The following is a 122,606-nucleotide window of genomic DNA, read 5'->3' on the forward strand; positions in this document are numbered from 1 at the left end:
AAGGGCAGAGCGAAACAACCGGGAAGTATGGGAGAAAGCTCATAGGTGCCGAGTTGTTCATCCTCTAAGAGGCGGGGGGACCATTGTAGTGGGAAATAAGCCTCATTCAAACACTCACCGCTATAAGGGACACATCTATGCAATAGGTAATAGCCCCCATTATGCTTTACCGAGAGATCGTTGTGCTAAACACCACGTGTATTTTAGAGTTGATATACTGTAAATATGAAATGAGGGCAATTTGACATTTACGCGATTAACAAGGCTAAAATAAAGTATCGGAAAGAATCACGTTTGTACTCGGAATATAAACAGCTTTTTTTATCAAGTAACATAGACAGCGAGACCATTTTTAATAACTTTTCTTGTGTATATAAGAAAGAGAGTCGTTAGTGGAAAATATTTCATTTAATAACTTTGTTCTTAGACCATAGGAATGTAAAAAGTCTTTTTTTTTTTGACATTTATTGCTTTTTTAAAAACAGTCTTGTGATTAAGTTCGCAGAGCCAGTGCTGAAAAGCGTTGTATATTTTCTTAATTGTTTTGATTTGGGGTGAGAATAAGTATTTTACGTTAAAACTTTATAATATAAAAAAATAGAACACGTTTAAATTAGATTAAGACTTTTCTTAATTGTTTAGGTTGATAACATGAAAACAGAAAGGCGCCGACTCCCTGTGGGGATATAATTGTTGCAACGTCTGTGAGTCTTATTGATGAGGCATAAAACAACAGGTAAGCATTTTAGATTATTATCATAAAATCAGAAAGGCGCTGAATTCTAGGCGCCGCCTTGTTACGGCATGTTAATTAAATTAAAGTGTAACGAGACAGGTTATGACTGATCATATTGTTAAAGCAGATTTGGCGTCTTCCTATGGGGAGGTATTTGAAGCCACGTCTTTTAGCTTAATTTTTTTAAAAAGAGGCACGCAGGCATGAGAAGTGAATATTTTAGACCACTTTTAGAAAGTTGAACATAGACGTGGCTATGTATTACCGGTAAGATAATTGTATATTTATTTTCTTACTATTAGTTTTGAATCTAGTGTTTATAAAATGAGTTTATAACTTAGAGCGGGGGAGTGAATATCTTATATCGTTTAAGTTAGTTATGGCTATACAGGAAAGATAAGTGTTTATAAAATAAGGCTACGTGTCGTGAGCTTATAACTTAGAGCGGGGGAGTGAATATCGTTTTTAGAAAGGGACGGCTATCCAGCAAGATAATTGTATATTTATTTTCTTACTATTAGTTTTGAATCTAGTGTTTATAAAATGAAACCACGTGTTGTGAGCTTATAGCTTGTAAATCATATTAACGTAAACTATATTTTTCATATTTTTATAGTTTCATATTTACATATTTTCATATTTACATATTTTCATAAACTATATTTTCATATTTTCATATTTTTATATTTGGGGGTGGGGCTCAAAGTCATCCATTGTGTTTTGGGGGCGGGGCTTAAGGTCATCAATCATATTTGGGTGTGGGGCTGAAGGTCATCAATCATCCGTTTGACAGTTTCTGTCTTATGTTACTACTACTAACAGCTTCTAAAATGGCCTGTGGAGAGACACCAAAGGGAATGCTCAAAGCAAAACTTTTTCGTATTTTCACTGAAACGGACTCTGATTTGTCGGACTCCGATTTTGATGCAAGTGATCTGGAGATGGAGATCGAAAACGAAAGTGAGGTACCAGCATCAGCTGATCGGGCCCCAGCTGATCGTGGTGCTGAACACGTTCGTGTAGCTGATGCACCGATGGTAACGTTCATCTGGGAGGACAGACACTTACGATGACAGGAGGTACAAACCATATTGTGTCTCACAAAGACAGCCAGGCAGCCAGCACACTGCGCATTCCTGCAGGCCATCGAGCTGCTGCTGCTGCAAACAGGCGCCAACAGCGGGCACAACAGGCAGCAACAGACGTTTTATGTTGATTTATGTGTGAAACCATCGCTTTGTGCGCTTTTCACAAAACGGAGTTGCTACTGAACATACGACTGTTTATGCTGCTCTCTGATAAAAGAAAATGTGTCTGCTGGTATCTGTGTGTTCAGATTAAAAAGAAAACCGATTTAGAAATGTGAACTTGCTGTTGCTCAGAAGGTGCCTGTTAGAATGTTGTGATGGTGGCTCTGAACTCGGAGGGTAACAAACGTTAATGCCCTGCCAGTGGCTAATAGCTTTGGTTTTATATTTGATTTGATTACATGAGTGTTTAAGTTGAGATTTACAAGAAATATTTTAACTGCTGCCATGTAAAGTGAATAAACACTGCTGTTAAAAAGCACCTCACTTGTTTAAAGTGTCTGCAAACCAAATACACGCAGTACATGACTTTGGAGATCATTGATGAACTTTGTGCATAACAATGTGATTGTTGTGATTGTCTGCGATTAATCTTAATTAAAGATTTTAATCATTACCTAGCACTAAATTTAACAAAATGTTGTTAAATTATTTTAGGAATAGTTAAGGAAGACATACACCTGAACATCGATGTATTTACATTAGTAATGTCAAATGTACAAGAGCTCACCTGCGTCACCTTTATGAACAATAAATTCTTCCTTCCTTTCTCGTGTGTCATTTTCAATTTCTACTTTTTCTACACATAACTTTAAAATAAAAGTCAAAGTAAAACCAGAAGCTACTTTTAAATACATCTCTATGCATGATAGTCAAATACACACTGAACTTAGTAAACTGAGAATGAAAGTAAAATCTTACAAACATAAAATTGGTTCAGGAATTCTGCTAGAGATATCTACTAGTCAGGAGTTTATTTATGAACAGATTCATATTTGAATAGTTTGGTTTGATCTAAATCTTGTTCACTTCAAGTAGACCAGGGCAGTTGTAGGTTAACGTCAGAGAATGTTTGTTTGTATTGAAAATGCGGTGTCTACAGTACACTAAATTATCACAGATGAGGCCTGTGTCACAAATAAAACGCATCATTTCAGATAAATACTGACATTATTCTGGACAAAGTGCTGAATCTGAAGAGAGACAGCTTAGCATGCAGCAAACCAAACTCATCTGTGTCAAATGGGCACCCAAAACTGTAGTCTGGCTTTAATGCCAACCATATGATATCAGCAATGGTGACTGAAGGAATAAGCCATTAGAATCAGTGACAAAGAGCACAATTTGAGCAACAAAGTCACTTCTGCTAGTGTGCACAGAGACCTACTGGTGTCTGCCCAGTAAGCCCACAGCATCCTCAGGTGAATGAAGAACACAAATAGCACAGCAGCCAAATACACAAACTGACTTTCATCAGTGTTTAACTATTCTGGTGTTCTTTACTGTAAACTTGTATATGAATCCTGTGAAAGCCACTTGTTGAAGGGCATCAGTGTTTGACTGTCGAGTCTGTCCTGTTACATTAATGACCTCACTGTATTAGACAGCAAGGCCTGCTTTGAGAAAGAGCTCTCCTTGTTGGCATTAGGGACCGGTCAAGATAGATAGATAGATAGATAGATAGATAGATAGATAGATAGATAGATAGATAGATAGATAGATAGATAGATAGATAGATAGATAGATAGATAGATAGATAGATAGATAGATAGATAGATAGATACTTTATTAATCCCAATGGGAAATTCACATTCTCCAGCAGCAGCATGCTGATACAATAAATAATATTAAATTAAAGAATGATAATAATGCAGGTGAAACACAGACAATAATTTGTATAATGTTAAATGTTAACGTTTACCCCCCCCGGGTGGAATTGAAGAGTCGCATAGTTTGGGGGAGGAACGATCTCCTCAATCTGTCAGTGGAGCAGGATGGTGACAGCAGTCTGTCGCTGAAGCTGCTCTTCTGTCTGGAGATGATCCTGTTCAGTGGATGCAGTGGATTCTTGATAATCGATAGGAGCCTGCTGAGCGCCCTTCGCTCTGCCACAGATGTTAAACTGTCCCGCTCCATGCCAACAATAGAGCCTGCCTTCCTCACCAGTTTGTCCAGGAGGAGGTGAAGAAGGAGGAAGAATTGTTGGTTATCGATCATTTCTTGTGTAATTGTGGCTTGTTATTCAGAGAGGACTGTGGAAAGTGCCTGGGAGAAGAATAACAATCCTTTATTGTGTCCTATTAACATGTGGTGTATTGCTGGGTCTGTGGTTTGGGGCTCTCTGATGCCCTCTTGTGGTCACAATATGTACATACAAAGACAGAGAGAGCGTGAGAGAGGAAGAAGATGGTCATCATTACCAGTTGGCGCAGAGTTTCTAGAGCCAAGAGAATTTTGCTGATATTGGCCAGTTTCAAAATGCCTTCTGGGAGATGATAATACGGCCTGTGCACTCTAATGTCACAAGGAAATCACTCGCTGATCCAGCTCTGTATCATTCAAATTAAGAACTTTTGACAGAGTTGCCACATATTTTTCAGTGTTTGGTTGATGAAAGTGTTTCAGGATTTTTTTCTCCACATTCTTTGGCAAAAAGCCGAATACACGAAAATGAGGCAGAGCTGAAGATCTTACAAACATATTCACATTGTCACATGGCACACCACACACTTCTCGTTGTTTCTGCAAGCAAACTTCATTGCTCTGAGCATAGCTGGGGACAGCAGTGTAGGAACCTTCCTTCCATACTTGCCTTTAATTTCAGTTCTTATGAAGTGATGCCAAAGCTTTTGCTGTAGTTCTGAAGGAGCAAGAGCAACATCTCCTCAAAGGCCTGAGACATCTCTTGACAAAAAGGCATTTAGAAGCATTTTAGAAACTTCTCCCTCTCTACTGCGATTGAACAAAATCATTTGGTAGATTTGGACTTTTCACGGTCTGCCCAGTTCCCTGTAGAGGCCTCAGCTGGAAGGTTTTTGTCATTTTCTTTTTGTTTGCCATCAAGATCCAAATGTAATTTGTTCACATCTTCAGTAAAACCCAAAAGCTGAGGTGCATTCCACTTTGACTCTTTTCAACATCTTAGGGCTAAAGATGAAATCAGCTCATTCCACTGGGTTTCATAAATTGTTTTTACCATCATTTCATTTACTTCTACCTGTAATTGCTCCATCCTGGGTGTGACGTTAATCTCCATCCATCCCTGCATGAAGGCCCTCCAACCTACAGGGAAAAACTTGGGGGTTGGTGGCAGAATTGGCACTCCAGCCACCATAAAAACCTCACACTGTTCAACTCCATCTGAACTAGTGTGGTGCTGAGGTGTCACCCGTTGCATGGCTGCACTCCTCGGGTCCTAATCTGGGATCCTGAGTTGGTTTGTCGTGTGGTGGGTGCGGTAATGCGCTGTATCAGTGCCCACTCCTAACCTCTCTGTCTCTCTCTACCACTGCCTGGGCTCCCACCATATTTGCAGTTTCTTGAAGGCTGTGGCCAAGCGTCAGTGCTAATGAAGGGGTTTTCATTGTGCCACTCTCCTGGTCGTACCCAGCAACACGTCTCACTGCTGTCATTACATGTGGAAAGCTAGATGGAATTATGAAATCTCTCATGTTCTTTAATGGTGTGATTTGTCTTTCATGTAACGGCACACGACCAAGCTCTCTAATCTCCTGACGCATGTATTCATGTTTAGAAAGGTCTGAACCGAGCCAGTTAAAGAGATCATAATGCAGGCATCCTTCATGACTATAAGTGACATGTCGTCTTGTATCATTTCACTCATTTCACCAGGAGGCACAGGATCAGCAAATGCACGCCATGACTGGACTCTGTGGCTTCCAGATTTTGGTTGGTCACATTGGTTTTCTAAGCTTGCAATGTTTCATGTGTCACTAAAGATGTTAAAAGATCTTAAAAAAGAACAAAACAGACCATTTAAACAATGCATAAAATCTTAAAGAAGACAATTTCTTGTTTGTCTTTGAGAAATAAGCATTCCTCTCTCCATTTTCAAAACTTCTACATTGTGAGTAAAATTGATCTCTTTGGAGTCTTCTTACTTTTGATTTTCTTGGAAAGTGGAGAGCTATAGTAACTTCACTCTCGTTGTGATGAATTTGTTCAATATGTCTGGTAATTTTAACATCAGATTTACCCCAGAATGTTTGTGTCATATACTCTTCCTCCTCCTGTTTTTACAGAAACTGTCCTTATAGATACTCGATCAAATTCTTTACTTTCATAATCTGAAACATTGGACTCAGGTACAAGTCCGCCATACAGAGAACTTGACATAGAGGATTCCTCAACTGTGTCTATTTGTCACTCGTGTGTGCTGATAAACTGTCACTGCTGCAGTCTGGACTACTATTTCATTTTTTAGTGAAAATATTGAATGATAAAGTTTCTACCATGGAGGTATAACTCACAATAACACTCTCAGAGCTGTTAAGTTTTAGCACAGTCGAATCGAGCTCAGTCTTTGTGAAGACACTGTGTCAGTGTCAGATCTGCTGTTGTCTTCAGTCTAGAAAAATGTAATCGGTGGACACACCTTATGATGTGTTAGTATTATTACTATTATTATTATTATTATTATTAACAGTAGCAATATTCCTACTATTGTTATCATTTTTGTTTTTTACATTTTGTAAAGACAAGTTACAATCAAGTACTCAAGTAAGAGTTAAGTGTCATTATAGACAATTACAGGGATAACAGAATGGCAGATTGTAGAGTATGCTGAACATAATGTACATTAAATGAGATTAGGCTTAATACATTTTCAGGCCAAATCTTGAACTTTGAAAAAGAAGATAAGACCACATGTCGTTAGGATTTAAGAATAAGCACAAAACATATAGGAGAGTCGACTCTTCTTCACTAACTATCACTATCAGGACTAGCATTTAGAGCAGTTCATTTTTATTATGGAGACCTAAATGAATTAGAGGGCGGTAGAAGTACTGAAGCCCACCGACGTTCCTAGTGTGGACTTACATGATGTAGTGTGTAGAAGAAGAATGTTCTCCTCAGCACCTCGTACCCTATGTGTTTGGTACCTAAGTTTCATAACAATACTTGTTACTCTGCCAGTAAAAGAAAGCTTGATTTATGAACTAACAAAAATATATTACCACATGATGATGTCCTAAGCTGTTTTTCTGTTAAGTTCCTCAAAGTGAATGACTCAGGGTGAAAGGGTCACAAGACTGCAGGGTGCAAGTGCAAGGTGTCTGTCCCGTGGTCAGTCTTGGGAACATAGATAATGCTTAGCTCAGATATATTGCTTAACTTTAAAATTGTGATGATAAGGATGTTTTTCTGTCTCACTAATCATGAGATAAAGGGGTATATAAACTCCCCCCAGCTGTCGATCAGGGTTCAGATGAGCCCTGCGGCGATAGACTGTGCTCTCTGAATCTCTACTTCCTGTGACTCCAAGTGTAAAATAAAGAGAACTAAGAAAATATCACCCGCCTGTTGTCAGTCTGCACTCTTTTCGTCCACAAGTGACAGACGGCACTGATGTCCCAGGAGGCTCTGCGGCACTGCTGCTAAAATTAAACAGTTAATGATGATTGAATTCATGTTGGATTTTAAAACAGTTCTTGTGTTTAATGTTGAGTTATAGCTTTTGGTAACAGGAGTGTTTTATTAAAGTTTAAAGGGGGTGTTGGAGTTTGCCCACCACCACTAACTGATGCTGCCTGGTGTGTGAGTCCGGGTATCAGGACTAAAGGAGCGAGCTGAAGTTGAGTATTGACGTTTGTAGCGATCACGTTACTTGAATGTACAACTCCACCAATATTAAAAGAAAAAATGTTTTTATACATTGAGTGTGTCTGAGTGTCACAATATTAAACAACAAACATGTCGTTCAAATGTAAATTACTGTGCCATTATACACAAATAAACCTCTAAAGGAGTAACTTCTGTCTGCTAATACGTATAAAAGGAAAGGTAACTTTAAAGTAAAGTAATACATGTGGACGATGATATCACAAATATGAAGATGAGGGCAGATGACAGAGGACTGTGACTGATGAGCTTCCATGCACAGGACAACAGCCTTCATGAATCGAAACTAACTTCCTGATTACGTCACATGACAGGAAGCAAGGGGAAGGTAGGGAAAATACCAGATATGCACACTAGATGGAGCTAAACTGCAACTCTTAATAAAATGAACAGCTTTAACAAGTTGTAACAGAACACATGGCCATGGCCACCGAGACCTCGCCTCATCTTATTAGAGAACTCCTGAAAGATGGCGTCTCAGTCTGAGGATCACAGTCCTGCATGATGAACTCCCCGACCCAGAGAGAGAGCAGATAAATTATAGAAGACACAGAGGATGCAAATGTATTTGGGATATCATGGAGACATTAGAGTACAGCCATGGAGAGAGAACCTCAAAGCTGAGATCTGGACCTGGAACGCCATTTGCACTGTCAGGTCAGTGAAGGAGGACATTTGAGAGACCAGGAGAGCTCCACACAGCGATGGTCACCTGCCCACATATAATGAAGTGCAGCATTAAACACTTCTGCTGTGCCAGATGACAATGAAGAACTCAAGACCCCCGCTGGATGTCACCTTTCAACAACAACAACAACATTTATTTCTAGAACACATTTTCATACTAATGATGGAGCTCAAAGTGCTTTACAACATGAATAAAGAAAAAATAAAAATATAAAAATAAGATTAAGCAATGCTAAGTAACAAAGAATAAAGTGAGGTCTGATGGCCAAGAGAACAGAAAAAACAAAAAAAACCTCCAGAGGGCTGGAGAATAAAAAACAATAAAATCTTCAGGGGCCACAAGACCACCCAGCCCCCCTAACATAAATGATCTCAATCAGTCCTCGAGGTTTTCAGGCTTCACATGGAAGAGTAAGATGATGATGATGGTCATGTGGAGCTCTGGCCTTCAGTTCATCAATGTAAGGACTGCATGGTGCCCTGATCAGGTGGTGGTGGTGCAGATCAGCACCACAGAAAACTGGAAAAAGAACAGCAGAGAAAGTAGAGGTTAGTAAGGCTTGAGAATCCATGACAAAAAAGAGAATTAAATGTAAATACAGAATATCAGAGCTACACTAAAATGAAACTCTGAGAAAGCCATGTTAAAGTAATGAGTTTTTAGCAATGTTTTAAAGTGCTCCACTGTATTAGCCTGTGAATTTCTATCGGTCAGCTGTTCCAGATTTGAGGTGACTAACAGCAGAAGGCCGCCTCACCACTTCTTTTAAGTTTAGCTCTTTGAATTCTAAGCAGACCCTTATTTAAAGATCTAAGGTTACGATTTGGAGTGTAAGTTGAGAGGCCTTCCAAAATATAGGATGAAGCAGATTATTGAAGGCTTTGTAAACCATCAGCAGTATTTTAAATTCAAATCTAAATGTCACAGGTAACCAGTGTAGTGACGTCAGAACTGGGGTGATGTGCTCGGATTTTCTTTTCCTAGTTAAGATTCTAGCAGCTCTAGATTCTGGAGCGGTGACTGTGCACAATGGCTGACGTCTACAATACAACTGTGTGCCTTCCTCTTATGTCCTGAACAACAGGCAGCTGTGGTCGTCAATATTTTGTACCCACTTCACCATCCTCTGTAGTGCCCACTGGCTCTGGGCTGAACAGGTGCTGTACCAGGAAGATAAGCAGCCACTGAGGATGGACTCCACTGGGCACCTGTACAAGTTGTTGGTCATAATAATAATAATTCATTACATTTATATAGCGGTTTTCTCAGTACTCAAAGCACTATCCACACAGGGAGGAACCGAACACACAATCTTCCACAGTCTCCTTACTGCAAAGCAGCAGCACTACCACTGTGCCACCTGTGTCATAAATGGAGATATCGGCATTTCCAGAGAAATCTGTGGAACTGAAAGAATTAATGAGCCATCTTGATTATGGTCAGGATGTGCAGAGCCCACTTCAGGTCAGCAGTGATTGACATTCCAAGAAATTTCAATCTGCCAGCTCTCTTTGCGGCGTCCCTTTCAACATACTGTTGTCAATAATCTGAATTTTGTGTTTGAAAGTCATTCCTTCTTGTTTTAGCACCTGCTGCATGTGCTCTTCTTATGATGAATGGGTGCACTGGCACTTTGGCCAGGATCTGAGGCACTGTAACCTGAGTGCCAGTGCTGCTATTAATTAAATCCCCTGCTAGTCTCTCTTTCTGAGGGTTAGTTTAGAAGTGCCCTGCTACGACTCCTCATCCTTGTCTACCACCTCAGCCTTGGCCTTCATGCCCATGGATGGTGTGCAGTTTTTACATTGGGCTAACATGTGACCATTGCCCATTGTGGCTACCAGAGGGTGCTCCCGCGGCCTAAACCCGACACAGACAGACGCAGGAGACAAAGTACAACACACATGCTTTTTATTTTTTCCTTTTTTCTTGTGGGAAATGCTTTCTCCCATTTCCCACCTGTACAGCACAGTTCAAAGGACTACAGAAAAGCACAATTCTCTTCTTTCTTTATCCCTCTCTCTCTCTGTCTCTCTCCCCTCCTCCTGTTCCACCCGACTCTGGCTCCCTGAATGGAGTGAGGCGGCCCCTTTTATATTGCACACAGAAGTGCTCCAGGTGCTCTACGACCTTCGACCAAAGGCTTAGCAATCATCCAGGCACCCCCTGGTGGTGACCACAGTCCCCAGCAGGCTTCATTTTCAATGCTCCAAACCCATGAGCCCACTGTGAGTCAGAGGGGCTGCCTTCTAGCATTCTGGGAGAGGTAATGCCCTGAATATGCTCTCTCCACCTAAATCTACCTCTGCTGGTGTTTATGATCTCTGTGATGGACACCTGGGTGAGCTCCTCCAGTTTGCTATTATAACACATATTCGCCATTCTCTCCACAGTTACATGTTGCACAGTCAGGTCCGCTCATCCTCACTGATCTGCTTCTGTTTACCTCCTCCAAACGTCTGAGTGATTAATGGCTGACAGAGTTACCTAATTACCACATTTGTGACATCTTTACAATTAATAAGTGACATTCTGTTACACTGCACACAATCCCCATGATTTGCTGTTTGTTTTGTGACCATTTTGTATCCTGCTGACTGATTTTTATCCTTCACTGTGCCATCCTTGTTTATCTCCCACTGACTTTAAATGATTTGCTCATCTTTACTGACATCTCAGTTGTCTGCTCAGTTGTTGCTGTTCTCACAGAACTCAATTTGCTTGTTGCTAGTGATTTGCACTGAATGAGGTCCACTTGTACGCCACATCAACAGCATTTGAATCTTGCCGACTACGCCAATCCCTTTTTGTGGCTGGTAGTAGAATTGAAGTAATTTTTGTGAGCAGCCTGTGATATTTGATAGTCTCACAAACACATGCGTGACAAGACAAGACTTTTAATTAAAATGATGTTATTGTGCCTCCTGGATTGGGCTTTTTATTTTTAATAGTGACCTGGCTGGACTTTAGTGAGTCAAGACCCCTGTTAGAACTTTCTCCTTCTGACTGTATGCTTTGTTAACACGCCATAGTAGTGGGGGACGGGATGTCCATTGTGTTTAAAAATGTTCATAAATATTACACACTTCCCACTGAAACATAATTAACTTTTGAGAGACAATTGTTAAAAGCTGAATTAAGAGGTGCAGTGCTTGTCGCTCTTGTATATGGACCTCCTACATGATATAAAGATTTTATTAGGAGATTTTCTGTTTTCTTTGTCACTGGTCAAGTTTATATCTGATAAAATACTAATCGTAGGTGATTTGAACATTCATGTTTCTTGTACTTTAAAACTCTTCATTACCAGGTTTATTCAATTGCTCGATTCTCTTAATCTTGTTCAGTCTGTTAATGGTCCTATGCCCACTATGAAGCCCACATCCTCCCCTCCTGATATCATTCCAGCTCGTTTCTTCAGAGAGACTTTTGATGTTATTGTTGACCTGCCATTGCTACTGTCCCTCCATCCTATAAACATGCAATGGTCAGCCTGGGCTTAAAAACATGGACTTGACCCGAGTTTCTTTTTGTCTTATCTCTAAATTGTGATTCCTCTCTAAATTCTTAAAGTTTGTTTTTTCACAGCTGCTGTGTTTCCTTGGTAATGATAATCTAATGGAGTCCCTCCAGTCAGGTTCAGAGCTTTTCACTGCACCAAGTCTGCTCTTTAGAAGGTCACCAAAGACAACAGAATTCAAGTAGACAATCAAAGATGGACAATCAGACAAGTGGACAATGAGCCAGCTAGTTTGCTGCAATGTGTTTGGTTTTATTTTAAACTAATACACATTCTTTGACTTCTTCTTTCTTGGCACTGATTGGTCAGGTTTGGTCCTTTTGGCCTAAAAGAGAAGGAGACATCTGGTCAAATGAGTACAAAGAAATCAAAGACCTTGAACTTTCATAGATGACTTTTTTGATGTTCTGTGACCTCATGAATTAATAGAAAGTGAGGAGAGTGAAGGCCTTGAGCAGCGTCTGACCAAACAGCTGGTGGAGGTGTCAAATACAGGTGGGGGGGTAACATTACAATCCTAAACAAGGACTCACCTTATGTCAGACTAAATTTAAACAGGACTTGTATTGATATTACAATGAAAGTACAGGCAGGTTTTCAATAATGAAACTCCATCTCCACGTCACCTCACGTCACACCTGTGGGATTCTCAAATATTCTCAACACCAGTTACTGTCACCATGAACCCTGTTATTGACAGCAGCAGCTCTCTGTTATATTATCCAGAGGTTTTTATATGTCTTTTAATATATATGTGTTCTATAAATGTATTATATGTCGTATTATATACACACAATCACCGGACACTTTATTAGGTACACCTTACTAGTACCGGGTTCACTCCTTTTTGCCATCAGAGCTGCTGTAATTCTTCATAGCTTAGCTTCAACAAGGTGCTGGAAACATTTCTCAGGGAATTATGCTCCATATTGACATGATAGCATCACACAGTTGCTGTGAATTTGTTGGCTGCACATCAAAGATGCAAATCTCCCTTTCTAATATCTCCCAAAGGCATTCTACTGGATTGAGTTCTGGGGACTATGGAGGCCATTTGAGTCCAGTGAACTCCTTGTCATGTTCAATAAACCAGTTTGAGATGATCTGAGCTTTGTGACATGTCACATTATCCTGCTGGAAGGAGCCATCAGAAGATGGGGACACTGTGGTAATAAAAGGATGGACATGGTCAGCAACAATACTCAGGTAGGCTGTGGCATTTAAGTGATGCTCATTTGGTACTAAGGGGCCAAAAGTGTGCCAAGAAAATATCCCTCACACCATCACACCACTAGCAGCAGCCTGAATGGTTGATACAAGGCAGGATGGATCCCTACTTTCATGTTGTTGACGCCAAATTCTGATCCTACCACCCAAATGTCATGGCAGAAATCGAGAATCATCAGACCTTTTTCATGGTCTTCTATTATCCAATTTTGGTGAGACCGTGCAAATTGTGACATCAGTTGCCTGTTCTTAGCTGACAGGAATGGCACTCAGTGTGGTCCTACCTCACTTTTAACAAGTGCTTATTTGAGTTACTGTTACCTTTCTATCAGCTCAAATTAGCCTGGCCATTCTCCTCTGACCACTGGATATTTTCCCCCTTTTGGACCATTCTATGTACCTCTTAGAGATGGCTGTGTGTGACAATCCCAGTAGATCAGCAGTTTCTGAAATACACAGAGCAGCTGGTGTGACATCAACAACCAGGCCACGTTCAAAGTCACTTCAGTCAACTTTCTTTATCATTCTGATGATCAGTTTGTGCTTCAGCAGGTCATCTTGACAATGTCTACAGGCCGAAATGCTTTGAGATGCTGCCATGTGATTGGCTGATTAGATATTTGTGTTAACAAACAGTGAACAGTTGTACCTAACAAAGTGGCTGGTGAGTGTGTGTGTGTGTTATATATATATATATATATATATATATATATATATATATATATATATATATATATGGTTGAAATAGTTTACTGTCAAATAAATGCAAAGAGTACACGATACGTGTTTCGCCCTCATTCTGGGCTCATCAGGTGTACACACTCCACTGCACTCCCTCTCGGGAATCGAACCTCGGACGTCAGCGTCAAAGGCGATGCCCCTAACGTTGCGCCACGGCGTGTGGTTCGTTTATTTGACAGCATGTAGATCGGGGTAAATACATCACGGCATTCGTAGTCTGTGTCACAATCTGATTGTATGGGTGGTTACCTACCAGGTAACGCTTGTTGTTGGCCAGCAATCTGCTAACAAGCGTTACCTGGTAGGTAACCACCCATACAATCAGATTGTGACACAGACTACGAATGCCGTGAATATATATATTTATATATAGTTGGGGTTGTATAAAAAGTTTAATTTCCCCTTAGAGCAAATAAAATAATCTTATCTAATCATCCATCCATTAACACAAATATTTTACAGTTTACCAAGTCATGAAAGATCATCCTCTGTATGCTAATCCTGTTCCTCCTCCTGCTCTTCCAAATCCTCTTGCTACTCTCGTGTATCCCCTGTAAAGATTCAACACAGATGACAAATTAGCAGTGCATTTCCATCCCTGTGTGTCTCCTCTGTCCCTTGAGAAGATGATTTCTAGTTGTGTGATCGCTGGCACAGTAAATAATCACATTTTTATTCTCTCCACATAATTCACCACATTTCACAGCCTGCTCCTTATCTAAACAAAATGAAAATTGTCCATCACAGAGTTCTGCCACCTCGTGCTAAAGGCTCCTCAGGGTGTCAACACCATTTAGAGGGCAGGCTGCCATTAAAGCCTCCTTCCATCAGACCCCACTTACCGTCTTGCTGTGCCCATCACAGTATGGAGGCTCAGGCTGTCTATTTCAGTGCCCTCAACACCACGGCTGTCCACACACACACACTTTATGGACTTCAGCTATTCAGCGGTCCTCTAATTCCCAATAAGTATGTTAAAGGTTTGGCAATGGCACTGAACTTTCAAATGGAAAAATTAGAATTTTTTTTTCATAATTAGCTTTTTATTATTTTAAAGTTAAAGACAACAACATGAGAAATTCACATATAACAAAACACCAACCTTATAACAGTGGATTGAACACCAAAACAGCCATTAAATCCAAACTTAAAAACCTCTTCAAAGCTCAAGACCTGCTCTGAGACCCCCTCTGCTCCGGACCACTGTACTGTATACTGTATATACACGTATTTAACAAAAGGAAAAAGTCAAAGAGACACACAAAAGGGCTGAGACAGAAACAGTTTATATTAACACAAACACGGACACCGAGGATGTGAAGAAAGACGACTGGAGACAAGAATCGTTACTTGTAAGAGACCACCAGGGCTCATGATAAAGAAAACAAAGGGGAAGGCATTTTAAAGGTTCAAGTAGCTCCTGAAATGTTCACAGTTAGAAGACACTAAAACACCTTGGAGACCCCGAGGAGGGCCTGATCAAGGGGGTCCTCACATCAGAACAAATCAGGACATCGAGCGCACATCACTTATCAAATGCTGACAATCGTTTGTGTCGTCTCGGTGTGAACACAAGTCTCCTCTAAACTTATTGTTTGGCTCACTCCTTTATCAAAGGTGACTTTCAACATTTAAGATCCCATTTGTTTCATTTCTTTTGTATTTCCACGTGGAGCACCGGTAGGTGAAGTGGCACAACATGTCAGTATTGGGATTAAAGTCCAAAGCCCTGCTGTTCTGTCAGAGTCGTGTTTACTGACCACAGCTCAGCATTTAATTCTGCTGGACGGGCAGACCTGATGACCAAACTCCTCAATTTAGGACTCAGTGCCACTGCAGTTGGGTTTTGGACTTCCTAACCAACAGACCTCAGCATGTGTGAATGTCAGCGTCACATCCTCCAAGCTGACCCCCAGTACTGGCACTCCACAGGCTAGTGTGCTGAGCCCCCTCTTATGACTGTGTGGGCACACAAGGCTCACTTCATCATTAAATCTCATTGTTACTTGGACACGTCAAGCCTCATTTTTATCAATAATGAAACGACTTATAGAGAAGAGAAGAGGTCTACCTGCTGACTCAGTTGGGCCTGGACAACAATCATCACGATGTAAGACCCCTGCTATGTGTCAGCAGTAAAGTGATCTCATGTTCAGGCCAGATGGTGGTGAGAGCTGGCAGTGGACGAGTGAAGCGTCTGAAGTTCACGGCTGGATGTCTGCTCTCCAAATGCTCCTCAATGTTTAGACAGAATTCCGTCACGTTCAGGACGTTTGCTCTTATTCATGGCAGGGTGGGCTAAATGTGACTATTGTGGAGGATTTGGGGTATCAAGTGAAGAATCTGTTAGCTTTGTGATTTGAAGTAGATCAAGATTAGATAAAAAAGAATTCATGTCTTTTGGAGATAAAGAACATTTGGATGCAAATAATAGAAGCATTATTCTAAAGTGATTTCTGTAATTTAAGTAATTATAATCATGGCTGTAAATACAGTCACAATCTAAAAAATAAAGAAATAAACAGAAAAAGAACACTAAAGAGTCGGGCTTGGGTCATAAACTGGTAATAAAAATCTAAACACTCAAATTTGAGAAAACAGAGCAGAAAAGTCCTAACACCACTTTGTTCAATGAAGTGCCTTTTAGTTTCCTCTACTGCTAAGCAAAAATGAAAGATTTAAATAAATGTGATTAAAAACTCAGACTGTAAATCAAGTGCACTTCAGTGTTTTATACACACAGAACAATGACAAAGAAAATGTTGTGCAATGTGCGTTACACGATTGGCAGTATTGCTGTACCTGACATGGCGATGTTTACTCACAACACAATACTAAATTGAAAATAAAGAAATAAATGAACAACTACGTGATATCAAACGTGAGACAATCTGCTAGGTGTGAGTGACACAGAGGACAGGCAGGCATCCTGCTGGACAACGACATGACTTCAGGATAAAGTGGAAGGTGCCAGGGGTTCATGGGAAGTGGATTCTGGAAGTGCATCCCTCTCGGGTTCCCCGGGTGTCGTAAGGCCGCACTGTCAGTGGAGGACCACCCAGGATCCTAAACAACTCTGAAGAGCTCCACACAAGTCATGCTGGGTAATGAGAAGCTGTGCTGGGTCCAGTATAAAAGGAGCCCACCGCCTCCCGACTCTGACCCTGACAAGGCTGCACTTCCCATGAAACCCTGTGGACAACACTCAGCTGGAGGAGGAAGGAGAGGAGAAGGTTTACTGTTTGTTTGGTGTTGGCTGAGTTTCATTGTGTTTAGTGCTTATTGGATTAAAAATATCCATTATTTAAAGCTGTGACTGGGTCAGAAGTTACTGGGTCTGGGGTTTAGGGATTGGTGGCGCCCCCCACTGGTTAAATAGGAATTGATGACAATTTCATTATACTGTAATTATGTTTAATAAAGAAGACTGTGACGTACAATTCCAACTCTAATAAACTGAGCACAAGGTAACGTCCAGGACTTGCAGCTCTAAACTCTTTGTGTGATTTACATGCGACTGAAACTAAACGAGTTTCTTCAGCAAAGAACTAAATTCAACTTTAACTGTCGAGATTTAGAACTCCTGTGTTTTGTCAGGCATTTGATGGCACACTTGTTCTAAAGCTAGTACCTTAGCTTCGTGTGAGAAAATATATTTTAGTTAATTAAATATATTTAATTTACAGTAGAGATTTAAGAGATGAAATTGTTTGTGATGAATCCCCTGATTGTCTCTCACATGACAGAAGGACCAGTGACAGAATTAACAGAAATCCTCCAGCAGCACATCCTCTGATTCTACTCACCTGTTGGCAGCTCTTCCAGCTTTTAGGGTTGAAGGCGATTCCTCTAACGGGTCAGCTGGAAAGTCAGAAATCTGAAAAATAAGAATCAGAGTCTGAAGAGGCTTTAAGAATTAGAAAATAGAATTCAGATGACCTGCTGTTTAAAAGTACGAGGAAGAAAACTATCAACAGGGAACCTACAAAAAAAGGTTTTGTAGACATATTTGTGTATAAATGTCATAAGTCAGAACTCACAGAAGCCATCGCCATCGAGCACAGGCACAGCAGAACCAGCAGGGCGGTGAATCTCATCATGGCGGTGGTGCTGACGCTCAGACGTCTGTTCAGATCAGCAGCAGCACCTCCTTATATTGCAGATCAGGTGAGCACGGCCCAGTTTTACACGGTGGTCATGATGTCTAATGGGATGGAAAGACAATTCAAATCAGATCTCGTTTGTAATGGAAGAAGATGAAGTACGGAAAATGTTAACCAAATCACAAGCCGTGAAGTTCACGTGTTCATCTTTCTTAAAACTGTGCATTCAGAAGAAAATGTCAAATTCTGACATCAGACGAGTGTGTAATTATTATGAGTAAGAAACATTCTGTTGAAGAGTCACAGAGTTAAACCTAAAAGTCATCTTTCATGTCAGAGGTTATTTCATCTTGTATGCTTTGTATATTTTCTGTTTTTCATCCAATAGCTGCTCCTGATGGCCAAACAGATCCCCAGTACAAGTTAATGAAATGAGTGGAGCAGTAAAACAAAAATTCTTAGCCAAAGTCAAATTTCATAAAATGTAAGGCTGAACACCAAATGACAAATCTCTTTTTAATTATTATTTACAGATTTCTTATTAAGTCATTGAATAAAGCCTAAATAAAATGAATTTTACTTTTGATTTATTATATTTTTATTAAATTGTAATCCTTTAATTATTTATTAAATAACAATTTTTTTTTAAACTGCAAATAAAGAAATAAAACAGTAACAAATCGTGATTGGAGTGAGCTGGTCATGGTGTCTATTCCTTGCTTATTAAGTTCAACATCATCAATGTTGCTACTTGCTCTCCCAGTCAATTCCTTTTTCTCCCACTATGATCCCCTCTCTTTCTCTTTCATTTCTCTTCCTCCTTTTCCCTTCATTTTGTCCATTTGCTTTTTCTTTTGTAGCTCTTTGTAGATTCTCACCATACATCACGATGACTTAAACAGACCACCACAGTCCTCAACAGTGTGACGTGTCTGTCACTCCCTATAGATCAGGAGGTGCTGTTTGTGATTGTGGATCTCAGACGGGTGTGTAATTATTATGAGTAAGAAACATTCTGTTGAAGAGTCACAGAGTTAAACCTACAAGTCGTCTTTCATGTCAGAGGTTATTTCATCTTCTATGGTTTGTATATTTTCTGTTGTTCATCCAATAGCTGCTGCTGGTGAGCAAACAGATCCCCAGTAAAAGTTAATGAAACAAGTGGAGCACCAAAATGAAAATTCTTAGCCAAAGTCAAATTAAATAAAAAAAGAAGGCTGAACACCAAACTGCAAATATCTTTTTTTAAATATTATTTACAGATTTGTTTTTGAGTCATTGCATAAAGCCTAAACTGAATTAACTTCACCTTTAATTGTTCCTGTATATGGTGATGATGGTGCGCTGCTGACCTCGGCTCGGGACATTGTGGGTCGGTGGGGGGAGTACTTCGAAGACCTCCTCAAACCCACTAACATGCCTTCCAATGAGGAAGCAGAGCCTGGGGACTCGGAGGTGGGCTCCCCCATCTCTGGGACTGAGGTCACTGAGGTGGTCAAAAAACTCCTTGGTGGCAGGGCCCCGGGGGTGGATGAGATACGCCCGGAGTTCCTCAAGGCTCTGAATGTTGTAGGACTGTCTTGGCTGACACGCCTCTGCTACATCGCATGTACATCAGGGACAGTGCCTCTGGATTGGCAGACTGGGGTGGTGGTCCCCCTCTTTAAGAAAGGGGACCGGAGGGTGTGTTCCAGCTACAGAGGGATCACACTCCTCAGCCTCCCTGGAAAAGTCTATTCGGGGGTCCTGGAGAGGAGGGTCATTCGGGCTGGTCGAGCCTCGGATTCAGGAGGAACAGTATGGTTTTCGTCCTGGTCGCGGAACAGTGGACCAGCTCTACACCCTTAGCAGGGTCCTGGAGGGTGCATGGGAGTTTCCCAACCAGTCTACATGTGTTTTGTGGACTTGGAAAAGGCATTCAACTGTGTCCCTCGGGGAATCCTGTGGGGGGTACTCCGAGAGTATGGGGTACCGGACCCCCTGATAAGGGCTGTTCGGTCCCTGTACGATCGGTGCCAGAGCTTGGTCCGCATTGCCGGCAGTAAGTCGAACCCGTTTCCAGTGAGAGTTGGACTCCGCCAGGGCTGCCCTTTGTCATCAATTCTGTTCATAACTTTTATGGACAGAATTTCTAGGCACAGCCAGGGTGTTGAGGGGGTCCGGTTTGGTGGACTCAGGATTGGGTCACTGCTTTTTGCAGATGATGTTGTTCTGTTTGCTTCATCAGGCCGTGATCTTCAGCTCTCTCTGGATCGGTTCGCAGCCGAGTGTGAAGCGGCTGGGATGGGAATCAGCACCTCCAAATCCGAGACCATGGTCCTCAGCCGGAAAAGGGTGGAGTGCCCTCTCAGGGTTGGTAGCGAGATCCTGCCTCAAGTGGAGGAGTTCAAGTATCTCGGGGTCTTGTTCACGAGTGAGGGAAGAATGGAGTGTGAGATCGACAGGCGGATCGGTGCGGCATCCGCAGTGATGCGGGCTCTGCATCGGTCTGTCGTGGTGAAAAAGGAGCTGAGCCATAAGGCAAAGCTCTCAATTTACCAGTCGATCTATGTTCCTACCCTCACCTATGGTCATGAGCTATGGGTAGTGACCGATAGAACGAGATCGCGAATACAAGCAGCTGAAATGAGTTTCCTCCGCAGGGTGTCTGGGCTCTCCCTTAAAGATAGGGTGAGAAGCTCAGTCATCCGGGAGGGGCTCAGAGTAGAGCCGCTGCTCCTCTGCATCGAGAGGAGTCAGATGAGGTGGCTTGGGCATCTGATCAGGATGCCTCCTGGACGCCTCCCTGGTGAGGTGTTCCGGGCACGTCTAGCTGGGAGGAGACCCCGGGGAAGACCCAGGACACGCTGGAGGGACTATGTCTCTCAACTGGCCTGGGAACGCCTTGGGATTCTCCCGGAAGAGCTAGAAGAAGTGGCCGGGGAGAGGGGAGTCTGGGCATATCTGCTCAAGCTGCTGCCCCCGCGACCCGACCTCAGATAAGCCGAAGAGGATGGATGGATGGATGGATGGATTCTTCCTGTTTTTCCATTTGCTTTTTCTTTTGTAGCTCTTTGTAGATTCTCACCATACATCACGATGACTTAAACAGACCACCACAATCCTTGGCAGTATGACGTGTCAGTCACTCCCTGTAGAACAGGAGGTGCTGTTTATGACTGTGGATCTCAAATGTTTTCATACCGCGTCACACATTCAGCCACATATCTGCCTTTGTTACTCTTTTGACCAAAAATGTGCCTTTTCTGTTAGTTTTGGCCAATTTTTGTGCCTAAAAATTGTGCACCCCCTTTATTGAAATCCCAACAGTGAATAGCCCCTTTAACTGTCGTGCAACAATGAATTAATGGACTGATAGTGATGGAACTTGTGTGATAGAAATTTAACATGTTATTAAAGAAAGAAACATCCTCTAACAGGACAATTCAGTAATCAGGCAGGAGAAAAGCTGTTCATTGTATGTTTTAATTACTCCTCAGCAAAATACCTTAGAGGGAGCGTTCATCAAAATCAGTCCATTACAGCCTGGTCAGAGAAAACAAAGAATGGAGGTTCATGTTCTAAACTACTAAATTTACATACAGTGTCAATCAATGTATACATTTACTCTGGTTGGTTCATTGGTTTACACCCAAATGATTTATATAAAATAAAAGTCAGTTATATTATATTCTGGTTCATCTGATACCTTTGAGTTGCGCCACCACCCTTGTAATGTCTGTTGTGGTGGATTGCCGGCTTCTTATTCCGGCCCTCACCTCCAGGCTGCCAGGAGGAGCTCTCCGGACAGCAGGGCCTCATGGCCTTCTCATAATTTCACTGTAATTTAATCCTGATACTCTGTATATCCAATTCATTATAATAACTATGCATTCAAAAACTGTACTAACCCCTACTCTCTGTTCTGTTTCCTTTTCCGGTGTCCTGTTGGTGGTGGCGTGCGCCACCACCATCTACCCAAAGCACCATGATGTTCCAACAATGATGGATGGATTAAAAGCCAGAAGTCTGTACGACCATCAGCATCAAGTGACTCCGTGAAAAACCCGAACTACAAAGAGGACTTTTTCATTTATGTTAGGTAGAATGCCCAAAGGAGTTTTTTTTTGTTTTTTCTGTCCACCCTGGCCATCGGACCTTACTCCTTTCTATGTTAATTAATGTTGTCTTATTTTAATCTCTTATTTGTCTTTTATTCTTCTTTTCTTCATTATGTAAAGCACTTTGAGCTACTTTTTGTATGAAAATGTGCTATATAAATAAATGTTGTTGTTGTTGTTTCTACACACAGCCCTGCTGGATACCTTGGGGGCCACCGGGAGTCGCTGTAGGGGGGCTCGTGGGCTCTTATGTGCCCTATAACCCGGGAGTACGTCATGGTCACATGACAGGAAGAAACGACGTGCTCCCGGGTTGAAGAAAAGGACTGTTTACCCTGACCTGGAAGGAATAAGGAACTGTGGACTGTTGGGCAGGAACACCTCCGGGTCAGGGTGTATAAAAGGACTGTGGGAAAGCCCAGACATGGAGCTGAGCTGGGAGGTAGGGTGGCAAAGTGTCTGGGCGAGGAGGAGAGAGAATTGTATTTGTGATTAATTTATATGAGTAGTGTGGAGTGGAGGGTGCTTTGTGCACGTGAGTACAAAATAAATAGTTGTTGTACTATTACCTGGTGTTTGGAGTGGTACCTGAGGGTTCAACAGGTGGACAAAAGCCTTATCTGCTACACTGTACATATAACGACTGTCCATTCTCGTTTATAGGACATCTGCTGATCTCTTAGTCTTCTCTTAGTCCTCCTTCAGTACATTTTGTATGTTACATCCACCTTTCTTCTGGTACATTATTGATTTACTTGACCATCTCAGTATTTTCCTAAACCCATTCTTATATTTCAGTGTACATTTTGTGGTTCACTTGACCTTCATCTGGTTTCCTGGTGTGCCTGAACAGGTTTCTGACGTTTATTAAGTCTTTATGCTATTTGTTTAAGATGAATGTGATGTTACCCTAAAATTATTCTCCCACAATCTGAGACATTAAAATAAAACAAAACACAACCACTATGAACTGATGCCTCCTGCCTGTAGAGCAATAAAATACAAAGAAGGGAAATGTGGCAAGCAGGTGTGACCAGGGAATCATGGGACTGAGAAAAATAAATGGGATGCAGCAAATAAATGGTAGGAAATGAAAGAATACGATAAAAGAAATGTGTTAAACATAATCTTCATGGCCACGATCCTCATGAGATCTCCATGAGTTCAAGATCTCTAACCAATCTCTCGCTCTCATTCCTCCTAGGGCACGAAGTGGAAGAGGAAGCAGAAGCAGACATTGGCTAACAGTGAGATGAATTGCGTTGCCATCGTCATAGAAGAACTCCAGGCACTCAACGAACAGATTCAGAAACTCCTGTCCAGACGAAGATACCTTAGGGATCAGAAGGCTCGGCTACTGGATAAAACATCCTCGCCATCTGTAAACGGAGTAACATCAACTCCACGCTGTGCCGCTCAAGTAAACTTCACCCCCGCACCTCGTAGAAGCAACGACAACTCCGACGAAGACCTCGGCGGATTTCAGCTATGCAGGCAAGGGTTCAAGGCCAGAACACCTCCATCGGCACAGGCAAGCATCTTAACTCGGAACTGGTTCGACCCTCTCCACGTCCCCAGTTTGCTTTCAGCCCCTGGTGATGTAATAGTGGTAGGTGATTCTATAGTTAGAAACCTCAGTATTGCATGCCCTAATCGAAAATCGTTTGTTTCTTGTTTTCCCGGTGCTCGTGTCCGAGATTTGATGAGACGTGCACCGGCAATCTACGAGAAGCACAAGGAGAGGGCATTTGGAGCGATTGTTTTGCATGTCGGCATGAACAACATAAGGCATCGACAGTCGGAAATCCTCAAGGCTGACTTCGCAGCTCTAATTAAAGACACGAAGGAGAGGACCCCATCGGCAAAGATCTTCATTTTGGCTCCACTACCTCTCGTCAGACGATTAAACGAGTACTACAGTCATCTGCTAGGATTAAACAACTGGCTGCAGGGCTTCTGCAAGAATCAAGACATCGGATTCATTAACAACTGGGAAAGACCGCGTTTCTTCAAGCGAGATGGCCTGCATTCGAACAGTTTCGGCACCCAGGTCCTCTCCAAAAACATATCGAAGGTAATTCATTTATCTTGACTTTCTATCTCTGCTCTTAACCCCTTCCGAAATGCTATTGCTGTGCTAGGACATGATAATTGTTTAATAAAATCTTCCGTAAAAGTGCACAATATTAATACTCTAATAACCAATCTCAATGCACATAGAAAATCTAGGCAATACGGCATAAACACCAATAATTTAATTAAAATTACTACTTTAAATGAACAATGTATTAAAGCTATTAAAAACAGACTATAGATTAAACAAAAAATACACACAGAGCTGCGCTAATAAAAATAACTTAGTTCCTGTACCAAATATCAATAACGCACATTGTATTCATCTCTGCCCCTCCGAAACATTAACTATGGCACTATTATATGTTAGAGCTTTAACTAACAAGACGTTTTTTATCAACGATCTTATTAGTGATAGAAAAATTGATTTTATTGCACTAAGTGAAACGTGGCTTAGCTCAGATGGCGCAGCTGTTTTAATTGAATCTGCGCCTCCGGATTACAATTTTACTCACGTGGATCGCCAAGGAAAAAGAGGCGGCGGACTAGCAAACATTTACTCAAGCCGGTTAAAGTGTAAAGATGTCAGTTTTGGTCAATTCAAGTGTTTTGAGTATCTCCGTGTTGTTATTCATGGAGATTCTCACGTTCTAGTATTATCCGTGTATAGACCTCCTAAATTCAATGCATCTTTCTTTGAGGAATTCTCTAACTTAATGTCAATTTTAATTACAAACTATGACACACTCTTAATAGTCGGCGACTTTAACTTTCATATAGATAATCAATGTGACCAAAAAGTAAAAGAATTTATGAACCTCCTGAACTCTTTTGATTTGAGACAGCTCGTTAATCAGCCTACACATGAAGCAGGTCATACGTTAGACTTAGTGATTACTAAAGGACTAAAAGCTAGTAATCCCAGAGTCTTATTGTTGATGATTGATCGTCTGTTAAACCCAGGTAACTCAAAGGAATGCCTCCTATGTACTTCCAGTAAAACCTGTGAGGCTATCGCTGTATTTTTCAATCAAAATATTAATGATATTAGAAATAACATAGTATATCTCCCCATCACTAAGGATCCTCCTAAACCCCAGTATTCCATTATAAACAAATTAAACTCTTTCACTAGGATAGATTTACCTGATTTACATAAAATAATTTCTCAACTGAGACCCTCCACCTGTGCCCTTGACCCAGTACCAACATGTTTTTTCAAAGAATTATCGGACGTGCTAATTGATAATATTCTTGACATAGTAAATTCGTCATTAGATACGGGGGTCTTCCCAGACTGTCTTAAGACTGCTGTAGTTAAACCCCTACTTAAGAAAAATAATCTCGACCCCTCTGCTCTTGAAAATGTTAGACCCATCTCTAACCTGCCTTTCTTAAGTAAAATTCTAGAGAAGGCAGTCATTATACAGTTAAATGAGCACCTCAATAAACCTGCTATTCTTGATAAATTTCAGTCAGGTTTTAGAACAAATCACAGCGCAGAAACTGCACTCGTTAAAGTAGTAAATGACTTGCGGGTAAATGCAGACAGAGGCCATTTATCTGTTCTCATCCTCTTAGATCTGAGTGCCGCATTTGACACCATTGATCATAATATTCTTAGAAATCGCCTTAGTCAGTGAGTGGGCCTCTCTGGCAGGGTCTTAAATTGGTTTGAATTCTACCTGGCAGGGAGAAAATTCTTTGTTAGTTGTGGTAATTACAACTCAAAGACCCCTGATATCCTATATGGTGGTCCACAAGGCTCTATCCTGGGCCCGCTGCTCTTCTCAATCTACATGCTTCTGTTAGGTCAGATTATCTCAGGGCACAACGTGAGCTATCACAGCTATGCTGATGACACACAGCTGTATTTATCAATAGCACCTGATGACCCCGACTCTCTTGATTCACTAACACAATGTCTTACTTGTATTTCTGAATGGATGAATAGTAACTTTCTTAAGCTAAATAAAGAGAAACTGAAATCTTAGTGATTGGCAATAATGGATACAATGAGGCTATTAGAAATAAACTGGATACATTAGGATTAAAAGTCAAATCGGAGGTAAAAAGCTTAGTGGTAACTGTTGACTGTAATCTGAATTTTAAATTGCATATTAATCAGATCACTAGGACAGCATTTTTTCACTTAAGAAACATAGCAAAAGTTAGACCTCTTATATCACTGAAAGATGCTGAGAAATTAGTTCACGCGTTTGTTTTCAGTCAACTAGATTACTGTAACGCACTCCTCTCAGGACTACCCAAAAAAGACATCAATCGTTTGCAACTAGTGCAGAATGCAGCTGCTAGAATCCTAACCAGGAAAAGAAAATCCAAGCACATCTCTCCAGTTTTGATGTCACTACACTGGTTACCTGTGTCATTCAGGATTGACTTTAAAATTCTACTTATGGTTTATAAAGCCTTAAATAATCTTGCTCCATCTTATATATCGGAATGTCTGATATCTTATATTCCAAATCGTAACCTCAGATCCTCAAATGAGTGTCTGCTTAGAATTCCAAGAGCAAAACTTAAAGAAGTGGTGAGGCGGCCTTCTGCTGTTATGCACCTAAAATCTGGAATAGCCTGTCAATAGGAATTCACCAGGCTGATACAGTGGAGCACTTTAAAAAACTACTGAAAATACATTATTTTAACATGGCCTTCTCATAACTTCACTTTAGTTTAATCCTGATACTCTGTATATCCAATTCATTATAATAACTATTCATGGTGGCTCTAAAATCTGAACTAACCCCTACTCTCTCTTCTGTTTCCTTTTCTGGTGTCCTTTTGGTGGTGGCGCATCTACTCAAAGCACTGTGATGTTCCTACATTGATGGATTAAAAGCCAGAAGTCTGCATAACCATCATCATCAAGTCCTTCCATGAGAACCCTAAATACATTGAGGACTATTTCATTTATGTTAGGTATAATGCTCAGAGGGGCCTGGGTGGTCTCGTGGCCTGGAACCCCTGCAGATTTTACTTTTTTCTCCAGCCGTCTGGAGTTTTTTTTTGTTTTTTCTGTCCCCCCTGGCCATCGGACCTTACTCTTTTTCTATGTTAACTAATGTTGTCTTCTTGGTGATTCTTTTCTAATATAAATACTCACATATTTTGCATAATTAGTAAAACATCTTGTCAGGTTTGGGTAACTGCCACCTGAACTGTGACCTTCTCAGACCAGCATAGCACGTTGTCAGCATGTTGTTTCATCAGGTCGGAGGTGTTATGCAAATTCTCAGGTGCCTTGGTGATGCGGTGAAACTGGACGAACAGGTTCGGCTCGCATGGCTTTCCACATTCTCTCTGTTGTTTGTTATCTTAGGTGTGTCATTAACAGTTGTGTGTATATCAGTTATGTAACATATAATTGGTGAGTCGTCAAAACAGGATTAAAATTACTTTTATGTGTGCATACTTGGCCAGTAAATGTGATTCTGATTCTGATGTTTGTGTTCTCAAGATTTCATTGAATTCTTTCTGTTTTAATGCCTTAGATTTCTGCTTTGACACAACACTGAGGACTTTCAGTCAACAAATTAATCAGTAGAAGTGTGAATTTCTGTAAAAAGCCCGGGGACAAATAAAGTTCTATCTATCTATCTATCTATCTATCTATCTATCTATCTATCTATCTATCTATCTATCTATCTATCTATCTATCTATCTATCTATCTATCTATCTATCTATCTATCTATCTATCTATCTATCTTGACCAGTCCCTAATGCCAACAAGGAGAGCTCTTTATCAAAGCAGGCCTTGCTGTCTAATACACTGAGGTCATTAATGTAACAGGACAGACTCGACAGTCAAGCACTGATGCCCTTCAACAAGTGGATTTCACAGGATTCATAAACGAGTTTACAGTAAAGAACACCAGAATAGTTAAACACTGATGAAAGTCAGCTTGTGTGTTTGGCTGCTGTGCTATTTGTGTTCTTCATTCACCTGAGGATGCTGTGGGCTTACTGGGCAGACACCAGTAGGTCTCTGTGCACACTAGCAGAAGTGACTTTGTTGCTCACATTGTGCTCTTTGTCACTGATTCTAATGGCTTATTCCTTCAGTCACCATTGCTGATATCATATGGTTGGCATTAAAGACAGGCTAGAGTTTTGGGTGCCCATTTCTATTTGTGTAGTAATAAGTTTGAAGTGGTGTCACTGTAGTCTGTGAAGTTTTATTCCAAACACATTATGTTATTAGGTCATATAGCTGAAATCACACAAATCAGCTGACAGGGTGACACTAACAGGGTGACAGACAGAAACACGCGAAGGACACGCAGGCAGGCTGATGTGCCCTGATCAATATGTATGGCCAGGGCCACAGTCTACAGAAGCCATGAATGAGAAGAGCAGGTGTAAAAAGTGCTATGCTGGTCTGAGAAGAGCACAGTTCAGGTGGCAGTTACCCAAATCTGACAAGATGTTCTACTAATTATGCAAAATATGTGAGTATTTATATTAGAAAAGAATCACCAAGAAGCCTGAAGCCTTCCACGTGCCCTGCCACTCTGCTGGATTGAAGATGTTCATTTGTCAGGACTCCCCACTGAAGAACCGGATGATGATTGTACTGTTCCTAAGGCTTCTCTTCGGCCTGGATATGTTTGTATAAATGATTATACGTTGTATTTTGGCAGTAGAAGCTATATTTTAAAGCACATAAATACATCTATCTCTTTTTGTCCCATAGTCCTCTAGTCTGATTATTTCCGCCATGGTGACTACAGAGATGTGTGTGGCTCGAGTCTGCTCTCATTCAAAAGAACACAATGCAGGGAGAGTGCACCCCCTGCTGGATACAATGTGTATGTTAAATGAAATGTTGTGTGCTCCAAGTGTCACGCAGTGAAATGCATCTCATGCTTGCTAGGGGTCACTACCTGAAGGTAAGGTGCAGACAGGTGATGGGGTGCAGAGAGGTCATGGGGGGCCTGAGGCTGACGTCAGTAGCCAGTTGAATGGTGTCTTCACTTCAAATCTGATTCATTGTACAACTAATACCCATCATTATCACAGTGCCACCTATTGACAGCTCCAGGTATCAACATGTACAGCACACTAAGATCTTTAACACTTCCACACACACGACATTAGGATTTCATTAGAGCTACCAAAAATAGTCAGCTTGAGCAAATGTGAACAGCCATTAAAGAAACAGCAAGTGTGAGAATGAACCAGTAAACCTGGAAGAGAAAGGAACATCTTAAAAACTGTGACAGCAAACACGGCTGCCATGTCCTCATCTGCAGACTGCAGAGAAAAACGAAGTCTTTGTTCACTTTGTAACCATTGATGGAAAAGAAGGAAAACACGACACCTCACAAATGTGTCATGTGAACTGCCAGTGTGTGGCACTGAAGCACTGCAGGTCACCAATGTCAGTCTGTCTGTCTGTCCAGTGGGTACACGTGTCCTTCTGATTGGTGACATTATCGGTATATTCAGTGACACTTCACACACATCTAACATGAGCCCCTCTGGGCCACAGTCTGAGCCACAATGAAGTGTCAAAAACCTGCAGTTCTTACTGTCCTGTTCATCTGGTGTGACATGACAAGTGACTGTCACTAGCCGTGTAACTGTGTGGTCTGTTCAAGTGACCCCTGACATATAGCCAGCGCCTCTCTGTAAATACGAAGAAGCAGAAAGTGCAGCAACGCATCCCTGAGGGTGAGAGGCACACAAGCTGAGGGCGAGTCTTTGATCTGATTGTGGTGACCTCGTGCTGGCCCAGAGCTCTAACATGGCTTCTTCTTTGTCTTTTGCTCCTGTGTGTTTTCATTATCAGCTCACTAACCTCAGTCCAGTTCAGCCAGTGCAGCCAGAGTAAAGAAGCTAATATTGGAGAAACAGAATCAGACTTTCTTGCCCCAACCAGAAAGCAAGCAGCAGCATTCTGGACCAACTGTAACCTGCGTATCAGAGATTTGCTAATCCCAGAATACAGCGAGTTGCAGTAATCAAGGCGAGAAAAGATAAAAGCATGAGTAGCTTTATCAAGATCCCTAGAAGATAAAAAAAGGCTTGATCTTACCTAAAAGACGAAGTTGGAAAAAGCAACTCTTGACTACAGAATTAATCTGCTTCTCAAAAGAGAGGTTACTGTCAAAGAAAACACCAAGATTGCGGACTTGGCAGAGAAAGAGCCAAGAAATCCAAGACCAATTTGGGCTTTAGCTGATGGACCCACTATAAGCACCTCCGTTTTATTTTGGTTCAGAATACAATACAATACAATACAATACAATACAATACAATACAATACAATACAATTTATTTTTGTGTAGCCCAAAATCACACAAGAAGTGCCGCAATGGGCTTTAACAGGCCCTGCCTCTTGACAGCCCCCCAGCCTTGAGTCACTAAGAAGACAAAGAAAAACTCCCAAAAACACCATTGCAGGGAAAAATGGAAGAAACCTCAGGAAAGGCAGTTCAAAGTGAGACCCCTTTCAAGGTAGGTTGGGCGTGCAGTGGGTGTCAAAAAGAAAGGGGTCAATACAACACAATACACAGAACAAAACACAAGTAATCCTCAATAAAATACAATAGTAAAATGAAAAAATATTACAAGTACAGTGGAACCTCGGTTCACGACCATAATTTGTTCCAAAACTCTGGTCGTATACCGATTTGGTCGTGAACCGAAGCAATTTCCCCCATAGGATTGTATGTAAATACAATTAATCCGTTCCAGACCATACGAACTGTATGTAAACATATTTTTTTTAAGTTTTTAAGCAATAAATATAGTTAATTAAACCATTGAATGCACAGTGTAATAGTAAACTAAATGTAAAAACATTGAATAACACTGAGAAAACCTTGAACAACAGAGAAAACTAACACTACAATTGTTCACACTATAGCGCTACCAACTGCTGGCTAAAAACACTTTTTTTAATGAGTTTTAAGCACAGGGAAAAAAATGAACATTTGAAAAAATCCGTAATTTAATAAACCACCAAGAAAAGTAACATTGCAACAATGCACTTTACGAACCGATCGCTGTAAACAGAAGTGAAAACAAAATCAAGCCCGGTGCATTCTTTAACTGCCTTCCTACCTTATGAGTCCAGCCCTCTCTCTCACACTTCCTGTGTGTCTGCATTTCTCTCTCTCTCTCGCACTGCCTCTGTGTGTGCGTGTGTGTTGCACGCTCTCTCGCTCTCTCTCTCTTGCTTGCTGCACAGGAAATGCACAGGGAGAGACTGAACATGTACAAACCAAAAGGGAAACTGGCTTGTTCGTATACCGAGTGTGTAGTCATGAACCAAGGCAAAAGTTTGGCGAACTTTTTTGGTCGTAAACTGATTTGTACGTGTACCGAGACGTTTGTGAACCGAGGTTCCACTGTACAGAGCAGAATTTAACAGTAGATGATATCACATAATATGATTTGGATTTGTTCAGAGTCCTGGAGACCTCAGCCATCAAGCTGCCTCCCCTATTTGGCCATTCCACAGCTGAGACAGCACTGGGCCAGCCAATCAGATGAAAGGACCCTTCTACCCCACAATTCTTGTGATCCTCCATCAGAGATGACTTTACCTTAGGCATCAAGAACAACTTGGCAAGTGGGCTGTGACACCAAGTGTCACATTTTAGTACCAAGAAGAAAAACAGAATAGGTGAGGGTTAGCAACAAATTCTAACTATCATGTGACTTATGTTTTAGTGCTAATGACTAACAACAGAGATGCAGTCTGTACAGTTAATCAGCAGCTCTAGTCAGGGTGTGCTAAACTGAAGTAGTGAGTCTTCAGCCGGGATTTAAAAGCTGAGACCGAAGGGGCATCTCTTATAGTAGCAGGCAGACCATTCCACAGTTTAGGGGCCCTGTAACTAAAAGCTCGACCCCCCACTGTTATTTTATTAATCCTGGGAAACATAAACAGACCGGCATCTTGAGATCTTAATGTGCGCTCTGGTTTGTAAGTCATGAAAAGTTCAGACAAGTACGCTGGACATTTGAAATCTGCCCTAAACTTAACCGGGAGCCAGTGTAAGGATTTACGAACTGGAGTTATGTGGTCATATTTTCTTGTTCTTGTAATAATTCTTGCAGAAGAGTTAATTGATGACAAAATATTGTTGTGATCAGTGTCATTCCCTCCAATAATTAACATCTCTTTTTTATTGGTGTTTAAAGATAGGTAGTTCTCATCCATCCACTCCTTTAATTCACTAACACAACAAATTAAAGACAACATCGGAGAAACTTCATTTGGTATAAAAGAAAGATAAGTTTAAGTCTAACAACATAATTACAGTGGAGTTTCCTTCATCAGAGGATATCAGAATGTCGTTTACAACCCGCGTTAGTGCCGTTTCTGTACTGTGACTAATGCGGAAACCAGACTGGAATTTCTCAAATAAATTGTAATGCGTAAGGTGTGACTGAAGCTGATTAGCGACTACTTTTTCTAGTATTTTAGAGAGAAAGGGTAAATTTGAAATGGGTCTATAATTATTTAGTATGTGTGGGTCTAGGTCTGAGTTTTTAAGAAATGGTTTAATGACTGACACTTTTAGTGCACTGGGTACTGTGCCATGCAATAATGAATTATTGATAATGTTTAGAATAGGCGCTGCAAGAACATCCATTGCACTTTTTACTAGTTTTGTTGGCACTGGATCTAGGGAACAAGTAGTGGGTTTCATTTTAGAAATTAAACTTAAGACTTCCTGCTCAGTTGCAGGATTAAAATTTATAAAGTGTTGAATGCACTCCTGTCAATCTCATAGATGGGAGTTCCAGACAAGGAGGACCGTTGATAACCTATTTGTGTTCAGGGCCCATTGCACCAGCGTAAGGTCTAACAATGGCTGTGAGGATTTCACCCTGGAACCTAACAGCAGTCAGTGTACCGTTCCCTAGCACTTGGGGGTCTGTGCAACCCTCCAAAGATATGCCTCCCCAGACCATCACTGACCTACCACCAAACTGCCCTACCACCACGGCATCTCCACACTCTTTGACATCTACCACATGTGCTCAGTGTGGATCTGCTCTCATCTGGGAAGAGAATGTGGCACCAATGGCGAAGCTACCAGTTGTGGTATTCTCTGGTGAATGCCAGTTGAGGGGCACAGTGATGGGCTGTAAGCACAGGTCCCACTAGAGGATGTCGGGCCATCATGCCACACTCATGGAGTCTGTTTTTAACAGCTGCAGAGTCATTTTGTAGGTCTCTGGCAGTGCTCATCCTGCTCTTTCTCACACAAAGGAGCAGATGGTGGTCCTGCTGCTGGGTTGATGCCCTTCTATGGCACGTCTCCTGGTAGCTCCTCTATGCTCTTGAGACTCTGCTGGGAGGCACAGCAAACCTTCTTGCATCAGCATGTATGAATGTGACATCCTGGAGGAGATAGACTATTTGTGCAAACTGAATGGGCTGCAGGTACCGTCTGATGTTACCATTAGTGAGATGGACATTAGAAAAATGCAAAATGAGAGAAGAATCAGTCAGGAAGGATAAGGAGAGAGCAACTATCTGTGGCCGCCATTCCTTTTTTGTGAATTGTCATGCTGTTACCTTTCCAGTGCACCTGTTGTCACTTTTATTTGCATCAAAGCAGGTGACACTGACTCACAATCAACTCCTCTGCCTCAGGTAATTAATGATTTGCTTATGGCAGCAGACTCTGGACAAACCAGCATATTAATTCTGTTAAACCTCGAGGCAGCATTTGACACTCGGGTCAGACATGACATTCTACTGTCCAGAATGGAGAACATGCTGGGGGTTTCTGGCACTGCCCTCCATTGGTTTAAGTCCATCTGACTGACAGGCAAAAGTTTGTTAGTCTTGGCACCAGCAGGTCCAGCTCAGTGCTGGTCACACAAGGAGCTCCTCAGGGTTCTGTCTTTGGCCCTCTGCTCTTCTGTAACTTTATGCTTCCCCTTGGCCATATCATTCATAGTTATGGACTGACTTATCATTTTTATGTAGATGATACTCAACTCTATTTCAATGTTAAAAGTGAAACTTCATCAGATCTTTCTCAGCTCACAACTTGCCTCAGTGAAATTAAAACCTGGATGGAGCAGAAAACTTTAAAATTAAACTGCAACAAAACTGAACTCCTGCAAATTGGCACTAAAGTTCAACGTAAGACAATGAGCTCAAAATCAGTAACTCTTGATGGTGATCTCATCAGACCTTCTAATGCAAGGAATCTTGGTGTCATTTTTGATCCCTCCCTTTCTTCTTCCACCCACATAAACACCATTAAGAAACTTTATTACTTCCACCTCCATCACTTATCCTGTGTTTGTTCATTCCTGTCCTTTTTAATGCTGAGACACTCGTTCCTGCTTTTATCACATCACACATCGATTATTGTGACTCCCTACCGGCAGGTGTCCCTTCTAATCTTCTATCACAGCTCCAGTTAATTCAAAACTCTGCTATGAGAGTCCTGACACAAACCAGCATCAGCGAGCGCATCACACCATCCTACTTCACCTCCACTGGCTCTCTGTGTCTTATTGGATTGAACATCAAATTCTATTAATAACCTACAAAGCTTTAAATGGTCTTACAGCACACTACATCAGTGACCTTCTCCATCACTCTGCTCCTGGTCGCCCACTGAGGTCCTCTGATTCTGGACCCCCATACTAACCTGCACTCTGTGGGTGACAGCAGGGCCTGCAGCTGTATAGCGCCAGACTTTGGAATGACCTCCTGAAATTAATGAGATCAGCTGAGTCCGTTCATTCATTTAAAAAACAACTGAGAACTCATCTGAGCAGGAAGGCGTTGAACGTAACCTGACATTCTGACTCCTCTGTCAGTTTACCTCTCTGTCCAGAAGCTCAAGATAATCTGTGTCTGTGTGTGCGTGTGTGTGTGTCAGTGTGTGTGTTATATCACAAATTACAATAAATTATCTCTTCAGGCTTTTCTTCTAGTATTGAATTTTACTCTGTTTTATTGTCTTTAATTCTATTTAATGCTTTGTATATCCCGTATTTATCTGTTTTAGTGTTCTATGCGGTTATTATTTGCTATTCTTTCTGAGATTCTACAAAGTGCTTTGAGCATGGGAAAGGTTATTATTATTATTATTATTATTATTATTATTATTATTATTATGTTAATAATAATTGTGTTTCCTAACTGGACAGACTGATATTCATGAAGCTTTATTGACTTGCCGTTAGTCTGGGATGATTAAGTGTTCCCTTTATTTTTTTGAGCAACGTATAATAACTGTGAGGTTCTGTAGAAATCTGTGTGGTGGCTGATGCTCCTACAGACAGACGGACAGAATTTCAATTGTTCATATCTTGATCAGCAAAGGCACAATTTTACAGAGCTGTGAGTGAAGCTTCTGTCCTCATCTTAAAGGTTCATCATAGTAGCAAATGGAGTGAGAGAAGAAGATGGAGGGTCACATGACATCTGACATCACTGGCCACCATTTTAGAGGATGGAGTCAGAAATGAAGAAGGGTTGATGAGAATAAGCACAAACATGATGTGCTCCAGGGACTGATTAGATGTCCTTGAACTTATAGAAAAAGACATTAGAGAAGATAATAAGAGAAAAGAAAGAGTCATGGCTACTATTGGCTATGCCCACTCAAATGGGTCATCAGCCCACCCAATGAAGACTCAGTATAAAGAAAGAAAGCTCACTTATTTGAACATTTAGGTGCCCATCCTACATTTCCAGGTGTCCACCTCACCCTACTAACCCACTGGTCACAAGTCCTGTAGCATGGAGGATTCCCGAGTGTCATTGTCACACTTAGCACATTTAAATTGTCAGTTGCACTCATTTAATTTCTAACACTACTGCGGCCCTTGTCAGTTCTAGCGGTGATGTTGAGCTGTAGATGACCGTGAATATTTTTTTTTTTTTTTATGGTGTCTAATATGGACACCATAGACACGCAGATAGATAGATAGATAGATAGATAGATAGATAGATAGATAGATAGATAGATAGATAGATAGATAGATAGATAGATAGATAGATAGATAGATAGATAGATAGATAGATAGATAGATACTTTATTAATCCCAATGGGAAATTCACAATGGCCGCCTCAGTGCTGCAGCCAGCTACGACGAAGGCCTAAATGTCAACTCCTTATCTTTAATTTCCGTATTCAAACTTGAGAACAGACACATCACGTCTGTCATTTTATCTCCTAAAATGACAAACGTCCATTCCTTCTTTGCTTATGTGTGTTTGTCAAGTCAGAATTCACTCAATGGCAGATTCCTAATTTCTCAGATCTCTGGAAATCCATTTTTGTTATAAAAGAAAAGCAGCATCAGAACAAAATAAAGCCCTCCAAGTTCAGTCCCTGAGACTTCAGCACTCTAATGTGACAGATGACAGGAGGAACACAAGTTAAGGAGGCCTAAAGAGAACCCGAACAAAATAAAAAGAAACTTCAAAACAAGAGTCAGTTACAAAGGATGAGGAAATCAGTGATGGAGACATCTGAACTGTGAGGTCTTCACTCAAGTCAGTCCAGCAGGAGAATTCATTTAGTGGAAAGTCAGAGAGAGAGGAAGATGAGCAGATGAAGAGTCAGGCTGTACTACACGTGGATACGGAGCTATCTGAGTCATTAAGATAACACAAAACACAACCTCTGTGTAAAAGTACAGGAATTATGGGAAGTGTAGCAGATAGAAGGACAGACAGCAGAGGATATGAACACCAGTTGACATTGAGGACTTCAGCTGACAGAGATGGGAGTAGATTCATACCTGGTGGCATGGATTGTGGACTATCTTATAGACAGACCTCAGTATGTGCGTCTCGGGAACTGCAGGTCTGACATTGTGGTCAGCAGCACAGGAGAGCTGCAGGGGACTGTACTTTCTCCGGTCCTGTTCAGCCTATATAAATCGGACTTCCAATACAACTCGAGTCCTGCCACGTGCAAAAGTTCGCTGATGACACTGCTATCGTGGGCTGCATCAGCAGTGGGCAGGAGGAGGAGTATAGGAACCTAATCAAGGACTTTGTTAAATGGTGCGACTCAAACCACCTACACCTGAACACCAGCAAAACCAAGGAGCTGGTGGTGGATTTTAGGAGGACCAGGCCCCTCATGGACTCTGTGATCATCAGAGGTGACTGTGTGCAGATGGTGCAGACCTATAAATACCAGGGAGTGCAGCTGGATGATAAATTAGACTGGACTGCCAATACTGATGCTCTGTGTAAGAAAAGACAGAGCCGGTTATACTTCCTTAGAATGCTAGTGTCCTTCAACATCTGCAATAAGATGCTGCAGATGTTCTATCAGATGGTTGTGGCGAGCGCCCTCTTCTACGCAGTGGTGTGCTGGGGAGGCAGCATTAAGAGGAAAGACGCCTCACGCCTGGACAAACTGGTGAAGAAGGCAAGCTCTATTGTTGACATGGAGCTGGACAGTTTAACATCTGTGGCAGAGCGACGGGCGCTGAGCAGACTCCTGTCAATCATGGAGAATCCACTGCATCCACTGAACAGGATCATCTCCAGACAGAGGAGCAGCTTCAGCGACAGACTGCTGTCACCGTCCTGCATCACTGACAGACTGAGGAGATCGTTCCTCCATCACACTATACGACTCTTCAATTCCACCATGGGGGGTAAACGTTAACATTATACAAAGTTATTGTCTGTCTGTTATACCTGCATTTTTATTATGCTTTAATTTAATATTGTTCGTTATCAGTTTGCTGATGCTGGAGTATGTGAATTAATAAAGTATCTATCTATCTATCTATCTATCTATCTATCTATCTATCTATCTATCTATCTATCTATCTATCTATCTATCTATCTATCTATCTATCTATCTATCTATCTATCTATCTATCTATCTATCTATCTATCTATCTATCTATCTATCTATCTATCTATCTATCTATCTATCTATCTATCTAGCTGTGGTTCTCCGTTTATTAACTTTATTAAGAAGTTGGTTTACTTCCAGGCAGAGGCCTTAATCACAGCTTACAGTTGACGTCACCATCTATATCTGCCAGGGTGCCAAAGAGAAGGAATCATGAAAAGTAAATCTGCTGATCAGGGAGTTCACATTGAGTTTGACTGGGCGAGACATTAAATGCTGAGATCTGCACAGCACTAAATACAATAAAAGATCAAGAAGAAAGTCATGTCATGTCAGCCATGTGACAAACTCAAAAGGGCACAGAAAAGAGAGCCGTTAACATCCACAACACTCATTCAGCCCTGGAAGACAACTACAGTGGACTTCAGTGAACATAACAAACAGAATGACTTGGATATGCAGTAAGAGGTCATTGAGGTAGTGGACCCTCAACCACAAGTACTTCAGTTCTTCTAAAGCTAAAAGTGACTTCTGCTCGGCCTGAAATCCCAGTTGAGGACATGAATGACAATGGGCCCCAGTTCTCCAGCACCAAGTTTAAGGAACTGCTGAATACACAATGGGAGGACCAAACCTTAAAAGTACATAATACGTAATGTGAAAGACCTGGTGGGCTCACCACTATCTACATCCAGACAGTGGACAGAAGTGATCAAGAAAGCTAAGATGGCAGGCTGTATATAAGCACCTGAAGTGTGGAGTGCATGTCAAGGGAGGTTAGGGTTGAGCCTTACAACACGCTGGTGAGACCCCACAGCAGTACTGTCTTCAGTGTTGGCCTCCATATCACAATAAAGACACAGCAGCACTCGAGAAAGTCCACAGGAGAGCAACCAGGCTGACTCACGACTGTGTGGAGAAAGTGAAGGCATTGAACCTCTAAAGTGAATGATGAGGTGACATGACTGAAGTGTTTAAAATTAGGAAAGGAATTAGGAAATCCTTGGGGTTACTTTAAAATAAATTATTTAACAAGATCTTGGGGACACAGTTGGAAACTTGTTAAGGGCCAATTCCACACAAATGTTGGGAAGTTTTTCTTCACACAGAGAACCACAGACACATGGAATAAATGAATGTGGTGGACATCAGGACTTTAGGGGCCTTCACAGCTCAACTTGATGTTATTTTGGTATTTATTTTAGTATAACTGACCTGTGTGTTACATTTCTTTTTATTTGGTGTCTTCTGTCTCTTTAACACTCAGGTGTGTTCCTCCTGGCCGGCTGACACATTAAAGTGAAAAACATAAATAAAATTATCTGAGCGCCGAGAACTCAGGGCCTGCTGTTTGATGGCTGCACTTTCATGTTGCTGCTCATCTTCTATAAACTTGAGAACACACCAGTGAGGGGGCTGACTGGGTGGGATGACGGTGGTCACTTCTGAGGTGTCACACAGCATGCTGTCCATTACACACACACACTTTGGGCCCACCTGGGGTCTCTCAGGGTCACTCGAGTCTTTTGTTCTCTCAGTTCTCAAGTTTAAAAATGTAAATGAAGAATAAGGAGTTGACATTTAGTCCTTCATCACAGCGCAGACTGCAGCACTGAGGTGGTCAGCCGTGTGTCTCCGGTGTCCCTGCTCAATGTGAAACATGTTGGAAAATTAATAAGGATGTTTTCAAAATCTGCAGAATAATGAGAAATGATTTCATTCTTTTATTTCTAAAAGGACTGACGACTGCAATGTGATGTTCAAGGTTTGTTTATTTAGAAACAAGAAATATTACTTCTGATTTACATCTGATAAGAGACAGAGTGAAATAAATCAAACAAACAGAGACGAGGCAGGCTGAGGTAAGGCAGTAGTGAGAGTGCAGATTTACACAGAGATGGTTACTGGACACTCGTATCAAACCTCCATTATGTTCTCTGATATTCCTTACGGCACTAAGAAGAAAGGAAGTTCAGGAGCGACTTGTGTGGCTTTTCAAAGCGACTCTCCTTCCTGATTACTGAAGTTCATACAAACATAAGACATACATAATTACATTAATCATGTCAAGTATTCCCAAACACTAATAATAATATTTTAAATCTAATTGGGAGCTATTTCAAATACATTTATTATTAAAATAAAATGTAATAATACTGCACTTTTTATAGAATATTTTAAATCTATTGTTAAGTATGCATATAATTTTTTACAAGTATATATAAAGCAATACAATTTCATTATACTGAAGTATACTTACATTAGTCCCACTGTAGTACATTTAACACAAATTAAACTGATGTTGTGTACAGTTTAAATACATTTAGTACAGAATGAATTGTTCCAGTGTAACACATTTGAAATCTAAATATCATTAGTCCTGGCCCCAGTTTATTTCTCATAGTTTAGCACACTAGCGTTTTCTACACTTCAGTACACTTTTTGTTCAGCTGTGTAAAGGCGTCACTCCAATATTAAGTAAAAATTATCAAGTCTTACGAAGAAAAGCCACCAGACAACACGATAAGGGCAGACATTTGTACTCCTAAGGTCAGTCGTCTTGTAGGAGACATTAGTGCCATCTTGACTGGCATCATCTTTAGTGTCTGTCCTAGGAGGTCAGCAGATCTTCATGAATAAAAAGACCACCAGACCTTCAGGTTCAGGTTCAAGCACATTAGTGACACGTGTGTGTCGGTGTGAAGACGTAAAGATGGACGACATCCTCAGTTATTGGTGACAAAGAGCAGCTGGCTTCACCGCTGTGACTGCTGTGATTTGTGAATGTGTCTCACTGTTAATAAAATATGAAATAAGCCAAACTGTGAGAACTGACCCTTTGATGAAATGACTAGAAAAGTTTCAAATGTCCTGACTTTCAAAGGAGCTGAGCGAGTCTCTGAACACATCTGAATGTCACGTCACACACGCCCGTCACTTTCTGTCCTCGCAGCCCCTCACCTCACTAAGTGGTTGTCCACTTTGCTGCTCTTTGTCATCTTTCTAGATGGTGAAAGTTTCCAGAAATATCCTAGGATGCCTTTCTGTGTCTTTTGTTGTCAAATGGGGTTTCCGGTCTAAATCGGGCCATGACAGGTGCCAGTCAGAGTTATTTGCTGTCTGTTAAAGATGCTGCAAAAACTCCATGGATGAAATTTAGCCCACCATGCCAGTGCAAAAACTCCACGAGTGTTCTGCTAAGTAGAGCGAGTGTCACGCGGGTCCTGTCAGAGAGACAGTAAAAGTTCTGGAGTCCTAGTAGCGTTGTCCCCAGAGAGTTAACAAGGGCACTTGTAAGATCCAAGCAGCTGCATGGCTTTAATGTTGATGTGCATTAAAATCCAGTATTTTTAAATTGTACTAGCCTTTTAAAAGTTTTCCCTAACACTTTAAAAAATATTTTTAAAAGAATCTTAAAAACAATTGTCAACAATGAAACTGGTATAATTCTTACTAAATGTACCTTAACATATTTAAAGTGTTTAAAATGTATCTTATACAAAATATACAACACACTTTACTCGTGAACTCGTATGCTTAAGTATGCCAAAGTCAATTCACATTTATAACATGCTATTATAAAGTACATAAAAATATTCCAAACTGTACTTGTGACATTCAAGTGTGACATTCAAGTATACTACAGGACATTTACATGTGTAATTTATTTTTGATCATTTACCAAACATACACCAAACTGTACTTTCAATCAGGTATACTTAAGTACATTGAAATGCATTTCCATTTAAATTCTACCTTTTGTTAAGAGTACAAAATTACATTTGAAGTGTGTCTGAAAAATGCACTTAAAGAAGATATATTTTTGTTACACTTTTTAAATTGTTGCACATTATTAATATACTTTAGTGTGCTGTTTTTTCACTAGGGTATCCACGGTGGTGTAGAACATTTGAGGTTCCATTTCTTTTGTGTTTTCCTGTTGGTGAGCAGGCAGATGAAGTGACCTTCTCAGGGTCACACAGTGGTGTCAGCAGTGGGATTTGAGCCTACGAATTCAGAGTTTACACCACCACACCACAGCGCCTGCCTGTCCTTCGAGAATGACTGAGATCTAATTGGAGCCCAGCAGTGTCAGTTTGAGCAACTAATCGTATTATTTAGAAGCTAGGACTCCAGTTTTGTAATCGCAGTCAAGTGTTTTATTACCACAAACAGCTGCTCATTCATTTCACCAGATATTACTGGGCACACAATGCAAATCCTTTCAAACTGCAAAAAAAAGCAAGTCAATTGGACCCAACTTGGAAGATCGGAGCCCATTGTGTGACTTGACTGAGATCTCTGCTGAAACTCAAGAGGAGACCCCTGTGAGACTGTCAGGGTGTTTGATCTCAAGAACCTAAAGTGCAGGTCTCAATTTTACTCCTTTCTGATCTCATTGTTATTTAGGAGATATGAAGCAGATCTCTTTTTTGATTTTTCATTCCCATGGGTGGTAGTAGCTGACGATAATCTGATGTCTTGCTCTCCAGGTCACAGCGAGAGTCCTCTGATAATTGGGTGCTAACTGCTAATATCTTTTAAGTCCGTTAACAATTCCTATGCCTTTTCACCCTCAGGCACCAAGTCACCTACCATTAAAGGGTTCTGTCTTAATAATGTCCAGTTTTCATGGCCATTTCCTCCACCTGTTTTCTTTGAGGTAAATGTCTTAGGAATGTTTTGAGGATGGTTAACCCCATCTGAGAAGCAGTGTCTTGATCTTACTGTTTAGCCTTTCACAAGTAAAGTATCTGCCAGCAGTCCATTTCTGTCGACACAGGGCCCATTCAGAAGGTACAATTCTCTCAAGCAGATCATGTAGCACATCTGCAGGAAAGCCAGTAATGATGTGAAAGAATGATAGGTGTTTGTGTAGAACACATTCAGATGTCACACTGCTCACACTTGTCAAGACTTCACTGCTGTTGAACTCAGCTATGCCGCCATTGTGTTGCCCTGGAGGTCTACGCTGAAAGAGTCCCTGCCTGACCTCGGTGGTCGGAATGAAATCCTGCAAGTCCATGAGCTGTAAGATTGTCTGCAGACCCAGTGAGCACTGTGCCTCTGATATTTTGGCCAGTACTCCACTTTGTTTCAGATTCTTTAAATCATGTGAAAGGTGCTGAAAGACACTTCATGGCCGTACAATCGAACTTCAGTTCCCTTTCCAAGCTGTGCTAACTGAATTGAGTTAAGACTTGATCGGTACTGTGAGGCTCAATTCCAAATGTCCTGATATATTGCTGTCATGTTATGTTTTATTCTAGAGGTGCCCAGAGGATTGGCTACTTTAAAATCATCGACATGTAGTCCAAGTGAAATGCTGAAATCTTGGCCACTAAAAAGCTTGTTGTCTTTGAAGTGTTTTCCTTCACAACATGAACAATACTGACCTTGTGTACTCTCTTTGATGGGAAATGTTTTCTCAGATATTTCAGGTCGATCCACCAAAGTCTGCAGAGCCTTCAAAAGAGGAATGTAAATAAATGTGTTTCTTTACTCGACTAAATACACATTCAACAGGTTCAATTACTCTGAAATTGCTCATAAAATAAATATTTCAATTATGTTCAGTAGACACGGGACTTGTCCAATAGTGGCACTCAAAAATGGGTTTGTCTTCTATATAGAAACGTCTAGCTCAGCAAAAGCTGAATGGTCAACATCACAGTTATGTTTGAGAAGAATTTCCTCAATTGCACTTATGGTGTTTGATTTCGAGATTAACGTCATTTACAGTGTCAGTGATCTGCTGAGAGACGTTTCTGGACTAACTCAACTGTGTCTGCATGCATAGAAACAAAGCTGCAAGCCTGTGCTCAAGTAATGGCTCATCTGCAGAGTCTAAGCCTGACGTCTGAGCCTCAGTTTGGATTTCATCTGCTCCACTTGGCAGACTTTGTTATGAAGATGTAGTGATCTTATCTGTGCTGTATCCACCATAAGCAGACGTTTGAAAGCCATGCTATGTGCAGAATTTGTGCTTCTTGGTCTGGTGAGATCTGAATGTAGAGTGGCTGTTACTGCTAAAGTCAGTCAGTCAGTCATTATCCAACCCGCTATATCCTAACACAGGGTCATGGGGGTCTGCTGGAGCCAATCCCAGCTAGCAGAAGGCACAAGGCAGGAACAAATCCCTGGCAGGGCGCCAGCCCACTGCATACTCCTAAATTTCAAAATGGACACCAGATCCTCTCATGATTTTGAAGATGTCTTCCCAAGGTCAGGTTGGGGAGCATGCACTGGTACACTGGATTGATGTACCCACGACAAAGAAACAACTTGGGATCCTGGTTGGCAACCCCCAGACAGACACATGGTCCAGTCTCACCCTCCAGAAATGACCCTCTAACTGGTGCAGCCAGGTGTTACGCGGACGTCCCCTTGGCCTGGTCCAGCCGCTCAGACCCTCAACAATGAGGACCCTACGAGCCTAACCTCATGGAATCACACCACATGGCCATAGTGCTGTAAATGACACTCCCTGACAATGCAGGTAATTTAAGTCATTTGGGAATCCACGAGCAACACAAAGTCAGACCAGCAGCACTCAAGGATTTTCCAAAGAGACACACATGACGGAGTCCAGTCTTCATAGATAGATAGATAGATAGATAGATAGATAGATAGATAGATAGATAGATAGATAGATAGATAGATAGATAGATAGATAGATTGTCATTGTCACTTTTACAAAGGAACAACCTTCGTCCTTTTGCATGGATATCATGAGCACCACACACTCCTTTCCAGTGACCTCATGACCCCACCATGCTCTCCCAATCTTTCTACTGACTTCATAGGAAGAGTCACCAGAGACATGAATGTCACTGCTGAAGTAAGTAAACCTCTCGACGAGGTCAACACTCTCTCCACAGACAGACAGACACACTGCTGATGGCCGTCCCCAAGAGATCATTAACTCTTTTAGTATGGACGTCGACTTTTTATCGACAGGAGGGGTTGAGGGCGCCTGTCAACAAAAGTTGACATGCAGGGGTAGAGGGCAACAATCAGCTGTTAATGGCGACAAAACTCACTGTTACGTCACAGGCATTCCCTCTCTGCTTGGAGGAATGTTAGACTCATTGACTCTTCATCTAATCCTTGCATGTGCGTGAGTAACGAAATGTACGCAAATGTAAACAAAGGCAAGATGGCATCGACATCTCACAAGGGAGCGAAGCGAGTGCAGAAAAGAAAATACTCAGCAGATCAGTCGGACTCTGATTTTTCAGAATCTGATTTTGTTGACAGTGATCAGGAGATCGAGCAGGAGAGTGAGGAACTGGCATCAGCTGATTGGACACCAGCTGATGCTGCCTCAGCTGATCGGCTGCCAGCTGAGCGCATTTGTGTGGTAGGAATACCCAGAAATTGATCCATGGGAGCAGAACTGGCTACCGGACTTCACAAGACAGCATGGCTTGCTGTTGGACATGACAGATTACCAGTCGCTGGACTACGCCAGGCTGCTCTCTCCTGATGCTGCTTTTCAGCTACTGTCAGATGAGACAAACAGGTAGGCAGAGCAATTTTCTGAATCGCAGGCTGCGCTTGCACCGCATTCTCGTTTTTCAAAGTGGAAACCCATAACAAAAGACAAGATGAAGGGCTTTGTGGCATTACAAATAGAGATGGGACTAGACTGGTGATATAACTTCAGGGAGCATTGGTCCAAACGTGCTTTGTCCCCTGGTGGCTTTGGTCAGGTTATGCCGCGTGATGATAGGTACGTGCTGCTGTAAAGTTTTATTCAATTCACCAGCTGTTATAGACTGAAATGAAATGTATGTTTTTACTCTAAAATACAGTAGTAAGAATAAGAGCAGCTCATTTCTCAAAATGGACTCGTCCGAGGTTGAACCCATGAAGTTTTGATTACCAGTCAACAGGTGATACCGTTGCGCCATTGAACCGAGAAAACTGTACGGCGGTGGGGGGATGTGATAGTAGGCTGCTTTTACAGGACAAAATACGCTGACGGAGAGGTGCGAAGCAATTTAAGCTTGGACGGATCTACGAGTTTTTTCATAGGCTTTGGTAATTCTAGTGTTAATTCCCTGTCATTTTAAATGTACACACCCAATCTGGATGTAAGCAGGACAAACAACCTCTACTGGCTTGTCAAAGATTAAGTCTGTAGTGTTAAAATAGGATGGCTTGCTGTTGCATGAGAAGTTTACAATAGCAGCACTTACATTGCCCCTCCCTCAGCTGAGCACCGCAGGGCGAAGCGGCCTGTACCGCGAGGGCTGTCCTTCTCTAGGAAGGGCTGTCTGCAGTGACTGGACCTTGGCTTTGTCCTGAAATCAAAGAATAGGAGAACCACGGGGAGATAGTGTGCCATTGCTTCCCTTTAACTCCCAACCCCAGTTCTCCATGGACATTCTTTCAAAAAATGGCCTGGCCAGCGGCATTCGCAGCACAACCACCTCCCTCCTGACGTTTGCTCCCTGCAGGTTTAGAAGCAGTCTGGGAACGCCTGCTCCGTCCTTCGGCCAGCTGAGGGTGGACTGTCTCCCCGCCCCCGTGGAGAGCATCCCTCTGATGCACATGAGCGCATAGCTCCATGCTCTGTAATATCAGGGGATCCCTGCTTTTCTGCCTGGATCTCCTTTTTTATCTGGGGTGTATTGCCAGTCTGGGTCTCTCTAAGAGAAACAGAGAGACTCTTTACTGTCTGATCCCTTTTTGACTTACGTGTGACCTGTGCCGATGTCGTAAGGGTCGAGGCAACCTGGAAGTCAGCACCATACCGCTATTCCAACTTATCCGACCCTTCCACTGGGCGATCATTCCCCTCTCCATTGTAGGACACGAGGCTACCTGACAGCCGATATTAACAGATCTGCCTGCCACTTCGCTCTGCGTCTCCTTATCCTATGCGGTACTGGTGTGACTCACCAGTACTGCCGAATTCATTAACTTGGGAAGCTCCCGACCAAGTCGCTTCAGATACTTCTCTACCTGTCTTACCTGCCTCGGTTGTTGCTCCCAGCTCCTCCATTATCTTCATTGAAGACACCACCTGTACAAAGTTATGTATGTAAGTGGAAGGCTTTTTCGTGGGCTCCCATGTGTCGCAGTGCTGCCTGTTGGATTTGTGTGCACCTTAATTTTAAAGGCTTCTGACCAATCTGACGGCCAGAATGTGAACGCTAGGTATCACTCTTACCCCTTTAAACCCAATAGAAAGACACTCAGGACACCAGGTAAAAGCACTAAGAAGATCTTTTAATAATTCTCTTCTTGAACTGTGCCTCCAAGCACCACAGCCACAAATGAACAATCAAGTAGCACAATAATAAACATAATAGAAAAGTTTTTTGATCAGCCCAGAAGTACTTTGAGGTTTCCTTCCTCGTGATCTTCTAGTACTTCCAGGCGTCCCTGCCGAACTCCATGTCCCATAATGGCATACAGGAATCTGGGGCACCACTACAGTCTAGGGAAGCTGCCATCTAGCGTCTTGAGGAGGCAGTGTCCTAGAAAAGCTGCCATCCCCCATCCTTCCATCTCAGGGGCATCCCAGAAGGGTTGAGCTGTTGGCTGTCTCTTACGATATGTAAATAATCTGGACAAGGGCATCACTGAGCTCCTGGACAGTCTGATAATAATATCACACTCAGAGGTGTTCTATTGTATTTAGGATAGGAGAGCGTGGGGGGGCCAGTCAATGGTATCAATTCCTTCATCCTCCAGGAATTCGCGGCATACTCTCACCACATGAGCCCGGGCATTGTCGTGCACCAGGAGGAACCCAGGAGCCACTGCACCAGCATAGGGTGCTGACAATGAGTCCAAGGATTTCACCCCGATACCTAATGGCAGTCAAGGTTCCATTGTCTAGCCTGTACAGGTCTGTGTGTCCCTCCATGGATATGCCTCTCCAGACCATCACTGACCCACCACCAAACCGGTCATACTGAACGATGTTACAAGCAGCATAACGTTCTCCATGGCTTTTCCAGACCCTTTCACGTCTGTCACATGTGCTCAAGGTGAACCTGCTCTCATCTGTGGAAAGCACAGCGTGCCAATTCTGGTATTCTATAGCAAATGCCAATCGAGTTCCACGGTGCCAGGCGGGCAGTGACCACAGGGCCCACAAGAGGACATCAGGCCCTCAGGCCACTCTCATGAAGTCTGTTTCTGATTGTTTGAGATGTCAGAGACATTCACACCAGTGGCCTGTCTACTGGAGGTCATTGTGTAGGTTCTGGCAGTGCTCATCCTGTTCCTCCTTGACCAAAGGAGCAGATACAAGTGGGTCCTGCTGATGGGTTAAGGACCTTCTACAAGGGGCCCTGTCCAGCTCTTCTAGAGTAACTGCCTGTCTCCTGGAATCTCCTCCATGCCCTTGAGACTGTGCTGGGAGACACAGCAAACCTAAACCTAAACCTGGCAATGCCACGTATTGATGTGCCTGTCATCCTGGAGAAGTTGGACTACCTGTGCCACCTCTGTAGGGTCCAGGTATTGCCTCATGCTACCAGTAGTGACACTGACTGTAGCCAAATGCAAAATGAGTGAAGAAACAGATGAGAAGGGAAAATCTATCTATCTATCTATCTATCTATCTGTCTGTCTGTCTGTCTGTCTGTCTGTCTGTCTGTATACATATATATATATATATATATATATATATATATATATATATATATATATATATATATATATATATATATATAAAAAAAAGAAAATCCTGGAAAGCAAATGCAAGGCTACAATACGTGATAATCTTGAAAGACATTTTAAAGACCCGCGAGACCAAGGAGACTTGCCATGGTGTGTCTCGCGGGGACCGTAAACATGAGACTTGGTGCCAAGAGATTGTCCCAGGGTCGTAGCAAAAAGGACAGCAGCTCTACAGGCTTTAAAAAGATTGAAGGGTAGCGCGATGGCAGCTACCTCAAACGAACGCGAGCAGCGTTATACATCCTTCAAGAAAGAATTCAACCACGCCCGGGTCCAGAAATAAAAGACAGGTATTGCTTTTGCAAAGTCACACGAGACCAGGCATTGAGCCATCATTTAAAACAAGTCCACAGACCTCTAAGCTAGCAGTTGTTGGATTGCTTTTGACAGGCAAGCATCGTGTGCTCGGAGCTCTTAAAACAACGACATGCGACAGGCAGAAGAGGCAGCTAGCAAGCAGCAAAAAGACAGCAAATGATCCAAAGGCATATCCTTAGCATACATTCAGCCGCAACACCCTTCACAACACGAGCAGTATTATATGTCTGGGAAGAAAGAGATGTAACCACACGCGGGGCCGAAAATAAAGAAACACGTACTGTTTTTACAAAAGGTTTTAAAGTAAAAGTGAAAATAATGCATATGTAACAATTCCCAAGAAAATAACAATCTCTTTAAATTGTAGATTGCCTGCCTAAGGTAAGGTCATCCCTGATGAATGGGGACGTGGGAATGAGGGGTCCTTTCATCGGATTAGCGCTATTTCAGATGTGGAATGGCAAAATGGGGGAGCCAGCTTGATGAATGAGGTCTCCAGGACTTAAAAACAAATCCAAATCATATAATGTGATATCATCTAATGTGAAATTCTACTTCGTACTTCTAGAATTTTTATTTTTATACTTTATTGAGGATTTATTCTGTTCTATGTATTGTACTGTATTGTATTGACCTGCTTCTTTTTAACACCCACTGCACGCCCAACCTATCTGGAAAGGCGTCTCTCTTTGAACTGCCTTTCCCGAGGTTTCTTCCAAAAAAAACCCTTGTAGGGAAAAAATGGGAGTTTTTTCTGATCTTCTTAGAGGGTCAAGGCTGGGGGCTGTCAAGAGGCAGGGCCTGTTAAAGCCCATTGCGGCATATCTTGTGTGATTTTGGGCTATACAAAAATAAATTGTATTGTATATCCGGTAAACCAAACACAGGGGTTGGTGAGCGAAGCGAGCAGGGGGCATAGCCCCCTAGTATATATATATATATAGTATATTATGTTTGTATTATTTTATTTATTTACCATTTTCCTTATTTTCTTTAATTTCTTGCAAAGCACTTTTGTTTGATAATATGATGTTTCCGTGTGTTTTTACACGTTGACGCTTGTGGGTTTACGTGTTTTCGTGCTTTAATCAGCTTGTGTTTGCTGGTCCTCTGGCTTTGAGCCGTGTGAGGTGTGTTTCAGCATCTCTGCAATTTATAAAACCATTTTACAGTCCCTCCCTTTCAAAGATCCAAGAGGAAAATGGGAAAAGGATCTCTCCCTCAACATATCAGAAAAGGAGTGGAAGGTAGCAATGCAGAGAATTCACTCGAGCTCCATATGTGCAAAGCATACAGTTATTCAACTCAAAATTATATATCAAGCACATCTATCTCATTTAAAACTGTCCAAAATGTTTCCAGGGCAAGATCCAACCTGCGAACGCTGCAATCAAGTTCCAGCCTCACTGGGTCACATGTTTTGGGCCTGCACCAAATTAACATCATTCTGGACCAATATTTTTAAGTGCCTTTCAGACAGCCTTGGTGTCCCAATCCCTCATAATCCACTAATAGCTGTGTCTGGTGGGCTCACAGAGGGGCTTAAAGTGGAGAAGGACAAACAAACTGTGATCACCTTTACTACACTACTGGCACGTAGACTTATCTCACTCAACTGGAAGAACCCTAACCCCCCTCTATTAAGTCAGTGGGTAGCTGATATTTTATATTACTTGAAACTGGAAAAATCTAATTTTCACTTAAAGGATCTGTGCAGAACTTTTTCAAAAACCTGGCAGGATCTCATTAATATCATTTTAGAATAAGCTTTTAAAGCACTGAGGAAGCAGGTTCTCGCCCTATTCTTTTTTTTTCTTTCTTTTTCTTCTCCATTCATCTATATTTACTTATTAATTTATCTATTTACTTATTTTTACTACGTTTAAGTTTTCTTCTGCTGCCCATGCTCTCTTTCTCAAGGGTGGGGGTTGATTTGTTTTCATTCCTGTTCTTGTAAAACTGGGGGGTATTTTTCGTACGTGGATTAGTTGTTTAGCCGGATGTAATTGTTGACGATTTGGCCTGATCCTGGATCTGTTGGTTTTTCGAAACTCTTGCTGGAAGTGTTGTCATAACAGCACATCCTAATCCTCAGACTGCTTGGAGCAGGTTTGTTCGATGTAAACAAGGATTAGCTCACACACTGAATCAGTGTCCGTGCATGGAATTCATTCAGTCATGACTTCGCCCAATTGATATCGGTGCACAAATTATAAGAAGAGAATTTCATATAGAGAGGGGTTTGCGCGATCAGCAATATCCTTTATTGCTCCCAGAGGAAATTCTTTTCGAAAGATACCGCTTTAGCTGAGGGGGAATATTGTACCTCAAAGATTTATTAGGACCTTATATTCGAAGTCAAACTCGGCAAAGTCGGGCTCTCACAACCACACAGACAGTATGCATTGCTTTGAGGTTTTTTGCAAGCAGCACTTTTTTATATACTGTAGACGATGCGGAAAATCTAACTAAAAGTGCAGTTTGCCAGGCAATTCATAATGTCTGTTTGGCTCTGAAATATTTCCTTCGGGTTTTCATAGTGTTTCCTGGACACCTGCGTGTGCAGACAATAAAAGAGGCGTTTCATGCCATTGCTGGTAGGTAATACACAGGCAAAAACACCCACAGTTCCATGAAGAATCTCACAATCAGCCTAACATTCTCATTACCCACTTGTTACAACCTCTCAACGTATATAATGTAAGATCTACTATCTAACTATGTGCGTGAAGTGTCCTTCACTTAAAACTACTTGAACCCATCTACAAGAGCCACCTTGAACCGAAGACCAGAAGTCCCCAAAAGTTAATCCTAACCCTATTTTAATGACCAATTCCTTTTCTTAATAGGACTCATGCTCTCTCTTAACCTAACTATAATAAAAACTATCCTAATTCTAGGCAGAAAACACTCCGATTCTAATGGCTTGGGTCTAACCCAGCACCTTATGCCCAAAAGAACAAATCAACATACCTCCTCCTACCATTTCAGGTCTGATGATCATGTCCTCCGGAGGGGAATCCTGTGCAGAGTGGAACAAGTCCATTCCAATTTTGCATTGTCAGCATCACATCTTTTGAAATTCTGCTGGGAAAGCCTTAATGTTGGGCACCAAAACATGTGGTTGAAATTTAACATCTTATTAAAGAAAGAAACATCTAACAGGACAAATCTTTTTTCAGGCAGGGGAAAAGCTGTTCATTGTATCTTTTAATTACCCCTCAGCAAAATACCTTAGAGGGAGCGTTCATCAAAATCAGTCCATTACAGCCTGGTCAGAGAACACAAAGAATGGAGGTTCATGTTATAAACTACTGAATTTTACATACAGTGTCAATCAAAGCATACATTTACTGTGGTTGGTTTGTTGCTTTACACCCAAATGTTATACAGTGCATCTGGAAAGTATTCACAGCGCATCACTTTTTCCACATTTTGTTATGTTACAGCCTTATTCCAAAATGGATTAAATTCATTTTTTTCCTCAGAATTCTACACATAACACTCCATAATGACAACGTGAAAAAAGTTTACTTGAGGTTTTTGCAAATTTATTAAAAATAAAAAAACTGAGAAATCCCATGTCCATAAGTATTCACAGCCTTTGCTCAATACTTTGTCGATGCACCTTTGGCAGCAATTCCAGCCTCAAGTCTTGTTGAATATGATGCCACAAGCTTGGCACACCTATCCTTGGCCAGTTTCGCCCATTCCTCTTTGCAGCACCTCTCAAACTCCATCAGGTTGGATGGGTAGCGTCAGTGCACAGCCATTTTAAGATCTCTCCAGAGATGTTCAATCGGATTCAAGTCTGGGCTCTGGCTGGGCCACTCAAGGACATTCACAGAGTTGTCCTGAAGCCACTCCTTTGATATCTTGGCTGTGTGCTTAGGGTCGTTGTCCTGCTGAAAGATGAACCGTCGCCCCAGTCTGAGGTCAGGAGCACTCTGGAGCAGGTTTTCATCCAGGATGTCTCTGTACATTGCTGCAGTCATCTTTCCCTTTATCCTGACTAGTCTCCCAGTCCCCATCCCCACAGTATGATGCTGCCACCACCATGCTTCACTGTAGGGATGGTATTGGCCTGGTGATGAGCGGTGCCTGGTTTCCTCCAAACGTGACGCCTGGCATTCACACCAAAGAGTTCAATTTTTGTCTCATCAGACCAGAGAATTTTCTTTCTCATGGTCTGAGAGTCCTTCAGGTGTCTTTTGGCAAACTCCAGTTGGGCTGCCATGTGCCTTTTACTAAGGAGTGGCTTCCGTCTGGCCACTCTACCATACAGGCCTGATTGGTGGATTGCTGCAGAGATGGTTGTCCTTCTGGAAGGTTCTCCTGTCTCCACAGAGGACCTCTGGAGCTCTGACAGAGTGACCATCGGGTTCTTGGTCACCTCCCTGACTAAGGCCCTTCTCCCCCGATCGCTCAGTTTAGATGGCTGGCCAGCTCTAGGAAGAGTCCTGGTGGTTTCGAACTTCTTCCACTTATGGATGATGGAGGCCACTGTGCTCATTGGGACCTTCAAAACAGCAGAAATTTTTCTGTAACCTTCCCCAGATTTGTGCCTCGAGACAATCCTGTCTCGGAGGTCTACAGACAATTCCTTTGACTTCATGCTTGGTTTGTGCTCTGACATGAACTGTCAACTGTGGGACCTTCTATAGACAGGTGTGTGCCTTTCCAAACCATGTCCAGTCAACTGAATTTACCACAGGTGGACTCCAATGAAGCTGCAGAAACATCTCAAGGATGATCAGGGGAAACAGGAGGCACCTGAGCTCAATTTTGAGCTTCATGGCAAAGGCTGTGAATACTTATGTACATGTGCTTTCTCAATTTTTTTATTTTTAATAAATTTGCAAAAACCTCAAGTAAACTTTTTTCATGTTGTCATTATGGGGTGTTGTGTGTAGAATTCTGAGGAAAAAAATGAATTTAATCCATTTTGGAATAAGGCTGTAACATAACAAAATGTGGAAAAAGTGATGCGCTGTGAATACTTTCCGGATGCACTGTATATAAATTAAAAGTCTATCCTCTTTAATAAAATCCCTGTGTGCGTCCAGGTGTCCGTCCATGTGTGTCTCTTCTGGTGAAGTGCACATGCGTGGTGCGATGTGCGATATTACTGTCAGAGAAAGTTACAGGTGTTTTACAGAAATACAAACCAGTATTACTGCGAGAGGAAATTAAAGGTACACAATACAGTGACTCATAATACAGCCACATACAAGCCAGTATTACTGTCAGAGAAAATTAAAGGTATATTACCGACGCGCATGTCTGTATTACCGCCAGACAAAATTAAAGGTATATTACGGACGTACAAGACAGTATTACTGTCACAGAAAATTAAAGACACACAATACACGGCGGCAGCCCATGAAGAACGGTCAGCTCAGCAAGTAAACATCAACAAAAGAAAGGCTGAAAGAAAGAAAAATACGACCAACAAAAAGAATGAGGTCAAAGTCCCTTGCCATTTAATAGAGACTGTTCCTACTAATGTTTATGCACTACTGTTCTAGCGCCCGTTATTGTAACGGGCTTAGTGACTAGTTATATTACATTCTGGTTCTTCTTATACCTTTGAGTTGAGCCACCACCTTTGAAATTTCTGTTCATGTAGCAACTGTCCATTCTGGTTGTTTAAAGGACATCTGCTGAATTCTTAGTCATCATGGTTTCCTGATATGCCTGCAAAGGTTTCTGACATTTATTATTAACCCTTTATACCATTTCTTTAAGATGAATGCTATGCTACCCAAATATTATTCCTCCACAGCAAGGTTATTATATTTAATGAAAACTAAAATCAAAACTGAAACTATTATTAAAAAAACATTTTCATCAACTGAAATAAAATAACAAAACTGAAATGAAAAACTAAAACTAAACAAAACTATTAAAGTAGCTGGAAAGACTAACTGAAATAAAATAATAATTTACTAAAATATTTTTAGTTTTCATGTTTGAATTAATATTCTTGTAGTTAGTCTTTAACGCTTGTAAGTTTTAACTCTAAAACAGAAAGTCATCCACTACAAGCCGCCCGCACATTTTCATCCAGTGAACGGTGGCTGGTGACGGAGGGCAGTGGCGTAGCTGGGGGGGGCAAGGGGGGACATCTGTCCCCAGGCGCAGCATCCAGGGGACGCCGAATTGATGTTCCCCATTGCATTTTGGCAAACAGGAGGGGGCGCAAAATCTTCAGTTGTCCCCGGGCACTGAAAACCCTAGCTATGCCTCTGACGGAGGGCAGCTGTTCACACAGCATTTGCCGTGACACAGCAAGCTGAATGCGGGTGCATAAAGCAGGTGAAATAGAAAGCGATTTACATGCTGCCTTTCTTTGTGTTTGTTGTATATCAAGATGTAATTCAAATGGCTGAAATCAGAATGTGCTGGTCAATAAAACGTTTACCATATGGACAGAAAAAACACGAGTGAGTAACGTTTCAGTTTATTTCTCAGATGACTGCTTTTTGTTGACAGCAATTCATCTGCCACTTTGCACAGGAGAAATCGTTTTTATTTTCTCATATATGAAGTATAGAGAAAGTATAGTAATCATGAAAAAAATTTGACCTCGATATTTTGATGAATCTTGACGTTATAAACACCCCAGAGCCCAAAAATACAGTTTTTTATTTAATTGTGTGTGTGCGCGTCTGTTTGTGTGTAAACACGAGATCTCAAAAACACAACTAGATAGATGGATGAAATTCGGCATGTGGTTGTTACACCACAATTGTAGATCTGTATTAACTTTTGGGCCAAATCCATCACCCGGAAGTGGTACTTTATCTAAACACATACTCAATATTATTTATTTTTTTATTCATGCAGCTGCAGAGTCTGATTTACTAATAATAATTGTTCAATATATTATTAATTTGATTTGATTTGTTGTTGATGGTTCCTTAATGTACATAATATACAAATGTAATCATTGTCTTGCGGTTTATTCCTCAAATATCCATCCCCATATTGGAGTATAGGAGAAAGTCGAGGGGAGACCACTCCTGGTTTTTGAAAATTAAATGCCACTGATCGAGAGACTGACTAGGTCATCATACAAGATCAGCATATTGTTACTGACCAATCACTTTTGCTTTAAAAACATCGTTTAACAATAAAGTGATATAGACAATATTTAAACAAAGTGATATTTGTTCTTAACATCAGCCATATCATACAAATTGCATACCAGGGATTTTTCCTGCCTTAGATCCAAACCTGCTGCGGTAGGCTCTAGATTTTCTGTGATCCTGCTCTGGATAAACAGGTTTAGATAATGTATATATTGTTCTTAATCTCAGATGCTGTCTCTGTCCGTACTCTTATTACCTACTCTTGCTCTGCTCATTATGGGTTTACTGTCCTTTATGGTGGTCTATCAAGTCTCACTGCCCCTAACCTTGACACTACATGCTTGTTGTTCTTTGTTTCCCTCAATACAGCTAGGTGGGGTCTGCACACTGATTCAAGTCTAAGAGCCCTGTTCTTCCTAAGCCCTTGTGATTTTCATGAGAAAATATTTTAAAAATGATAAAATTGTGTAAAATTGTTCACATCCAGTATCTAGTTCTGATTATTCTTGTTTTTATAGGACAAAAACAAAACAAGATAGTAAACCATGTAGTGCAGTAAGCTTCCACTAACATTAAACTCGTATCCAAATCTGTTAAGTGTACAGTTTTGTCTGATTGTGACACAAAACTAACTCTGTAGGTGCTCCATGCCATAATTACTAAAACTAAAACTGAAACTAATAGATATAAAAATGAAATAGAAATGTCTTTGTGAAATAAAAACTAAACTAAAACTAAAAATACACGATGAAGGAAAACTAAACCTAAACTGAATTTCCAAGTAAGGTCAGAAAAAATATAGAAATAAAAACTAATATAAAAAGGCAAAACTATAATAACCTTGGTCCACGGGTGGAAGTTGAAAAAAGAAGACTGCAAGGTTGAGTTCAGGAAGGAGGTGAGACAGCCACTGGGTGGTAGTGAAGAATTACTAGACAGTTGGGGAACAACAGCAGAAGTAGTAAGGGTGACAGTAAGAAGGGTGCTTGGTGTGACATTAGGACAGAGGAAGGAGGAAAAGGAAACCTGGTGGTGGAATGGGGAACTGCAGCAAAGTATACAGAGGAAGAGGATGGCAAAGAAGAAGTGGGATAGTCAGAGAGATGCAGAAAGTAGACAAGAGTAAAAGGAGATAAGGAGCAAGGTGAAGAGAGTGGTGGAGAAGGCTAAGAAAAGGCGTATGATGAGTGGTATGAGAGGTTGGACATTAAAGAGGGAGGAAAGGACCTGTGGGCTAGACAGAGGGACCGAGCTGGGAAAGATGTGCAGCAGGTTAGGGTGATAAAAGATAAAGATGGAAATATACTCACACGTGAGGAGGGTGTGTTGAGCCGATGGAAGGAGTATTTTGAGAGGCTGATGAATGAAGAGAATGAGAGAGTGTGTGAGAGAGAGAGAGAGAATGTAGGATGATGTGGAGATAGTGAAGGACAGCTATGAAGAAGATGTAGAGTGGAAAGGCCGTTAGTCCAGATGACATACCTGTGGAAGCATAGAGGTGTTTGGAGAGATAGCAGTGGAGTTTTTAACCAGATTGTTTAACACTAGAATTACCAGAGCCAACGAAAAAACTCGTAAATCCAGCCCACCTTAAATCCCTTCGCACCTTTCCGTCAGCCTCTTTTGTCTTGTAAATGTGTCAGTAGCCCAAGCAGCAAGCAGCCTGCTATCCCATCACCCCACCCCTGCCAGCTCAGACTCAAATCAAATGTATGTTTTTATTGTATAATAGTAATAATAAGAGCAGCTCACTACTCAAAGTGTTTATTCTGGGAAGCAGCCAGGATCGAACCCATAACCTCTAGATTATGAGTCAGCATTTCTTACCGCTGTACTACCAAAGTAGTCATAACAATAACATACACTAACCGAAATTTTTTTTCTTTGGTTATATTCTTGAATAAAAACGCACTTGTTTAGTTATACTTGTACCTTTTGTGAAAGTGTTTTTTTGCTATTTGGACATCAGTCTTCACACATTATACACTTCATGTCTACATTTTGTCAATTTTTACTAAAATATGAAAAAACATTTCTTTGTTAGTTATGTGTTCAACAACTCCCTCGCTTTTCATGTCATCCTACATTTCCCCAGATTGTTGTAGACACGGAACACACATGAAATGCAGGAGTTCTCAATGATGATATATTATTTACCCTCTACAGCTCCAGGCACCTCACACCCAGACAAACACACTTGAACTCTGAGAATCTTCTCTGCGATTTGAGATTCATCAGTGGGGGGGATGAGATAGCAGGCTGCCTGCTGCTTGTGCTAATCGACACATTTACAAAACAAAAGACGCTGATAGAGTTGTACAAAGGGATTTAAGGTGGGCCGGGATTACAAGTTTTTTCATATGCTTCATTAATGGTAATATTAGGAAAGATCAGTGATGCCAGAATTGAGGGATAAAACACGAAATCAAGGATTAAACAAAGTAGCAGCAATTTTATCTGAAACTGGGAATAACTGTAGATATGAGTGGTGTTTTGAGACAACGGTACTGGAAAACTCTGATCTGGAGGGATAAAAGCTGACACTCAAACGCTGGAGAATCTGCCTCCTTCGTATCTCACCATCACTTGAATTTTTTTTTTTTATTCAGTTTTATTGAGTGTTCCTGCACACGCAGAATTATTATGCACCTTATGGTCAGTCAAAGCTGCACTGACAATAAACACAGACATATGTATATATGATATTTGGAATAACTCATTTTATGACCTGTATAGTAAATTTTAGAAAACATTGTGACACATGATGCAACATTATTCATATTATTCATATTCATTCGCACGCCTTCTTGGACTTGTAATCAGTGACCGCATTTTTTTTTTTCGATGTTGCCAGTGTCCACTTTTGGGTGCATTGGGGTGTTTCTTTTGTTACTCCAGGACATGCAGAGGAAAGAATAGTACAGAGATGTCAGTTCAGTGCCATAAAAAGCATATGACTGGGTGTCTAGAGAGGAGTTGTGGTGTTATATGAGGAAGTCGGGAGTGGCAGAGAAGTATGTAAGAGTTTTACAGGATATGTGCGAGGGAAGTGTGACAAAGAGGTCTGCTGCAGGAGTAATGGATGCATTCAACGTGGAGGTGGGATTACATCAGGGATCGGTTTTGAGCCCTTTCTTATTTGCAATGGTGATGGACAAGTTGAGAGATGAGGTTAGACAGGAGTCCCCATGGACTATGATGTTCGCTGATAACATTGTGATCAGTTGTGAGAGTAGGGAACAGATTGAGGAGACCCTGGAGAGGTGGAGATATGCTCTAGAGAGGAACGAAGGTCAGTAGGAACAAGACAGAATACATGTGTGTAAATGAGAGGGAGGTCAGTGAAATGGTGAGGATGAGGGGAGTAGAGTTGGCGAAGCTGGATGAGTTTAAATACTTGGGATCAACAGTACAGAGTAATGGGGATTGTGGAAGAGAAGTGAAAAAGAGAGTGCAGGCAGGGTGGAATGGGTAGAGAAGAGTGTCAGGAGTGATTTGTGACAGACGGTTATCAGCAAGAGTGACAGTAAGGTGTACAGGACGGTAGTGAGACCAGCTATGTTATATGGGTTGGAATTAACCAGAAAGCAAGAGACTGAGCTGGAGGTGTCAGAGTTAAAGATGCTAAGATTTGCACTGGGTGTGATGAGGATGGACAGGATTAGAAATTACTACATTAGGGAGTTAGCTAAAGTTAGATGGTTGGGTGACAAAGTCGGAGAAGCGAGATTGCGTTGGTTTGGACATGTGCAGAGGAGAGATACTGGGTATATTGGGAGAAGGATGTTAAGGATGGTCCTGCCAGACAAGAGGAAAAGAGGAAGGCCTAAGAGAAGGTTTATGGGTGTGGTGAGAGAAGACATGCAGGTTGGGAGCATAACAAAGGAAGATGTAGAGGACAGGAATATATGGAAAAAGAAGATCCGCTGTGGCAACCCCTAACAGGAGCAGCTGAAAGAAGCTTTTCCTTGTAGGAACGCTGATCAACAGCTGTGGCTAAGCATCTCTTAAAAGGTCTAGATGACCAAGATAAGTTCCTGAATTTCACTAATATCCTTGATTTTACAAGTGTGTTTTGTATATTGTCACAATAAAAGAGATGTCTCACATCTCCTCACCGCGGATGAGGATGAACACACTCATTCTTAGTGCAGATGGTATTAATACTTATTTGGCCTTCTCTCACATTTGGGACACTTTAATGCTTAACTATCTCTATAGGGTTTGCACTGGCTTTCCTCATTTGATAAACTCAGGTACTCTGTTTTTCCCAGCACCTTTCACATTAAATAGTGGTATTGGACTTTTAAGACTCGAAGTGTAACAAATACTTGGCCCTCGTTTGTTTGTTATAATACTTTGTCACAATGGTATTTTACGCCATATTCTGACTGTTCTCTACAGAAGCCTTTTCCATACCCATCTGAACCTGCTCTATTTGACACAGTTCCATGTAATGCCACAACATATTTTTTGATTTTCTGGCCTATCGCCCTTCCAAATTTTCCTCTCAGGTAAATTCCAACTATTAAACTTAATCATAACAATATTGAGTAACGTCATGTTGCTCCAGATGGAATCCCCCATTTCTGTATTGGCTCTGAACATAAGGGGGACATTTGTGTTCTTAGAAACTGTTCATCATCCCAGACTGGAGGTTTTGGCAAACAAAATGCTATTAAATTTATGGGATTGGTCACAGTGCTATGATTGTGTCCCTTAAAGGTGTGTTACTGAGGAAGACTGTGGTACTTCCTGGTCACTCTCAGGCACTTGTTCTGATCTCAGCAATGCAAGTGTACTGTGTCATCCTACCAAATTTCATGAAGGTTGCAAGTGACTCTTCCTAAAGCTCTAGTGGCCCTCAATGGAATTTATTTTGTGTGTGGTCACAATATATATTCCTGGTTGCCCACCAGCTTGTGTGACTCTTGTTATATTGCTCATGTTGTTCCTCATGTGACAGTTCATCAAACATTTCCCCAATAGCCTTCCCCAACTGGAGAACAAGGAGAGCCCTTAGGACATGAGAGACTGCTGCTACTTTGTTTAATCCTCAATATCATTTTTTAGCCCTCAATTCTGCCATCACTGATCTTTCTTAATATTACAATTAATGAAGCCTATGAAAAAACTTGTAATCCCGGCCCACCTTAAATCCTTTTCCACAACTCTATCAGCATCTTTTGTTTTGTAAATGTGTCGATCAACACAAGCAGCAGGCAGCCTGCTATCTCATCCCCTCCCACTGATGAATCTCAAATCAGAGAGAAGATTTTCAGAGTTCAAGTGTGTTTGTCTGGGTGTGAGGTGCCTGGAGCTGTGTAGGGTAAATAATATATCATCACTGGGAACTCCTGCATTTCATGTGTGTTCGGTGTCTATAATGATCTGGGGAAATGTAGGATGACATGAAAAGTTAGGGAGGAGTTGTTGAACACATAACTACAAAAGAAACGTTTTTATATTTTAGTAATAATTGACAAAATGTAGACATGAAGTGTATAATGTGTGATGACTGAAGTCTAAATATCAAAAAACACTTTCACAAAAGGTACAAATATAACAAAACAAGTGCAATTTTACTCAAGAATATAACTGAAGAAAAAGAAATCAGGTTAGTGTATGCTATTGTTGTGACTACTTTGGTAGTACAGCGGTAAGAACTGCTGACTCATAATCTAGAGGTTGTGGGTTCGATCCTGGCTGCTTCCCAGAATAAACACTTTGAGTAGTGAGCTGCTCTTATTATTACTATTATACAATAAAAACATACATTTGATTTGAGTCTGAGCTGGCAGGGGTGGGGTTATGGGATATCAGGCCGCTTGCTGCATGTGCAAAAGGATTTAAGGTGGGCCGGGATTACTGAGTTTTTTGTAGGCTTCAGGGATTATAGTGTTAAGCACTGGAAGCAGTAGACAATTTAACTGCCCATTTACTCCAAGAACTTACTGCTGAAAAAGAGTCCATGATGACTGCTATATTCCAGATGCTTCTCACATCCTGTCTGATCATGTGACCATACAATACTGTATTTTTGTTATTCTAGATAATGTTTAATATTTTCACATATTGTTTCTCATTTTATTTTTTCTTGTAAAACACTTTGAGCTGCAGAATTTGTACGAACATTTACTGTAGAAAAAAATGTTTTGGGCTGAATGTTCCATTCTCATCTTGTTCTAATGCTCTAATTTCCCGGGCCTGTGTCTAGGGGACATTTTCACATTTAACTAATTGGCCTTTATAAAATAAAGTTAAATTTACTTTCTGATGCCATGACAAGTTTCCTTTGGCTCACAGTGGGGAATAAAGAATGTGCAAAGCACAGAGTTTGTCTAGAAATATCCAAAAGCTACAATGCAAGGTAAACTGCACCACCATCTTATATAGGTGGGGTGATATTACATAATACACCTCTAAGTAACATAACCAGTCACGGGTATAGAAATTAATAAACAATGTCATTTCAACAATAATAAAAATATATTTGCTAGAAAAACAAATCAAAAATGCACAGAAATTAGAAAAGGAATATAATGTGAAGAAATGCGTCCTTCAGCAATCACATATCAGTAAATGTGCTTCAAAGGAACATAAATAAGAATTTGAGATAAAGCACTGACTACATTTGAATCCTGCTGACTACTCCAATCCCCTTCTTTGACAGGTCAGCCTAGAAGTCATTCTTGAGGTCAATCTGTGCAATGTTATAATTTCTGAGTAATGAACATAAGAAAATAAATCGAATAAAACAACACTTGAAAGACAAAAACGTAAACATGTGGACAAAGAGCCAACAGGTTCAACGCAATTCAATTTATTTCATTTTAAGCAATGACATTTCTTTTTTATTTTCCTTTCCTGGATTGGTCCTTTTGGGCTGAAAAACAAAGAAGAAGCTGATCAAATCAGTAGAAAGAGACCACAGGCCTTGAACATTCATATGTGACTGGAATATCTGCTGTGAATTTAGCCTTCATAGACACATCTCGCCATGAGAGCTGAGGAAGCTTTGAAATATTCATGGCTTTATTCAGGACACTGATCCTGATTTGGTGGAGCCACCTTTAACCAAACTAAAGTTAAACACAACTTTGATGATGTTCTACAGTAGCAGGAAGCAAACAAGTAAAGCTAATGAAGAGTGAAACACCCTGTCCCCATCACTCCGATGGATTCCTTAATATTTTTATGCCTCCTAGACAAGTGAATTATTCATTCATCCAGAATGTTTTTATTCAAAATTTGTTTTTTGTATCTGTAGCCCACATTTTCTTACCAAATTATGTTAGTCTTGCAGGTCATCCAGCAACTATGGGTGGAGCTTTTTCCTTTGAACTGTAGAATGTAAAAGCAGAAAACACATCATGAGTGCATTTCCATCAATTTCTTTGCTTATTGCTTCTTGTTGGAGGATAATAAATTTAAACACACACACAAACACACAAACAGCACTGGCAGCAATCAGCTTATATCTTGTTTCTTTGGCTTCAAAAGTCATCAGTCTGATGTCATGGTTTTAGTTTACAGTACAGCACATAATAATAATTCTTTAATAATAATAATTCTTTGCATTTATATAGCGCTTTTCTCACTACTCAAAGCGCTCAGCAATTGCAGGTTAGGAGCCTTGATCAAGGGCGCAACAGAGCAGAGTCCCTTTTTGGCATTTACGGGATTCGAACCAGCAACCTTCCAATTGCCAGTGCAGATCCGTAGCCTCAGAGCCACCACTCTGCCAACATATTGCAGGCCAAGACCTTCTCTCAAAAAAAATAGAAGCTTGAAACCAACACAGAGTGATGCCACCTAATGCTAAGTGCACCTCAGTGCGTAACAATGTCATTTAAACAATAGAATGCTGTGCTACCCCATTAAAGAAGAGACAGAGCTGTGGAATAGGAAAATGGATGGACCTGGGGCCTCATGCATAACACCGTGCATAGAATTCACACTAAAACATGGCAACACGGACAAAACTGGAAATGTCTGTATGCACAAAAAAATCCAGATGCATAAATCTGTGAATACGCCAACTTCCACTTCTTCCGCTACATAAATCCTGGTCAGCGTGAAAAGTAACACTTGTGCATGCGCCTGCTGCCACACCCTAAATCCTCCCAAAGTTACATCTCTTAGAATATGCAAATCAATTTAAATAGCCCTTAAGCTCAGTGTTCTGTGGAAAGATAACGGCAAAATCACGTGGGTGGGGAGTGTTTTAAAGAAGAACTTCACTGAATACCAAGTGGAGGCAAGAAAAACGTACTATTTGTTGGTTTAAACAGTGGTATAAACAACAAAAAGAAGTTGATCGAGTGATATAGAGTGTCCAAAAGAAAATAGTTGTCACATATCAAAGTCGCCGTGAAAAGGAGAGTCGTAGCCCACCGTCTGAGTGTCATATGAAAGCTTATTAGGGTACAGACAAAAAAAAAAATAGGGACACAATTGAAAAAAAAGCTTAAAATGTCAGTTTTAATCTTGAAATTTCCACTTTAATCACGTAGTTTATTTTGTCATTAAAGTAGAACATCATTAACTTCATCTTAAAATTGTTTAATTTACTAGTTTCTCTAATCCCATCATAACTAAAGTAGCACGTTAAATGTTTTGTATTGTATGTGTTTTTCTATGTGCTTTGTGTGTGTGAATCTCTATGTGCTTCTTAAACGGGCTTTCTCTTCCTCTGACAGAGCACTCTCTGAATAATTTAAATACTGAGATGTATACTTGATATTATTTTCATGATGATAGGAATTAAAGCATGTTATTAAACATGGGAGCACGATGGCGCAGTGATAGTGACGAGCTGGCACCCCGGCCAGAGATTGTTCCTGCCTCACGCAAGATGCTTGCTGCGCCATGCGCGACCTTCGATGAAATAATTTATTGCAGCAGTACTGTCTCTTTCGAACTTACTAACCCCCAATTCCTGTCCTTACTTTTCTTTCTCCAAGTACCCAATCGCCACACAATCAGCTCAGTAATAGACGTTAAGCCATCTGTAGGCTTAGAACTCAGATTCTTCAAAACTTTTAAGGAACATTGAAATATCTTCGTAGTACGTGTTTAATTATTCTATCCATCTGTCCATCCAGTGTCACGCCAGCCCCAGCAAGAATACAACGAAAGGCAGGAACAAATCCTTGAATGAGGCACCAACTAATCGCTAGTGCTGTGACACCGTGTCCTCGCATGTATAATTATTAGCAATATAGATTATTTAAATGATGTTAACATTTTTCTGTATAATGTAATAAACATATTTTGCTGCATTTCACCTTAAAAATGATATCGTCATCATATACGATACAATACAGTTTATTTTTGTATAGCCCAAAATCACACAGGAAGTGCTGCAATGGGCTTTAACAGGCCCTGCCTCTTGACAGCCCCCCAGCCTTGACTCTCTAAGAAGACAAGGAAACACTCCCAAAAAAACCTTGTAGGGAAAAAATGGAAGAAACCTTGGGAAAGGCAGTTCAAAGAGAGACCCCTTTCCATGTAGGTTGGGCGTGCAATGGGTGTCAAAAGAAGGGGGTCAATACAATACAATACAATACAATACACAGAACAGAACAATTCCTCAATACAGTATAAAAATAAAAATTTCAGAAGTGCGGAGCAGAATTTAACAGTAGATGATATCACATAATAAGATTTGGATTTGTTTAGAGTCCTGGAGACCTCATCCATCAAGCTGCCTCCCCAATTTGGCCATTCCACAGCTGAAACAGTGTTGGGCCAGCCAATCCGATGAAAGGACCCCTCTTTCCCGCGATTCCTGCAATCCTCCATCAGGGATGACTTCACCTTAGGCCAGCAAAACAACTTGGCAGGTGGGCCGTGGCACCGAGTGACACATTTGAGTACCGAGAAGAGAAACAGAGTAGGTGAAGGTTAGTATCCAATTATAACTATCATTAATTAACATATTAATTATATGTAAATACGTGCTTTATAAATGGCTCAGGTTGTGCAATATTATAACTGTAGTGCAAGTTTACAGCAAGGTGATTGTACTTATATATACAAACAGTTCTGCAAGGAGCACTTGATGGACTGATTCAGTGCCTTTATATTTCTTGGGATGAAACTGTTTTTGAACCACGAGGTCCGTACAGGAAAGGTTCTGAAGTGTTTGTCATATGAGAGCAGTTCAAAGAGCGAATGGCTGAGGCAGCGTGTGCTTGATGCTGTATACCGATAATTCTCTTTCCGATCAGCTGCTCCGAGTGGTGCAGTGAGAGTAATATGGAAAAAGATGATCCGCTGTGGCAACACCTAACAGGAGCAGCTGAAAGGAGAAGAAGAAGGTTCAGTGAGAGTAACATCGCTAAAGCAGCTATGGTATTTGGAATAGTTTGGCTATTCTGTGGACCATTATATTGTTACATTACAATCAGATGCCTTAAACTAATAAACAATATGCGGTTAATTTCAATGTATTTGATAAAGCCGCGTCAAGGATGTGGATCTAAAAAAGAAAGGGAAACCACACTGGAACAAAAGCACTGCTTTGACGAAGGGTGCAGCCAGTTTGCAAAAGCGAGCGGAGAACTTGTGTACGCCAGGGTTTGAGTTAGCATGAAAATGTGCATGGCTTTATGCCAAGTTTAGGTTTTATACATCGCAATTTGAGCGTGGAAACTGGAGTACACAACATTTTTGTGCGTACACACCATTTATACATGATCCCCAGGAGATTAAAACAAAATTAAATTGATTAACATGCTTGGCTCAAGACAAAACATTTGAAAAGTAGTTAACTAAAAAGGTACTGAATATCCTTAAAGGGAAAACTCATCTTTCAAACTCTTTCTTTTAAGATATCCAAAACTTGGATGATACTGACAGTTGTTAGTTGAGCATGGAGTGGAAAAAGGATGAGTGGCAAGAGGTCACATGACAGGGATGAAGAGAGAGGTTCAAGAAGAATTATACAGGAGAACAAGTTGACCGGTCACCCCATGGGCATAGAGAGGAGCTCTACTGTGTATAGACAGGCCTGAAGAGGTTCTAGCCATTGTTATAGGTTTAGGTTTAAGGGTCATTACTGTTACATGCTTGGAGTATTTGAATCAATACGCACTGCTCTCCAGCACCATGTTTAGTGCGTTGAACTTCCTTGCCTTGAAACGTCTCCCTCTCTTACCTTAAAAATGTCCAAACATATTTGTCATTAACAGACAAACATGAAAACAGAACAGTATAAGTGTATTGAAAAGACAAAAGAGAAAAAAAAAATGTCATTCCAATTAATGAAAATTAATGCTTTAATGTTTTAAAGTTGTGGAGCATACTTTGAGGAATCAATGGCCAGCTACTGCCAAAGACTCAAGGGACAGTGCTGACAAGAGTAGGGAGAGAGGACATCTGGAGCACAATCCTCTCAATATAAGGACAGCATTTGACTTATTCAGACTGGGGAGTAAAGCTTGGAATTGTGTTTATAAAAAGAAAAAGAAAAGAAAATCATCAAAAATCCTGCAATGCAAAACTGACCATAGAAAATTTAAACTGCGTTGGTAACAAACTTTCTCAACATCTAAGGTGAAAGACAAAGACCAGAAAGGTTCCATGACTGAGAACAGCATGATCAACTTATTGGAGATGAAAAGAGATTCAAAAAGACTCATTTGGTCCAAAGGTAACCATTTATGAATTATCTTTACTAGGTGTAAACGTGACATCCTGCCCATGTTGTCACAGCTTTATACATACAGTATGTGTGAGACAGGTCTGTGAATGTGACACGATGTGAGACCCTAACCAGGTCTTAGCAGTTAAGATTCTGGGTTGTTAGAGCGAATGTCATTATTCAAATATAATTCAAATGTGTTTACGAAAAGTAAAAAAAAAACTTGAACATAAAAACTAACATTTAAATGTCAGTGAATGGTTGTTTGTTTTTCCTTGAACTCATTTTCACATTGTATTACTCGAGACAAGATATATGACACTTTCTGCAAATCATTTCTTGGATTGTAGTTAGTGTTTGACGTTATTAGTCAAATAGAGAGCTGTCTTCTTCTTCTTCTTCTTCTTCTTCTCAACACCTGACAATGCCTTTGTGAACAGATCTTTCTACCCCTCAACTCAGCTCTTGGGTCTATCATTGTAGTAATTACAGATTTTGTAATAATTTTCCAGTATCGTGAAAGTCACTTTTTCACCAGAGATCCCCCATTTACTGCTCTTTTTTGTTAGAACTGTTAAGCATCACAGTAAGCAAAAGGTGGCATCATTTTGTTCATTAAGAAGCTGCCATATTTCAGATTTTCATTTTATTATTTTAACAGATCTCTTTAAAAATCCTTTTCAATGTCAGCAGTGCTCAGTTCAGTGACCTCAGCAAACTCACAGTTCAGCTGCTGACTCATCTCGCACACACCTGAACGTAAAAGAAAGAAACAAACACTAGTCACGTGCATGACGTTCTTGTGATGGTGAAATAAAGAGAAACTCCATTTAAGTTTAGTCTCACCAGTTATTACTTGAGCATCTGCTCCTGTCCACAGCACTGAACTGGCATCACACGCTGCAAAGTATCAAATTGAATCTCACACACGCGATCAACTGGCCACCGACTGCAGTTTTCATTTGTCTGTTTACTCATCATCATCTTGAACTAACTATAGCTTATGTGTCTGTCTTGTGCTTGCTAACCCATTACTTTCCTGTTATACACTCAAAAATACTTTACAAGTGTTTCTAAGCTGTATTGAATAAGGGCCCTGCTCAACTGAGCTTAATGAGGAAATTGTTAAAAATCCTTACAATTAAATATTTGTTACATTCAGGCTCATCTGTAAACCAAGAAAACACTCACAGCACTTTAATTTAAAATAAAGAGAGATGTGTGGGGAAAATGATGACTTGGACCTCTAGGAGGAAAGAGCAGCATAGCCAAAGAAAAGAACATTTAACATTTAAATATTTCAAATGTGCATTACAGGCAGACAAAGGCTTTTTGCTCAGCTCTGCTTTCTGATTATGTCCATTTGCACTAAATATGAATTACGCGTAAAATATTAATAATATACAGTACACATAAACACATAGCTCCCAGAATATCTAACAGATATTTAAATTGTGGAGCATGGCCCAGACACAGACAGGCGGACATCGTTTTTAGGCACCCAACACACATTTATTCACAGTGTATTACAATAAATGCAGCACACAACCCCCAAAACTCCCCTAATGTCCAGGCCTCACAATGCCTCTCTTCACTCTCTTCAGGCCGCCTCCTTTCCTCTCCTCCAAGACCTTGTCTCATCCTCCCGACTCCAGCCCTCAAATGGAGGGATGCGGCCCCTTTTATCCCCACCAGGTGTGTTCCAGGTGCCTCCCGATAAACCTACATCGGCATTCCTGAGTGTGGCGGAAGTACCGGCTGCGCACCCGGAAGCACTCCAGGTGTCCCTGGTCTTCTTCCCCCCAGCACTTCCGGATGTGGCAGAAGTGCTGAGGGCCAGGGCTCCAAAGGCATTGGGACGCCCCCGGCAGGGACCACATGCCCCTATAGGGTTGAGCTTCCAAGCTCAATTCCCGTGGTCCCCAAAGCCACCAGGGCGGTCGCCCCCACGTGGTCTGGGGGAGGCGTAAGCCCTCCTCCGATCCTCTGGGGCGTCCTGGCTGGTTACCACACCCAGCCACCTGTGACAAAATATAGCTTTGCAAATATGACATGAAATGATTCTAGCCATGTTGAAGCAAAATGATACTGACAGCTAGCAAAGGACGACTGAAGATTCTGAAATACACGGCTAGATATCTGCTCTCAACATTTTAATGGAAGTTCAGGCAGAATACAGTCAGGTTCAGGAGACTTTCCCTTATTCAAGGCAGGGAGTGCGTAATAAAAGTGTAATAGAGGAGTTAGGACATTATAATAAAAATTTATTTGATTTCTGATCTGTCATAGGCCTAAGTTGGATAAGAAAGAAATTATTTTACTGAAAATAGAAATTAAATTCTGCACTGAATTTGTTATGACACTTTTGAAGTTGTCCCTTTCCTGTCTAATAGTTCACACTTGTGAAAACACAGCACAAGGTGGCAACCATGACATGCGCATGCCAAATTCTAGTGTGCAGTACAGTGGAACCTCGGGTCACGAATGTCTTGGAACAAGTACAAATTGGGTTACGACCAAAAAGTTCTTGCATCTGTTCACGACCACACATTTGGGTGACGAACAAGCCAGTTTCACTTCCGGTTTGTATGCGCCAATGATTTCCGCAAGTGTTCAGCCTCTCCCTATGAATTCGCTGTGAACTCTTTGTGCTGTATTTTGTTTCCCTTCCGATTTGTACGCGCCGGTGATTAACACACGTGTTCAGTCTCTCCCTACCGTACATTGTTCTCGGTCAGATGTGCATCACGCAGAGGGACTTTACCTCAAAACTGTAATCTCCTCTCCACCCAGCTTCCTGCTCACTTCCTTCATGCCAGAACTCTACTCATGCAAGGTTAGTTTTCTTGGTTGTTTATGGTTAGTTTTTGTATAAATTAAGGATTTTTCAAATGTTCATTTTTTCCCTTTCCTTAAAACGCATTAAAAAAAAGTGTTTACAGCGAGCGGTTCGTAAGGCTGTACCGTGAACTCATGCAATGTTAGTTTTTTCTGTTCAAGGTTTTCTCAGTGTTATTCAATGTTTTTACATTTAGTTTACTATTACACTGTGCATTCTATGGTATAATTAACTATTTTTGTGCTTAAAAATCTTTAAAAAAATATATTTACATACAGCTTGTACGGCCCGGAACGGATTAATTGTATTTACATACAATCCTATGGGGGAAATTACTTTGGGTCATGACCAAATCGGGTTGCGACCAGAGTTTTGGAACGAATTACGGTCGTGACCTGTGGGAAAGGCGCTATATAAATAAAATGTATTATTATTATTATTATTATTATTATTATTATTATTATTATTAAATGAAGGCTGTTTTAATAGTAAAGAGTTTATTTAAGTTTTAATTATCAAAATATTGGACTTTTTTTTTTCTTCATAGACTAAAAGGGCATATTTGTTGAAAACTACAACTGCTACTTCAACTTCAATTGAGCAGATAATTTCTAGTTTGATTTCATTTGCTTAAGATGTGAAGATGACTCACAATTAGATGGGATGATTCTCCTGATAGAGCAGAAGAAATTGTGGTTATCAATTTGGGTATTTAGATTTATTATAAATTTTGTGTGATCACCTTTTTAATTTTATATGACTGTTATTCCACATTTCTTTGTTTTTCTATATGCTTGTAAAGCTGATTTCTGCCAGGAAGTTATGGCCTCCTTTTAGAGAGTGGTGCCTTCCAGAGGAATGTCGGCCACAGGATAAAAGGATTTCCTTGTATCTGTAGGAGGCAGGCAGGCAGGCAGGCAATGTCGTCTTTATAAGTCTAGTCCAGGATGTGATGTTGTGGAAGACAGATAAGAACAAATTGTTCATTTCTTTAATGAATAAATCCACCAATAATTTTGGCGTCATTAGACAGTAACATCAGTTTCTTACTTTTATTTGTTTTTTCATTGTGCTAACTTGTCAGCAAAAAGCCCTCCAGTCACGTATGATGTGAGGAAGGATGGATATGCAGGTGTGTGAGCTTTAGAACTTTTAAAAATGATAATCAGAGGATACTCAGAATCTTTGATATGAGCTTCAGTCCATCGATGTACTGTAATTAAAACCTCCTATTTGGTAATTCATTAATGTGGCTTACTTAAATTCCACACTTGCCTCTCATACAACAGAGAGATCAAAGATGGAATTGACATTAATTGTTTAGCGGCGGGTCCTCTGTTTTATACTCACATTGCATTAACTATTAATGATTTACTTAGGACATTTTTTTTGCCATTTCCTGATGCAGATAATTCCACCTCTGGTTTGGCTGGAATACTAGATGGCTAGAAATAAAGTAAAAAGAGGCTTTAGTTATCATAAAACAGATTAAAGATGACGGCTATTGTTAAGTTGTTTGAAAAGACAAAGATGGATTCTAAGGAGAGATTTACTAACAGGAAATTTGCATAATACGTTTTTCTTGAACACTTTCCTAAAGTATAAAGACATCAAATGTACAAATGTCACATGTCTGAACTCACCAAAGCCATCGCAGTAGAGCACAGGCACAGCAGAACCAGCAATGCGGCGAGTCTCATGGTGATGCTGATGCTCTTGTCCTGCTCAGCCTCACCGACTCCTTATATCACAGATCAGGTGGGGTGGGACAGTTTACAGGGCAGGTGGGAGGTCTGCTGGGGTGGAAAGCTGAACAAATCCTTAGGCTGAGCAAATGGAAAAAATGAAAATGCTTACATCAGAATATTGTAATTGTTCTGTGATGGAAAAATCACATCTTGTGTTCTTTAGAATGAGCTAGATTCAGCTAATTCCAAATAATGACGCTGAGGCAGGTGTGGAAGTAATAACTGTATTTCCAAGCCAGTTGAACAGTACAACAGCATTCACTACCAATCCTACGTCTGTTTCTGAGAAGAAGAATTTTACATTTCCAGGACCAGAGTATAATATGTGGGGTAATCTCAGAACCTAGGAGAATAGCCAGAGTCCCCCTAATGAAATGTAATATATAAGCATTTTTGATGTCACCCCACAAGTTTTCTATTGAATTAAGGTCCGGGGATTGGGCTGGAAACTCCATAACGCCAATCTTCTTAGTCTGGAACCAAGATGTTGCTCGTGTACTGGTGTGTTTGGCGACATTGTCTTGTTATAACACTCATTTCAAGGGCATTTCCTCTTCAGCATAAGACCACGTGACCTCTTCAATATTCAAACTGATCCATGATCCCTGGTATGGGATAAACCGGCCTGACACCATAATGTGAGAAACATCTCCATATCATGATGCTTGTGCCACTTTGCTTCACTGTGTAGTGTGTCTTGAATTCAGTGTTTGGGGGTCATCTGACAAACTGTCTGCAGTCCCCTAGACCCAAAAAGAACAATCTTGCTTTCATCCGTCCTCAAAACGTTGGGCCATTTCTCTTTAGCCCAGTCAGTGTGTTCTTTGGCAAATTGTCACCTCTTCAGCACGTCTTTTTTTTTTTTCAACAATGGGACTTTGTGGGGGCTTCTTGCCGATAGCTTGGCATCACATAGGTGTCTTCTAATTGTAACTCAAATACTCACAGGTAACTTTAGACCATCTCTGATCTTCCTAGAGCTGATCATTGGCAGAGACTTTGCCATTTTGGTTATTCTTCGATCCATTCCAATGGCAGTTTTCTGTTTTCTTCCACGTCTTTCAGGTTTTGGTTGACATTTTAAAGCATTTGACATCATTTTAGCTGAGGAGCCTATTGTGTTCTGCACATCTTTATATGTTTACCCTTCTGCAATTAACAATTTAATCAAAGTACGCTGTTCTTCTGAATAATGTCTGGAACGACTCATTTTACTCCGATTTTCAGAGAGAAATGCACTCTGACCAGCATGGACAACATTTGCTGCCTTCCTTCCTTAATTGAGGGTCGTGAATGACGCTGAATGAATGAATGAATGACCTCACTAACTGAACTCCACACTGCTGTTATTTTAAACATGGAATCAGCAGCATGCATGTAATGACTGTGGAGTCTGTTGGTTTTCTATTACTCTGCTACACCTACTAGTAAATTATTTGTCGTGTAGAAATATAATTTCTACCAAAAACAGTGATTGATCAAGTTAGTGATATCAGACTGCTATTATTTTGTAAAGTGTAAAGATAAAAACACAAGCCTTGCGCCCGAGACCAGACAAGCGTTAAAGTGCCGTCTTTAACATGCAGCCCACTGCAGACGCTTCTTCCTGCCATGAAAAGCAGAAATTTGAATTGTGTGATTTCACAAAGATGTCACCTGTAGTTTCGCACACAGGTGCACTTCTGTCATCTAGTCAGGTAGAGACCCTCGGGCGTCTCTGATTTTGGAGCGAGAGGGTCATTACCATCTATATCTCCCACCAGATGGCAGTGTTGTGCAAATATTCAATAATTTTAAACATTACAAATGAAACATTCATAAAATATTAATAGAAAACTCAAGGTAGTCCACATAATTGATATTTTCCATTTTTTCATTACAAGCTCATGCAATTTTCCTGTGATGGACAGGAAGTGAGGTCAGTTGTTTTCCAGCCGGTGTCCCTCTGAACTCTGGATGTAAATGGAGACTCCATTGGTGACACTCGGGGTGCTGCTGTCTGTCTGTTCAAAGCCCTGAAATTGTCCCCTAAGCACACTTGCATGTGATGCCCCATGTTAGTATATCTCTGGCATGACCTTGAACCCAGGGTATTCACTACTGAGAACCAGTGGTGGACTCAATGGAGACATAAACCAAAAGGAATGGTGAAAAAACAATACAATTTTTACTGACAGTGAGAATAAGGAATATTAAAAAAAAGTGTTGTGTCATCAATACACAATCACACAGTCCATGATGACACATTAAAGTAAATATTAAAAAAAGATAAGAAAAGAAAAATATTTATAAACGAAAACTTTTCTTCTTCCTCTAATTGCTAAATGAAGAAAAATAAAGGCTTTCACAAAAAAGAGCAACAAGCTACTACTGGCTCAATCCAATCCCCCCTACTACAATGACCTGTGCTTTGGCTCCCCTTAGCTCCTGATGTATGGGCTCGTCCTGCTGCCATCAAGACCTCCTCTCAGGTGCTTTGTGCCTCTTTGTTGCATGACCCCGTCTCGATCCTCCAATCAGGGAGCACCACGTGACCTCTATGTCTCCACTGGCCAGGCACTTATACTTTAAATGTCCTCACTCATATGCCCGCCTGCAGCCTGCCACTCTTCGGCTTCTCCAGCACTCTCTCCAATGGTGTGTATTGTCCTAGTCACTTTTGTTACCCTTTCTCTTTCTTCCACGGCTTTCACTTTCTTGCCTGGCTTCTCATACTCAGCGTCAGGTATGTGCTGGCATAGTGGCTTGTTGACTCACACTGAGGTATTTGTGACTCTGCAAACCTACCAGATTTGTGCATCTAACCACTTCCTGAAAAGCAAACTAGTGACATGGCCTGTCACAGCTCTTGACATGGCCCCCCACTTAGCATCTCCCCTCTCAGACAAGCAGACCTAACCAAGAGGTTCTAGACTTGGTAAAGAGCATTGCCATTAGTGTAAAGAGAAGCCCGGTGATCTAGGACCCTATCACTTATACGACTGAATGTCCAGAATCCACCAGGTGACCCGTGGGGTAGTTAGTCTCTTTGTGAGTAGCCAAGAACCGTACTGGTTGCCTACTGCGGTAGAAATTTAACATCTTAATAAGTCCTTTATGGCGGATGTCGACTTTTGTCGACAGCAGGGGTTGATGGCAGATGTCAAGGGCAGCAGAGTGCGATAATCAGCTGTAAACGCTGACAAAACATTATAGGTAGACCCTCTTTGCTAGGAGGACTTTTAGACTTGACTTGAATTTGAATTCCTGCGTGTGCGTGAGTAGACTGTAGACTGAGGCTTTCATCTCGCTGATGTCCGTCTGTCTGCCCATTGGATACGCGTCTCTTTCTGATTTATGGCATTATCAGTATAGTCAGTGACACTTCACACATGAGCCCTTCTGGGCTACAGTCTGAGCCACAAATGAAGCGCAAACCTGCAGTTCTTACCGTCCTGTTTATCTGAAGTCATTTGAAAACAGACAGAACTAGAATGACATGGCCTATGACTGTCCCTAGGTGTGTAATTGTGTGCTCCTGCCACAAGAAGTCAAGTCACTGTGGACCCCTCAGCATGTAGCCAGCACCCCACTGTAGATATGCAGTAACACCTCCCTGAGGATGAAAGCTAAGTGTGAGTATCTGATCTGTGCTTCTGCTTTTGTTTAAACCCGAATCCTGAACTTTTGTCTTGTTTTTGGTCTGTTATGCCTTTTGCTCTGTCGTGTTTTCTCTGTTTTTTAGCAGTTGCACTAATCTTAGTTAAGTTCAGATGACAAACTCAAAGTCACTTTTCACTTACCTGCTTTCACTTCTTTTCTCTCTTCTTTGTCACAGATTCTGTTTCAGGAATTGATCAAAGAGCAGTGATCTGGAATTGATAAAGCACATCCAGTCGTAGTAAAGTCAGACCTTCACAGCTCAGGCCCTGAGATTAGACTGCTCACCTGTCAGCTTCACATTCACTTTAACATGGCAGCCATCCAGGAGGAACACACCTGAGTCTGAAAGAGACAGAAGACACAGAAAATAAATAAAAAGAAACAACTCAAATAAACTAAACGTGAAACTTCTAATGGTCAACTCCACAACTTTTATCTGCTCACAGATTGGCACAAATCCCCTCACAGATAGAAGATAGCATGAGACAGAAGGACATGTCATAGGCAGGAGCTCCAGATGAGCAGATGAGGAGTTGCAGTGGAAGAAGATGCCGATCAGCTGACGTGTTCATATAAATTAGAATTTGGTTTATTACCAGGTTTAATTAGGAAGGTCTAAGCAGGTCTGACCATTCATTTCATTAAAACAACAATCTCTGATGTATATAAAAAGGAAATGGAGGCTGCAGAAAGTAAGTCTGAGCAAATCAACTAAAATTAACGGACACTGAGCTGAGCTCCAGAGCAGGTGGCATGAAGGCCGATTCACAGACGTCGCGATGCTTCATGGGGTATTCAGTTTAAAAGTTCAACCTGAACGTCACAACATGAAGCCACCGTCCAGCTTGGCACATCAACTCCAGGAAGCACTGATTAATATGAAAATAACAGAAAAGTAAAAAGAAAAACAACAATTATTGTAAGAGCCAATCTTAGAAAGTTAGTGCTTTAAGTTAAACTCATTTCTGTGTCTGCTTAATATGAATAGATTATCATTTTCTTTCATAGCTGTTAGATTATGGTATGGCCTTCACCCCCTGTAAGTTAATATAAGATAGAACTTTCTTAGCTATACCTGTAATACGGAGTGTTAATTAAGTCAAAGATGAAGATCATCACTGGCTGCAGCTCGAAGCGGGGTGCCACCATCGAGAGAGACATGAAGAGAGCAAACTTCTTTAACAGGTTTGACCATCCTAACCCACTCTCACTCTCACCTCGGAGTACTGCACCCTCCACACATCCTTCTGCTGATACCAGCATAGGAAAGACATCCCCACCCATAATTACAATAGCGCAGGTGAGCAGAGAGCTGAGGAGACTTTGTGCCAGCATAGCAGAGGGTCCAGATGGAGTATTGCCACGACTGCTGAAGGTCTGTGCATCGGAGTTGGGGGGTCCTCTACAGCGCATCTTCAACCTGAGCCTGGAATAGGGGAGAGTCCTGAGGCTTTGGAAAACATCTTGCATCACCCCAGTCCCAAAGGTATCATGTCCTAGTGAGCTGAATGACTACCGGCCTGTTGCTCTGACGTCACATGTGATGAAGACCATGGAGAGGCTGCTGCTTCACCACCTGAGGCCATAGGTTCCACACGCCCTCGACCCTCTGCAGTTTGCATATCAGGAGAAGGTGGGAGCAGAGGATGCCATCATCTATATGCTACATTGATCCCTCTCTCACTTGGACAAAGGCAGTGGTGCTGTAAGAATTATGTTTCTAGACTTCTCTAGCGCCTTCAACACAATCCAACCTCTCCTCCTTAGGGACAAGCTGACAGAGATGGGAGTAGATTCATACCTGGTGGCATGGATCGTGGACTATCTTACAGACAGACCTCAGTATGTGCGTCTCGGGAACTGCAGGTCTGACATTGTGGTCAGCAACACAGGAGCACCGCAGGGGACTGTACTTTCTCCGGTCCTGTTCAGCCTATATACATCAGACTTCCAATACAACTTGGAGTCCTGCCATGTGCAAAAGTTCACTGATGACACTGCTATTGTGGGCTGCATCAGGAGTGGTCAGGAGGAGGAGTATAGGGACCTAATCAAGGACTTTGTTAAATGGTGCGACTCAAACCACCTACACCTGAACACCAGCAAAACCAAGGAGCTGGTGGTGGATTTTAGGATGACCAGGCCCCTCATGGACCCCGTGATCATCAGAGGTGACTGTGTGCAGATGGTACAGACCTATAAATACCTGGGAGTGCAGCTGGATGATAAATTAGACTGGACTGCCAATACTGATGCTCTATGTAAGAAAGGACAGAGCCAGCTATACTTCCTTAGAAGACTGGCATCCTTCAACATCTGCAATAAGATGCTGCAGATGTTCTATCAGGCGGTTGTGGCGAGCACCCTCTTCTATGCGGTGGTGTGCTGGGGAGGCAGCATTAAGAAGAAGGACGCCTCACGCCTGGACAAACTGGTGAGGAAGGCATGCTCTATTGTAGGCAAAGAGCTGGACAGTTTGACATCCGTGGCAGAGCGACGGGCGCTGAGCAGACTCTTGTCAATCATGGAGAATCCACTGCATCCACTGAACAGGATCATCTCCAGACAGAGGAGCAGCTTCAGTGACAGACTGAGGAGATCGTTCCTCCCCCAAACTATGCGACTCTTCAATTCCACCCGGGGGGGTAAAACGTTAACATTATATAAAGTTATTGTCTGTTTTTACCTGCATTATTATCAATCTTTAATTTAATATTGTTTTTTGTATCATTATGCTGCTGCTGGACAATGTGAATTTCCCCTTGGGATTAATAAAGTATCTATCTATCTATCTATCTATCTATCTATCTATCTATCTATCTATCTATCTATCTATCTATCTATCTATCTATCTATCTATCTATCTATCTATCAGAGTGTGTTTAGAATTAGGCTCATGGACTGTTAGACCAATTTACAGTTTGTAAGTGGGACAGGCAGACAGTTTTCTGACCCTTTAGAAATGATTCAACTGTATGAACAAACTTAAAGAATAGAAGATGATATATAAGCTTTAAACAAGAACTTTTCTTTACTTTGCAATATCTATTTTTCTCTATTTTTGTGTGAAATGTTTTACTTTGAATTTAACTAAAGCTTTTAAAAATGAAAATATTTTGTCAGTGGAATCATTTCAACACATCACACTTTGCCAGAATGCCACGAAGTGTACTAAAACTGCAGAGTTTTAGTAATTTTGGGTAAACACCGCTACAATTGTATTCAGAAAATGTGCAAAGTAGCTCTGAGGCTAAGGATCTGCGCCGGTATCCGGAAGGTTGCCATTTGAATCCCCGTTACTGCCAAAAAGAGATCCTACTATGCTGGGCCCTTGAGTAAGGCCCTTAACCTGCACTTGCTCCAGGGACACTGTACCATAGCTGACACCACTGCAAGACCCCAAGGGGTATGTGAAAACAAACAAATTCATAATACAAGACATTACACAAGGCAAAATAAAGAACATAAAAAGGTAGAAACAAATAATGAGCTCCTGTGCTGTGTGAGGATTTCTCCTACTTGAATAACAAATGTTGAAATGAACAAAAATGAACACTCTGGTCAGATGCCCAGCATCCACTATTCTCCTTCATTGACCTCACTGATTTATGATGGCCACCTTGGTATGCGACATTGTCTTATGGTGGCATTGATGGCACTGTCTGCCATCAAGTGACAAATAGAAAAAATAAAAGAAAACAAAAAGCAAGACTTACATTTTAGGGCAGCAGATCCAAATCATACTACATCTAAATTAGAACATTTATAACATTGTTACATTAAAATGCACTGTTAATTGCTCTTTAACACTAGAATTACCAGAGCCTACGAAAAAATTTGTAGATCTGGCCCATCCAAAATCTATTCACACCTCTCCGGCAGCGTCTTTTGTCTTCTAAATGTGCTGATAAAGACAAGCAGCAAGCAGCCGGCTATTCCATCCCTCATAGAGTTAGAACGTTCACGAACTTTTCCCAGCTCATGCCTTGTTTGATTATCTGGGAGTGAAGTGGAGTTTTAGAGTGGAAATAACAGATCGTTATTTGGAACACTCGCATTTCATGTGTGTTGCATTTCTACAGTAATCTGTGTAAACACATTTTTAAAACAGAAATGTTTTTCATATTTTAGTAGTAAATGACAAAATGTTGGCATAAACTATATAATGTGTGACGCCTGAAGTCCAAATATCAAATAAACACTTTCACAAAAGGTTCAAGGAGAAGACAAACGCTTCCGTGGCGTAGTGGTAAGATTTTCTGACTTGTAATCAAGAGTCCCTGGTTCAATCCCGACTCACTCTTATATTTGTCATTATCAGTAGTGAGCTGTTCTTTTTGTTAATATTATACAGTACACACATACACTTGGTTTGCGTCTGTAACACACGGTGGGCATTTATAGGACTTGTAATAGTTACCATTTTTTTTCACTTTTATTCTCTCTAAATCACGACCAAAGACCCCAAACCAACCCAGGGATCTGACGCTGTTAATTTTTAATTGAAACTGGGAGTAACTGTAGATGTGAGTGGTGTTTTGAGACAATGGAACTCGACCTTCTCTGATCTGGAGGGATAAAACGCTGGTGAATCTGCCTTCCTTCTTCGTATCTCACCGTCACTTGATTTTTTTTATTCAGTTTTATTGAGTGTTCCTGCTCACGCTGAATTAGTGTGCACCTTATGGTCTATGGTGTCACAAAAAAACCCAAAAAAAACCAGAGAAATAGGTATATATGATATTTGGAATTATTCGTTTTATGACCTGTGTAGTACATTTCAGAAAACTTTGTGGCATAGAGAGAAGTGTGTACATTGTAACAGGTACACACGTTGTAAATGTAGGAAGGACGATCCTCGCGCGTGCGTGAACTGTTAACATTTGAATCTGATGATTGCATATGGTGCTGAACTTACTGCTCTGTACTATTCTTTCCTCTGCATGTCCTGGAGTACAAAAAAACCAGCAACATGTGGGGACTGGCAAGATCGGGGAGAAAAAAACACATGCAGTCACTGATTACAAACCGCAAGATGTTATGCGAATGAATATGAATAATATGAATAATGTTGCATCGGTACTGAGCCCCCATGAACCTCAACTTGAAATAAATGGCTTTAAAGCTCTTATGATATGTTACAGTATTTTACCTGTACATGTAGACTATTTCTATTTCTTTTATTGCATTCTTTCATTTCCTCTCATTTGTTTTCCACATCCCATTCATTTCTCACAGTCTCATGACCCCCAGTTTCTTCACTGACACAGCCCCCTTTTCAAACCTGCCTGCCATGTTTCCCTTCTTTGTGTTTTGTTGTTCAGCTGACAGGGGGGCGCCAGTCTACAGAGCTTGTGTTTTATTATATTTTAATGACTCAAATGGCTCAGTATTTATGTTTAGTCCTCAGTGACTCTTCATCTGCTCGTCTTCCTCCCTTCCACTAAATGAATTCTCCTGATGGTCACTGTCTGCTTAATGGACTTGTGTGAAGGCCTCACAGTTCAGTTGTGCCCATCACAGACCTTCTCCTTTAGTATAACTGACCTGTGTGTTGAGGTTTTCACATTTCTTTATATTTTGGTGTCTTCTGTCTCTTTAAAACTCAGGTGAGTTCCTCCTAGCCAAGTGAAACACACAAAAATAAAAACATCTGTGCACCAGAATCTCAGGGCCTGCAATTTAGAGGCCTCACTTTCATGTTGCTGCTTGTCCTTTATAAACCCGGACATATATAAATGGCTTTCCTGAGCGCTGAGAAACAAGGGATCTGCCACTGAGGAAATTCTGACTCGACAAAATTGAAAACAAAATCACATAAGCAAGGCATGTGAATTTCCCCTTGGGATTAATAAAGTATCTATCTATCTATCTATCTATCTATCTATCTATCTATCTATCTATCTATCTATCTATCTATCTATCTATCTATCTATCTATCTATCTATCTATCTATCTATCTATCTAGGAGTTAAATTTCAACTCACCTTACAGAAGGTCCTCATGAAAGCAGAAGATGCAATGAAGGACATGAGGTGTCACTGAAATACAACACCAAATGACCAGTTAATGGAGAGGCCAACAGCGGGCAGTGAGGCACGAGAATCACAAACAGTCCACACAGTCACCTCAGGGGGATTAACACAAACCAGCCTGGGGGAGGCGCTGCTGTGAAGAGGAACGTCAGGAAAGGAGCTGAGGGACATGAGGATGGTGGACACTTCTGAGGTGTTATTTTGATGGGCACATAGCATGTGTCCACCAGAGTGATATCAGAGGAGAGCATTTGACAGTTTAAATTGGTGACACGAACAATCTGAGATCTTCTATGCTGCAGATTGTCACTTTATTTAAGTATCACTTTTTGGTACAGTCTTCCAGATTATTCTTTTTTATACTCGTATTCCAGTGATTATCATGTTAATCATTTCTCCTGTTTTGTGTGACACTTAAATCAAGTCTTAAGTGATGATACGCGGAGCTGGCCGGTACAACTCACTGCTCCGGTTTTTACATTAATTCCTTTTTTTTTCACTCTTTCTCTTATTACTCAATTCTATAACTCCTGTTTCTCGTCTTCTCCTTCTTTTTCTTTTTTTTTTCCTTCCTGTGACATTGAGACCGGTGGGGTTGATAGGGTGGAGTGGACATCTGGGTATGTTGGGAGGGCAACTGAATGTGCACATAAGTGAAAGCTTTCCTTCCTTTTATTGATTTTTCATTCTGTAGGTTGATGACGCATTTGGGTGGGCACTGCCAATGGACACACCCACCAGTAGCCATGCCTACCTGTAGCCCATGACCCTTATTCCCTTTCTTTTGTCTTTTTAACTTTACTGATAAAGATGACTCTATCTTTTAATAATCATTCATTAAAGAAGTGACACAATACAGGACAATGAATTTAGATGTCACATAAACCTCTACCTGAAGCTGATTCCTCTATCAATCTGATTCTCTATTACAATGAGCCATTAAGATGGTGACTGCAGATTCACTTATGACTCTTAAACTGTATCTATGGTTCAGATATTTTGTGAAGCAAAGTTTCAAGTAACTTAATGACTTTAGATACAAATAGCGAGTATTATAAAAGTGCAGAGTTTAGCACAGCTCACTGTAAGCTGCAGCAGACTGTGTTTACATCTGTGTCCAGCAGGGGGAGCAGCTCTCAAAAGTCAAAGTCACCTAAAAACCACACAAACAGCAAAAACAAATAACATCACACTTAGCTCACATTATGGAATCTTTCACCACACAGGTCATGTCAAGCTCTGCCGGGAGACCTTCACTGTAATCCCTCATTGAACATCAGCAGCGTGAATGCGGCTGCAGCAGTTAGCTAAGTTGCTCTTTGTGTTCTCTGTCAGAGCCTGCAGAAGTCTGGAATCACAGTGGACATTTATGGAGGGCCATCATTCAAATTCCCAGGCGTCTGAGCAGGTCAATGGCAGTGGTGCATCAGCATGTCTGTCATTTTTAAGTGCCAGGGTTAGGTAGCACTGCTCAGAGGTGCTCTTTTCTGTGACATTACTTTCAAGATGGCTGACCATAAGCTTCAACCTGTTCCCAAAGAACTGGAATCCCCTGGGAGGCAGATTAAACATCTCCTTTCCATATGAAATCATCTCAGAGATCTGAAAGCTCATCTCTTACAGATTTTGTTGATGCCCAGGATCAATTTGGCTATTTCTACTCAACGTCGTGCTGTTATCACTCCAGGCTGAGTCAGCTTTACACCGGCTTATACTCCAGATGACGTCGCCAGAAATGGAACTTCGGGAAGCATCGACAGTGGGAGCAGGGGCTCAGGTCATCTCCACTTCCTTAGTCTAGCACCACCACTCACAACCTCTTCAAACCTCTCCATGCCCCCGCCATGCCTGCAGACAATGGGGACTTGGTTGTTATAGGAGGCTCGATCATGCACCACATGAACTTACAGTTGGTTACCTGACCATAAAATTTTTATATCATGTTTTCCTGGCGCACAAGTTGAAGATGTAGAAAAAGTAGCCCCAACAGTCCTCAAGAAACACAAGGGCAGGACTATCATTGTCATCCACGCTGGTGTCAATGGCATTTGACATCGACAGTCAGAACATTCCTCATTCAGGCCATGAAGGAGAGGACCCTGGCTGCAAGAATCATTGTAACAGTTCCACTTCCCACACTACTCAGATCAGATGAAACCTACAGTTGACTCCTGGCCCTAAACACATGGATAAGAACCTTCTGTGAAAGGCAAAACAATGTTTACTATAATGCTGTGTTAGGATATGATAATTCTGTAGTGAGTTCACCTATAGATGTGCACTGTATTAGCATAATAATAATGAAACCCGGACAAAGCGGTATAAATACAAATAGCTTAATTACCATTTCACCTTTAGATGTGCACTGTACTGCGGTGGGTTGGCACCCTGCCCGGGATTGATTCCTGCTTTGTGCCCTGTGTTGGCTGGGATTGGCTCCAGCAGACCCCCGTGACCCTGTGTTCGGATTCAGCGGGTTGGAAAATGGATGGATGGATGTGCACTGTATTAGAACTATAACAACAGATTATTGATTAAAAAAATCTGCACAAAATGGCATAAGCATGAATAATATAAATACTATTTGAGCTGCTTTAACACTCCCAGTCAGTTTTGATGTGTCAAGATCTTAAATGTGGCTTTACTAACTATTACAGCATTAACCAGCAAGACTTTTTATATTAACAACCTTATCAGTGATAGGAAAATCGACTTTCTCTCACTATGCGAAACGTGGCTCGGATGGTGCGGCACTGTTAATTGAAGCAGCACCTCCAAATTACAGTTTTCTTCATTCGGTTCACCAAGGAAAAAACTGCAGTGGTTTAGTGAGTATTTACTAGAGCTGATTAAACTGTAAAGATGTCAGCTTTGGTACTTTCACATCTTTCAAGTATCATGCTGTTGTTATTCAAGGAGTGTTGCAGTCTCTCGTATTGACCATTTATAGACCTCCAAAATATAATGTGTCTCTTATTGAAGAATCTCAGACTTAGCTTCTGTAATGATAACTAATTATGACAGGTTCCAAATTGTAGGCAATTTCAATTTTCATGTGCCTAGCCAGTGTGACCTGAAAGCAAGAGAATTACTGAACTTGCTGCACTCTTTTGATCTCAGTCAGCACTTCAGCCCACCCACACATAAGTCAGGACACATGCTGGATTTAATGATTTCAAAAGGATTAAAAGTTGATGTGAGTAGGTCATAGAGATTGGTGTATCAGTCCATTTTTGTATATTATCTAATGTAGAAATGCTGATAGCTAAAATTAATGAGAAGCATATTGTTAAAACACATTATTTTGATAAATCTGCTGCTCCAATGTTTGGTAATATCAAATGATGAAAAAAATGTATTTGTACATTTATGGTACTTGGTTTACTCAACAGTTGTTATAACCATCCAACAACTCCGATTTTACAGATCATGTAAGCTGGAATATCACACTTGGAGTTGCTGTAGCCCGACTGTCACTACCAGCATGCGGGACAGGGGGCGGGACACCTCTGTGCATATTAGTGGATTTTACCAAAAGGATGGACATGGCTGTGGTGAATACATATTTTAAGAAGAAGGAGGAACATAGGGTGACGTACAAGAGTGGAGGAAGATGCACACAGAAGTGGATTACATCCAATGCAGAAGAGTCAATCTGAAGGAGTTTGAAGACTGCAAAGTAGTGGCAGGGGAAAGTGTAGTTAGACAGCATAGGATGGTGGTCTGTAGGATGACGTTGGAGATCAAGAAGAGGAACAGAGTGAGGGCAGAGCCAAGGATCAAATGGTGGAAGTTGAAAAAGGAAGACTGTAAGGTTGAGTTTAGGGAGGAGGTGAGACTGGAACTGGGTGGCAGTGAAGAGTCACCAGACAGCTGGGAAACTACAGCAGAAGTAATAAGGGTGACAGCAAGAAGACGTTCCTGTAGACCTCAGCACCTAAAACAACCTGCAGGCTGGCATCAGGATTATTATGGACTGCGGTGGTGACGAGGACGACTGAACCCCCTTGGGTGGGGGCAATGTAGTGACGGATGTCATTGACCTCACAGTAGGCTCTGCGGTGCTGCAGCTAAAATTAAACAGTTAATTCTGATTTAATTCACGTTGTATTTTAAAACGCCTTCCCCTGTTTCCCACATGTACAGCGCAGTTCAAAGGACAACACAAAAGCACAATTCTCTTCTTTCTTTATCCCTCTCTCTCTCTGCCTGCATCCCCTCTTCCTGACAAACTCCGTCCTCTTCCACCCTACTCTGGCTCCCTGAATGAAGTGAGGTGGCACCTTTTATAGGGCACACAGAAGTGCTCCAGGTGCTCCACGACCTTCAACCAAGGGCCCAGCAACCATCCAGGCACCCCCTGGCAGTGACCACAGGCCCAGGCAGGCTTGAGCTTCCATGCTCCAAAACCATGGGGCCGCTGCGAGTCAGATGGGCTGCCCTCTAGCATTCTGGGAGAGGTAATGCACTGAATATGCTCTCTCCACCGGTCCTTCTATTAGAGGAGCGTCCCAGCTGGGCAAGGGCCCCGGACGTCAACCACACCACCTAAATCTCCCTCTACTGGTGTTTATGATCTCTGTGATGGACACCTGGGTGAGCTCCTCCAGTTTGCTATTACAACACATATTCGCCATTCTCTCCACAGTTACATTTAGCACAGTCAGGTCCGCTCATCCTCACTGATCTGCTTCTGTTTACCTCCTCCAAACGTCTGACCGATTAATGGCTGACAGAGATACCTAATTACCACATTTGTGACATCTTTATAATTAATAAGTGACATTCTGTTACACTGCACACAATCCCCATGACTTGCTGTTTGTTTTGTGACCATTTTGTGTCCCGCTGACTGATTTTTATCCTTCACTGTGTCATCCTTGTTTATCTCCCACTGACTTTAAATGATTTGCTCATCTTTACTGACATCTCAGTTGTCTGCTCAGTTGTTGCTGTTTTCACAGAACTCAATTTGCTCGTTGCTAGTGATTTACACTGAATGAGGTCCACTTGTACGCCACATCAACAGCATTTGAATCTTGCCGACTACACCAATCCCTTTTTGTGGCTGGTAGTAGAATTGAAGTAATTTTTGTGAGCGGCCTGTGATATTTGATAGTCTCACAAACACATGCGTGACAAGACAAGACTTTTAATTAAAATGATGTTATTGTGCCTCCTGGATTGGACTTTTTATTTTTAACAAACACCTGGCTGGACTTTAGTGAGTCAAGACCCCTGTTAGAACTTTCTTCTGCTGACTGTATGCTTTATTAATACGCCAAAGTAGTGGGGGGACGTGATGTCCATTGTTTTTAAAAATGTTCATAAATATTACACACTTCCCTCTACAACATAATTAACTTTTGAGAGACAATTGTTAAAAGCTGAATTAAGAGGTGCAGTGCTTGTCACTCTTGTATACGGACCTCCTAAATGATGTAAAGATTTTATTAGGAGATTTTATGTTTTCTTTGTCACTGGTCAAGTTTACATCTGATAAAATACAAATCGTAGGTGATTTGAACATTCATGTTTCTTGTACTTTAAAACTGTTCATTACCAGGTTTATTCAATTGCTCGATTCTCTTAATCTTGTTCAGTCTGTTAATGGTCCTACTCACGTTCGGGTCATATGCTTGATCTTATTTTATCATTTGGTTTCTTTGTCAGTGATGAAGAGAAAATGCCAGTCATACTCAGTGCTGTGGCACCTTCTCAAATTGTCATTCCTGGGGTCTCAAGAAGCAGCCTTCATGTTATAAACTCCTACACTAAATATATTTGTTCTGATATTTCTGTAAATCCTTCTGTTGTTAGTTCCTTGCCACACAATCGGTTACTCTGTGCTCGTAATTCTACATGCAGATCCACACTTGATTCTGTTATTCTTGTGAAAATCAGACCCTCCATATCTAAAGGTCATCCCTGGTTTAACGACTCCATGCAGACTCTTAGAATGAAGTGTAGGAAAACAGAGCCTAGATGGAAAAAGATAAAAGACAGACATCTTAGGAGATTCTGAAAACCAATCTGTCTGAATTCCAGCGGCCTGTCAAATTAGCTGAGACAAAACCCTTGTGTGATATTTCTACCAATGATCAGATGTCTAGAGTTCTGTTCAGCACAATAAGTTACACTCCGTACTCCGACACTCTTAGCTGTACTGTAGGCACTCATACATCTGAGGAGTTTTTGAATTTTTACTGATAAAACTGATGAGATGAGATCTTCTCTCACACCACCTGCCTCAGTTCCTTTGTTGTCCCCGACTTGTCTTTACTGTCCAACTCTGTTTGCCCACTATGAAGCCCACATCCTCTCCTCCTGATGTCATTCCAGCTTGTCTCTTCAGAGAGACTTTGAGGTTATTGTTGACCTGCCATTGCTACTGTCCCTCCATCCTTCAAACACGCAGTGGTCAGCCTGGGCTTAAAAACATAGACTTGACCAGAGTTTATTTCTGTCTTATCTGTAAATTGTGATTCCTCTCTAAATTCTTAAAGTTTGTTTTTTTCATAACTGATGTCTTTCCTTGGTGATGATAATCTAATGGAGTCCCTCCAGTCAGGTTCAGAGCCCCAAGTCTGCTCTTTAGAGGTTTACCAAAGACAACAGAAATCAAGTAGACAATCAAAGATGAACAATCAGACAAGTGGACAAGGAGCCACGCGGTATGCTGTAATGTGTTTGATTTTATTTTAAACTAAAAGACATTCTTTGACTTCTGCTTTCTTGGCACTGATTGGTCAGGTTTGGTCCTTTTGGCCTACAAGAGAAGGAGACATCTGGTCAAATGAGTACAAAGAAATCAGAGACCTTGAACTTTCAAAGATGACTTTTTTGATCCTCTGTGACCTCATGAATTAATAGAAAGTGAGGAGAGTGAATGCCTTGAGCAGCGTCTGATCAAACAGCTGGTGGAGGTGTCAAATACATGGGGGGGAAGATAACATTACAGTCCTAAACAAGGACTCACCTTATGTCAGACTAAATTTAAACAGGACTTGTACTGATATTACAACAAAAGTACAGGCAAGTTTTCAATAATGAAACTCCATCTCCACGTCACCTCACGTCACACCTGTGGGATTCTCAAATATTCTCAACACAAGTTACTGGCACCATGAACCCTGTTATTGACAGCAGCAGCTCTCTGTTATCCAATCCAGAGGTTTTTATATATGTTTTTTTATATATGTATTATATGTCTTTTTATATATACACATACACAGTCACTGGCCACTTTATTAGGTACATCTTGCTAGTACCATGTTCACTCCTTTTAGCAATTCAGAACTGCTGTAATTCTTCATGGTGTAGATTCAACCAGGTGCTGCAAACATTTCTCAGGGTTTCTGGTCCACATTGATACGATAGCATCACACAGTTGCTGTGAATTTGTTGGTTGCACGTCTAAGATGCCAATCTCCCTTTCTAACATATCCCAAAGGTGTTCTACTGGATTGAGTTTTGGTGACTGTAGAGGCCATTTGTGTCCAGTGAATTCCTTGTCATGGTCAAGGAACCAGTTTGAGATGATCTGAGCTTTGTGACATGGCAGGTTTTCCTGCTGGAAGCAGCCATCAGAAGATGGGGACACTGCAGTATTAAAGGGATGGACATGGTCAGCAACAGTACTCAGGTAGGCTGTGGCATTTAACACTAGAATCCCTGAAGCCTACGAAAAAACTTGTAATTCCGGGCCACCTTAACTTCCTTCGCACCTAACCATAATAATAATAATAATAATTCTTTGCATTTATATAGCACTTTTCTCACTACTCAAAGTGCTCAGCAATTGCAGGTTAAGGGCCTTTTGGCATTTACGGGATTCAAACCGGCAACCTTCTGATTGCCAGTGCAGATTCCTAGCCTCAGAGCCACCACTCCGCCTCCATCAGCATGATTTTTTAGTAAATGTGTTGATCAGCACAAGCAGCAAGCAGCCTGCTATTAGGCCCCCCTACCGATGGAGCTCAGCTCGGGCAAAAATAATCCCAGCTGAAGTTTTGCTAATCTGAGTGTGTGTTGCCTAGAGTCGTATAAGGTAAATAATATATCATTACATGGAACACATGCATTTCATGTGTGTTCCGTGTCTACAATGATCTGTGTTAATGTAGGATGACAGGAAATGCGAGAAACACAAGAAATGTTGAACAAATACCTAAAACACAAACTTTTTTAATGTTTTAGTACTAAAGACAAAATTTTGACATGAATTGTATAATGTGTGAACACTGAAGTCCAAATATCAAATTAACACTTTCACAAAAGGTATAACAAACAATTACGCATTTAATCAAGAATATAACCGATGAAAAAGAAATCGGGTTAGGGTACAAGACTGACACGACCGCTTGGGTGGTGCAGCAGTAAGAGCATGCAGACTCTTAATCAAGAAGTCGTGGGTTCGATTCCAGCTGCTTCTCTGAATTACCATTTTGAGTACTGAGTTGCTCTTATTGTTACTATTATACAATAAAAAACATACATTTGATTTGAGTCTGTAACACCCGGTGTAAATTTTGACTGCTTGCAAAAGTTAGCGCTTGTTTTTTTATTATTCAGTTTTATTTTGTCAGTGACGTTCACATGGTACAACACACTTGCCTCTACCTCTCTGAGATAATGGCATTTATCTCCATTCTTTTCACAAGAGCAGTGATGACCACAGTTGTTGCTGTGTTGTTTCCTGCTCAGAACTATTTGTTGTACCGGCATTCAAATATACAATGTCCTGTGATCGCTATCAGAGGCAAAACCGTAACATCAGACAGCTTCTTCACAGTGCTTTCGGAGGCACCAGATGTAAAATGCGACTTCCACCAGCAGCTGAAGACACTTCAGTACGTAAGCAATTCTCCACGCTAGTGTTTAGATCTGGCAGCGCCGTGCTGATGGTGTATGCGCCTAAAAAGAAGAAGCCTTTGATTTCAGTCTGTAACAGCCGGTGTAAAGTTTTGCTACTAAGATATTGCTGAAGGAATATAAGCAGACACACAAACACTGGTAAATCATGTCTTCTGGGTATCTTGTTGTCACTTTTTGTTATTCAGTTTTATTTTTGAATAAAAGCACACTTGTTTCATTATACCTTTGCTGAAGTGTTTATTTTATATTCCAGTAACCATTTGAATGAGATCAAATCTAATCATACGTGAAAATGTTGCTATTTGAAAACGCTATGCCATTTGAACATAAGTTGTCATGTAAACATGTGTTTTTTACTATCTTCTCTATACTCTGCATTATGGTGTGTGGTACTGAAAATGCAGACAGAGCCAAATCCAATTTCTTTATCTTCTGCTATATTATTGAATTAAAGCGCACTTGTTTTGTTATAAATGTACCTTGTTGAGAAAGTGTTTATTTGATATTTGGACTTCAGTCTACACACAGTATACACTTCATGTCAAAATCTTGTCCTTAGTACTATAACATGAAAAAAGTCTCTATTTTAGTTACGAGTTCAACATTTCTTGCATTTCTCACATTTCCAGTCATCCTACATTTACACAGATCGTTGTAGACATGGAACAACCCAGCCACAGGGGATGCACAAACCAGTGTTCTTCTTCGTGCCGGTCCCAAGCCTGGATAAATAGGGAGGGTTACGTCAGGAAGGGCATCCAGTGTAAAATTTTGCCAAATCAATATGAGGATAACAATACAAATTTCCATACAGGATCGGTCGCACCCCGGGTTAACAACGACCGCCACCAGTACTGTTAGCAAACAGGGTGCTGGTGGAAATTGGGCTACTATTAGCAGAAGAAGAAGAATAAGAGGGAGGAGAAGAAGAGGGGAGAGACATGTCTGGAGGCAGGAGGAGAGGAGGAAGGTAAAGAGAGTGGAACTGAGGGTAGGAACTTTGAATGTGGGCAGTATGACTGGTAAGTGGAGAGAGTTGGCAGCTATGATGGAGAGAAGGAAGGTTGATATATTGTGTGTGAAGAGACTAAATGGAAGGGGAGTAAGGCCAGGTGGATTGGAGGAGGATTCAGATTGTTCCATCATGGTGTGAATGGGAGGAGAAATGGGGTAGGAGTTATTCTGAAGGAACAGTATGTCAAGAGTGTTCTGGAGGTGAAAAGAGTGTCAGAGTAATGATTATGAAGCTGGAAATTGGAGGTGTGATGATGAATGTTGTTAGTGCATATGCACCGCAAGTTGGGTGTGCAATGGGTGAGAAAGAAGATTTTTGGAGTGAGTTGGATGAAGTGATGAACAGTGTACCTAAGGGACAGAAAGTGGTGATTGGAGTGGATTTCAATGGGCATGTTGGTGAAGGGAACAGAGGAGACAAGGAGGTGATGCGTAGGTATGGTGTGAAGGAGAGGAATGAAGAAGGTCAGAGGATGGTGGATTTTACCAAACGGATGGACATGGCTGTGGTGAATATGTATTTTAAGAAGACGGAGTAACATAGGGTCATGTACAAGAGTGGAGGAAGATGCACACAGGTAGATTACGTCCTATGCAGAAGAGTTGATCTGATGGAGATTGAAGACTGCAAAGTGGTGGCAGGGGAAAGTGTAGTTAAGCAGCATAGGATGGTGGTCTGTAGGATGATGCTGGAGATCAAGAAGAGGAAAAGAGTGAGGGCAGAGACAAGGATCAAATGGTGGAAGTTGAAAAAGGAGGACTGCAAGGTTGAGTTTAGGGAGGAGGTGAGACATGGCACTGGGTGGCAGAGAAGAGTCACCAGACAGCTGGGAAACTACAGCAGATGATGCAGTAAGGGTGACAGCAAGAAGGGTGCTTGGAGTGACATCTGGACAGAGGAAGGAGGAAAAGGAAACCTGGTGGTGGAATGAGGAAATACAGGAGAGTATACAGAGAATGAAGATTGCAAAGAAGAAGAAGTGGGATAGTCAGAGAGATGCAGAAAGTAGACAAGAGTACAAGGAGATAAGGCATAAGGTGAAGAGAGAGGTGGTGAAGGCTAAAGAAAAGGCGTATGATGAGTTGTATGAGAGATTGGACTCAAAGGAGGGAGAAAAGGACCTGTACCGATTGGCTGTACACAGGGACCGAGCTGGGAAAGATGTGCATCGGGTTAGGGTGATAAAGGATAAAGATGGAAATGTACTCACAAGTGAGGAGAGTGTGTTGAGAAGATGGAAAGAGTACTTTGAGAAGCTGATGAATGAAGAGAATGAGAGAGATAAGAGGTTGGATGATGTGAAGATAGAGAATCAGGAAGTGCAACGGATTAGCAAGGAGGAAGTAAGGACAGCTATGAAGAGGATGAAAAATGGAAAGGCCGTTGGTCCAGATGACATACCTGTGGAAGCATGGAGGTGTTTAGGAGAGATGGCAGTGGAGTTTTTAACCAGATTGTTTAATGGAATCTTGGAAAGTGAGAGGATGCCTGAGGAGTGGAGAAGAAGTGTACTGGTGCCGATATTTAAGAATAAGGGGGATGTGCAGGACTGCAGTAACTACAGGGGGATAAAATTAATGAGCCACAGCATGAGGTTATGGGAAAGAGTAGTGGAAGCTCAGTTAAGAAGTGAGGTGATGATTAGTGAGCAGCAGGATGGTTTCATGCCAAGAAAGTGCACCAGAGATGCAATGTTTGCTCTGAGGATGTTGATGGAGAAGTTTAGAGAAGGCCAGAAGGAGTTGTAATGCGTCTTTGTGGACCTGGAGAAAGCATATGACAGGGTGACTGAGAGGAGATGTGGTATTGTATGAGGAAGTGGGGAGTGGCAGAGAAGTATGGAAGACTTGTACAGGATACGTACGAGGGAAGTGTGACAGTGATGAGGTCTCCGGTAGGAGTGATGGATGCATTCAAGGTGGAGGGTGGGATTACATCAGGGATCAGCTCTGAGCCCTTTCTTATTTGCAATGGTGATGGACAGACTGACAGACGAGATTAGACAGGAGTCCCCGTCGACTATGATGTTTGCTGATGACATTTTGATCTGTAGCGATAGTAGGGAGCAGGTTGAGGAGACCCTTTAGAGGTGGAGATCTGCTCTAGAGAGGAGAGGAATTAAGGTCAGTAGGAACAAGACAGAATACATGTGTATAAATGAGAGGGATGTCAGTGGAATGGTGAGGATGCAGGTAGTAGAATTGGCGAAGGTGGATGAGTTTAAATACTTGGGATCAACAGTACAGAGTAATGGGGATTGTGGAAGAGAAATGAAAAAGAGAATGCAGGCAGGGTGGAGTGGGTGGAGAAGAGTGTCAGGAGTGATTTGTGATAGACGGGTATCTCCAAGAGTGAAAGGGAAGGTCTACAGGACGGTAGTGAGACCAGCTATGTTATATAGGCTGGAGACGGTGGCACTGACCAGAAAGCAGGAGACAGAGCTGGAGGTGGCAGAGTTAAACATGTTAAGATTTATACTGGGTGTGACGAGGATGGATAGGATTAGAAATGAGGACATTAAAAGGTCAGCTCAAGTTGGACGGTTGGGAGACAAAGTCAGAGAGGCGAGATTGTGTTGGTTTGGACATGTGCGGAAGAGAGATGCTGGGTATATTGGTAGAAGGATGCTAAGGATAGAGCTGCCAGGGAAGCGGAAAAGAAGAAGGCCTAAGAGAAGGTTTATGGATGTGGTGAGAGAGGACATGCAGGTGATGGGTATAACAGAACAAGATGCAGAGGACAGAAAGATATGGAAGAAGATGATCCGCTGTGGCAACCCCTAATGGTATCAGCCAAAAGAAGAAGAAGTTGTAGACATGGAACACACACGAAATGCATGTTTTCCAAATAACAATGTATTATTTACCCTCTACAACTCCAGCTGGCTGCTTGTTGCTTGTGCTGATCGATACATTTACAAAATAAAAGACTCTGATGGAGAGGTGCAAACGGATTTAAGGTGGCCCGGGATTTCGAGTTTTTTCGTAGGCTTCAGGGATTTTAGTGTTAAATGATGCTCGATTGGTACTAAGGAGCCCAAAATGTGCCAAGAAAATTTCCTCCATGCTATTACACCACCACCACCAGACTGAATCTTAATACAAGGAAGGATGGATCCTGCTTTCATGTTGTTGATGCCAAATTCTGATCCTAACATTTAAATGTCATAGCAGAAATCGTGATTCATCAGACCATTTTTACAGTCTTCTATTATTCAATTTTGGTGAGACCATGCGAATTGTAACATCAGTTGCCTGTTCTTAGCTTACAGAAATGGCACTCTGTGTGGTCCTACCTCAGTTGTAACGAGTGCTTATTTGACTTATTGTTGCCTTTCTATCAACTCAAATCAGCCTGGCCATTCTCCTCGCACCACTGGCATCAATAAGATATTTTTGACTAGAGAATTGCTGCTCACTGGATATTTTCCTCTTTTTGGACCATTCTCTATAAACCCTAGAGATGGCTTTGTTTGAAAATTTTCTGAAATACCCAGACCAGCTCGTGTGGCATCAAGAACCAGGCCAAGTCACTTCAGTCACCTTTCTGTACTTCAGAAGGTCATCTTGACAAAGTCTACAGGCCAAAATGCATTGAGTTGCTGCCATGTGATTGGCTGATTAGATATTTGCATTAAGAAACATTTGTACAGGTGTACCTAATAAAGTGGCTGGTGAGTGTGTGTGTGGGTGTATATATTGTCACGCTTAGGTCACAGATTTGCACAGAGACACAGGAGGTTGTAGAAAAGAAAGGAACTTTATTCAAAAGACTGCAAACAAACATTTGTGTCTTTTCAAAAGTTTAAACATTCTCCATGACAAGTCAGAGATGACAGTTTCCCCAGGAGCAGAGAATTTCTGAGAGAGAGAGAAGGACAAGCAAGCTATCAGTTTAACAAACTGAGAGAAGCCTGTGCAGGCTTTTTAAGAAGGAGGAGTACCGCGCGAGAGGCATATTACGCGACAGAAGCGGCCAGAAGGGAAACGAGGAATGTGAAGGTAGTCTGTCCATGTTTCTTAGGGGATTTCCCAGGGGCGTCTGTAACTTCGGGGGGGTGCGTTCAGCTTCGCAGCTCACACCCCCTCCCTCAGCTTTATTCACATTTTCGTGAATCAAGCGACCTTCCAGTCCAGGTTCAAACAGACGTGAAAGGACATCAGCATTAATATGCTCAGAGCCAGGTCGATGCCTGACTTCAAAACTGTAAGGTTGTAATCCCAAGAACCACCTCATGAGATGGGAGTTTGTATCTTTTTGACGGTATAACCATTGAAGTGGAGCATGATCAGTTACTAATGTGAACTTTCGTCCCCATAAGTGATAGCGTAGTGCCAAACATTCTTTCTCAATAGTTGAATAATTGCGTTCTCTGGGGAGTAATTTTCTACTCAAGTATGTGATATGGTGTTCTTCCCCATCAAATACTTGGGATAGGACTGCGCCTACTCCGAATGCACTAGCGTCCGTTTGTAGTATAAAATCTTTAGAGAAATCGAGATTACACAGCACTGGATAAGAAGATAAAGCTTTTTTTAAATCTGAAAAGGAACGTTCGCAAGATTCTGTCCATATAATAGGGCGTTTTTTTTTTTTCCTTTAGTAAGCTCTGAGAGAGGAGCAGCCCTATTTGCGAAGTCAGGGATGAATCTTCTGTAGTAACCAACTAGTCCAAGAAAAGCGCGCACCTGTTTTTGCGTTTTAGGATGTGGGTAAGCGAGCGCCTCCTGTATTTTCCTTAATTGTGGACGAAGTAAACCCTTGCCCATGGAGTAACCTAGATAATGAGTCTCAGACATACCTAGTTTACATTTCTTAGGGTTAACAGTTAATCCAGCTTGTTTCAGGCTATCAAGTACAGCCTGGAGACGTTTTAAATGCGAATGCCAATCATTGCTGAAAATCACCACATCATCAAGATACGCCCCAGAATATTCAGAATGTGGACGCAGAATCTGATCCATCATTCGCTGAAACGTTAGAGGGGCTCCATGAAGACCAAACGGTAGTCTTGTAAATTCATAAAGTCCATCAGGAGTCGCAAATACTGTTTTCTCACAACTGTCAGCCTCTAGAGGCACCTGCCAATAACCCTTTGTGAGGTCTAGCGTCGAGATATAATTCGCCTGACCCAGTTTTTCCAAGAGTTCGTCTACTCGGGGCATTGGGTAAGCATCAAATTTAGACACCTTATTCAAGCGCCTAAAATCAATACAAAAGCGAACCAAACCATCTGGCTTGGGAACTAACACGACCGGACTACACCAGTCACTTTTACTTTCTCGAATTACACCTAGCTCCAGCATTTTCTTGACTTCTTCGCGCACAATATTTCTTCGTGCTTCCGGGATTCGAAATGGCCGCATCTGCACCCGAACACCGGGTTCAGTGGTGATTTTATATTCTGCTAAACTAGTGACACCTGGCAAGTCTGAAAAAACATCAGTGTTCTGTTCTATCAAGGTTAATAACTCTGTCTTTTGTAAATCAGTCAAATCGTTACCAATGACAACATCAGTCTGAGAAACAGCAGCCAAGGAAGTGTGAACCCCTTGTCAGTCGTGCCATTTCTTTAAGAGATTAATGTGTAAAATTTTGAATGGTTTTCGTCGGCCTGGTATTCTAACTTTGTAGTTTACTGGTCCCATACGCTCCTCGATAACTGCCGGGCCCTGCCATTTAGCTAGGAATTTGTGCGGGTCAGACGGTACCAGTACTAAAACACGATCGCCGTGTTTGAATTCGTGAAGCTGACTGCGTCTATCGTAAAGACGTTTTTGTGTTTCCTGTTCCCACTGTTGATGCTCCACAGCAACAGAAGAAAGTCTAGAAATTCTATCTTGCAAGGAAACTACCAGCTCTGCAAAACTCTCCCCGAGAGATGTTGTTTCATGTCCTATCCATTCTTCTCGTACAACATCTATGATGCCTCTTGGGTGCCTGCCAAATAACAGCTCAAACGGACTCAAACTAGTGGATGCTTGCAGCGATTCCCGCACTGCGAACAAAACAAAAGGCAAGACGGTGTCCCAAGTTGTGGGATCATTATGAGCAACTCTTCTGATCATTTGTTTTAAGGTCCGCGACCACGGCCTCTTTCTCGAGAAGCAGGCATCTCATTCGTAACTGCACCAACTGCTTTCCCTGGAGGCTTTCCCGACGAAATCCGAGGATCAGTTGCTGACGGTTGATGACGTTCCGGTCCACAGTCAAGTTGACGAGGTTGTAACACAGCATACGGAGCACCGAACCCACCGCCTGTTTTCCAATCGGTCTGCGAGCCTTCCAACCGTTGAGATATAACCGCCAGTGATTCAAGATTGCGACGAAGAAACTCATCTCGTATAGGTGCAGGTATCCTGAACAGCACTATGTTCATAACAACCTTTTCCACGATGCGCTCCATCTTATCTCCCTCAAACCAGCAATGCACTTTATGAATCAAATCTTGTATTTGTACACGGATGGAACCGTCCAAATTCAGTCTCCAGTCGTAAAGTGCAAAACCTTTAGACAAAAAAGGTCGTGGCTTTACGCAAAACAATTTGCTCCTTCAAAAAATCGCCAAGCTTATCAGCAGGTACATTTCGTAATGAAAGAAGGGCGTCACCAGATAGAAACGGGGTGACGATAACAGTCCAATGATGTTTGTCCCATCCCAACAAAGTCGCCACTTGCTCAGAAGCCAAAAGAAACATCTCTGGGTCATCAGACGGACCCATCTTCGTCAGCACATTCTTAGCATTGTCCGGAAGCGGAGGCAGAGGAACAACTCATCTATCATTTTGCGGAGGGGGCGGAACATACTGTTGAGGGACTGGAGTAGCTCTCCGTCGGACACTTGGAGGACGCTCGGAGTTAAATCATCTTCTGGATCGTAAGGGAGCGAAACATTTTGGGCGAGTTGAAAAATGTATTCGGCTTCCAACTGTGCATCCATCTGTGCAACCACTCCTGGTACCACTTGTCACGCTTGGGTCACAGATTTGCACAGAGACACAGGAGGTTGTAGAAAAGAAAGCAACTTTATTCAAAACACTGCAAACAAACATTTGTCTCTTTTCAGAAGTTTAAACGTGCTCCATGACAAGTCAGAGATGACAGTTTCCCCAGGAGCAGAGAATGTCTGAGAGAGCGAGAAGGACAAGCAAGCAATCAGTTTAACAAACTGAGAGAAGCCCGTGCAGGCTTTTTAAGAAGGCGGAGTACCGCGCGAGAGGCATATTATGCGACAGAGGCGCCCAGAAGGGAAAGGAGGAATGTGAAGGTAGTCTGTCTATGTTTCTTAGGGGTTTTCCCAGGGTTGTCTGTAACTTCGGGGGGTGCGTTCAGCTTCGCAGCTCACAATATATATATATATTGTCACACATGTGTGCATGGGATGCAGCTAAAGGGCTTGAGTAAGGGCAGTTCCGAATCATACCGGGATGTAGCAAAGTGTACTGACTCTTTTTCTCCTTAGCCTGCAGACCAGTCACGGGAGATTCCACTTGGCCCTCTTGACGTCACTTCCGGGACCGAGCCTATGGAAGAAGACCTTGCCGGTTCTGGCCCCTGTGATGTCACGTCCGGGCTCAAACCTATAGCTGAAGACCTTCCTGAGCCCGTTCCCTTTGATCTCACTTCCTGTCTTCCCCTTTTAAAGCCTCCATCTTTTCCCTATTCCAACAGTTCTGTTTTGGACTCGGTTTTGTGCACAGCAGTGCTATCATTTAAAATGACAATTTGCAGCCAGGAAACCAAATATACGGGTGGTTGCCCCAAACCATGCTATGGCTCTTTGTGGAGTTTGTGACTCTCTCTCTTTCTCTCTCTATATATATATATTGATGGCTGGGGGGAGCGACCCGGCTGGGACGCTGGTATCCCTGTTCTTGATTGGCCAGCAAACTCACCTGACCTTTGAAGAGGAAGATGCAATACGCCAGACCCAACAATTCAGAAGAGCTGAAGGGCACTATCACAGCAACATGGGCTCTCATAACACCTGAGCAGTGCCACAGACTGATCGACTCCATGCCACGCCGCACTGCTGCAGTAATCCAGGCCAAAGGAGCCCCAACTAAATATTGAGTGCTGTACATGCTCATACCTTTCAGTTGGCCAACATTTCTAAAAATCCTTTTTTTGCATTGGTCTTAATTGATATTCTAATTTTCCGAGATACTGAATTTGGGACTTTCATTAGTTGTCAGTTATAATCATCAACATTAAAAGAAATAAACATCTGAAATACATCAGTCTGTGTGTAATGAATGAATCTAATATACAAGTTTCACTTTTTGAATGGAATTACTGAAATAAATCAACTTTGTCATGATATTCTAATTTTATGACCAGCACCTGTATATAATATATATATGTTTTAAGAAAATGCGCTATATAGCTCCTACTGCAGCACCCCCTGGCGGCACCTGCAGAACCTAACAGGGCTGCACAGAACTTCAAACCCCAATGAAGCCCTTGGGGAGTCCGAGGCACCGCTACAACCCAGGGAGGCTGCCATCTTGTGTCCAGGGGGAGATATTGGGTTTCCCACCCTTGTCTCCCTGGTATAGATGGTGCAGGGGTGTCCCGGCCAGGCATGGGCCCCAGCCATCCTTCACAGGGCCCTTCCCTCAGATGAGCCCCATAGGGCTCAGCAGCACGTCCTGCGAGGGTTGGTCTTCTCCAGGTTGGGGAGTCGGTGTCTTCCAGGCTACTGCTCTGCCCTGTGGAGACACAAGCAACCGGTCTGGGGGTGTTGCTCCGACATCCACGCCAATTGACGTCCTCTGTGGACAACACCACCAGACGTAACCACAGTGGCCGCAGCTATAACAACGCCGCTCCCCTCCAAATCGACCTCTGCGGGATCGGAAGCAGGATGGGAAGTCCTGCTCTCTCATCTGCTCCCCTGAGTGCACCCAACGTTTCCGCCCCTTCGCTGCGCAGCCCTCCACAGCCTTTACACAGACGGACTCACACTGTGCACTTTTAGGAGGATCCTGTTTCTTTCTCCACGATCTCATGTTGCTTTGGGGTGCACTGACGGTCTGGGTACCCTTATGGGAAGAAGGGAGACTCGTTATCGTCTGCACCCCTTTAGACACCCGCGAGACTAACGCCTGGAGTCGAGGCAAGGTTGTTTGGCAGCTGATATCTATCAACTGCCTCCCTGCGCTCTCTTCTGCCACGCTGTCAGTCATTATGGCTGCATCTCTTGTAAGAGGTAGGGCTGCCTGGTAAGCTGAACTGATCATTGCCGCTGTTGCACTCCGCCCTTCCCTTTCATCTCTAGCACAGGCCTCACTCACTTGTACCGCGACGTCCTGCAGGTTGGCGGATCTCGCACTGTGCCACTTCAGCCACTCCGTGATGGCTGCTAATGGCACGCCGAGCTTCTTCTCCAGTGCTTCCTTCATCTCCTGCAGGACCTGAAAAAATTGCACAAGGGATTGCAGGGGTAGGAGGACAATCTCCACCTCCCAAGCAACCCGGAAAAGCTTGCTCCACTGACACGCCACAGGCACATTTCCTTCAGCCACCAATGGGTATCCCGCCCCTCTGTGTCTAGGAGGTAGGTAGGCGAAAAGGCAAAGTAACATTCTCTGGGCCCATTACCCCAGGGCCCATCACCTACCTCCTGCTGCAACCCGTGGTGCAGGCCAGTGTGGCGGCGTCGGGCGGCTGACCTTTAAGTCCACCCAGACTTTCTCTTCCCCATCAGTGCAGTGTCTTTTGGGGTTTCCAGGTGGTTATCCCGTGGCTTCCTGCTGCATGTGCGCGCTTCGGTGCGCTGTCTCGGGGTCGTGCCTTCTCTGCGGCTGTGCTGCACACGTGCCTCGCACTGCTGTGCCGGGTCCTTACACAAATTTTGGAACAGGTCCCGGCCCAAAAGATGGACTGGAATCCTACCGACTACACCAGTGTAAGAAAAGGCGCTATATAGCGCCCGACCCGACACAGATTGGACATGGGCGGCACGTGTAAAATAAAACAAATATTTAATTTTCTTCGTCTGTGGGCTACGCCTTCCTTGTACCCACAGACACAACACAGTCACAAAGCACACTAAAAACACAAAAGCACTTTCTTCTTCTTCACCACCACTCCTCCTAAGCAACCTTGTCCTCCTCCACCCGACTCTGGGCCCTGAGTGGTGGTCACTGGCTCCTTTTATTGGGTACTTGGAAGTGCTCCAGGTGTCCTGCTGCAGCACCCCCTGGACGAGCCTGTGGAACCCCACAGAGCTGCACAGAACTCCAACCCCCATGAAGCCCTGGGGGAGTCCAAGGCACTGCTGCAACCCAGGGAGGCTATCATCTAGCATCCAGGGGGAGATACTGGGTTTGCCACCCTTGTCCCCTTGGTATGCATGGTGCAGGGGCGTCCCGGCCAGGCATGGGCCCCAGCCATCCTTCACAATACATACATATCCATCCATCCATCCATTGTCTCCCGCTTATCCGAGGTCGGGTCGCGGGGGCAGCAGCTTGAGCAGAGATGCCCAGACTTCCCTCTCCCCGGCCACTTCTTCTAGCTCTTCCGGGAGAATCCCAAGGCGTTCCCAGGCCAGTCGAGAGACATAGTCCCTCCAGCGTGTGGAACCTCGGTTCACGAACGTCTCGGTACACGTACAAATTGGTTTACAACCAAAAACTTCGTCAAACTTTTGCCTCGGTTCACGACCACACACTCGGTATACGAACAAGCCAGTTTCCCTTTCAGTTTGTACATGTTCAGTCTCTCCCTGTGCATTTCCTGTGCAGTGAGCAATAGAGAGAGCGCGACACACACACACACACAGGCAGTGTGAGAGAGAGAGGGCTGGACACATACGGCAGAGAAGGCAGTTAAAGAATGCACTGGGCTTGATTTTGTTTTCACTTCTGTTTACAGTGATTGGTTTGTAGTGTGCATTGTTGCAATGTTACTTTTCTTGGTGGTTTATTAAATTATGGATTTTTTCAAATGTTCATTTTTTTCCCTGTGCTTAAAACTCATTAAAAAAAAAAGTGTTTTTAGCCAGCAGTTGGTAGCACTATAACGTGAACTCTTGCAGTGTTAGTTTTCTCTGTTGTTCAAGGTTTTCTCAGTGTTATTCAATGTTGTTACATTTTGTTTACTATTACACTGTGCACTCTATTGTTGATTTAACTATATTTGTGCTTAAAAACTTCGTATGGTCTGGAACAAATTAATTGTATTTACATACAATCCTATGGGGAAAATTGCTTCAGTTCACGACCAAATCGGTTTACAACCAGAGTTTTGGAACGAATTATGGTCGTGAACCAAGGTTCCACTGTATATATATATTGTTGTGGTTCTATAAAATGTTTAATTTCCCCATGGGGACAGATAAAATAATCTTATCTGATCTAATCAGCCCTCCATCCAGCCAAACATTTGCTGTTTAGCCCACATTTGCTTACCAAATCCTGAAACATCATCCTCCTTATGGTAGTCCAAATCCTCCTCCTCCTCCTGCTTTTCCTACTAATGGTCCAAGTATTCTTTTTGCTCCAAATCCTCTTGCTACTCTCATGTATCCCCTGTAAGAATTCAACGTAGATGACAAATTAGGAGTGCATTTCCATCCCTGTCTGTCTCCTCTGTCCCTTGAGAAGATGATTTCTAGTTGTGTGATCGCTGGCACAGTAAATAATCACATTTTTATTATCACCACATAATTCACCACATTTCACAGCCTGCTCCTTATCTAAACAAAATGAAAATTGTCCCTCACAGAGTCCTGCCACCTCATGCTAAAGGCTTCTCTGCGTGTAAACACCATTTAGAGGGCAGGCTGCCATTAAAGTCTCCTTCCATCAGACCCCACTTACCATCTTGCTGTGCCCATCACAGTATGGAGGCTCAGGCTGTCTATTTCAGTGCCCTCAACACCACGGCTGTCCACACACACACACACACTTTATGGACTTCAGCTATTCAGTGGTCCTCTAATTCTCAATAAGTATGTTAAAGGCTTGGTGATGGCAGTGAACTTTCAACTGGAAAAATGAGATTTTTTTTTGCATTATTATTTTAAAGTAAAAGACAGCAACATGAGAAATTCACATATAAGAAAATGCCAACATTAAAACACTGAATTGAACACCAAAACAGCCATTAAATCCAAACTTAAAAACCCCTGCAAATTCCCCTGACCCCTGTCTTGACCGCCTCCTAACAGTGCAGTCAGACCGTCTTTGGTCAGCACTCCTCCAGTCATCCTTCACACACCCGCAGTTGTACCTCAGATGCCTGGGGAGGTCATCAGCCATGCTTGACCCACTCCATGCCATTGTTCAGTGGGGTCAACCAGCCCCTTGAGTGCCACAGCCTACACTCCTTGGGGGTGTCCCTGTTCATGCTGACCCTCCCCTCTAGGGGGTCAGATCATCCTCACTGAGACTACTCTTCAGCTGTCTTTTAACCTCAATTCTTTTTCTTTCTCTTTTCCCCTCTCTCACACTTGTGCTTCTCCTTTTATATGTGGGAACGTGGCACAGGTGTGGCGATTAGCAGATTCCAGCATCAATTATGGACACGGACAAGTCCTCACCTGTGCATTTAAGTGAGGAAATGCCTGTGCCGCATTGTGCCAGGGAACTGCTCCAGCCACACTACCATGCCCCCTCCTTAAGCCAAGAGTGCAGCAATATTTATTTTAAAAGGCAATGAGCCGCGGACTTCACCTTACCACACAATACACTCACAGATTAAAACAAAGACAGTGCGACATCTAGATTGTAATTCTGCTTCAAAATTTATACTTTGAATAAGTCAAGTGTAATTGTAGAAAACCGTTTAACATCAAATGTAAACATGGATAACAATTTAGATCAGCTAACACATGGGCAAAGTCATTTGTGGAGGGCCGCAGTGGCTGCAGGTTTTTGTTCCAACCCAGTTGCTTCATAAGAAGTGCTTATTGCTCAAGTAACATTTCTGCTTCATTTTAGTGGTCTCGTTCATTAAGATTTTGAAGCCTGTATTGCTTATTTCAGTCTTAAACAGCTGTATTCTTGGTTTTTAATTACCCCTTATTAGCAATCAGATGCAAATGACAAAAGAAGTTCAGCATTTCTCCATTTAGTTGATTTCCATTTACACCCGTGTGTGTTTATCGTGCACTATTTGGTTTAATTAAATACTTGGAATGAAAGTGAAGAGAAAAAAAGTAAAGAACTGAGAATTACTCATCTGTTTTAGACTTCAAATCATTTGGATGATATCCTTAGAAAGGAAAAAAAAATAGGATATGAGAATGACCTAACATGCCAGAGTTAAAGAACTAACAAGCTCTGAAATTAAATAATTGACAAGGATTTTCTTTTTTTTTAATTAAGCAACTAGGTTGGAACAAAAACCTGCAGCCACTGCGGCCTTCCAGGACTGACTTTGCCCACCGCTGAGCTAACACATTCTAATACGACCTTGAGAGATGCTCTGGACGCAGTGGCTCCCCTTAAAACAAAAATGATCAAAGCATATAGAAAGTCACCCTGGTTTAATGAGAGCACTCGAGCTGTTAAATTGGAGTGTCAAAAACTGGAGCGGAGATGGAGAACAACAAAGCTGCAGTTCTTTCAAACTACATACGTAGTGTTAAAAAATCTAAAAAAGCTCTCTTTAAAGCTTGCTCAGAATACTATTCTAAAATAATAGGTGACAATAATAATAATCCTCGGGTACTGTTTAGAACAGTGGCTAAATTAACAAAAGGGAAATCACATCTACAGTGCAAAATACCAACAGACTATAGCAATACAGACTTTAATGAGAAAATTAAAAATATAAGCTCCCAACTCTCAGCATCACAGTGCAAACCACACACTGCTTTGGCAAACCCTGTCTCACATTGTATTCAACACTTTAGAAATTTCTGTGGTGGGTTGGCACCCTGCCCGGGATTTGTTCCTGTCTTTCGCCCTGTGCTGGCTGGGATTGGCTCCAGCAGACCCCCGTGACCCTGTGTTACGATATAGCGGGTTGGTGAATAACTGACTGAATGACTGACTTTAGAAATTTGAATCCTGTAATAGACCAGGAAGTCTTGACTTTAATTTCTAAAATGAAACCTACTACTTGTTCCCTAGATCCAGTGCCAACAAAACTAGTAAAAAGCGCAATGGATGTTCTTGTAGCGCCTATTCTAAACATTATTAATACAGTGATCCCTCGCTATATCGCGCTTCGCCTTTCGCGGCTTCACTCTATCGCGGATTTTATATGTAAGCATATTTAAATATATATCGCGGATTTTTTGCTGGTTCGTGGATTTCTGTGGACAATGGGTCTTTTAATTTCTGGTACATGCTTCCTCAGTTGGTTTGCCCAGTTGATTTCATACAAGGGACGCTATTGGCAGATGGCTGAGAAGAAACCCAACTTACTTTTCTCTCTCTCTCTTGCACTGACTTTCTCTGATCCTGACGTTGGGGGATTGAGCAGGGGGGCTGTTCACACACCTAGACAATACGGACGCTCGTCTAAAAATGCTGAAAGATTATCTTCACGTTGCTACCTTCTGTGCAGCTGCTTCGTGAAGCGACATGCTGCACGGTGCTTCGCATACTTAAAAGCTCGAAGGGCACGTATTGATTTTTGCTCGTTTGTTTTTCTCTGTCTCTCTCTCTCTCTTTGTCTGCTCCTGACGGAGGGGGTGTGAGCTGCCGCCTTCAACAGCTTTGTGCCACAGTGCTTCACATACTTAAAAGCCAAACAGCCCTATTGATTTGTTTGCTTTCCTCTGTCTTTCTGACAGTCTGTGCTCCTGATGCGCACTCCTTTGAAGAGGAAGATATGTTTGCATTCTTTTAATTGTGAGACGGAACTGTCATCTCTGTCTTGTCATGGACCACAGTTTAAACTTTTGAAAAAGAGACAAATGTTTGTTTGCAGTGTTTGAATAACGTTCCTGTCTCTCTACAACCTCCTGTGTTTCTGCGCAAATCTGTGACCCAAGCATGACAATATAAAAATAACCATATAAATATATGGTTTCTACTTCGCGGAATTTCTTATTTCGCGGGTGGCTCTGGAACGCAACCCCCGCGATGGAGGAGGGATTACTGTAGTTCATTATTGCATGTGTAAGAAGATGCTATATAGCGCCTGACCCGAAACACAGGTGAAATAAAACAAACTATTTATTTTTCTTCAGCTGGAGGGCATGACTTTCCCATAATCCTTCCAGCCACAACACAGTTCCAAGCACAGTACAGTACAGTACACCAAACCAAGCACTTTGTCTTTGTCCACCACTCCTCCCTGACAACCTCGTCCTCTGCCTCCCGATTCTAGCTCCCAGAGTGGTGGCTGCTGGCCCTTTTATAGTTCTCCCAGAAGTGCTCCAAGTGCTTGATTGCCGTGTTCCAGCTGCACTTCTGGGAGAGGTGAATATGTCACCCACAGGGACTCAGGAGTCCCAGTTGCAGCGCCCCCTGGTGGTGCCTGCGGGACCCAACAGGGCTGCATTAAACTTCAACTCCGGTAGAGCCCTGTGGGAACCCGAGGCATCTAGTGTCCAGGGGGAGGTATTGCACCATCCAGGGCTGCCCAAACTGAAGATACAGTGCAGGTGCATCCCAGCTCGGCATGAACCCCGGCCGCCTACCTGATGCACTAAAAGTGTCAATCATCAAACCATTACTTAAAAAGTCAGACCTAGGCCCACACATACTTAATAACTATAGACCCATTTCAAATTTACCCTTTCTCTCTAAAATACTTGAAAAAGTAGCCGCCAATCAGCTTCAGTCACACCTTACACATCAGAATTTATTTGAGAAATAATCCGCACTGCACTGGTCATAGTACAGAAACGACACTCACGTGGGTTGTAAACGACATTCTGATATCCTCTAATGAAGGAAACCCCACTGTAACAATCATGTTGTTAGACGTAAGCGCAGCGTTTGACACCATTGACCATTCTATGTTACTGCACAGGCTAGAAAATGATGTTGAACTTACAGGTGCTTTCCTTACCTGGTTTAGTTCTTATTTATCAAATCAATTCCAATATGTACAGAAATGTGCTGACAGGACTCCATCATTACACACAGAAGTGAAATATGGTGTCCCACAGGACTCAGTACTCTGACTTTTACTGTTTTCACTTTACATGCTTCCATTGAGATCTGTCATTATTAAACAGAATGTTAATTTTCACATGTATGCAGATAACACCCAGTTATACCTTTATTTTAGACCAAATGAAGTTTCTCAGATGTTGTCTTCAATTAGTTGTGTTAGTGAATTAAAGGAGTGGATGGATGAGAACTACTTGTCTTTAAACACAGATAAAACAGAGATGTTAATTATTGGAGGGAATGACGCTGATCACAGCAATATTTTGTCATCAGTTAACTCAGTTGGAATCACCATTAATTTTACTGAATCAGCCCGCAGTCTAGGAGTTATCTTTAAATCTACCATGTCCTTTAAAGCGAACATCACAAAGTTGTCTAAATCATGTTTCTTTCATCTTAAAAATGTTGGGAAATTCAGGTCAGTCAGTCAGTCAGTCATTTCCCAACCCGCTATATCCTACCACAGGGTCACGGGGTGTAAAACTTTACAAGGAGCAGCTTCTAAACAGAACATTCAGTAAGGTATTTGAAAGAGGAGCTTGTAACGCTGGAGCCTGTGATTTTGAAAACTGCTGCTCTCACTCAGCTGTACCAAATATAATCAGAGACTACGCTGAAGCTAACGTGAGCAAAGTTTGTGTACTAGCAGATAAACAAATGGAAGTTCCTGTTGTCAAAATGATTTCAATCTTTTTCACTTTGATATCATTTGCAGAATTGGTGTTTATGTTAACATGTAACAAGGAAGGCTGTTTTAAATAAGCTTGAGTAATTCTCAGTTAAAGAGCTACCTTTACTTTTCTACTTTAACTGAACACCACAAAGTGTGCTTTTCTACTTTAACTTAACTCTGTTTTACTGATTGGCACTCCAACTTGTGCCGTGTTTTTTTCCAGTGAGTTTCTGTACTGTCATTTAAGTAAAGACTTTCTGTACTTCTGCCACCTCTGATCTGATGGTTCAGACTCGTGAAAATACAACACAAGGTGATGTCCATGACATGCAGGTGACAAAGTCTAGGGCAAGGTTTAGGTGAATTAAATTAAGGATGTTTTTTTCATTAAAGAGTTAATTGAGTTTAATTATCAGTTTATGAGATTCATATCTCATTTCAAAGACTAAAGGGGATATTTCTTCAAATGCTGCTACAGTAACTCAAATAAGGACACATTTTCCAGTTTGATTGGACTTGTTTGGCAGGTGAATGAGATGGAATTGTTTGGGTGAATCCCATTTTAGTCGACTGATGGATCACAGATGGCACTGACTTTAATTTTTCCACAGCAGATCTCACTTCTACTTACCGCTTAGCTTTTGGGTGCTCATCTCCCCAAGTAGGTAACTTGATTGGTGGGTTGGATGGAGACTGAGATTGCTAAAAAATGAAAATATAAAGAGTAACTTTAGTAATCATAAAATGGATCAGCGATGACAGCTGTAGGAAAACAAGTCAGTTTAAAACTCAATAGATGTTAACCGACAGGAAACCTTCAGAATTCTTGTTTTTCCTGTTCACTTTCCTAAATGTTAAAGATGTCGACTGTAGAGATGTCATCTGTCCAAACTCACCAAAGCCACCGCAGCAGAGCACAGGCACAGCAGGAGCAGCAAGGCGGCAAGTCTCATAGTGGTGCTGACACTGAGATGTTTGTCCTGGTCCAGCTCCTTAGTTCACAGATCAGGTGATCAGTTTAAAGGCGTGGGGTCTGCTGTGGGGGAAAAGAAACTTCAAATCAGATCTAATTTGTAACAGAAGAACAAGCAGATGAAATGGCTTAGGATGAGCAAAAGAAACAAATGAAAGTTCTTACGTCAGAACATTGTGTAATTATTCGGAACTGGACAAGTGCAGCGTGTGTTCTGTTACAGTGAACTGGAAGTCTTTGTTTCAAAGTCATATTCAGATCTTTTAAATTTCTAATTCTGAAGCTCTTTCTTCTTATTCTGCTTTTCCAGTTCACAATGGCCATTGCTAGGATTGTAAGATCTTCACAGAGTGAATCTGAAGAGATTCCAGAAGACAATGAAATAAAACCAGCGGCCTACTGAAGACTCCAGCCATGGTGGAAACAAACTGTTCTCAACGTTATGGTCTGGCAAACAGCACAAGAACAGTTTTAGTCTCAAAATGGTACAAGCAGCTGATGATTTGAACGATGAGGACGACATTTTGGGGTTTATTTCCACAAAGACATCATTAAAGCTCACAGTGCTGTGTTTGCAACATTTCACTACTTTATTGTTGTTTTCAGGTTTTATTTATTTCTCCTCCATTCTTGTTTTTATTGTTACTTTCAGAGATGGATATAGTAGTCCAAACTGGTACTCAAGTAAAAGTACAGTTATTTAAAAAAGTTATTACTCCAGCAAAGTAAAGAACTCATTTAAAAATGTACTTTAGTAATAGGGAAAAAACGTCAGGACAAGAAGAACTATGAGATTTGTCTTTAAGAGTTGGAAATCTTCATGTTCACCCCTCCTTGTTCTGAGGCAAGAGGTAGAAATGGTCACTGAATAGAATTACTTAGGAACTCAGCTAGATAACAATCTTCATCCATCCATCCATCCATCCATCCATCCTCTTCCGCTTATCCGAGGTCGGGTCGCGGGGACAGCAGCTTGAGCAGATATGCCCAGACTCCCCTCTCCCCGGCCACTTCTTCTAGCTCTTCCGGGAGAATCCCAAGGCGTTCCTAGGCCAGCCAAGAGACATAGTCCCTCCAGCGTGTCCTGGGTCTTCCCCGGGGCCTCCTCCCAGTTAGACGTGCCCGGAACACCTCATCAGGGAGGCGTCCAGGAGGAATCCTGATCAGATGCCAGAGCCACCTCATCTGACTGCTCTCGATGCGGAGGAGCAGCAGCTCTACTCTGAGCCCCTCCCGGATGACTGAGCTTCTCACCCTATCTTTAAGGGAAAGCCCAGACACCCTGCGGAGGAAACTAATTTCAGCCGCTTGTATTCACGATCTCGTTCTTTCGGTCACTGCCCATAGCTCATGACCATAGGTGAGGGTAGGAACATAGATCGACTGGTAAATGGAGATCTTGGCCTTTCGGCTCAGCTCCTTTTTCACCACGACAGACCGATGCAGAGCCTGCATTACTGCGGACGCCGCACCGATCCGCCTGTCAATCTCACGCTCCATTCTTCCTTCACTCGTGAACAAGACCCCGAGATACTTGAACTCCTCCACTTGGGGTAGGATCTCGCTACCAACCCTGAGAGGGCACTCCACCCTTTTCCGTCTGAGGACCATGGTCTCGGATTTGGAGGTGCTGATTCCCATCCCAGCCGCTTCACACTCGGCTGTGAACCGATCCAGAGAGAGCTGAAGATCACGGCCTGATGAAGCAAACAGGACAACATTATCTGCAAAAAGCAGTGACCCAATCCTAAGTCCACTAAACCGGACCCCCTCAACACCCAGTCTGCGCCTAGAAATTCTGTCCATAAAAGTTATGAACAGAATCGGTGACAAAGGGCAGCCCTGGAGGAGTCCAGCTCTCACTGGAAACGAGTTCGACTTACTGCCGGCAATGCGGACCAAGCTCTGACACCAATCGTACAGGGACCGAACAGCCCTTATCAGGGGGGCCGGTACCCCATACTCTCGGAGTACCCCCAACAGGATTCCCCGAGGGACACGGTCGAATACCTTTTCCAAGTCCACAAAACACATGTAGACTGGTTGGGCAAACTCCCATGTCCCTGATGTCCATACGATGTTGCAGAGGCGTGTCAACCAAGACAATCCTACAACATCCAGAGCCTTGAGGAACTCTGGGCGTATCTCATCCACCCCCGGGGCCCTGCCACCAAGGAGTTTTTTGACCACCTCGGTGATCTCAGCGCCAGAGATGGGGAAGACCACCTCTGAGCCACCAGGCTCTGCTTCCACATTGGAAGGCATGTTAGTGCGTTTGAGGAGGTCTTCGAAGTACTCCCCCCCACCGACCCACAACGTCCTGAGTCGAGGTCAGCAGCGCACCATCCCCACCATATACAGTGTTGACACTGCACTGCTTTCCCCTCCTGAGACGCCGGACGGTGGACCAGAATCTCCTCGAAGCCGTCTGAAAGTCGTTCTCCATGGCCTCCCCAAACTCCTCCCACACCCGAGTTTTTGCCTCAGCAACCACCGAAGCCACATTCCGCTTGGCCTTCCGGTACCTATCAACTGCCTCCAGAGTCCCACAGGACAAAAGGGTCCGGTAGGACTCCTTCTTCAGCTTGACGGCATCCCTCACCACTGGTGTCTACCAACGGGTTCGGGGATTGCCGCCACGACAGGCACCGACCACCTTACGGCCACTAGCTCCGGTCAGCTGCTTCAACAATAGAGGCACGGAACATGGCCCATTCAGACTCAATGTCCCCCACCTCCCTCGGGATGTGGTCGAAGTTCTGCCGGAGGTGGGAGTTGAAGCTACTTCTGACAGGGGGCTCTGCCAGACGTTCCCAGCAGACCCTCACAACACGTTTGAGCCTACCAGGCCTGACCAACAGGCCCCTCCTTTAACCGCCACCTTATCGTGGTGGAGGGGTTTGCATGTCTCAATGATCCTAGGAGCTCTGTTGTCCGGGGCTTTATGCCCCTGGTAGGGTCACCCAAGGCAAACTGGTCCTAGGTGAGGGATGAGAAAAAGAGCAGTTCAAACCTCCTATGATGAATGAAAACTTTGGACGGCGTTTTCCCTTGCCCGGACGCGGGTCACTGGGGCCCCCCTCTGGAGCCAGGCCTGGAGGTAGGGCTCAATGGCGAGCGCCTGGTGGCCGGGCCTGCACCCATGGGGCTCGGCCGGGCACAGCCCGAAGAGACAACGTAGGTCCCCCTTCCCATGGGTTCACCACCTATGAGAGGGGCCAAGGAGATCGGGTGCAGTGTGAGTTGGGTGGTGGCTGAAGGCGGGGACCTTGGCGGTCCAATCCTCAGCTACAGAAGCTGGCTCTTGGGACGTGGAATGTCACCTCTCTGAAGGGGAAGGAGCCAGAGCTAGTGCACGAGGTTGAAAGGTTCCGACTAGATATAGTTGGACTCACCTCAACGCACAGCTTGGACTCTGGAACCAATCTCCTTGAGAGGGGCTGGACTCTCTACCACTCTGGAGTTGCCCCCGGTGAGAGGCGCCGAGCGGGTGTGGGCATACTTATTGCCCCCCGACTTGGAGCCTGTACATTGGGGTTTACCCCGGTGGACGAGAAGGTAGCCTCCCTCCGCCTTCGGGTGGGGGGACGGGTCCTAACTGTTGTTTGTGTGTATGCACCGAACAGCAGTGCGGAGTACCCACCCTTTTTGGAGTCCCTGGAGGGGTTGCTAGAGGGCATACCTTCTGGGGACTCCCTCGTTCTGCTGGGAGACTTTCTATGTTACTTAATGTTGTCTTATTTTAATTTCTTATTTTGTCTTTTATTTTTCTTCTCTTCATTATGTAAAGCACTTTGAGCTACTTTTTGTATGAAAATGTGCTATATAAATAAATGTTGTTGTTGTTGTTGTTGTTGCTCACCTGGGCAATGACAGTGAGACCTGGAAGGCCGTGATTGGGAGGAATGGCCCCCTCGATCTGAACCTGAGTGGTGTTTTGTTATTGGACTTCCGTGCTCGTCATGGATTGTCCATAACAAACACCATGTTCAAGCATAGGGGTGTTCATATGTGCACTTGGCACCAGGACACCCTAGGCCTCAGTTCAATGATCGACTTTGTGGTCGTGTCGTCGGACTTGCAGCCACATGTCTTGGACACTCGGGTGAAGAGAGGGGCGGAGCTGTCAACTGATCACCACCTGGTGGTGAGTTGGCTTTGATGGTGGGGGAGGACAATCTTCATTGAAACACAAATATCACAAGCATCTTCTCTAAATGCACTCAGCACTTATTTCTCCTTTAAAATCTCAGATTATTTAAGGTGGTCAAGAACCTCATGTTGTCCTTTTATTTTATTGATCCGGTCAGTCATCACTATCAACTTCTTGGTTGTGTCTTAGTGATCCAATAAACCACATTTTCAAAAAGTTCCAGCAGGTAAGCAGACATTCAACTGAAGAGATTGGAGCTGAGGTGGAGGATTTGGTAAGTGTGTGTGTGTCAGAGGATGGTGGTGTAGAAACTGGAAATCATCTCAGGTGACTTTACATCCATTGAGGCATTCATTTTAAATATTAAAACAGATTCCAACACAATTATAGTGCTAGTCTACAGACCACCAGGGCCATATTCATTGTTCATGACTGAACTTAGCAACCTTTTATCCGCTTTGGCTATAAATTATGATCACGTAGTACTGATGGGGGATTTTAATTTACACATTGATGTTGAAACGGACAATTTTAGCAAATGTTTTACTTATTTGCTAAATTCAGTAGGATTTTGTCAGATTGTCAAAGGTCCAACTCATAATCATAACCACACATTAGATTTAATTATAACTTACAAAGTTGAAATTCAAAATTTAAATATCACTCCATTAAATTAAGTTATTTCCGATCACTATTTAATTACATTTGATTTAGTCCTGCCCTTGTCAACGTACTCCTGTAACTGAGCAGGAAGTCTTAACTTTAATTTCTAAAATGAAACCCAGTACTTGTTCCCTTGAACCCGTGCCAACAAAACTAGTAAAAAGTGCAATGAATGTCCTTTTGGTGCCAATTCTAAACATTATCAATAGTTCATTATTGCATGGCACAGTACCTGATACACTAAAAGTGTCAGTCATTAAACCATTACTTAAAAAGTCAGACCTTGACCCACACATACTAAATAATTATAGGCCTATTTCAAATTCACCCTTTCTCTCTAAAATACTAGAAAAAGTAGTCGCCAATCAGCTTCAGTCACACCTTACACATTACAATTTATTTGAGAAATTCCAGTCTGGTTTCCACACTGGTCATAGTACAGAAACAGCACTAACACGGGTTGTAAATGACATTCTGATATCCTCTGATAAAGGAAACTCCACTGTAGTAATTATGTTGTTAGACATAAGCACAGTGTTTGACACAATTGACCATTCGATTTACTACACAGGCTAGAAAATGGTTTAGTTCTTACTTATCAAATCGATTCCAATACGTACAGAAATGTGCTGACAGGATTCCATCATTATACACAGAAGTTCAATATGGTGTCCCGCAGGGCTCAGTACTGGGACCTTTACTGTTTTCACTGTACATGCTTCCACTGGGATCTCTCATTAGGAAACATCATGTTAATTTTCACTTGTATGCAGATGACACCCAGTTATACCTTTCTTTTAGATCAAGTGAAGTTTCTCTGATGTCTTTAATTAGTTGTGTTAGCGAATTAAAGTAGTGGATGAATGAGAACTACTTGTCTTTAAATACAGATAAAACAGAGATGTTAATTGTTGAAGGGAATGACGCTGATCACAACAATATTCTGTCATCATTTAACTCAGTTGGAATCCCCATTAATTTTACTGAATCAGCCCACTATCTAGGAGTTATCTTTGACTCTAGCATGTCATTTAAAGCGCATATTACAAAGTTGTCCAAATTATGTTTCTTCCATCTTAAAAATGTTGGGAAATCCAGGTGCTTTCTAAATAAACAGGATTCTGATAAATTAATTCATGCATTTATCTCTAGTAGGATTGACTACTGCAATGCGGTGCTCACTGGATGTTCAAATTATTCTTTATACAGCCTCCAGTTAATCCAAAATGCTGCTGCAAGAATCATTACAAGAACAAGAAAATACGAACACATAACTCAAGTTCTTAAATCCTTGCACTGGCTCCCGGTTAAGTTTAGGGCAGATTTCAAAATCCTTCTTTTAACATATAAAGCATTAAATGGCAGCGGTCTGGCTTACTTGTTTGAACTTATCATGACTTACAAACCAGAGCGCACATTAAGATCTCAGGATGCCGGTCTGCTTATGATTCCACGAATTAATAAAATAACAGTGGGAACTTGAGCTTTTAATTACAGGGCACCTTAACTGTGGAATGGTCTGCCTGCTACTATAAGAGATGCCCCTTCGGTCTCAGCTTTCAAAATACGGCTGAAGACTCACTACTTCAGTTTAGCACACCCTGACTAGAGCTGCTGATTAACTGTACAGACTGCATCTCTGTTGTCAGTCATTAGCACTAAAACATAAGTAACAAGATAGTTATAATTTGTTACTAACCCTCACCTATTCTGTTTCTCTTCTCGGTACTCAAATGTGGCACTTGGTGCCACGGCCCGCCTGCCAAGATGTTTAAGGTAAAGTCATCCCTGATGGAGGATTGCAGGAATCGTGAGAAAGAGGGGTCCTTTCATCGGATTGGCTGGCCCAACACTGTTTCAGCCATGGAATGGCCAAATGGGGGAGGCAGCTTGATGGCTGAGGTCTCCAGGACTCTAAACAAATCCAAATCATATTATGTGATATCATCTACTGTTAAATTGTGCTCCATACTTGTAAATTTTTATATTTATACTGTATTGAGGATTTGTTCTGTTCTGCGTATTGTATTGTATTGACCCCCTTTTTCTTTTTGACACCCACTGCATGCCCAACCTACCTGGAAAGGGGTCTCTCTTTGAACTGCCTTTCCCAAGGTTTCTTCCATTTTTTCCCTACAAGGTTTTTTTGGGAGTTTTTCCTTGTCTTCTTAGAGAGTCAAGGCTGGGGGGCTGTCAAGAGGCAGGGCCTGTTAAAGCCCACTGCAGCATTTCATGTGTGATTTTGGGCTATACAAAAATAAATTGTATTCTATTGTATCTCCACTGATGACAGACAGCCATTTTTCACAGAGCCTCTGTAAGAATCTGTTTCCAAATGATGTGCTACTTTAAGAGTTTCTGTCTAAGTTTTCACCAGTCTTGTCTCTCAGTCTTTTTAAGCTCTTTATTTCTGTCTGTTATTTGATGCCACTCTGAAGGTAAATGTTTTTTTCTTGTGTGAACATGACCTTGATCCTTGAAATGCCATCTTTAACATGGAGCACAGTGCAGATACTTCTTCAGGTCAAGTCAGGTCAGATCATCAGGTTGGAGAGCATGCACTGGTACAGCACGTTGCCGCACCCACCACATGACGAAACAACTTAGGATCCTGGTTGGAACCCCCCAGGCAGACACACGGTCCAGTACCACCCTCTGCAAATGACCATCTATCTACCTCAGCCAGGTGTTACATTAGCGTCCCCTTGGCCGGGTCAAGCCGCTCAGATCCTACCAGCTTCTCCAGGCTGGTATTAAGGCTGTGCTTCTTTACTTTGCAAGCAATCTTTGATTCCTTGCTAACTGACTGGAGAATGGGACTTGCTGTCCCTATCTGAAAGGAAAGAGTCATTGCATGGATAAAACTGCTCTCAATGCCGCGTAAGGTCCTAGCTAGGGTCATCCTCAATAGGATCTGTGATAACTAACTCACCTACCAGCAATGAGAGCAGTCTGGTTTTATGATTAAGAAGTCTACAATGACTCCAAATTGTGCTCAAAGGTGTCTCTGTGAAACCAACTTTGAATTAGGTCCACTAAGTCCTGAACCTGTCCCCAAATAGGGCAGTTTGGGTCAATGTACTGTACCACAGACGGAACTGCCGTCCTGTGGCCATGGGGATCATAGCAATACAGGGGAAGATCTGTTGCCTCAGGAAGTTATAATCATCAAACTTTCCAAAAGGGAGATTTCACAGACTTTGTACAGCTTGTCCCAGTGCATCAGTGTTGCAGTGTGTTTGAAGCAGAATAAGGAAAAAATATGGGTCATTCAGAGGATCCATTTTCAAATCCCAGGGATGAGCAAGGACAGGCGCACCAGCTGTAGCCTCATTTTTCTTCTCTGGTAGTGGGATATTATGTGTATCTTGGGGATCTATTGGTGCAAGACCCCACTTCTGGTACCATGTGATGCACAAGCCATTGTTTTGCACCTGAAAGAAGAGGCTGAGTCTAAGGGTTTTAGGAAAACCAGCTTTATTATTCTATTCAAAACAGGAAGAGCAAGTGTATTTATTGAAATGGGAGCCACCACTCCATTACACACAGACACAGCAAACAAGCAGTGACATCCTTAGTCGTCTTGCCTTGGCTCCCTTCTTCAGTTCAGGCACAGATAGTCCTCCTCATCAGGTCGGAGGTGTTATGCAAACTCACAGGTGCCTTGGTGATGTGGTGAACCTGGACGAACAGGTTCGGCTCGCACGGCTTCCACATTCTCTCTCTTGTTTGTTATCTTAGGTGTGTCATTAACAGTTGTGTGCATATCAGTTATGTAAAGTATAATTGGAGAGTCATCAAAACAGGATTAAAATTACTTTTATGTACGCATACTTGGCCAATAAATGTGATTCTGATTCTGATGTTTGTGTTCTCAAGATTTCATTGAATTCTTTCTGTTTTAATTCCTTAGATTTCTGCTTTGACACAACAACACTGAGGACTTTCAGTCAACAAATTATTCAGTAGAAGTGTGAATATCTGTAAAAAGCCTGGGGACAAATAAAGTTCTATCTATCTATCTATCTATCTATCTATCTATCTATCTATCTATCTATCTATCTATCTATCTATCTATCTATCTATCTATCTATCTTGACCGGTCCCTAATGCCAACAAGGAGAGCTCTTTCTCAAAGCAGGCCTTGCTGTCTAATAGACTGAGGTCATTAATGTAACAGGACAGACTCGACAGTCAAACACTGCTGCCCTTCAACAAGTGGACTTCACAGGATTCATAAATGAGTTTACAGTAAAGAACACCAGAATAGTAAAACACTGATGAAAGTCAGCTTGTGTGTTTGGCTGCTGTGCTATTTGTGTTCTTCATTCACCTGAGGATGCTGTGGGCTTACTGGGCAGACACCAGTAGGTCTCTGTGCACACTAGCAGAAGTGACTTTGTTGCTCACATTGTGCTCTTTGTCACTGATTCTAATGGCTTATTCCTTCAGTCACCATTGCTGATATCATATGGTTGGCATTAAAGCCAGATTAGAGTTTTGGGTGCCCATTTCTATTTGTGTAGTAATAAGTTTGAAGTGTGTCACTGTAGTCTGTGAAGTTTTTTTCCAAACACATTATGTTATTAGGTCATAGAGCTGAAATCACACAAATCAGCTGACAGGGTGACACTAACAGGGTGACAGACAGAATCACGTGAAGGACACGCATGCAGGCTGATGTGCCCTGATCAATATGTACGGCCAGGGCCACAGTCTACAGATGCCATGAATGAGAAGAGCAGGTGTAAAAAGAGCACAGTTCAGGTGGCAGTTACCCAAACCTGACAAGATGTTCTACTAATTATGCAAAATATGTGAATATTTATATTAGGAAAGAATCACCGAGAAGCCTGAAGCCTTCCACGTGCCCTGCCACTCTGCTGGATTGAAGATGTTCATTTGTCAGGACTCCACACTGAAGAACCGGATGATGATTGTACTGTTCCTAAGGCTTCTCTTCGGCCTGGATATGTTTGTATAAATGATTATAATTTGTATTTTGGCAGTAGAAGCTACATGTTAAAGCACATAAATACATCTATCTCTTTTTGTCCCATAGACCTCTAGTCTGATTATTTCCGCCATGGTGACTACAGAGATGTGTGTGGCTCGAGTCTGCTCTCATTCAAAAGAACACAATCCAGGGAGAGTGCACCCCCTGCTGGATACAATGTGTATGTTAAATGAAATGTTGTGCGCTTCAAGTGTCACGCAGTGAAATGCATCTCATGCTTGCTATGGGTCACTACGTGAAGGTAAGGTGCAGACAGGTGGGCCGTTTATAATGACAAGAAGGTCATGGGGGGCCTGAGGCTGACGTCAGTAGCCAGTCGAATGGCGTCTTCACTTCAAATCTGATTCATTGTACAACTAATACCCGTCATTATCACAGTGCCACCTATTGACAGCTCCAGGTATCAACATGTACAGCACACTAAAATCTTTAACACTTCAACACACACAACATTAGGATTTCATTAGAGATACCAAAAAGAGTCAGCTTGAGCAAATGTGAACAGCCATTAAAGAAACAGCAAGTGTGAGAATGAACCAGTAAACCTGGAAGAGAAAGGAACATCTTAAAAACTGTGACAGCAAACACGGCTGCCATGTCCTCATCTGCAGACTGCGGAGAAAACCAAAGTCTTTGTTCACTTTGTAACCATTGATGGAAAAGAAGAAAAACACAACACCTCACAAATGTGTCATGTGAACTGCCAGTGTGTGGCGCTAAAGCACTACAGGTCACCAATGTCAGTCTGTCTGTCTATCCAGTGGGTACACGTGTCCTTCTGATTGGTGACATTGTCGGTATATTCAGTGACACTTCACACACATCTAACATGAGCCCCTCTGGGCCGCAGTCTGAGCCACAATGAAGTGTCAAACCAACAGTTCTTACTGTCCTGGTCATCTGGTGTGACATGACAAGTGACTGTCACTAGCCGTGTAACTGTGTGGTCTGCTCAAGTGACCCCTGACATGTAGCCAGCGCCTCTCTGTGAATAAGAAGAAGCAGAGCAGTGCAGCAGCGCCTCCCTGAGGGTGAGAAGCACACAAGCTGAGGGCGAGTCTTTGATCTGATTGTGGTGACCTCGTGCTGGCCCAGAGCTCTAACATGGCGTCTCCTTTTTGTTTTCTTTATCTTTCACTCCTGTGTGTTTTCATTATCAGCTCACTAACCTCAGTCCAGTTCAGATGTCACTTTTTCACTTACCTGCTGCCACTTTTGTCCTCACTTTTCTTCTGTCAGCCGTCGTAAAGTCAGATCTTCACAGCTCAAACCCTGAGATCACACTGCTGTGCCGTCTTAGTTTTATCTCCCTCTTTAACATGGCAGCCATCCAGAGGAACACGCCTGAGTCTTAAAGAGACAGAAGATGACAGAAATAATAAAAAACAAAGAAACAGCTCATATAAACGGAATGTACAACTTCTGATAATCAACTCCAAACCTTTGATCGACTCAGAAGCACAAATCCCCTAACATATACGACCCGCCATGAGACAGCAGGACATGTCATACAATACAATACAAAACAATTTATTTATGTATAGCCTAAAATCACACAAGAAGTGCCGCAATGGGCTTTAACAGGCCCTGCTTCTTGACAGCCCCCCCAGACTTGACTCTCTAAGAAGATGAGGAAAAACTCCCAAAAAAACCTAGTAGGGAAAAAAAATGGAAGAAACCTTGAGAAAGGCGGGTAGGCTGAGTGTGCAGTGGGTATCAAAAATAACGGGGTAAATAAAATACAATACACAGAACAGAACACAAGTCATCCTCAATACAATATCTCTCAATTATTAAAAAAAAATCCTGTGGGAGGGTATGACTAGTAAACGAAAAGTGATCTTCACGTTAAGATCACGGAAGACAAATTAAAGACGAGACGAAAGATCGCGGGGATATAGAGATTCTTACAAGACATGCCGTACTTACAAGCAATATCAGAGCATGGCCAGCAAAAAAAATCAGTAGTGTAAAGGCAGATACAGGGGTCTCAGTGCATATAAAGCGTATAAAGGACAATACGTTATAAATGAAACGTTGACGATTAAAAGATTGCATTAGCACAAACAAAAGGAAATTAATCATCAGGACCAGGTGTAATTGAAAAAATAGAAGGACAAAGCAAGGTCAGAAATAAAAGGCAAAGAGCAGAAAACAAAGTCTTTTCGCATCATTCAATGCACAAACCATAGCTTTACACAATAATGGAACATACGCTATGAGAATCTGTGGTCCCGCAACAGTTAAAGCAACGGCAAGTTTAATTTCAAAGACAACACAATTCGGTCAGGTGTAAATTTATGATCACGGAGAAGCGAGCACAATGCAAGCAGCAGAGACACGAAGTGGCAAAAAGGGGAGCGGCTGTACAGGCTGTACGAGAGCAGCGTTATATGTCCTGCAAGAAAGAGATTTAACCACGCCCGGGGCAGGAAATAAAGGACAATTATTGTTTTTACAACGTCACGTGACACAAGGCATTGAACCATCATTTAAAACAAGTCCACAGACCTCTAACCTAGCAGTTGTTGGATTGCATTTGGCAGACAAGCATCATGTGCTCCCAGCTCTTAAAACAACGACATGCGACAAGCAGATCAGGCAGCTCGCAAGCAGCAAAAAGACAGCAGAGGATTTGACGGCATATCCTTAGTGTGTGTTCAGCTGCCCCCCCCCCCCCCCCTTCACAATGTGAGCAGCATTATACGTCTGGCGAGAAAGAGATGTAACCACGCACGGGACCGGAAATAAAGGACAAGTATTGTTTTTACAAAAGTTTTTAAAGTTCAAGTGAAAATAATTCATATGTAGCAATTCCCATGAAAATAAAAATCTCTGTAAATTGTATATCTGGTAAACCAAACACAGGGGTGGGCAAGCGAAGCGAGCAGTAGTAAAATAAAAATATTACAGGTACAGAGCAGAATTTAACAGTAGATGATTTCACAGAATATTATTTGGATTTGTTTAGAGTCCTGGAGACCTCAGCCATCAAGCTGACTCCACCAATAAGGCCATTCCACAGCTGAGTAAGAACTGGGCCAGCCAATCCAATGAAAGGTCTCCTCTACCCGATGATTCCTGTGATCCTCCATCAGAGATGACTTTACCTTATGCAGGCAAAACCACTTGGCAGGTGG

The 122,606-nt window shown here is 42.1% G+C and overlaps 1 long non-coding RNA gene across 2 annotated transcripts; it reads right to left on the reverse strand.

Annotated features, from left to right (window-relative positions):
• Positions 1 to 12,204: 12,204 nt before the first annotated feature.
• On the reverse strand, positions 12,205 to 120,945 carry LOC114642944 (uncharacterized). Of its 2 annotated transcripts, none has more exons than XR_007934681.1 (5): positions 120,670 to 120,945; positions 109,557 to 109,696; positions 109,292 to 109,362; positions 103,320 to 103,439; positions 12,205 to 12,219 (listed from the first exon to the last, which is right to left on the reverse strand). It is a non-coding gene; the product is annotated as an uncharacterized LOC114642944 (long non-coding RNA). The 2 variants fall into 2 exon arrangements; XR_003714620.2 differs by lacking the exon at positions 12,205 to 12,219 and adding an exon at positions 88,712 to 88,779.
• Between the last annotated feature and the right edge of the window lie 1,661 nt (positions 120,946 to 122,606).

The sequence above is a fragment of the Erpetoichthys calabaricus genome, chromosome 4, assembly GCF_900747795.2.
Source record: "Erpetoichthys calabaricus chromosome 4, fErpCal1.3, whole genome shotgun sequence".
Classification (NCBI taxonomy): Eukaryota; Metazoa; Chordata; class Cladistia; order Polypteriformes; family Polypteridae; genus Erpetoichthys; species Erpetoichthys calabaricus.